This window comes from Enhydra lutris, unplaced genomic scaffold (genome assembly GCF_002288905.1).
Source record: "Enhydra lutris kenyoni isolate GAN:26980312 unplaced genomic scaffold, ASM228890v2 scaffoldscaffold4, whole genome shotgun sequence".
Classification (NCBI taxonomy): domain Eukaryota; kingdom Metazoa; phylum Chordata; class Mammalia; order Carnivora; family Mustelidae; genus Enhydra; species Enhydra lutris.
The window spans coordinates 12130198-12232470 of NW_019154088.1; the positions used below are offsets into that span (position 1 = coordinate 12130198).

The 102273-nt window shown below is 44.1% G+C and overlaps 3 protein-coding genes across 23 annotated transcripts in view; 1 reads left to right on the plus strand and 2 right to left on the minus strand.

The window, feature by feature from the left end:
* LOC111158598 (tumor protein p53 binding protein 1) overlaps positions 1–5506 on the minus strand; it is a 76160-nt gene extending 70654 nt beyond the window's left edge. For 4 of the 6 annotated variants that reach the window (XM_022520743.1, XM_022520753.1, XM_022520728.1 and 1 more), the window contains exons 1-4: positions 5405–5480; positions 4642–4826; positions 4343–4436; positions 4017–4101 (exon numbers count right to left, since the gene is read on the minus strand). In XM_022520743.1, coding sequence (XP_022376451.1) covers positions 4017–4101; positions 4343–4436; positions 4642–4826; positions 5405–5411 — 371 coding nt within the window. In that variant the 5' untranslated portion in view covers positions 5412–5480. Of the gene's footprint in view, positions 1–4016; positions 4102–4342; positions 4437–4641; positions 4827–5404 lie in introns of those variants that run through there. The other 2 variants (XM_022520774.1, XM_022520766.1) reach the window with 2 other exon arrangements.
* A 29828-nt stretch (positions 5507–35334) lies between these two features.
* Positions 35335–55447, plus strand: LOC111140052 (microtubule associated protein 1A). The gene is made up of 7 exons (XM_022492430.1): positions 35335–35572; positions 36536–36637; positions 44417–44499; positions 44765–44905; positions 45143–53306; positions 53457–53677; positions 53877–55447. Exons 1-7 carry the CDS (start codon positions 35335–35337, stop codon positions 54030–54032), a joined length of 9105 nt encoding a protein of 3034 aa, XP_022348138.1. The 3' UTR covers positions 54033–55447.
* Positions 55448–56406: 959 nt separating this feature from the next.
* On the minus strand, positions 56407–100086 carry LOC111160646 (diphosphoinositol pentakisphosphate kinase 1). 16 transcript variants are annotated; one of them, XM_022523888.1, is made up of 31 exons: positions 100046–100086; positions 99407–99581; positions 98754–98949; positions 98234–98324; positions 97922–98007; positions 97434–97588; positions 97201–97302; positions 96594–96755; positions 96359–96480; positions 94974–95075; positions 94637–94723; positions 94444–94519; positions 94190–94299; positions 94022–94104; positions 93705–93851; positions 93432–93553; positions 92950–93132; positions 88243–88384; positions 87417–87640; positions 86975–87102; positions 86647–86761; positions 86374–86481; positions 85595–85711; positions 85275–85439; positions 83303–83452; positions 82592–82682; positions 79445–79570; positions 78659–78721; positions 73943–74080; positions 63041–63154; positions 56407–58401 (listed from the first exon to the last, which is right to left on the minus strand). In XM_022523888.1, exons 2-31 carry the CDS (start codon positions 99551–99553, stop codon positions 57455–57457), a joined length of 4599 nt encoding a protein of 1532 aa, XP_022379596.1. In that variant the 5' UTR covers positions 99554–99581; positions 100046–100086; the 3' UTR covers positions 56407–57454. The 16 variants fall into 16 exon arrangements, with proteins under 16 accessions (XP_022379596.1, XP_022379624.1, XP_022379697.1 ...); XM_022523916.1 differs by lacking the exon at positions 100046–100086 and having other exon boundaries at positions 56407–58054; positions 58118–58401; positions 93720–93851; positions 99407–99742; XM_022523989.1 differs by lacking the exons at positions 83303–83452; positions 100046–100086 and having other exon boundaries at positions 56407–58054; positions 58118–58401; positions 93720–93851; positions 99407–99742.
* Positions 100087–102273: the final 2187 nt, after the last annotated feature.

Below are 102273 nucleotides of genomic sequence, written 5' to 3' on the forward strand. Positions count from 1 at the left end.
ACAGAACAGGGGCGCCTGGGTGGCTCAGTGGGTTAAGCCGCTGCCTTCGGCTCAGGTCATGATCTCAGAGTCCTGGGATCGAGCCCCGCATCGGGCTCTCTGCTCAGCGGGGAGCCTGCTTCCTCCTCTCTCTCTGCCTGTCTCTCTGCCTGCTTATGATCTCTCTGTCAAATAAATAAATAAAATCTTTAAAAAAAAAAAGAAAGAAAGAAAATGGACAGAACACATGAACATTTCCTTAAAAAGGATGTACAGATGGCAAATAAGCACATGAAAAGATGTTCAACATTACTTACCAGTAGAGAAACTCAAATTAAAATGAGATTATTACTATACACTTATCGGAATAGCCATAATAAAAAATAGTGACACCACCAAACACCAGTGAGAATGAATGGGTCTCCTATACTGCTAGTGAAACTATGAAAGATTCAGTCACTCCAGAAAACACTTTGGCAGTTTCTTAAAAAACTAAACATGTAGGTGACCACCTGGCCATTTATCCCAGCTTTGAAGACTTACATTCACACAAAAACTAGCATACAAATGTTCAGAGCAACTTTATCTGTAATAGTTATAAACTAGATCAACCCATATTTCCTTCATTAGGTAAATGGTTTAACTGTGGTATATCCACACCATGGAACGCTACTCAGCAATAAAAAGGAATGAACCACAGATACATGCAACAATTTGGACAGATCTCCCAGGAGTTATGTGGATGGAAAGAAGCCTATCTCAAAAGGTTACATAATGTATGGTCCCATTTATATAATATTTTGAAATGACAAAATATCACAAATGAAGGACAGTCTTAATTAGTGATCACCAGAGGTTCACTAGTGGTTATAAAAGGATAGCACTAGGGATCCTTGGAGGGCTGGAACCATTCAGTATGTTGACCACAGTGGTAGATACACAGGTAACTAGACTTTATAAAAATTCACACAGACGGGACGCCTGGGTGGCTCAGTTGGTTAAGCAGCTGCCTTCGGCTCAGGTCATGATCCCGGAGTCCTGGGATCGAGTCCCACATCGGGCTCCTTGCTCATCAGGGAGCCTGCTTCTCCCTCTGCCTCTGCCTGCCATTCTGTCTGCCTGTGCTTGCTCTCTCTCCCTCTCTCTCTCTCTGACAAATAAATAAATAAAATCTTTAAAAAAAAAAAAAATTCACACAAACACAAGTAAAACTAGGGAAACCTAAGTACATTCAATGGATTTTATCAATGTCAATAGCCTCGTTATGATTTTATAGTACTATTTTGCAAAACATTACCATTTGGGAAACAGGGCAAAGTATACAAAGGATCTCCAAGTATTATTTCTTAAAACTGCATATTTTAACCTTAACTTTTTAAAAAGTTTAATAGGGAGGGGCGCCTGGCTGGCTCAGTCAGTGGAGCATGCAATTCTTCATCTTGGGGTTATGAGTTTGAGCCCCATGTTGGGTGTAGAGACTGCTTAATTTCAAAATTTTTACAAAAATAAAGTAAGATGTTTGACAGGGAAATAAAACAATCTATAGTTCTTCAGTATATTTTAGGATGCTCCATGTTTAGGACCATCAGCTTATATCAACTGAACACTAGATATGAGAGGAAGATCTTTTTGGAATTTTATGTAGAGAAGTTCACAAACAGCTTTTTTCAAAATACTTGCATTAATGAATAAAGACAACATTTAAAAAATAAACATACATGTGTTTTGAGGGGCTTTCAATCTCTTGAAATCAACTCCAAATCCTTTCTAGATTCATGGGCTTTGCACATATAATTCTGTCTAGATAGCTTCTTCCCCCCACATGCCAAACTTCTGCCCAACCCCTCAACTATGGCTACCAAATTCATATTTATAGTTTAGACTACATTCCTTAGAGAAGCCTACCTCTATCACACAAAAATAGGTTATATATTATATTTTCCTTCCTCCTTTGCAAGGATCACAATTGTAACTGCATAGCTACTTACGTAATGTTTTCAATAACTGTCTCCCTATTAAATTATAAGCTCCATGATGGTAAAGCCCCTTTAAAACACCTGTCACAGTGTCTGCACATTTACTGAATGTAAACATTCAAAGTGTTTTGTGAGTTTTTTGGTTTTTTGTTTTGAGAAAGGGCAACACATTGATGCAAAAAGGGAAAAGTAGTAGCATGGGCCTTCTCTGACAGCACTGCTTCATATACAATAAGGGGTACGCATAATTCCTGTTACCACTAGTTCAAACCAAGGGGACACAAAAACATAAGCAAAGCACATGTTCCTAAAGAAGTATCATAAACTTAAATGCCTATAGAAAGCAAAACAAGGTTACATAAATGAGTGAAGTGGCTAAGAAGAAAAGCAAAAGCACTACAATAAATGAATACTTCGGGGGGGCGCCTGGGTAGCTCAGTCGTTAAGTGTCTGCCTTGGGCTCAGGTCATGACTCAGGGTCTGGGATCAAGCCCTGCATCAGGCTCCCTGCTCAACGGGAAGCCTGCTTCTCCCTCTCTCACTTCCCCTGCTTGTATTCGCTCTCTCACTGTCAAATAAATAAATAAAATCTTTAAAAATAAATAAATAAAATAAGTGAATACTTGGCTTCAGTGTCCATGTTCAATAGTCAACAGTGAATTACAGGGTCTATAACAGACCATAGCTCTCATGCCCATCTAAGCAGAGGTAGGCTGCTACTCACAGCTCCAGCCAATTGTTAGCAATAATATAACAGCTGTATTACCTCTGAACTGCTAATGCCAGAAGATGAAAATCCAAGTTTTATGTAAAATTTCCCCATTTTAAAATTCTATCAATTAATGTAAATATATTTTACAACCATGTGTGGGCCAAACAGAAACAACCTGCAGGCCAAAATAAACCCACCAATTTATAGCTTGTTCTAAAGTATCCAACTGGTTATTTGGGAGAAAAAAATTATGTGCAGAGTATTAAATAGAATTTTTTTTAAAAGAATTTTTTCTTGGGGCGCCTGGGTGGCTCAGTGGGTTAAGCCTCTGCCTTCGGCTCAGGTCATGGTCTCAGGGTCCTGGGATCGAGCCCCGCATCGGGCTCTCTGCTCAGCAGGGAGCCTGCTTCCCTTCCTCTCTCTCTCTCTCTCTCTCTCTGCCTGCCTCTCTGCCTACTTGTGATCTCTCTCTGTCAAATAAATAAATAAAATCTTTAAAAAAAAAAAAAAAAGAATTTTTTCTTAAGAGAAAACCATACTCTTTCACCACCTCAACCTAACATTCTCCTCTCTGACTGCTTCCTTTTCTACCTTGCCATCACAAGGTCCCTGAGGTTGTCTAAGTTCTCCTTTGATCTTAGATTTTAGGAGGAAGATTAAGAAATACTGAGTAGTAAAAAAGAAAGAGAAGGCATTTGAGTCAGGAGGGTCCAAAGCTCAGCCATCACTCACAACCAATGTATGCTACAGCAAGTTATTTAACTTCCTCACCCATCAGTTTCCCCCTTTATGTAATGGAAATAATAAAAAGTCTTCACAATACAGCTACTTTACAGATGAAATTAAATGGGACTATATATCAAACATCCAACTAATGCTTAACAGAGGATAAACTCAATAAATGGACAATGTAAAACTAAACATAAGGCAAAGTAAAAATTCAACACTGTTTAGGGTATGAATTAAACATTGTGGTTCTAAAGGTAAGATAATTTAGTTGGTACATCAAAAGCATGCCTAACAGTTTTGATAATATATATCTAAATATTTTTTGATGATTTTTTTTCCTACTAAGTCATATCTATGCCAAGAATGAGAAATGCTTATTTTGTTTTACATGCACAAAGTAGATCACAAAAATAATAATACAGGTGTAAAAATGTTATTACCTTTACAAAAGAGATTCTAGTTATCAGTATTAATGTACTAGTTAATACACTCCTCAAATCCCACTTTCTAATTCACAAAAATAAGATTAATCCTTTTATCCTTGGGATAAGGCAATAGGCACAAATGAAAGAATTCAGCCATTAATAAATTTAAATAAATTCCTGCCAACACTAGTATACCTGCTTGTCCTGTTTGGCTGAGGTAACTGTTCAATGACCTGACTGATGGAACTACATGTGTCCAAATGAGAAGAATCCATAGGTTCTGAAAAAAATAACTGGGTATTAGTATAAAAGGCATTTATCACCAAACTTCAATGCAAGTTTAGAAATGTAGACAATCCAATCTAACCAGCTACATTAAAAATCAACTTTTTGAGTGCCTACTATGCACCAAATACTGTGCTAAACCTCCTTATGTACATTCACCACAACCACATGTTTAGATCCACCCAGCTCCACAAGAGCACTCCTGCAAAAGGGACTAATAGCTTTAAACACCTCACCTGCAGCTTTGTTTTCTTTCAGGTGCTCATTGAACCCACTATTACTATCTCCTTGTTCTTCTCCAGCTGTTTGTTCAGGATTGGACACAACATCCTAGAAAATATACATACTTAATATCCCCACTATATATGAAATAATCCAAAATGAGGCATACTTTTTGTGAATGTGTTGATTTCATTTTTACAACCAATTTTAATCCAAAAGATAGTGATCTCCTAAGTACTTATGTTTGCTGATTGGTCTTGATTAAATGAAAAATAATTTCTCCTCAATCACTTCCAACCAAGGTATCACTCACCAACACAGGGTTCTCTTTGTGTGTCTGCAGATTAGGAAGGTGTCGGGATAGCATACTGAAGTGAGAACCAGAATCATCTTCTAGAACCTGGCTTTCAGGCTGAGAATCTTCTATTATCAGGCAAGGAGTGTCTTGCTGAGAGAAATCTGAATCCAACTGACTTCCAGTGGGGTCCATCTGCTCCCCTGGAATGGAATAACAAAAGATCAGTTCGGTGTAACCTACTAGCCTTCCTCACGCAGTCTGAGCTTAAATAATGGGGCGGAAGTGCAAGAGCTAGGAAAGGGGACCCGTCTAGGGCTCTAATTAGATTATATTTATAATCGCTGCAAGCACTTTCCTATCACACCTCCCAATGCCTGATTTCCTCGTTATTTACTATCAGCCTGCCAATCCTTCTCTCCCTCTTCTTTTCCATCACCTTCCCCGTAGACACCCTTTCCTCCCCTTCCTCACCTCTTCTTTCCCCGCCTCTTTTTCCATCCCCCACAACGCTCCCTACGTCCTTATGGCGCCTCTATGGCCCCCCAAAAGGCTGCTTTGTAATCTCTGTTCGCCAGAACACCCACAGCCCTTCACGCTTCCTCAAGACCACCCAGCCTTCCCAGCTACTACTTCCCCACCCCCTTCTCAGGGCCCTCCAACCCTTTCCCCGTCACCGCCGCCATGCTTGTCACCCCGCCCCCTCCGGTCAGCCATCCCTTCAGACCCGAAACCCAAGCCTTCAGAGCTCATTGCACCCCCAGTTTTCTACAAATAGTACCAGGCATCCCGGCGGGAGATCACTCGCGCTGGAGCTAGAAGTCCCTGCACGCTCCCCAGCTCCCTCCAGCTCGATCCCCAGGTCGCCGCCTGTAGCCGCCGCCGCCGCCGGCCGCGAGCTCCCCCTTTTCCCGTCGCGTCACGCAGTATCAGCTCGCCCATTCGCTGCTGCTGTCCGCCACTCAAGAAACCCTGTGGATAATTGGTGGCTGAGGCAAAGTGCCCCGCCCCACGTAAGAAAAAGGAACACCGCGGCGTGTTTCCATGGCAGCCTGGACGTTGCAGGCCCTCCCCCTAGTAAAGCCAGAGAATGACAGTATCCTTGAACCGAAGGGACCTTGAGAGGGCGTGAAATGTATTCCCCTGCCTCTAGGAAAATTGTTTGTACTGAGACATAAGAGAAAAGACCTGTTTCCGATCGTACCTGCACCTTGAGGCCCCTTCTATCACCCTCTTCCATAGAAAAGGAGAGGGTTCCCCGGCTTTCTAATAAAAGGGTGAGGAATAGGATCCAGGATGCCTAGTACTTCAGAGCTGTTAAAACTGAAGAAAGGGAGGATGCTTTGGGTTTTACCTGTGTCCCTCAGGATCCTTTTATGTGGGCCTCTGACTGTATTCCAGGCCCTCACATTACGTCTCCGCCAGTTTGGGGTTGGTTTTGGGAGGTTTTTTGTTTGTGCTGCTGTTGTTGTTTTCCTTTATATTGTCTGAGGGCCCCAGTAAAGATTTTTGTTTTGTTTTGTTTTGTTTTTTGTTTTTGGGGTCCCTATTGCCCTTTGCAGTCTGGAACATAGTTCGAGCTTCACGTTTGCTTATCATTGTTCTATCTTTTATATGAACTTGACGCCCAAGGAGAGTATATCCCCAGACATTTTTTGCACTTCCGTTGAGAGAATTGAGCACATTGATTTGCAGACTCCGTGGTGAAGAGAACAGCTGCCACCCCTTTAACTAGATGACCTCAAAGATCCCTTCAAACCTTAAGAGTCTCTATTAACCTAATTATGGTGCCAGGGTCTTATAAAGGGTGTGGCAGCTGTGACTTGTATTAATGAACTAGACACCATGAGGAATACGTGTTTTGTTTTATTTAAGTGGTGGTTGCATCTGGAACGGAATTCTAGCCAGAGCAGCTGTCAACAGGGAAATCACCTAACACTCTGCCAAGCATACACCTAGCAGGCATTCAATAGGAGGTAGTTCTTTCTCTCTACCCCAGGCTCAGAATGACTTAGGTACAGCCCAACCACCATCTTTCAACCCTGTAAATACCTAGTTTAGCACTTGATACAGGCTAAGAGGAAGTGGAGCTTCCTACAAACCAGTCTTCTCCCTGCTGTTATAAATTACAGTGATCACATTTTTTAAGCCAACAACCAAAGTATATCATGTGAGTTTACGTTACTTATGGAAACAACAGGACAGAATATTTGAAAGGAATCTGTCCTGAAAAATCCAAAATCTATTGTTGCTGTAACTAGAATATAATTAGAGTCCCTGGAATGTTTTACTAGTGGAACAAAAATGGAATAGAACACACAGACACCACCTACTTCTTAATCTTGAAATCATTTATAATTGACTCCTCCTTTCTTCCACTCCTAATGCTGCAGAAGACCAGTGACCACATAAATTTAATTCTAAAAGGACCAGGGCAGGTCAATATTAACAACACGAGATAGACTTAAGTGAATTCATCTGTTCCACTTGTGAGAGCTCAAGCAGTCAATTCCTAGTGTCGGCAAATCTTGACCTCGATTTTCATAAAAATACCCCAAAAGTCACTATATATTTGCTCTTTTCTGTCTTGCTATCGCATCCCTCCCCAAGCAAGACATAAATAAATAGGCTTTCTTGATTATTTGAAAGGCAACCATATGTGTTTGTTAAAACTCACAAAACTGTGCACCAAAAAGGATAAACTGAACCTCAATAAACATAGCTAAAAATAAATAAATAAATAAATAAACCTGAGCCATTCCCATTACTAAATAAAACTGTGGAGAAAAACTGTGAGTGGCACCTGGATGGCTCAGTCAGTTCAGTGTCCACCTTTTTATTTCAGTTCAGGTCATGATCTCAACATCATGAGATGGAGCACTACCTTGGGGCTCCACACTGGGTGTGGAGCCTACCTACCTAAGCCACCACTACTTAAACCTGTTTACAATTCTCTCTCTGCCCCTCAGCCCCACCTCATGTGAGCATGTGAATGGGCTCTCTCTGTGTGTGTGTCAAAAAAAAACTCAAAAAACTGTGAATTCCTTGGTAGCCAGTATAACAAATTAATCATTAAATAACCCAAGAAGATTAGAAAATGCAGGCAAGATGGTTACCCACTGAGACAGTGACTAATTGTGGTTAGGTGAGCCAAAGACCTTTATTGACTCTTAGGCTGTCAAGGACCATCAGTTGGGCTACCTACCTGCAGGTGCATCTTTACCTAAGCCACCTCAGGGAGAGAAATCTAACTTACCTCTGAAGACAAGAAAACCCCATCAGACTTTATGTTAACTCACGTTAAAATTTAGTAAGCCTCATTGTCAGAAATTTTTCTTCTAATCATCTAATCTAAATCCTTTATTCTAGAACTTAAAGCTACTTCCTCTTCTATTGTCTTTAATTGGTAATTTTAAAAACTGGATAAATTTTCATAAGGCTGGAATTATCTAGTCCAATAATTCTATAATATATTTCAACCAATCAAACAATAAATATAAGTGCTATATACTTCCTTTGCTAGTCTTTTTTTTTCTAAGATTTTATTTATTCATTTGACAGCGAGAGAGGGAACACAAGCAGGGGGAGTGGGAGAGGGAGAAGGAGGCTTCCCACCAAGCAGGGAACCCAATGAGAGGCTTGATCCCAGTACCCTGAGATTGTGACTGAGCCACCCAGGTGCCCCTGTTAGTCTTTTTCTGAGGTCTCATCACAGACTTCTCTAAGCAAAAGAACCCCAGATGATTTAGTCCCACCTCACAGACACTGTGTGTCTGTGAATACACCAACCCTTAAATTTGCTTTATTGTTTTCATCTGGAAACTCAGTTTGGGCATTCAGTGGCAGAGAACTTTACTGAGGATATGACAAGTGCTGAATTTAATGAAAAACTATTATAGATCCCTTTTAAGCTGCAATATTAAAGTATTACATTTCAACTTACATTTAAGGTATAGTTGATTCTGACCCCTGGGATACCTTCTGTTGCACTTGGACCTATACAATCATGTCCAGTCGTATACCAATGATATAATTAACTAATAATATATTACATTTTTACTATGCAGCGGGTATTGTGCTCTATTTTCCATTCATTCTCCCACCTAAAAGCCTCACACTCTCTGAGGGTTACAGATGAGGACACTAAAGCTTAGAGAGATGAAATAATTTGCATAGTGTCTCAGAGCTAGTAAGAGAATTTGAACACAGTCCCTAGTGCATTAGGAATTCATAATAATTAAAATTATATGAAGAAAACAGAGGAAAAATTGTAAAGTTGTCAACTCTACATCCTTATGAAGAAGTTAAGTCAACAAAGAGGTGATGATGTAATTAAAACGTAAGAGAAAATTTCTTAAGGTACTCAATAATTGCCTATGGTACTATATAAACTTCCTAACACGAGCCTGGCAGACTTGATACCTGCAACCCAGGCAGTAGAAGCAAGCCCATTGGTCTGTATCTTATCTCTATAGAACTGCCTCCTGTTCATTGTAAGTAAACTTTTTATTTTGAAAAGAATTTCAGAGCAACAGAAAACTTGCAAAAATAGTATAATAAACATAGTAAAGTGATCTCTCATAAACCCTTTCACCTAGATTCACACGTTAACATTTTGCCACATTGCTCCTACTCAATTTTTTTTATTGTGATAAAATACATATAACGTGACATTTACTATTTTAGCCACTTGTAAGGGTACAGTTCTGTGGAATTAAGTACATTCACTTTTTTTATTAAAGATTTTACTTATTTATTTGTCAGAGAGAGAGAGAGAAAGAACCAGTGAGCACAAGCAGGGGGAGCAGCACACAGAGGGAGAAGCAGGCTTCCCGCCAAGCAGGGAGCCCAATGTGGGACTCGATTCCAGGACGCTGGGATCATGACCTGAGCCAAAGACAGATGCTTACCCAACAGAGCCACCCAGACGTCCCAGTACATTCACGTTGTTATGCAACCATCACGACCACTCATCCCCAGAATTTTTTCATCTTCCCAAACTAAAACTCTGTACTCATTAAACAGTTACTCCTCCATCCCCCCTCCCACCAGTCCCTGGCAACCACCACTGCTACTTTCTGTCTCTATGAATTTAACAACTCTAGGTACCTCATATAAATGGAATCATACAATATTTGTCCTTTTGTGTCTGGCTTATTTCATTTAGCATAATATCCTCAAGATTCATCCATATTGTAATTTTAAAAGCATGTATCAGAATTTCCTTCCCTTTTAAGGCTGAATAGTATTCTATTATATGTACATATCACTTTTTTTTTTTTTTTTTCTTACTTTTAGGTAATCTCTCCACCCAACTTGGGGCTTGAACTCATAACGCTGAGATCAAGGTTCGCATGCCCTACCAGCTGAGCCAGCCAGATGCCCCTGTATAAATCACATTTTCTTTGTCATCCTTGTCCATTTTTACCCACTTTTCTAATCTCTCCAGAGCCCCAAATTTGCCACAGATGAAGCCGTGGAAGGACATGAGCAGAGCACACTGCCCCCTTCCGGCTAGCTTCATTTTCCAGCCAGCCAATCAGCTGTAGGCTTCTTACCAGCCGGAGTCTCTCTCAAATAGGCAATTCCAAACACAGTTGTGAGTGCGATATTAGCTGCAGTTTTCTGTCTTCCACCTTTTCAGATTTCAGTCTGAAGAGTTTAACTCCACTCTGAGCCACTTACCTGGAAACAGAAACAGAAAATTGTGGTATTGGGGTGGGGTGGAGGGAGGAGATGGAATCCTTGCCTATCTGTATACTGACGGAGATTGCCATCCTTCCCCTGATTATTCCTCTTTTTCTAGAAGTATTCAAATATCCATATCCCGGTAGCATCTCCTCTCCATTTTACCTCTTTATCAAGTTCCCGGGCTTTCTGTTTTCCTTCCCTCCAAACTTGGCTTTCTCCATACCAGTAACTCTGTAATCCTTTGCAATCTGGCTTCTGTGTCCATAAACCTAGTGCCTTGTACAGTTCCGAGCACAAAGCAGTTACTCTAAAAAGGTTTGTTAATAACCGATTCTGAAAATTTCTTGTCAAATCACCTCATTAGCTTTGACCTTTACAGTGTATGATGGTGTTGCTGATTCCCTCCTCTTTAAAATTCTCATTCAGTGACTCCAGAGTTCCTGGTTCTCCTCCCTCTTGCTTTCTTTCCAATCCGTAACTCCCTGGAATTCAGTACTACAAGAAAAGGCTTAAGAGTGATACCAACCTGCCACAACATGGATAGAACTTGAAAACATTCTGCTAAGTGAAATAAGCCAGACATGAAAAGACAAATATTGTATGATTCCACTTACATGACGTACCTAGAGTAGGCAAACTCTTAGAAACTGAAAGCAGAAGAGTGGTTCCTGGAAGCTGTGGGGAGGAAGGAAAAGGGGAGTTATTGTTTAAATGGTACAGAGTTGCAGTTTGGGAAGACGAAAGAGTTCTGGAGATGTACGGTAGTAATGGTTGTGTAAGGTGAATGTACTTAATGCTACTACACTGTATACTTAAAAATGTTTAAAATGCAGATACCTGGCTGGCTCAGTGTGGGGAGCATGTGACTCTTGATCTTGGGGTTGTGAGTTCCAGCCCCACACTGGGTGTAGAGATTACTTAAAAAAAATTTTTTTAATAAAAATTTTTTTTCAGGGCACCTGGGTGGCTCAGTGGGTTAAGTCTCTGCTTTTGGCTCAGGTCATGATCCCGGGGTCCTGGGATCAAGCCCCGCGTCGGGCTCTCTGCTCAGCAGGGAGCCTGCTTCCCTTCCTCTCTCTCTGCCTGCCTCTCTGCCTACTTGTGATCTCTCTCTGTCAAATAAATAAAATAAAATCTTTAAAAAAAATTTTTTTTCAAATGTTTAAAATGGTAAAGTTTGTATTATATGTCTTGTACTACAATTTAGGATGTTTTTAAAAGATTTTATTTATTCATTTTTCAGAGAGAGAGAACAAGCAGGGGAGTGGCAGGCAGAGGGAGAAGCAGACTCCCCGCTGAGCAGGGAGCCTGATATGGGGCTCCATCCCAGGACCCTGGGATCATGACCTGAGCCAAAGGCAGATGCTTAACCGACTGAGCCACCCAGGCTTCTCTAGTTTAAAAGATCTTTAATGAGGGCACCTGGGTGGCTCAGTCAGTTAAGCATCTAACTCTAGATTTTGACTCAGGTTGTGATCTTGTGGTCATGGGATGGAGCCCTGAGTCAGCTCTGTGATGAGCAGGGAGCCTGCTTGGGATTCTCTCTCTTCCCCACTGCCATGCCCCCAGCAATCCCCCACACACGTGCTTGTGCTCTCTCTCTGTCCCTTGCCTCTAAGAAAAAAAATTTTTTTTAATGAAACAACACTAAATTTCAGTATTTAAAAATGTGCACCTAGGTCACAAAAATAATAATAACAAAGAAACTATATGATTGCAATAAAAGTCAGGACTAGTGGTTAATTTTAGAGGGGTAACAGGGTTTTAACTCTTTAAGAGGCAAGCAAGGTGCTTGGAAATGTTCTATTTTTATTACCAGAAGCATTAATAGGTATACAATTTATAATTCATGCCTTTCTATGTATATATTTTATTCATTTTTATGTGTGTTATATTTCACAATAAAGATGACTTAAATACATGTCATTTGTGCTAAAACTAACAATTGGTAGAAAAGAGGGTATTTACTTAGTTTCAAAGTATCTCCCTAAAATGTATTAAATGATTACAAACATAAAGTAGTATATTTACAGTGAAAAAAAATTTGGTATTCACCAGCCTAATCAAGTGATTCCAGTTAACATCACCAGTAATGGGATAAAATACCATTTTGTGTCACTTGATACGATGCACGGAGAAGGGCATAACATCACTTTAATTGTATTCCTGCCAAAAATTCATTACCTTAATCTAACCCTAAGGAGACATCAGATAAGCCTAAATTGATAGATGCTGTGCAAATAACCAGCCCTTATTCCTCAATTAGAGACATAAGAAATGGAGAGAAAGAGAGAGATGCCAAGATCAAGAATGACAAAGAAAGACCGAGAAACTAACTCAGATTTGAACAGACTAAGGAGATAAGACCCAAAACCATCAAATGCCACATGATATCCAGAACCAAACCCTGGATAAGAACTTGGTTTTCTTTCTGCTATAAAGAACTTCAGTGAAGTATGGATGATAGCCGAATAAGGTCTGTAGATCATATAATAGTATTGAATCAATGTTATTTTCCTGATCTTGATGTGAAAGAAAGAAAGAGAGAGAAAAGAAAGAAGGAGACAATAGAGTGGTACTGAGTTAGGAAAGGGTTAAGGTATAGGCAGGGAGAGATGGGGGCCCCTCACTAGGCTGGAAACTATTCCTGGCAGGCAGAAGCTCTAAGACAGAGTGAAAAATAGATAAGGGAATAGAGCAGACCACCTGGCCCTGGATATTAGGGAGTATTTTTCATTGGCGGCTACACTGAAATCATACATAGAAAATGACCAGACCTCAAAGAGGTAAGTCATTAAGGGGGCTACCAATAGTCCCTGCTCAAACCAAGATGGCAGAAAAATCTCAAGGCTACAAGTTTCCTACAAGTTTTCAATAAAAGACTGGCCCTTAAAACCCTTAGTAGCAACACATTTGGGACCCCTCTCACTCTAGAGAGCTTTTTCTTTTTCTTTCTTTCTTTCTTTTTTTTTTTTTTTTAAGATTTTTTTATTTGACAGAGAGGGGGAAAGATAAAAAGTGGGCGGGAAGGAGGGGGGGGGGGGGGGGGGAGCAGGCTCCCTGCTGAGCAGAGAGCCCAATTCGGGACTCCATCCCAGGACCCTGAGATCATGACCTGAGCCAAAGGCAGAGGCTTAACCCACTGAGCCACCCAGGTGCCCTCATTTTTTTTTTTTTTTTTTAAGATTTATTTATTTGACAGAGAGAGCCATAGGGAGAGAGGGAACAACAGCAGGGGGAGTAGGAGAGAGAGAAACAGACTCCCCACTGAGCAGGGAGCCCAGCTTGGGGCTTAATCCCAGGACCCTGGGATCATGTCCTGAGCCGAGGGCAGATGCCAAACTGACTGTGCCACCCAGGGCCCCCAAGAGAGTTTTTCTTTCCTTTCTGCTCTCACCTTCATTTAATAAACTTTCACTTCACTTCACCCTTTTCTGTCCACGAGATTCATTCTTTGACTCCCTGAGACAAGGACCCTGCCATCCTGCAACAATACCAAATAATCCAAGATCGGAGCTGAGCAGGGGTGGTACTAACCAAAACTACAAGAAAATTTTACCTGAACCCAACATAGGAATAGGATGAGAGCAAGAAAAGGAATATTCTTAGAGTCTTTGGAAACTGCCAGGAATGAGAGCCAGGATGGTAATGAGAAAATGAGAAAATGAGAAAAGTCTTCTTGCAGATTAAAACAAAAACAAAAACAAAAAGCTATTCCTGAACTCTTAAGTCCCAATGGGGAGAATGTTCTGGAGCTGAGAAATATAAGAAGAAAATAAAACACTTCAGTGGACAAGGGCACCAAGCTAATTCCTGTTCATGCATGGGTGGCTAAGCCATGAAATATTTACTCATCCTCTGAGGTAAGTGTATGTATATATAAGATCATATACATGGGTGTCAATTTTGTATCCTACTCCCCATATCACTATGTCATATTGCCCTTCATGCCACTCTTTGTCTCCATCCCCTCTCTGTACTTTTTTTCAAGTACTATTGTTATTTTTAAAGATTTTGTATATTTCTTTATTTGAGGGTTGGGGAAGGAGGGTCAGAGGGGGCAGGAGAGGGAGGAGGAAAGAATCTCATTTAGGTTCTGTACTGAGGGTAGAGCCCAACACAGGACTCCATCTCACATCCCTGAGATCATGACCTGAGCTGAAACCAAGAGTCAGATGCTTAACTCATTGAGCCACCCAGGCACCCCTTTAGTTATTATTTTAATTACAGTGTAGTTAACATGCAGTGTTAGATTCGTTTCAGGGGGCGCCTGGGTGGCTCAGTCAGTTAAAAGTCTGCCTTCAGCTCAGGTTATGATCCCGGGGTTCTGGGATTGAGCCCCGAGCTGGGCTCCCCGCTCCATGGGGAGACTGCTTCTCTCTCTCCCTCTGCCTGCTGCTCTGCCTGCTTGTATTCTCTGTCAAATAAATAAACAAAATCTTAAAAAAAAAAAATTCGCTTCAGGTGTACAATATAGTGATTCAACAATTCCATACATTACTCAGTGCTCATCAAGATGTGTACTCTTGGGGCGCCTGGGTAGCTCAGGTCATGATCCCAGAGTCCTGGGATCGAGCCCGGCATCAGGCTCCCTGCTCTGCGGGAAGCCTGCTTCTCCCTCTCCCACTTCCCACCACTTGTGTTCCGTCTCTCACTGTCTCACTGTCAAATAAATAAATAAATCTTTTTTTAAAGATTTTATTTATTCATTTGACAGACAGAGATCACAAGTAGGCAGAGAAGCAGGCAGAGAGAGGAGGAAGCAGGCTCCCTGCTAAGCAGAGAGCCCGATGTGGGGCTCGATCCCAGGACCCAGGGATCATGACCTGAGCCAAAGGCAGAGGCTTTAACCCACTGAGCCACCCAGGCGCCCCTAAAAAAATAAATCTTAAAAAAAAAAAATGTGTACTCTTAATCCCCTTCACCTATTTCACCCAACCCCCACCCACCTCCTCTCTGATAACTGCTTGTTTTGTTCTCTATAGTTAAGAGTCTGTTTTTCTGGTTTGTCTCTTTTTTTCTGGTCCTCTGTTTCTTAAATTCCACAGATGAGTGAAATCATATGGTATTTATCTTTCTCTGACTGAGTTATTTAGCTTAGCATAATACACTCTAGATCCATCTATGTTGTTGCAAACGGCAAGATTTCATCCTTTCTTATGGCTGAGTAATGGCCCATTGTATATATATACTTCTTCTTTATCCATTCATCTATTGATGACCCTTGGGCTGCTTCCATAATTTAGCTATTGTAAATAATGCTACATAAACATAAGGGTGCATATATCTTTTCAAATTAGTGTTTCACATTCTTTTTTTTTTTTTAATATTTTATTTATTTATTTGACAGACAGAGATCACAAGTAGGCTGAGAAGCAGGCAGGGAGAGAGGAGGAAGCAGGTTCCCTGCTGAGCAGAGAGCCTGATGCGGGGCTTGATCCCAGGACCCTGGGATCATGACCCGAGCCGAAGGCAGAGGCTTTAACCCACTGAGCCACCCAGGCGCCCAGTGTTTCACATTCTTTAGGTAAATAACCAGTAGTGGAATTACAGGATCATACGGTAGTTCTATTTTTAGTTTTTTGAGAAACCGCCATACTGTTTTCCGTAGTGGCTGCTTCAGTTTGCATTCCCACCAACAGAGAATGAGTGCTCCTTTTTCCCCACATCGGCATCAACACTTGTTTCTTGTGTTTTTTATTTTAGCCACTCTGTCAGATGTAAGATGGTATCTCACTGTGGTTTTGCCTTGCATTTTCCTGTTGATGAGTGATGCTGAGCATCTTTTCATGTGTCTGTTGGCCGTCTGGATGTCTTTTTTGGACAAATGTCTGTTCAAGACTTCTGCCCACTTTTAAATTGGATTACTTGGGTTTTTCGGTGTTGAGTTTATAAGTTCTTCTCTTTTTTTAAGATTTTATTTATTTATTTGTCAGAGAGAGAGAGTGCACACACAATCAAGGTGAGCGGCAGACAGAGGGAGAAACAGGCTTCCTGCTGAACACTGAGCCTGATGTGGGACTCAATCCCAAGACCCTGGGATCATGACCTGAGCTAAAGGTTGACACTTAAAGAACTGAGGCACCCCTATGTCCCATATAAATTTTTTATATATTCTGGATACTAACTTTTTAATTGGATATGTCATTTGCAAATATCTTCTATCATTCAATAGGTTGCCTTTTGGTTTTGTTGAAGGTTTCCTTTTTTATGCAAAAGTTTTTTTGTTTGGATATAGTCCCAATAGTTTAGGTTTGCTTTTGTTTCCCTTGCCTCAGAAGACATATCTAGAAAAATGTTGCTATGGCCCATGTCAGGGAGATTACTGCCTGGGCTCTCTTCTATGATTTTTATGGTTTCAGGTCTCAGATTTAGGTTCTTAATCCATTTTGAGTTTATTTTTGTGTATGGTGTCAGAAAGTGGTCCAGTTTGGATCTTTTGCATGTAGCTGTCCAGTTTTCCCAGCACCATTTATTGAAGAGATGTTTTCCCGTTGCATATTCTTGCCTCCTTTGTCAAAGATTAATTGACCATATAATCATGATTTTGTTTCTCCTCTGTACTGTCTTAGATAGGGCTGGATCCCAAAGGCTGATTTAGGCTATACAGAGCCATTAGCAAGAGCTACATTAACACACTTTGGCCCTGCTAACATATAAGCCCATCAATATAGGGAGTCTCATGAAACTGAAGCCAGAAAATCCATAGCACTGACCAGAAATTTCTTTACAAACTCTAGTTCGCTTATTGATTTCAAGTCAGTTATATGCAAGATACCATTCTGGGTCCATGGTGGTAGTGGAAGGAGAACAATATATAAAGATGATTAAGACATTTATTCCCACAGTGTGCCTGGGTGGCTCAGTCAGTTAAGCATCTGACTCTTGATTTTGGCTCAGGTCATGATCTCAGGGATGTGAGAATGAGCTCATTGGAGCCTCAGGCTCCATGGTCAGCAGGTAGTCTGCTTGAGATTCTCTTTTTCCCTCTCTCTCTACCCCTCCCCACACCTCACTCCCTCTCTAAAATAAATAAGTAAATCTTTTTTTTTTTTAAGAATCCATTCATTTATTTGACACACACAGAGAGAGAGAGCATAAGCAGGAGAAGCAGCAGAGGGAGAGGGAAAAGCAGGCTCCTCACCGAGCAGAGAGCCCAACATGGGGCTCGATCCCAGGACCTGGGATCATGACCAGAGCATAGGCAGATGCCTAACTGACTGAGCCACCCAGGTGCCCCAAATAAGTAAATCTTAAAAATAAATAAATAAATAATAAATTAAAAAAAAATATATATATATATATTTCCCACATTTAGGGAACTTATTTTATAGAGAGCATAATATAACTATATTATATATATAATATGTAAATGTATTACAGTAACTATAATACAGAATATAATAAAAGTATTGTAGGAGTTCAGAGAGGAAAGAAATCAAAAGTGATAGTTTTAATCATATTTATAATGAATATTTATTGAGCACTTACTATGTTTCCTCTTGTTCCTTTTTTGATCTCATCCAAACTCATTGCTATAAATGTCATTACAGGTTAATGACTCCCAACTTTCTATCTTTAGCCTAGACCTAACTCCCAAATCCCAAATTTATATATCTAACTGCCTATTCAGTATCTCCATTTGGAGTTCAAGTGACATCTCAAATTCAATATGCTTAAAATTTAACTCATCTTTTCTATTAAACCTGCTCCACTTGTAGCCTTCCCCATCTCAGTGATGGGGATGAAACTTCATCCTTCCTGTTGCTTATAACAAAAAGCTTAGAGATATTCTTTTTATTTTTTAATAGAAAAAGAAAATAAATAACCATGTACTTATCAACCAACTTCAATAATTATTAACAAACATCCAGTCTTGTTTCATCCAATTTCCCACCTCTTTCCCAACTGATTATTTTTAAGCAAATTCCAGATACCATGTAATTTCATCCATAAATACTTGTATTTGTTCGTAAAATATAGAGAATCTTTTAAAAATATCATTAACACAAAGAAAATTAACAGTAATTTCTTAATGTTGCCAAACATATAGTGTTCAAATTTCTCCAATTCTCTCTCTCTTTTTTTTTTTTGCAGTTCCAAAACAAGATTTACACATTGCATTTGGATGATTCTTTTCTTAGCTACCCTTTAATCTGTAAATCTCCCTTCATTTTTATTTCCTGCAATTTATATATTTGTTGATGAAACTAGGTCATTTGTTCTGTAAAATTTCCAGCAGTGTGGGTTTCTTTTTATTGCATCCCCATGGTGTCATCTGATGTATTTCTTTGTCTCTTCTTATTTCCTATAAATGGACAGTTAGATATAGAGTTGTTATGATTTATGTTCCATTTTTTCTTTTTTGGCAAGAATACTTCATAGGTTCTATCATTTACTTCCTATTGCACCTTTTTTAAAAATTTAAATTCAATTAGCTAATATATACTACATCATTAGTTTCTTCCTATTGCATCTTATCAGGAGACATATCTTGTTGAATGTATTTTTGTTTTGTTATAATTGATAAGTAGGCTCAAATGTGACTGTTTTTTTTTGACTTGATAGTTTAGCAGTCATTGGTAAGCATTACCTAGGTGTATTATCTCACTAAGAGCTGCAAAATAGTGATATTCTAATTTTAACATACTGTCTTCATTTATTAGCTGGAATTCTTTTGTAACTAAGAAATTTTCCTTCATCAAACATTTGATTACCTAAGGAAAGGCAGAATAAATGCTTGATTCTTTCTTTTGATTTGCTAGTTTTCAAATTGATGACTTGAGGTTCTCTACTAATAGAGAATAACTCTCCAAATGATGAAATTCCTTAGCATACTCCAAAAATGACCAATGAGATTTTTGGTTTTAGTCTCATTATGAACTCATGGATTTTAACACATTTAGCATATCCAATACATTTCAGTTATTGCTTATTTTGAAATGCATATCATCACATCTTTGGACTGTGGAAATCCCTTCAGATTAGCTCCAGAGTCCTTCTGACTCGATTCCAGTGGTCTTTGGTAGCTTCCTTGTTCTCTGTTGTAAGAAGATGTTCCAAGTTCACCTTGTTCATTTCCTGCTGCAGATCTGGAATCAGATGTTCTGAGAAGCCTTGGTTCATTTTAGTAGTAAATGACATTTAGAGACCACAATTTGAATGGTTGGAAAGCTTACTGCTAACATTGGATTGGTCACTGTTTTGCTTTTTCCAATTAAATTTTAGGATTTCAGGGATTTTACCGAAGTTTCTTGATCTTATATTTGTATCTCTCTTATGATTAACAACTTGGTTCCTGATAATGTTAACATTATCTTTAATCTTTATTCTGTTCTCTTTCTCTCTCTATATATATAACCATTTCAGAAAAATACCAATATTATTACTAATGAGACAATTAATGAAAAAAGTTTAACATTCCTCTCCAGTTTAATTTTTTCCTTAAGGCACATCTCATAAAAAATGTACAGTTAAGACTTATGCTACAACATGGATGAATCTTGAAGATGTTATCCTACAGGAAATAATTTCATCACAAAAAGACAAATCCACTTATATGAGGTACTTATATACCTTATATAATTATATAGAGTAGTCAGAATCATAGAGGCAGAAAGTATAATGGTGGCTGCCAAGATCTGGGGAGAGAGGAGGAATGGGGAGGTATGATTTAATGGGTACAGAGTTTCTGTCTTATGAAATAAAAAGAGGAATAGAGATGGTGATGGTTGTACAACACTATGAATATATTTAGTATTACTGAACCATACATTTAAAATAGGCTATAATAGAAAAAAAATGGCTACAATGGTAAATTTTATGTATATTTTACAATAAAAATTTTTTAAAACAGTACAGTTAAATTAGTGTGTTTTAGAGTCATTTGAAATAATTCTACTAATTTAATGCAGTGGTTAATTTATTTCATTTTGTTTTTTATTTTTAGTGACTATTTTTATTTTTTTAACTAAGATGAAATTCATTTTTTAAATTTATTTTTATTAAAGATTTTTATTTATTTATTTGACAGAGAGAGAGATCACAAGTAGGCAGAGAAGTAGGCAGAGAGAAAGAGGAGGAAGCAGGCTCCCTGCTGAGCAGAGAGCCTGATGTGGGGCTTGATCCCAGGACCCTGGGATCATGACCTGAGCCAAAGGCAGAGGCTTTAACCCACTGAGCCACCCAGGCGCCCCAAGATTAAATTTAAATACAATGAAATGCACAGTGCTTAGTTGTATAATGTGATGAGTTTTAACAAATGTATATATCTGTGAAACCTACATACCAGTCAAGATATAAAACATTTTCTTCACTTCAGAGAGTTGCAACCATATATCAGACAAATTAGATTTTAAACCAAAGACCATAATAAGAGATGAGGAAGGACACTATATCAAACTAAAAGGTTCTATCCAACAAGAAGTTCTAACAATTTTAAATATCTATGCCCCTAACATGGGAGCAGTCAATTATATAAATCAATTAATAATGAAATCAAAGAAATACATCAACAATAATACAATAATAGTAGGGGACTTTAACACCTCCTCACTGAATGGACAGATCATCTAAGCAAAAGATCAATGAGGAAATAAGGGCTTTAAATGACACACTAGACCACATGGACATCACAGATATATTCAGAACATTCCACCCCAAAGCATCAGAACACACATTTTTCTCTAGTGCACATGAAACATTCTACAGAATAGATCACATCCTGGGTCACAAATCAGGTCTCAACCAGTACCAAAAGACTGGGATCATTCCCTGCATATTTTCAGAACACAATGCTTTAAAACTCAAACTCAGTCAGAAGAGGAAAGTTGGAAAGAACTCAAATACATGGAGGTGAAAAAGCATCCTACTAAAGAATGAATGGGTCAACCAGGAAATTAAAGAAGAATTTTAAAAATTCATAGAAACAAATAGAAATGAAAATATGACTGTTCAAAATCTTTGGGATGCAGCAAAGGTGGTCCTAAGAGGAACGTATATAGCAATACAAGCCTTTCTTAAGAAACAAGAAAGGTCTCAAATAACCTACACCAAAAGGAGCTGAAGAAAGAACCACAAATAAAGCCTACACCCAGCAGGAGAAGAGAAATAATAAAGATCAGAGCAGAAATCAATGAAATATAAACCAAAAGAACAATAGAACATATCAATGAAAGTAGGAGCTGGTTCTTTGAAAAAATTAATAAGATCAATAAACCCCTGGCCAGACTTATCAAAAAGAAAAGAGAAAGGAATCATGAATGAAAGAGGAGAGATCACAACCGACACCAAAGAAATACAATTATAAGAACATATTATGAGCAACTATATGCCAACAAACTAGACAATCCAGAAGAGATGGATGTATAAACTACAAAAACTGTGTGCCTGGGTGTCTCAGTTGGTTAAGCCACTGCCTTCAGCTCAGGTTGTGATCCTGGAGTCCCGGGATCAAGTCCCACATCGGGGTCCCAGCTCCACAGAGAGTCTGCTTCTCCCTCTGACCTTCTCCCTTCTCATGCTCTTTCTCACTCTCTCTCCCTCAAATAAATAAATAAAATCTGTAAAACAAAACAAAACAAACAAAGAAACAAACAAAAACTACCAAAACTGAACCAGGAAGAAATAGAAAACCTGAACAGACCCATAACCAGTAAGGAAATTGAAACAGTAATCAAAATCTCCCAACAAGCAAGAGCCCATGGCCAGATGGCTTCCCAGGGGAATTCTACCAAACATTTATTTTTTTTTAAGATTTTATTTGTTTATTTGTCAGAGAGAGAACACAAGCGGGGGAGAGGCAGGCAGAGGGAGAACCGGGCTCCCCGCTGAACACAGAGCCTGATGCGGGATTTGATCCCAGGACCCTGAGGTCATGACCTGAGCCAAAGGCAGACGGTTAATAACTGAGCCACCCAGGTGCCCTCTACCAAACATTGAAAGAAGAATTAATTCCTATTCTCCTGAAACTGTTCCAAAAAATAGAAATGGAAGGAAAACTTCCAAACTCATTTTATGAGGCCAGCATTACCTTGATCCCAAAACCAGAGACCCCATCAAAAAGGAGAATTACAGACCAATAACTGTGATGAACATGGATGCAAAAGTTCTCACCAAAACACTAGCTAATAGGATCCAACAGTATATTAAAAGGATTATTTACCACAACAAAGTGGGATTTATTCCTGAGATGCAAGGTTGGTTCAACATCCTCAAATCAATCAATGTGATATAATACATTAATAAAAGAAAGGACAAGAACCATATGATATTCTCAATAGATGCAGAAAATGCATTTGAGGGCACCTGGGTGGCTCAGTGGGTTAAGCCGCTGCCTTCGGCTCGGGTCATGATCTCAGGGTCCTGGGATCGAGTCCCGCGTCGGCCTCTCTGCTCAGCGGGGAGCCTGCTTCCCTTCCTCTCTCTCTGCCTGCCTCTCTGCCTACTTGTGATCTCTGTCTGTCAAATAAATAAATAAAATCTTTAAAAAAAAAGAAAGAAAGAAAATGCATTTGACAAAGGGAAGCAAGGGCAAAAATGAACTCTTGAGACTTCATCAAGATAAAAAGCCTTTGTACAGTAAAGGAAACAGTCAATAAAACCCAAAGAAAACTGACGGAATGGGAAAAGATATTTGCAAATAACATAGCAGATAAAGTGCTAGTATCCAAAATCTGTAAAGAACTTATCAAACTCAACACCCAAAGAACAAAAAACCCAATCAAGAAATGGGCAGAAGACATGAACAGACATTTCTGCAAAGAAGACATCCAAATCACCAACAGACATATGAAAAAGTGTTCAACATCACTTGGCATCAGGGAAATACAAATCAAAACCACAATGAGGTACCACCTCACACCAGTCAGAATGGCTAAAATTAACAAGTGTGTAAACAACAGATGTTGGTGAGGATGCAGGAAAAGGAGAACCCTCCTACACTATTGGTGGAGATGCAAGCTGGTGCAGCCACTCTGAAAACAGTGTGGAGGTTTCTCAAAAAGTTGAAAATAGAGCTACCCTACAATCCAGCAATTGCACTACTGGGTATTTACACCAAAGATACAAATGTAGTTATCCTTAGGGGCACGTGCACCTGAATGTTTATAGCAGCAATGTCCACAATAGCCAAACTATGGAAAGAGCCTAGATGTCCATCAGCAGATGAATGGATAAAGAAGAAGTGGTAATATATACAATGGAATACTATGCAGCCATTAAAAAATGAAATCTTGCCTTTTGCAATGACATGGCTGGAACTAGAGGGTATTATGCTAAGTGAAACAAGTCAATCAGAGAAAGACAATTATCATATGATCTTGCTGATATGCGGAGTTTGAGAAACAAAGCAAAGGATCATGGAGAAAGAGAGGAAAAAATGAAATAGGACAAAACCAGAGAGAAAGACAAACAATAAAAGACTCAATCACAGGAAACAAACTGAGGGTTGCTGTAGTGGAAGAAGATGGTGGCTGGGTGATGGACACTGGGGAGGGTATGTGCTATGGTGAGTACTGTGAACTGTGTAAGACTGATGAATCACAGGGTGCCTGGATGGTTCAGTGGGTTAAAGCCTCTGTCTTTGGCTCAGGTCATGATCCCAGGGTCCTGGGATTGAGCCCCACATCGGGCTCTCTGCTCGGCAGGGAGCCTGCTTCCTCCTCTCTCTCTGCCTGCCTCTCTGCCTACTTGTGATCTCTGTCTGTCAAATAAATAAATAAAATCTTTAAAAATTAAAAAAAAAGACTGATGAATCACAGACTTGTACCTCTGAAACAAATAACACATTCTATGTTAATATAAATAAATAAATAAATAAATAAACTTTTGCAATATTCACAAATAGGACTTTCAAGGACATATATGTTCATTTCTCTTGCATAGATATCTAAGAGTGGAACAGTTGGGTCACAGGATAGGCATTTGCTTAACTCTGTAAGAAACTGCCAAAGTTTCCAAAAGGCTGTATAATTTTTTACTCCCCTAAAAACATGTGAGAAATTTCGGTGCTGCACATCTCACTACCATTTGATATTGTCATGGTAAAGTCCTATCTCATTGTGTTTTTTAGCAAACTTTGTATATCATTTGTGTACAATAAAATGTGCCCATTTTAAGTGTAGCATTTTAATAAGTTCGACAAATGTGTGTGTGTGTGTGTGTGTGTGTGTGTGTGTGTGTGTGTGTAGCCACCACTACAATCAGACATAGAATATTTTCACCTTCCCCAAAAGTTCCCTTGTGCCCCTCTGCAATCAATTATCACACCCTCCCCAGCTCCAAGCCACCACTTACTTACTTTCTATCACTGTGGATTAGTTTTACACATTCTGGAATTACACAAAAACTTAACCATGCAGTATGTAGTTGTAGTGACCATGAAAACGCAGCACTGAAATCTGCGTTTGGGGGCATAAATAACTAATGACCCCACCTGCTGCCTTTTGGGATCTACCACCACATTTGCACCAAAGCCACACTTCCCACAGGCTGATCCCAGCCAATGACAGAGCACAGCAGAGTTATACAAGCAGGTCCAATGCTGTGATAGGCAAGATGCCTCCAACAGGTGCTTTTGACTTGAAGGCAATTTTTTAAGGATGTAATATTTATTGAATTTTTTTTCTTGCTAGGACCTGTTCTTCAGGGCCATTTTAATATTCATTAGGTCTTAGGTTAATGGGTACATTAAGCCAATAGATTTGCTCACATTTTTGAAGGTAAAATGGTGTATGACATATTAGTTTCAGGTATACAACATAATAATTCAATATTTGGGGTTTCTAAAATAATTTTATCTTTAAATAATCTCTACACTCAACTTGGGGCTTGAACTCACAACCCCTATATCAAGAGTCACGTGCTTTACTCACTCAGCCATCCAAGCACCATAATAATTCAATATTTGTATATGTTACTCAATATAATACAGTAACTCAATAATTCAATATTTGTATACATTACAAAGTGATCACTTATCAGTAAGTGTGGTGTTACCATCCATCACCATTCAATTAATCCCCTTCATCCATTTTGCCCACCTGCCTGACTTAAAGGTTCTTCATCAGTCCAAAACTTTCTTGGAATGATGCTGTAGGACAAGACTCTTCCATTCAAAGATTTATTTCTTCCTTCTCTCCTTCCACAGATGTCAGACCTGTAGCTTGGTCTGAAGGCTCTCTCTGTCTTTCCCTGATCCTTCCCTGTAGTGGTTTAAGATATGCCCATAAATTCATTGACATTCCCTTCAAAAGGCAGAGCCTATTTCCCTCCTCTTGAGAGTGGACTAGATTTAGTGACTTGTTTTTAATAAATAGAATAAGACAGAAGTAATGGTGTCTAACTTCCAAAACTATGCTGTAAAAGGGCATTGTGTCTCCTTCCTTCTTTTCTCTTTGCTCATTTGCTCTGAGAGAAGCCGGCTGCCATGTCATGTGGGTGCTCAAGTAGACCTAGGGAAAGGCCTACATGGTGAAGGAACTAAAGATTTCTGGCCAATAGCCACGTGAATGAGCCATATTGGAAGGAGATATCCGGCCTCAATCAAGCCTTCAGATTACTATACACTTAGCCAACAACTTGACCACAACCTTATGAGAAATCCTAAGCCAAAATAACTCAACTAATTTGCTCCTAGGTTTCATATCCTTAAAAACTATGTGAGATTATAAATATTTGCCATTTTAAGCTGCTACATTTTGTGTTGACTTGTTTCAAATTGATAGATAACCAATATACTCCCCAGATAAATCTCTTGCATATCTTTTTTAAGATTTTATTTATTTAATGGGCAGAAGAATGAACAGACACTTCTCCAATGAAGACATACAAATGGCTATCAGACACATGAGAAAATGTTCATCATCACTAGCCATTAGGGAGATTCAAATTAAAACCACATTGAGATACCACCTTACACCAGTTAGAATGGCCAAAATTAGCAAGACAGGAAACAATGTGTGTTGGAGAGGATGTGGAGAAAGGGGAACCCTCTTACACTGTTGGTGGGAATGCAAGTTGGTGCAACCACTTTGGAGAACAGTGTGGAGATTCCTCAAGAAACTAAAAATAGAGCTTCCCTATGACCCTGCAATTGCACTACTGGGTATTTACCCCCAAAATACAGATGTAGTGAAAAGAAGGGCCATCTGTACCCCTAATGTTTATAGCAGCAATGGCCACGGTCACCAAACTGTGAAAAGAACCACGATGCCCTTCAACGGACGAATGGATAAGGAAGATGTGGTCCATATACACTATGGAGTATAATGCCTCCATCAGAAAGGATGAATACCCAACTTTTGTAGCAACATGGACGGGACTGGAAGAGATTATGCTGAATGAAATAAGTCAAGCAGAGAGAGTCAATTATCATATGGTTTCACTTATTTGTTGAGCATAACAAATAACATGGAGGACATGGGGAGATGGAGAGGAGAAGGGAGTTGAGGGAAATTGGAAGGGGAGGTGAACCATGAGAAACTATGGACTCTGAGAATCAACCTGAGGGTTTTGAAGGGGCGGGGGGGTGGGAGGTTGGGGGAACCAGGTGGTGGGTATTAAGGAGGGCATGTATTGCATGGAGCACTGGGTGTGGTGCAAAAACAATGAATAATGTTATGCTGAAAAGAAATAATTTTAAAAAATATTCCAAAAAAAATATTTTATTTATTTATCTGACAGAAAGAGAAAGATAGAGAGAGAAAGAGCACAAGCAGGGGGAGTAGCAAAGGGAGAGGAACAAGCAGTCTCCCCGCTGAGCAGGGAGCCCAACACAGGGCTTGATCCCAGGACCATGAGATCATGACCTGAGCCAAAGGCAGCTGCCTAACTGACTGAGCCACCAAAGTGCCCCTCTTTTGCACATCTAATTATGTCTTGGCATTAGTTCCCCAGGAGACCAACTAACAATATTTTTTTGTATTTTGTTTCTTTTGTTCAGAATGATGTTTTTTTACTTTTTATCTATGTTGTGTACATTTGTAGTTTCTTTTTTATCTTTATATTGCATGAAGATACCACAATTTGTTTATCCATTCTCCTACTGATGGACATTGGGTTGTTTCCAGTTTGGGGCTATTATGAATAAAGTTGCTATGAACAGCCATCACAACTCTTTTTGCAGACACATTTGTTTTCATTTCTCTTGGGTAACTGTCCAGGAATGGAACTACTAGGTCATAAGACAGGTATTTGTTTAATTTTACAAGAAACTTACAAATACTCTTCTAAAGTAGTTATAACATTTTATACTACTAGTAGCAGTGTATGAGAGTTCTATTTGTTCTACAACCTTGCTAACACTTGGTGTTATAGGTCTTTTAACTTTTGCCATTCTGTGGGTGTTAAGTGATAGTACACTGTGGTTTTATTTTTTTTTTAATTTTTAAAAGATTTTATTTATTAATTTGACAGACAGAGATCACAAGTGGGCAGAGAGGCAAGCAGGGAGTGGAGGTGGGGGGACTGAGCAGAGGGCCTGATGTGGGGTTCGATCCCGGGACCCTGAGATCATGACCTGAGCCAAAGGCAGAGGCTTAACCCATTGAGCCATCCAGGGGCCCCTGCACTGTGGTTTTACATTGCATTTCCCTACAGCTAATGATGAACACTTTTTTCCTGTATTTATTGGCCATGTGTGCATCTTCTCTTGTAGCTATCCACTCAAACTGTCCACTTTATAATTGGGTTATCTTTCTTTATAGATGTCTAGATTTAAAAATATACTCTGGATCACTTATTTGTCACATTGATCATTTTGAGTTCATTTTGGCTCATACTTCTTTAAAACATTTCTATTTCAAAGTCAAATCTACAAAATAAGTTAAATTTTTAAAAGTCTACCTTCCCATCCCTGGCTGCCTCACAGTCTGCTTCTTCTGTCCTCCTATGAGTGATTTCTTTTCTTTTTAAGTTTTTGGTTTATCTTTGGAGTCATTATTCTCTTTCTCTCTCTTTTCATTTGATCAGACAGGAAATCAGGATGGATCTACCTTTAAAATACTATGCGTCTAGGGCACCTGGGTGGCTCCGTGAGTTAAAGCCTCTGCCTTCGGCTCAGGTCAGTTAAAGCCTCTGCCTTCCCTGCTCAGCAGAGAGCTTGCTTCCCCCCTCTCTCTGCCTGCTTCTCTGCCTACTTGTGATCACTGTTAAATAAATAAAAATTTTAAAAAATCTTTAAAATACTATATGTCTAGAATCTCACCGATTGTTACCATCTCCACTGACATACTCTAGTCTGAGTTACATCATTGCTTACCCAGATCATGGCAAGATCCCTGAGAGACTTCCCACTGTAGCCCTTATAATATCTACAGTCTATTCTCAACACAGCAGCCAAAGTGATCTCGTAAAAATCTAAGTCAAGCCATATCACTCCTCTGTTTATTTTTATTTTTTTAAAGATTTTATTTATTTATTTGACACAGAGAGAGAGAGAGAGAGAGAGAGAGAGAGAGAGAGAGAGAGATAGCCAGAGAGGGAACACAAGCAGGGGGAGTGAGAGAGGGAGAAGCAGGCTTCCTGCTGAGCAGGGAGCCCAGTGCTGGGCTTGATCCCAGGACCCTGAGCTGAAGGCAGACACTTGACAACTAAGCCACACAGGTGCCCCTCACCCCTCTGTTTAAAAGCTTGCATATGTTCCCCATTTCACTCAGAGGAAAAAACCAAAGTCCAACAATGCCTATAAGGAAGGCCCTATGGGGGCACCTGCTTGGCTCAATCAGTTAAGCATCTGACTTTTTATTTCGTTTCAGGTCATGATCTCAGGATTGTGAGATCGAGTCCTGCCTCAGGTTCCACATTCAGTGAGGAGTCTACTTGAGATTCTCTCTCTCCCTCTGCCCCTACCCCTACCCCCATGCTCATTTGAGTGCTTTCTCTCTAAAATAAATGAATCTTAAAAAAAGAGAGGTGCCTGGGTGGCTCAGTTGGTTAAATGTCTGCCTTCTGTTCAGGTCATGATCCCAGGGACCCGGGATAGAGCCCACATCAGGATCCCTGCTCAGCAGGGAGTCTGCTTCTCCCTCTCCCTCTGCCCCTCCATTCATTTGTCCTCCTTCTCCCTCTCACTCAAATAGATAAATAAATAAAATCTTTAAGAAAAAAAAAAAAGGGAAAGCCCAATGTGATCTGGTCCCTGTTATTCCCCTGATCTCATCTCTTACTCTTCTTTCTCTTACTCCTCCATTCCAGCTACAATGGGCGCCAGCTATTCCTTGGATGTACCAAGCACACCGCTACTTTGTGCTACCCATCCTCTCTTTCTACAAGACTCCTCTGCCAGATATTCAAGTGGCCATCTCCCTTATTGTCTTCAAGTCTGCTCAAGTCTCTTATCCTCAATAACACATAGCCCATTTAAAACTGCAACCTCAAGGGGCGCCTGGGTGGCTCAGTGGGTTAAAGCCGCTGCCTTCAGCTCAGGTCATGATCCCAGGGTCCTGGGATCAAGCCCCGCATCAGGCTCTCTGCTCAGCAGGGAGCCTGCTTCCCTTCCTCTCTCTCTCTGCCTGCCTCTCTGCCTACTTGTGATCTCTGTCTGTCAAATAAATAAATAAAATCTTAAAAAAAAAAACTGCAACCTCGAGATGCCTGGGTGGCTCAGTTGGTTGAGCCTTTGGCTTGGGTCATGATCCCAGGGTTCTGGGATCAAGTCCCATATCGGGGTCCTTGCTTGGTGGGGAACCTACTTCTCCCTCTGTCTGCTGCTCCCCTGCTTGTGATTTCTCTTCTGATAAATAAATAAATAAAATCTTAAAAAAAAAATACACTGCAACCTCTCTTATCCCTTCACCATTCTTCCCCATCACCACAGCCCTCATCAGCATTCTCAGTCACACTTATCTTCTTTTTTGCCACAGCACTAATCACTTCTGACAGACTATATCATCTACCTCTTTACTAATTATCTGTCTCCCCCACTAGAATGTAAGCCCTGCAGGAGCAGGAGTCTTTGTGTATTGTGTGCACTAGCACACAGTAAGTGCTCAATAAATATTACTGAAGGAATGAATAAGTAAATGAATTCCAGACATCGTTCTGAGCATATTCAAGAGATTGTCCCACTTAATTTTCAAAATAACAATAAGGTGGGATGCAATTATTATAATTTTACAGAAGAGGAAACTAAAGCACAGAGAGGATAAGCACCTTGCCCAAGTTCACACAGTTGGCAACTGTGGAAGTTAGTTTCATAGAAGCAGCTGTGTTTTAGTTTGGTCATACTCCTTAAATCCTTTGTGGAATGAGATGGGACCTTGTTCTATAAACAAAGCAAATAAAAAGGGTAAAATAAATAAATCATTAAATGAGAATGAGGGTGAACCAAAGCATCCAAGGAAAAAGAGACAGCCTGAACAGAAAGTGTAAGAATGACTGAGGGATGAGGTGTCTGGGTGGCTCAATCGGTTAAGCATTCAACTCTTGGTTTTGATTCAGATCATGATCTCAGGGTTGTGGGACCAAGCCCCACCACGGGCTTCATGCTCAGCATGAAGTCTGCTTGAGATTCTCTCTCCCTCTGCTCCTTCCCCCCAACCCCCACTCATGCTTTCTATCTCTGTCTAAAATAAATAAAATCTTTAAAAAAAAAAAAAAGAGTGAAGGAAACACAAGTGGTTCAGATTGACTAAGGGTTAATGCAAAGTATTTGCAAGAGGTGATGTTAGAGGGGCACCTAGGTGACTCAGTCAGTTAAGCATCTGCCTTTGGCTCAGGTCATGACCCCAGAGTCCTGGGATCAAGCTCCATTTTCCCTCTCGCTCTGCCTGCTTGTTTTCTCTCTCTCTCTCTCTCTCTGTGTGTGTGTGTGTTAAACAAATAAATAAAATCTTAAAAATATAAAGAGGTAATATTAGAAAGGGAAGTTAGGGTATATTATGAAGGAAGCTAAAGAAAGAACTAAGAAGGAAGGGAAAGGGTAATTGTGGTCTTGTGATACTGAGAAGGGAATGTTACTTCTTCAACTCAAGGACTCCTTCAAGGCAAGTAACTATTTTACAAATACCTATAAAAAATGATGTAAAATTTGATTCACACATAGGCATGGCCTCAAAACTAAGTTATACACTTAGATTTGGATTACCTTTAAGACCAGCATCTCTACCACCCCAAGAAAACCCATAGAAGTTCCTATAGTAAGAGGTAGCTTTGCTCAGAAGGCAAAAGGAAAGTACTGACCACAGACAAACACTAACTTCCATCTCACAGGCTAAAGGAATGGGTAAAGGAAAATAGTATCTCTAAATGTTCCTTTTTTTTACTCTTGGGAATTATTTTCTTCAACAAAAGAATGAGGGAAGTGAGGGAGAAAAAGGGGTAAATACCTTCATTGTCCTTTTGCAATGTTCTTTGGGGAGAGGATAAATCCAATGCCTGTGTTTTTCCCATTATTTAATGTTAGCAAATAGCAATTAGGAAAATTATCCAACAGATAATTACTGTGGACCTCCTCTGTGTGCCAGACATAGTAATAAATGCAAGTTTCTCCCCCACCTCAACCTTTTTAGAGATGATTCTACTCAGTGCCTCTGCAGATAAACCAGCTATTCATGCTAAGAGGTGACCCTATGGCTGCCAGTATACATTATGATCACACTATTTTCCCCAAAAGCCAAGGATAAACCTCTGACACAGCAATCCTGTAATCCAACACTCCTCTCTCTGTGTAAAGAACGCTTTATAGGCAGAACAGAGTACAGGGTGGGAATCTGAGCTGCATGCATCTCCTTTTGGATATTTTAGTTGATAAGACCATGCAATCCAGAAGAGCAGGCTGGAATTCTGCCAAATGAGATCAGATCCTCAGAAAAACTAATGACATTCATCAGGCTAGAAGTAAGGGAGGAGTCAGTGTCTCTTCTTTATGAATTATCAGAGCTGGCTTAAGTCCTGTGGAGACCTTAAGCATTGAAAGCCCTCCTCTCCCACATACACATCATTTAGGATGAGTGCAATTAATCTTTACAAAGTTCCAATTTTCTTAAGAGGACAACTAAACATTTAATTTAAATGACAAATATGAAATTGTTTCCAGAAAATATTTAAATATGGCCCTCCGACTTTGTTAAATATGTGCATAATTCACCCATTCGATAACTTATCACTAGATATTATGAACTGGTGAAGTTCTGAGAATCCTTTAACTGGCTTACACTTAGCCAAGGCTACAATTACCTTTCATACTATTCCAGATTTATACAGTTTTCTGCCTTATGCCCACTGCAATGCACACCCAAGGAAAGAGCCTATTATAGCATCTTCCTTTTTTTTTTTTTTAGCATCTTCCTTTTGCATCTCCTCTAACCTCCCCTTTCAGTGGTAGATCCCTAGAGACCCCTTCTACAATTCAAGAGCCCTTCACCACAAACAGTTTGAAAAGCATTGGTTATAATCACTATATCTGTTAATTCTACATGACAAGAGTGTGGAAGAAACTACAGAATAAGGGAGTTCCCAAAAGATCATATTGGGGAGCCTGGGTGGCTCAGTAAGCTAAGCATCTGCCTTTGGCTCAGGTCATGATCCCAGGGTCCGGGAATCGAGTCAAGCTCCCTGATCAGTGGGGAGCTTCTCCCACTCTCTCTCCCCCTGCTTGTGCTGACAAATAAATAAATAAATTGTTTTAAAAAAATCATATTTGGTCATTCCAGTGGTCCACAGTTGAAGGAAATACTGAAGTGGGCTCTATAACCACCACATACTAATGGGTGTTCCTCACAATTATGCATAACACAGGTGCCCAATAATCCCTTTGGACTGGTCTTTGAGTGACATCCTTTTATTATTAGGCTCCTGCCACAGCACCCTCTTCCTAAACACAAAATGGGTTTTTATATACTTTGCAATTCATGCATGTATTTCTTCAATATTTTTATTCAGCTTTCTGTGCCTTTTACATATGTGCATGTTTTCTGTTTTCGGTTTTAAAATTCTGAAACATAGATAGTGATGCTAAACACCATAGTTTTCTTTATAGAGCATTGTGTACACAGTGCTGTGTGCCATTTGATGCTTGAAAATATTTTCTGATAATATGATGATGACACTGGGATCATCACCCAATGGCTGGGATTAACCAAGAAAACCACAAAACCAAGAAAAGAGTGGGGTAATTAAGAGATATCCCCAGTCAGTCTTTCTAGGACATTTTCTGTCTTTTAAAGAACAGCCTGCTGAATGCTCATCCAGCATGTATGTGCAATTTCAGTATTATCACAGTTTGCCTTTGCAGCTGTAATTAACAAAACCTAATTCTAGCAGGGCCTGAGATCATAGACCTGAATCTGTGCCCTTACCATCCATCTGATCAGTGTGTGGTCCTTCCCTATACCTTTCAGATCTATTGTCTAACCTCGTTGTCAGACTCGATGGAAGCAGAGCCTGTGGTTAACTGCTGCTGACCCTTATACAGAGGCTATACGCTAGCTAAAAGCCTCATCTCTGCAGTTGCCATGGAAACCGTCCCCTTCTTCTCCCTATAACCTATTCTGGCTTTCTGCCTCCACGTGGCACTCTTGTCTGATTGCGGAAGATGAGGCCTGCACATCTCTTCTCCAAGCTTTGCCAGATTCAGATCTGCAAATGGTGGGGCAGAGATATAGAACATTGTTTCATGCGTCACATAAGGTAAAGCACCACCACCATCTGATATTTTGCTAGTACTCTTATTTCTCCTTCTCTGCTATGGAAAGAATTTTCAGGGCCATGTCCATTTTTTCAAATTGAGATATAATTGACATGTAATATTAGTTCCAAGTAAGGGCATATCCAAACAGACTGCAGAGCAGACTGGCTGTTTTGCTCTCATACATGCCCCATGATAAGGACTAGGGCTGCAGTGAGGTACTTAATATTCAGGCACTGTCTAGTCCTCCTCAGGGCCTCCAGAGAGGAGGGGGATTAGAATCAGGAACTGTACTCCTTTCTACCCTGTACTATCCCCCAATCCCCCCCACCCCCAAAAAAAGTGCTGCTGGAGCCCAAGCACGAAAGACAGGTTCTCTGGTACATACATGTACAGAATGATTCCAAATCTTGGGTAAAAGATGCTGGAGTGCAGAGTAAGTGATGGGGACACACTGAGGAACAGGGGAGGTAAGACTAAATACACACCGTTTTCCTAAGAACGTTCTAGTCGGTCATCAAACAGTGCCAGCCTCCTCAGTCCTCTCCCATCCCCGGTTCTTGGGTTTTGGACTGGTCAGCCTCTTCGGTTCAAACATGGCCCCTTCTGTTTTGAGAATTCCCTGGGGGAAGTAACACCACTGTCTCCCAAGGTTACCAGACTCACTGTGTCACATTACTCGTAGTCGGGAAGGTCTTTCCTGCGTTTTACTCAAATCCCCCTTGCTGCAGTCTGAGCTCATTGCACTGGACTCCTGCACTCAGCAGAGATGGAGACTAGCCAACCACTATCTTCGGAATAACAACTCACCAGGGACTCAGGGCTGGAAGGTCATTCTGTCCCTCCAATACTGCGCAGCCTTCCTGGGCATTCCCCGGGCATGGGGCAATGAGGACAAGTAAACTAAGGATGGAATCTAGGACCGAAAAAAAAAAAATGCACCAGACAAAGATAATACACCGGAACAGATGGCGACAACGATACAAACTGGGAGACAGACAGGAGGGACAATATGGCTCCCCTCAGTTCTGGCGACGCTGCGGAATTGCCAGACAGTACTTATCCGGGAAACATCCTAACTAGAAGCTTCTTCCGGCGCCGAGGCAATCCACTCGCCCCTCCACCCGGTCCCCCAGAGCCCCACCCCTGCCCAAGTCGGGGTGGGAGCTCCGTATGGAAAAAACGAGAGGGGGATGACAAGGGGAGCCACCACCCCGACGCCGCGGGTGTCCGCAGGGCCAGAACGCCGCTGCCCCAACCGGGACCCTGCGGCGCCAGGGCTCCACCCCCTGACAGGCAGCAGCCAATGAACGGGTCCTGCCGCCGGCCTTTAAGAACCGCGCACACTCTCCCTGCAGCGGACGCTGCCGGCCTAGCACTCCAACGGAGTTTCCATGGAGACCGAGGCTGGGCCTGGGCGGCCTAGCGGCGTTGCCATGGAGACAAGTCCCGGGCTGGGGCTCGGAAGCCCAGGCTCTCTCCTGGCTCAGAACCCCGCGGAGCCACTGTGCGAGGCCGGAGCCGCAGTGGCGGCAGCACGCTGGGACCTGCGGAAACACTCTTTGCTCATCGTGATCGGTGATATCGGTACAGAGAGTCAGCTGAGGGCCGTGCGGGCCCACCTTGAACAAGGTGAGCCGCTGTCCTGGCCCTGCTTGGGGCATCCTCCATCCCGTGCTTCCCCGCCATCTGTGTACGTCTGCATTCTCCATCCCTAGGTTGCACGGACTGAGATCTGCGCTCCCTGTTAAGCTGTATCATCAGTCCCGGTCACCTGCATCTTTCATGTCGTGCGTCCATATCGTCTCTAGCTACTAACATTCGCTTCCTCATCCCTACCGCACATCCCATGGCGTTCTGCAATCTCCCGGAGGCTAGGGAGCTCTGCTCCCCTGGGGCCACCCTGGTCACACCCCTCCCACTAGCAGTGTCTCAGGCCAAATGTCTTGAGGGTCCTCACCATCCCCTGCAGAGTCCATGTTCCTACCTTAGTTTCTTCTTTAGGGTCCCTGAACAGGAACAAGGTGCTTTCTGAACGTCGCAGACAAATCTTAAATCTCTCAGTGCCAGCGGTAAACCTGAGAGTGACCTTCGTGGCCAGAAGCTCCTCAGTCCTCACCTCCCTCTCCAGTTGCCTGCCTATGGCGCAGTGCTGCGGAGCCACCTGCGGGTGGAAGCAAGCCCGGGAGGGGTGGAGGCAAGGAGAGGGCATAGAAGGAGAGTCTAGAATATTATTTAACTGTAAAGACCAGGAAGGCAGCCCCCAATATCTGGGAACCGGCCCTTGTCACTTCTATCCCAGCTGGGCAACTCTGCAAGAAAATGACTATATACAAACTCATTAATGACCAAGTTTAGCCTAAACTCTTCCCTTCTCTCTCTGGCTGAAGCAAAGCTCAAGAAATGCACGAGATGGAAAATAGACATAGGTACCAGCCACCTTTCTTAAAGACGTCACTGGGGCTGATCATGGCAATCCTTACCCTCTCACTGTCCTTGCCCCTTCTGTGAGCTTTGGAAGTACTCCCCTAAGTCCACCTCCACTGACCTTATCTAGAGCCCTCTTTTCTCTCTCTCTCTCTCTCTCTCTCACAGGGATTCTCTCCTGGAACATTGACTTATCATCCTTTGACTTGAACCAACAATTGAGACTCTTCATCACCCGGCACCTAGCTCACTTCTCCTCAGAGGTCAAAGGTTAGGACTAGTGTCATTTGTTTCAGTTCTTTGGGTGAGGGTTGGTTATAGAAGAGCAGAGTTCCAGTCTCTCTGGCAGAGCTGGCTTTGTGAGAGGTTTGGGTTGGGCAGAAGGGAGGGACTCTTGAGGGGAAAGTTGCAAACCTCCAAAGCTATCCTTGCATACCCAGTACCCTTTGCAGACAGATGGTATAATGGTGGATGGAGCCTGGAGAACAGAATGTCTACCTGAGAAGAGGGTGGTTTAAGGAAAGCTGTTGACATGCACTTAAGGGAATGAGGTACTTCTCTCGAGTGATCAATCATCTTCCATGCAAAAACCCACTCTTTTTGTGTTCCCCTTTCTGTATATCCTAGCCTTCTTGCTTCCCTTTATAGAGAACTGTGAGTCCCCCAGTCACCTTCCCAGGTCCTTGTTTAGTGCCTTTCCCTCAGTTTGCACAGCCTATGGTTTCAGGATTTCTGGTTCCTTCTTTGGTTCAGCCAACAGATCTCCAGAGCAGAGCAGAATCCAGGTACCAAAGGCTGATGAGCACCATCAAATCCAGGGTGGAAGCAGGGTCTCCTGGATTTGCTGCCACAAGAGCTGGTCACACTCAGATTTGGCTCTGAGATCAAAGTTCACAGGATTCAGTTTCCTATTCTGCTGGGTGGGGAAAATGGGTTAGGGATTTAAGAAAATATTTTAGGAGTTATCATTCCATGTCAGTATCTGTAGGGTGACTGCAGAAAGCCCTATATCCCATTATAAAAGTGGTGGGCATCTGGTCATGATATTGGTAAATGCTGACACACCAGTCCATGTGCCAGTGCCTTTATGGAATGTAAAATCCAACCACTCAACAGTCACTGCCACCAAATGACTGAAATCATATCTTATACAGATAGTTATCAATTAGCCAGTGTAGTGGATAGTCACCTCCCCTCTTTAAACTCTTCATACTCCTCCTGCTAACTGCCCCATCTTTAGTCATTTCCCTGATCACTGACTCCTCTAGAGATGCTCCTAGAGAGAGGCTATGAGAGGGTTAATATGACTAACATTCCATTATCCTAGGAGTATGTGCAGCATTTAAAAAAATGAAGCTGGCATCTCCTTCATGTGACTGGCTTCCCGTGAAGCTAGCTACTCACTGTTTTGAGACTGCCTTCTCTTTAGAATTAGTCATGTCATGGCTCCCTCCATTAGCACTGATGATTGAAAATCGACAGTTTTGCTGTTTATTAGTTCTAGGATCTCTGGTGTAAGCTGGATAAGTAGATGACAGCAGTTGAAATGAATGACTGTATTGAAGTTTGGGGGTTATCTGCTGATGTTGACAATTTACACTGAATTCTCTAACTTTGTCCTCCGAACAGAAATTTAAGAGTAGGCTGCTTTCTGGAATGGTGTAAGAATGAACAGAACTTAAACCAAAATGCTTACCCATTCTTCAGATTAACATTCGGAGATCCTTGGGAAGAAACTTAACAGAGAGGTGCATAGTTACCCTCAGGCACCTTTCAGAAATGAGCGCTACTATATAAACACCTACTTGACCTTTTTTAATCAAAGAGTTTTACCATAGTGTTCCCGAGGAGCATAGGGCAATAGTCCCAAGATCAGGGCTCACTTTAGCATACTGAATTTTTTTTAGGTTTGGACATTTTCATGGTGGCCTGTCTATGTCCCTGGAGAACAGTGGAGAATTTCCTGGAAAAACCCACAGGGCTCAAGACAGCCACAGCCCCACCCCTGCTGGCTCCTCTTTCAGCTGTCCCCACAAACAACAGTCAGCTCAGAGCAGCTGCAGACACTGCCCCGCCCTTCAGCCTCCCGTTAGAAGAGAGGCAAGGGGAACCAGGCTGCTGGGATGGGCTTAAGGATATATGTTAGTCCGTTATGACTTAATCCTTTCTGCCCCCACCCCCACCCCCACAGGCGAGGCCACCATACTTCTCACCTCTCCTCAACCCTGGGACAAAAAGCCGAGAAAGGGGACAAACATGTATCCTACAGTATCAGGGCAAGTGCAATCATTCCTATCCACTATCCACTCCTCACTGTCTGGAACACAGACAAGGAAGGACCCACTGATGGAGAGTCAGTGGCCCAGCTCCTTCTAGCGGTCAAATCTGGTAATGGCTTTACAAGGTGAATTTTGCGCCAGAAAGTCTCCAGTGGTGACTTGCAGCCTTCCTTTCTAAATTCTGCGGATAATCTGGAGCTTCCAAGCATTATAAAACAAACCCAGAAACTATTAAGACATGGAAAACTGAGTTTAAACAACACTCTGATACTTCTGTTGCGCACCTACAGGAAATGAAGAGACTTTCGTAATTTATAATTCATGATTGATAGTTTAAGACTCTAAGAAACATACTGAAGGATCAGTTTGTAGGCCTTCTGTGTGACTCTCCATGACCACGGATGTGCTCTGAAGGTGTTAGTTCTGTTATTCTGCAAACATGAAAGCCATTCTATATTAATATAGTAGCTCATTAGCCCCTACAACTGGGGGTCTGCACTGCTGTCTGAAAAGGGAAAGCAGTAAACATGAGTAGTATTTTAAGTCCCTTCCTGCAGACATCTCCAATTCTGGGTTTGCCTGGGAGCTAAGGGTATACTCTAGAGCTGGTCTGGTCTGAGATTCTGATTTAGGATTTCCCTGGTCATAAATTCTCTATGAAAGAGAGACAGACTTCCAGGGGCATTTGTGCACTTCAGGTTCAGGATTCTAGGAATGAAGCACTTTTTTTGTCTCTTGTGCTGTTCATTCTTCCCTGCATTATTAGATGGTATTAACACTATGCTCATTTTATAGTTCAGGAAGCAAACTTTTGGAGAGGTTAAGTGGCTTGTTTAACAGCACAGTTAATAAAATGGTAGAGTCAGGTCTCAAATCCAGGACTTGTAGTCACATTTTGAGTCTGAGCTCAGGCGTCTCTCTCTTTGGCATCTCACCATTTCATTGCCGAGACCCTAGGAACACAGCAGGTGGAGGGTCAGTTGTGGTGGGTGGCTGCTCAGAGGGTGAGGGCTGAAGGAAGACTCTAGTGTGAGTTGGAACTATGCCCAGGGTGTGGCCCTTGGGGGCAGCAGCTGAGAATAAGGGTGGGCTCTGCATTGGGCTGGGATATGTTATTTTGTTCTTAAGCCAAATGTCTACTCAACTTTCCTTCTTAGCACACTCCAGAGAGCCCTAGAAAGCAGGTAGGAGATAGAAGGTTTGAGGTGGGAAGAAATAAGAAATATGAAGTTGAAGAAAGGAGGAGTTTTCCTTTTGTGATGCTCAGAACTCAGCCTGGTTTGTGTTGTGTATCTCTGCAGATGGCCTCCTCAATCCAAATGGGGCTGTTGCCATGTTGCTGCTTTGCATCTCCGGATCTGAGCAAGGATTCCTCCTCCTCTGTTCTCCCTTCTCCCCCCCCCCCCCCCACCAAGTTCTGGTGACTCAGCTCCTCCTCTCTTCTGGCTACAGTTAAGGGGGGGATGGGGGATGCTGAGAGCAGAGACTATTTTGGCTTCTCTGACCTTCAAAAGCAGCTCTTGGCAGTCTGGGGCAAGGGTGGGGCTGGTGCTGGGGTTTGAGTGGGTGGATGTCAATGTGTGGAAGGCATTAGGAGTTGGCCAGGACTGGGGATGGTTGATGGATGCGAAGAGGGTGAGGAAGGACTCTGTGCGAACGAGCATCACTGGATTGGAACCTTGTGCTAGAGCTCTCAAGATCTTCCCTTTGAGTCTTTTGAGTCCTGAGACAGGAGTAGAGACTAAGGGAAACAGGACCAACATTGGAAGGATTAAGATAGTATAAGAAAGAGACATCAGAGAGAAATTAAAAAGTACAGAGACAAGGAGAGTACAGGGACACAACACCCTACAAAGTCATAAGACTTTTTTTAACCCAAACACGTACTTTATGCTGCACTTAATAATTGGCCTATAGTAAGTAAATCTTGCTTGGGCCTGGGACCCTGGTGATTCTCCTTGGTCCCTGTTAACTCTTTCACTGAATGGCAGTGAGTGGCAGAATGGCCACTGAGTGGCAGAAACCACCCAGCCTCTTCAGATCCAATGACCCAAGAATTCCAAATATCAGTGCTAGTGTGGCTACTGTGTGGTGTTGCACTGACATAGAACTATAAGCAGCTCCCAGGATCCCTGTGCCCCGCCCCGGATGGGCTAGGGACAAGTGTCCATTCTGGAATTTCAACCTACCCTGCAATCTAAAATGAGACTTATTTCTACCTTCCCCGGGTTTCTGCAGCTGTGGCTCAGAAGCCCACAGATCTCAGCACAAACCCTTCCCCAGGCTTCATCTCAAGTGGTCCACTCACTCTTCATTCTTGCGGGTCCCTAGTCCCTTTGTCTCCTGCTCCTTCAGGAATTGAAGGTCATTCCCTGGGTCTGAAGGGAGAGGCGGCAGATGGTTCCTGAGGAAAGGGGGAGGGCCAGGCAGCCCATACCTCCTGTGTCCCTGCAGTGTGCCCTAGCACAGGGCTGTTGACTGATGCTAAAAGGGTCTTTCTTGACTAAACAGCATGGGGGGAGAAGGGCCCTGTGGGCCATTGGAAACCACCTGGGCTCTTTGAGCTGCTAGACAACTCCTCAGCCCCCCCGGAGCCAAAGAGAAGCCCCAGAGCATGACATGATGAAGGCAAAGAAAGAGTTAAGTCTCCAGTGCCTCGTCATGGACCAGCCCCTCTTCCCCGCCCAGGCGCCGCCCTCCCCATCAAGCACCCCCCCCCCACTCCCACCCCAAGTGCGGCAGACTCTTCCCTGAAGCTGCCGGCTGAGGCCGGAGCTGCAGCCTCCATGAGGGGCTCCTGCCCACACCCCAGGGTAAGAACCTAACCAAAGGGCTTTGCATGGGGTGGGGGGGGGGGGAATGCTGCCGTAGGAGTAACGGGAAAGGAGTTGATACCTAATCTGGTTTGTTTGGAATTAGCCCAGCACGACGGGCAAAGTGGGGGAACCGAGAGGGAAGATGAACATTACTGGCTGTGGGGTCGGCTTGGACCCATGACCAGGTGGAGGCCATTGGACCCAGGACTGTGACAGTCCCATCTCAGCCTGGGCTGGGGCGGGAGACATCACCCGAGGGTCAGCAGCAGAGGGTGGTGTCCCTCGCTCTGTCTGGCAGCCCGCGGTGCTGGAGGAGTTTAGGGGCTATGTCTTTGGGCAGAAGCAGAAGAATCTGAAGGAAAGGCGGATGTTATGGGACTGCGCCTAATGGGAGGGTCTCTGGTGTCAGCTGCTGGATTGCTCAGCTGCTTCTATGCTGGGGGTGAGCAGAATAGCGAGCGTTTGCCAAGTAAGGGAAGGTGGGGGACACTGGGGGGGGGAGGGAAAGGGAGTAAAGGGTCATTAAGACGTGGCACTCGCCTCTTCTCAGACAAACCTACTCGCATTGGGCTCCCTGCTCCCATTCCCCGAGGCCAGCTTGAGACCTAGACTCTAAGCCCCCGCTTCTGGCTCCCTCCGGCGACCGGGAGCACTCCCTCCCCAGCAGCTGCCCTGCATTCCCAAGTCCTGTCAACCTCACAGGTTCCAAGTCTCAGCCCCACCCCCACCCCATCTCTGCTTCTCTTCCCAAGATGGGGGCTCTCTAACAGAGGCGCCAGTTTCTTCTCCCTCTCTGCGTCCCCCCCCAACCCCCCATGCAGAGGCAGCCAAGAAAATGACTTGTCATGCTGGGGTGGGGGGTGGGGGCGGAGCTGGAGTCTGAGCTCAGCGCGCACACTCGCATACACTCACACACTGCGGCACACTGCAGCTGCCCAAGCGGCCCCCCCTCCCCTTCTGCCTCACTGCGGAGACACCTGCCCTCCTGCCTGCTCAGCCTCAGCACCCGGCCCGCCTCCATCCCAGCATTGGCCATGGCAAGTGCCCCTGCCTCACAAGAAGTCCCTTCCAAAGAAAAAGGAAAAACAAGTCCACTCCCTTCGGTGGGATTGCTAGGGGAGCAGAAGGGAGAAATCAGGCTTTCTCCCAGGCCTCAAAAGGAGGGGTACAGGATACAGACCATTTCGTTGCCAGTCAGAATTGGAGAGCACATGGGTGAGGAACAGGGTCTTTCGCCAAGACAGGAACAGGGATCAGAGAAGTCTAATGGTCATACACAGGGGACTATGAGGAATGGGCTGCTAAGGGGAGGAAGAGGAAAGCAAATCAGTCTGTACCACAGATATTTTTCTTCAGACCATCCTAGCTTGACTGTGTGGGCCTGTGCATCTGTGTTGTGGGGAGTGCAAAAACTGCCTGTGCCTATGACCAGACCACGGCTAGCCCGGCCCTTCCCTGGACCTTGATACCCCTCACTGGCCCAAGCCCTGCCCCAGCCTGTCTCTAATGTGTTTCTCATCCTCTGAATTGACCTCAAAGCTTCCTTCAGTTGCCAAGTTAATAGAAAAGAACCCTTGAACTCCTTTTGGGCCCCAACCACACCCACCATCCGTGAGGTTTGTTCTTCTGACCCCATCCACAGCTCATTTCCCTGCAGCTGCAAGTTTGGCCCCAAGCTGCCAGATCTGCCTGATCCTGGCACTAGGGCTTGTCCTCCTAACAAAGGCCCTGGCCCCAGGCTTCTCTCATCCAAACCCCAGAAAGAGGAGAGAGCTGGATCACATAATCTAGGGGAAGGTTATGAGCTCTTCCACTCTTATCTCCCAGATAGCCCCCTTGCAGACCGAGTATTCAAGTCTGCATGCAGCAGCTAGGATGGCCCGGAGCAGGGATGGCCACATCCTCCTCTCTTATCTTTGAACCCGCCATCTTTTTGCTGCACTGCTTGGTGTTTCCTGTGAGTCTGGAGAAGGAAAGTAGATAGGGGAGTTGAGGCTGTCTTGTTTTTCTCCATGGCCTGGGAGACACTCTGAATCTCTCCATCCTTGGTTGTTTCTTGTTGGTGGGCCCCTAACTCCAGTTTGTGGCTTTCTGTCTCCATGGCAAAGGGCCCGTGGGAGAGGGGTAAGGATGACAGTTGACACTGTTCACAGGGGATGGGCTGTGGGGCAGTGAACCAAGCCTCTCTTGTACCTGAGGATATGGAGGTGAGGAGGGAGAGGGAATGGTGGTGGCAATAGTATGATTGTGTGTATGTTTTTAAGTGCAGGCTTGGCCTCTGAGGAAGTAGAAAACAGAATGAGAAATTACAGTCCTGTTTCTCCTCTTTGAATTGTAAAACCCCAAAGGTTTGGAGAGATAGAAACTGAGTCTTTGGAATGGGAATTCTGGCCTTGGATAGGGGATGGAAAGGAGGATGGGGAGTCTGTAGACACTGCAAAGAAGTGTCTATGTCCTTATTTCCAGGGATTCTACTGGCATGAAAGCCCAGGATAGAGGCAGGCTAGTGAGGAGAGAGCTGAGTAAGGATCATGATCCCGGGAGCCCTCCCTCCAGCTGAGCCCCCCATCCCCAGGCAGCACCAGGAGCTTAGTGCTCCAGAGGGACAAAAGCTTCTTGTCAATAGGGCAGCCTGAGGCAGGAGTTCCGGGCTGAGGGGGTGTGGGTACCAGACTGAGCAGGCAGAGGGTGTGGCAGATGAAGGGAGTGAGAAGACTGCCAGTGTGGGAGAGGGGAGGAGGAAGCCCTGAAAGGGAAGGGCTGGAGGAGCCAGTTCCTAGACCTTACTCAGCAGTATCCAGAGTGGCAGGATCTAAGGCTATCTGGGCTTCTCTTTCCCCTTAGTCCCATTTTGTGATACTATATTCTTTTCTCTCTTGCCCCACACAATACCTCTCCCTTTTAGTCTATACCCACTCTCTTCAATACAAAATCCTGCATCTCTCCTCCCTCAGGCCAGAGGACCCTCTCCCACCAGAGTGAGATTCTAGAGACCATCATCCTGGTAAACCCTAGTGCCGACAGCATCAGCTCTGAGGTAAGATCGGGGCCTGAGCCTTGCCACTAGGGTTCGCTGGAAATGTTATAACCCGCCTCTGCCAGTACTACTGCTGGAAGGCCCAAAGTGCCTGGACTTGGCTTTGAACCATCTAAGCTGCCTTATGATCCCCAGCCCCACACTAGAGATGTTGTGGGCCAACAAGTGGGGAATGTGTCCTAGCAGTACTGAGGGCAAGCAGGAATAACCAGGGCCCTTCCCTGGGTTTCCTCCATCTGCGACCACTCCCGTCTTTCCCTTCCAGGTTCACCATCTCCTTAGCAGTCCATCAGCTCACAAACTACTAATCTTGAGTGGGCAAAGTTTAGAGCCCGGGGGAGACCTCATCCTTCAGAGCGGTACCTACTCTTATCAAAACTTTGCCCAGGTCCTTCACAACCCAGAGGTAAGCTCCACATCTGCATATCTGGGAGGAACAGAATATGGGGTAGGACTAGAGCTGTGGGGAGGGATCCAAGCATGGGAAAATCTCAGGTTGCTTGACCAGAGGGAATGCTGGCAGAAAGGTAGGAGGAAATCCCCTCACAAAGTGGTGGAGACTGGCAGATTGAATCTAAGTCGGGTTAAGGCAACCCCAGGTCTCTACCTGACCTGATCAGCCTTTCGTCTCCCATTCTTCTAGATTGCCCAGTTGCTCAGCAATAGAGACCCTGGGATCCAGGCCTTCCTCACTGTTTCCTGCTTAGGGGAGGGTGATTGGAGTCACCTGGGACTATCCAGTTCCCAAGAGACCCTGCACCTCCGACTAAACCCTGAGCCCACGCTGCCCACCATGGATGGTGTGGCCGAGTTCTCTGAGTATGTCTCTGAGACTGTGGATGTGCCATCTCCCTTTGACCTGCTAGAGCCCCCTACCTCAGGGGGCTTCCTCAAGCTCTCCAAGCCTTGCTGCTACATCTTCCCTGGTGGCCGCGGGGACTCTGCCCTCTTTGCCGTCAACGGTTTCAACATCTTGGTGGATGGTGGTTCTGATCGCAAGTCCTGCTTCTGGAAGCTGGTGCGGCACCTGGACCGCATTGACTCAGTGTTGCTCACACACATCGGGGCAGACAACCTGCCAGGCATCAATGGACTCCTGCAGCGCAAAGTGGCAGAACTGGAGGAGGAGCAGTCCCAGGGCTCTAGCAGCTACAGCGACTGGGTGAAGAATCTTATCTCCCCTGAGCTTGGAGTTGTCTTCTTCAACGTGCCAGATAAACTGCGGCTGCCTGATGCCTCCCGGAAAGCCAAGCGCAGCATTGAGGAGGCCTGCCTCACTCTGCAACACCTAAACCGCCTGGGCATCCAGGCTGAACCTCTCTACCGTGTGGTCAGCAACACCATTGAGCCACTGACCCTCTTTCACAAAATGGGTGTGGGCCGGCTGGACATGTATGTCCTCAACCCTGTCAAGGACAGCAAGGAGATGCAGTTCCTCATGCAAAAGTGGGCAGGCAACAGTAAAGCTAAGACAGGCATTGTGCTGGCTAACGGGAAGGAGGCTGAGATCTCAGTGCCCTACCTGACCTCTATCACTGCTCTGGTGGTCTGGCTACCAGCCAACCCCACTGAGAAGATTGTACGTGTGCTTTTTCCAGGGAATGCTCCCCAGAACAAGATCTTGGAAGGCCTGGAAAAGCTGAGGCATCTGGACTTCCTGCGGTACCCTGTGGCTACACAGAAGGACTTGGCCTCTGGTGCAGTGCCTGCCAACCTCAAACCCAGCAAAATCAAACAGCGGGCTGACAGCAAGGAGAGCCTCAAGGCCACTGCCAAAACAGCTGTAAGCAAGCTGGCCAAACGGGAGGAGGTGGCTGAAGAGGGAGCCAAGGAAGCTCGCTCAGAACTGGCCAAGGAGTTAGCCAAGACAGAGAAAAAAATAAAGGAGTCATCTGAGAAGCCCCCAGAGAAGCCTACCAAGCCTGAGAGGGTGAAGACAGAGTCGACTGAGGCCCTGAAGGCAGAGAAGCGAAAGCTGATCAAAGACAAGGTGGGGAAGAAGCACCTGAAAGAAAAGATATCAAAGCTGGAAGAAAAAAAAGACAAAGAGAAAAAAGAGATCAAGAAGGAGAGAAAGGAGCTCAAGAAGGATGAAGGAAGGAAGGAGGAGAAGAAGGATGCCAAAAAGGAGGAGAAGAGGAAAGATACCAAACCTGAGGTCAAGAAAATTTCCAAGCCAGACCTTAAGCCCTTTACCCCTGAGGTTCGTAAGACCCTCTACAAAGCCAAGGCCCCTGGCAGGGTCAAAATGGACAAGAGTCGGGCTGCTCGTGCAGAGAAGGAGCTGTCTTCCGAGCCCCGGACACCCCCAGCCCAGAAGGGGGCTGTACCACCCCCAGTAGTCAGTGGGCACAGGGAACTGGCTCTGTCTTCACCAGAGGACCTCACACAGGACTTTGAGGAGCTGAAGCGTGAGGAGAGGGGGTTGCTGGCTGAACAAAGGGACACAGGACTAGGAGAGAAACCATTCCCTCCAGACACTGCAGAGGAGGGACCCCCGAGCACAAATGGCCAGGGAATACCACCCTCTGTCCCAGGGCTGGAACACGAAGAACCTATGATGAAGGAGAAAGAGGCTGTCTCAGATGTCCCTGAAGAACAAGGAAGCAAGGATAGAGGCCCAGATTCTGGGGCTGAAACAGAGGAAGAGAAAGAGACCTGGGAGGAAAAGAAGCAGAAGGAAACAGAGAGGCTCCCTGATAGAACAGAAGCCAGAGAGGAAAGTGAACCGGAGGTAAAGGAGGATGTGATAGAGAAGGCCGAGTTAGAAGAAATGGAGGAGTTGCACCCTTCAGATGAGGAGGAAGAGGAAGAGACAAAGGCTGAGGGTTTTTACCAAAAACATATGCAGGAAGCCTTGAAAGTAACTCCAAGGGACAGGGAGGCCCTCGGGGGCCGGGAAGTAGGACTCCAGGGCAAAGCTCCTGAGAAGGAGACCTCTTCCTTCCTAAGCAGCCTGGCCACACCTGCAGGAGCCACTGAGCATGTCTCTTACATCCAGGATGAAACAATCCCTGGCTACTCAGAGACAGAGCAGACCATCTCAGATGAGGAGATTCATGACGAGCCAGAAGAGCGCCCAGCTCCACCTAGATTTCCTATAAGTACGTATGACCTCCCTGGGGCTGAAGGTCCTGGCCCCTTTGAAGCTAGCCAGCCTACAGACAGTGCTGTTCCTACTGCCTCCAGCAAAGGCTACGGAGCGCCAGAGACTGAACTCACCTACACCCCCAACATGGTGGCCGCCCCTTTGGCTGAAGAGGAGCATGTGTCCTCGGCCACCTCAATCACTGAGTGTGACAAGCTTTCTTCCTTTGCCACATCCGTGGCTGAAGACCAGTCTGTGGCTTCGCTCACAGCTCCCCAGACAGAGGAGACAGGCAAGAGCTCCCTGCTGCTTGACACGGTCACAAGCATCCCCTCATCCCGCACTGAAGCCACTCAGGGCTTGGACTATGTGCCATCGGCTGGAACCATCTCACCCACCTCCTCACTGGAAGAAGACAAGGGCTTCAAATCACCACCCTGTGAGGATTTCTCTGTGACTGGGGAGTCAGAGAAGAAAGGGGAGATTGCAGGGAGAGGGTTGCCTGGAGAGAAAGCTGTGGAAGAGAAAGAGGAAGAGACCACAAATGCAGAGAAGTCTGAGAAACTTTCTAATCAATTTGGAGCTCCAATGTTTGGTGCCCCTGGGCATACCCTACATCCAGGGGAATCAATCCTTGGAGAGGTGGAGGAGCGCTGCCTCAGCCCAGATGATAGCACAGTGAAGATGGCCTCTCCTCCACCATCTGGCCCACCCAGTGCCACCCACACACCCTTTCATCAGTCCCCAGTGGAAGAAAAGTCTGAGCCCCAAGACTTCCAGGAAGCAGGCTCCTGGGGAGGAACTAGGCGTATACCAGGTGTGGGCAAGGAAGATGCTATAGAGCAGATAGTTAAGCCAGGGCCTGAAGAGGTCGCCCTAGAGGAGGAGGGAAAGTTGCCTTCTCCCAAGAATCCCCCTGCCCAGGAAGTACCTGTCAGCATCGTTGGGGGACATACAGGCTGCACTATCCAGCTGTTGCCAGAACAGGACAAAGCAATAGTCTTTGAGACTGTGGAGGCAAGAGAGCCCCCAGGCCCAATTCTGGGAACAGAAGCCCTTCCCAGAGATTTGAGAACATCACTCCAAGAACCTGGTGAAACTCAGAAAGATGAAGTGCTCCAATTTCCTGACCAAAGCCTCTCCCCTGAAGATGCAGAGTCCGTATCTATACTCAGTGTGGTCTCCCCAGATACAGCCCACCAAGAAGCCATCCCCAGGTCTCCCTGTGGCCTGACAGAGCAGCAGCTACACAAAGACCTTTGGCCAGAGGTATCTCCAGAAGAAACCCAGTCACTTTCTCTCTCAGAAGAGAGTCCCAGCAAGGAGACTTCTCTGGATATCTCTTCTAAGCAGCTCTCTCCAGAAAACCTTGGCACCCTCCAGTTTGGGGAACTAAGCCTTGGAAAGGAAGAAAAGGGGCCTCTAATGCAGGCTGAGGACACTTCTCACCATCTAGTGCCTGCATCTATTCCAGAACCCCATGCAGCCGCAGTGTCGCCTTTCCCAGATGGGACCACTGCATACCCTGCTCTGGCAGACACCACAGATGAGAGCCCTGATAGGAAATTACCTGCCAGCCCCTTATTTCATTCTACATTGTTGGGAGATGGGAAGCATTCACCTGGTGTAATCACCAGCCCTAGTGAACACATTCTGACACCTGATAGCTCCCTCACCAAGAGTCCTGAGTCTTTGCCTAGCCCTGCCATGGAGGGCATTGCCATGGAATGGGAAGGTAAAGTTTCAGAGTTGAAAGACAGAACCCCAGAGCAGAGGGACGAGGGGCCTGAACCAAAATATGAAGTCCTACAGCAGGACAAATCTCTGGAACAGAGGGATATTGTGGAGCAAAAGGATACAGCCATGGGTCAGAAAGATAAGGCTCTGGAAGAAAAGAACAAGGCTGTAGAACAGCAAGATAAGTGTCTAGAACAAAAAGGCAGAGACTTAGAACAAAAGGTCACAGTCCTGGGACACCAGGACAAGGCCCTGGAAACAAAAGACAAAGACATAGAACAAAAAGACAAAATTCTAGAACAGGAGGACAAGATCCTAGAAGAAAAAGATGAAACCTTAGAACAAAAAGTCAAAGACACTGAACATAAAGACAAGGCTCCAGAGGACAAGGTCCCTGAACTGAAGGGCAAAGCCTTAGGACAGACAGACGAAGCCCCTGAACAGAAGGACAAGGCTCATGAACAGAAGGATAAGACCTTAGAACAAAAAGACATTGACTTGGAACAAAAAGACAGGACTCTAGAACAGGAGGACGAGGCCTGGGAAAAGAAGGATGAGGCCTTAGAACAAAAATACTGGGCCTTGGGACAGAAGGCTGAAGCTCTGGAACAAAACAATAAGGCTGCTGAAGAGAAAGACAAGGCTCTGGAAGATAAGGACAAAACTCAGGAGCAGGAGAGCCCAGTGCAGGAGGATAAAACCATGAAACAAAAGGAGAAGACCCTAGAGGAAAAATCTCGAGAAAAAGTTGAGGCCGTACAGCAGAAGGAAGAAGCTCTGCTAGAAAATACCAGAACTCTGGGTCTGGAAGAGAGCCCAGTGCAGGAGGACAAGGCCTGGGATCAGGGAGAAAAGTATGGGAAGGAGCGGGATGTGGTCCAGGAGTGGCAAGAAACATCCCCGTCCAGAGTGGAGCCAGTTGGAGAACAGAAAGAGGCTGCCCGGACATGGGAGGACACCTCTCCTGAGCAGGAGGGCAGGTACTGGAGGGGCAGAGAGGATGTGGGCCTGGAACAGGACACATACTGGAGGGAGCTGAGCTGTGAGCGCAAGGTATGGTTTCCTCATGAGCTGGATGGCCAGGGGGCCCGGCCACGGTACACAGAAGAGCGGGAGAGCACTTTCCTCGATGAAGGGCCAGATGATGAACAAGAAGTGCCCCCACTGGAGCATGTGCCCCAGAGCCCCTGGGCCTCAGACTTCAAGGGTTTCCAGGAGCCCTCACCACAGAAGGGGCTAGAGGTGGAGCACTGGCTTGCTGAGTCACCAGTTGGGCTGCCACCAGAGGAAGAGGACAAGCTGACCCGTTCTCCTTTTGAGATCATTTCTCCTCCAGCCTCCCCACCTGAGATGGTTGGACAGAGGGTTCCTCCTGCCCCAGGACAGGAAAGCCCTATCCCAGAGCCTGAGCCCATGCCTCCTGTGAGGAACGAACCCACCACCCCCTCGTGGCTGGCTGACATCCCACCATGGGTGCCCAAGGACAGACCCCTGCCCCCTGCACCCCTCTCCCCAGCTCCAGCTCCCCCGACACCTGCCCCAGAGCCACACACTCCTGCGCCCTTCTCCTGGGGCACAGCTGAGTATGACAGTGTGGTGACGGCAGTACAAGAGGCAGCAGCGGAGTTGGAAGGTGGGCCATACTCCCCCTTGGGGAAGGACTACCGCAAGGCTGAAGGGGAAAGGGAAGAAGAAGGTGGAACTGGTGCTCCTGGCAGCAGCCCTCAAAGCTCAAAGGTCCCAGAGGCCAGCGAGAGCCATGCCACCAAGGAGCCTGAGCAGATGGAGCCCGAGGAGAGAGAGCCCACACCCTATCCTGATGAGAGAAGTTTTCAGTATGCAGACATCTATGAGCAGATGATGCTCACTGGGCTTGGCCCTGCATGCCCCACCAGAGAGCCTCCGCTTGGGGCAGCTGTGAATTGGCTGCCACACATCTCAGCCAAGGAGGAGGCTGCTGGCCGAAACCCATCTGCAGAGAAGGAGCTTTCATCTCCTGTCTCACCCAAGAGTCTCCAATCTGACACTCCAACCTTTAGCTATGCAGCCCTGGCGGGACCCACTTTACCCCCCAGACAGGAGCCTGAGCCAGGACCGAGTGTGGAGCCCAGCCTTACCCCACCTGCAGTGCCCCCCCGTGTTCCTATCCCACTGAGCAAAGGCCCAAGCCCCGCTCTTAATGGTAATATCCTGAGCTGTAGCCCAGACAGGAGAACCCCATCCCCCAAGGAATCAGGCCAGGGTCACTGGGAAGATAGCACTAGTGACTCGGAGCTGGAGAAGGGGGCTCGGGAACAGCCAGAGAAAGAGGCCCAGTCCCCAAGCCCCCCTCACCCCATCTCTGCAGGGCCCCCCACATTGTGGCCTGAGAGTGAGGTACATTCCAGCCCTCCCTCAGACTCACACGTGGGTCCTGCCCGACCCAGCCTGGACTTCCCTGCTTCAGCCTTTGGCTTCTCCTCATTGCAGCCAGCTCCCCCACAGCTGCCCTCTCCTGCTGAACCACGCTCGGCACCCTGTGGCTCCCTCGCCTTCTCCAGGGACCGAGCTCTGGCTCTGGCTCCAGGGCCCCCCACCAGAGCCCGGCATGATGAATATCTAGAAGTGACCAAGGCCCCCAGCCTGGATTCCTCGCTGCCCCAGCTTCCATCACCCAGCTCTCCCGAGGCCCCTCTCCTTTCCAGTCTGCCACGACCTGCTTCACCAGCCCTGTCTGAAGGCTCCTCCTCAGAGGCCACCACACCTGTGATTTCGAGTGTGGCTGAGCGCTTCCCTCCTGGCCTGGAGGCTGCGGAACGGGGGTCTGGAGAGCTGGTCCCAGGAATGGAACCAGCTACCCACGGCATCTGGGATCTCACTCCTCTGAGCCCAGCACCCCCACCTTCACTGGACTTGGCCCCAGCTCCAGCTCCAAGCTTGCCTGGAGACACGGATGATAGCACTCTGCCCTGCCGCCTGGAGTGCACAGGGACCCCCACCAAGAAGCCAAGCCCCTCCGAAAGTCCCTCTGGGGATTGTGCCGCCAATGGCCCAACTGAAACCAGCCCCAACCCCCCAGGCCCTGCCCTGGCCAAGGCTGAGAAAGAAACAGCTGAGTCCTGCCCTGCCTGGGAACGTGGGGACTGGCCTGAGGGAGCAGAGAGGAGTTCCCGGCCTGAGACGCTGCTTTCCCCTGAGCAGCCACTGTGCCCTGGAGGGGCTTCTGGAGGTCAACCCAGGAGTGTCTCCCCTGAGGTTGAGGCTGGGCCCCAGGGATGTGCTGCTGAGCCTCGGCCACACCGTGGGGAACTCTCCCCATCCTTTCTGAACCCGCCTCTGCCCCAATCCACAGATGAAGGTGACCTCTCAAGTGAAGAAGCTCGGCTAGTAGGGAGAGGGGGACGGCGCCGGGCGGGGGGCCCAGGGGCCACAGGGGGCCCATGCCCTGTGGCTGATGAGACACCCCCAACATCAGCCAGTGATTCAGGCTCCTCACAATCAGATTCTGATGTTCCACCAGAAACTGAGGAGTGTCCATCCATCACAGCTGAGGCAGCCCTCGACTCAGATGAAGATGGGGACTTCCTGCCTGTGGACAAAGCTGGGGGGGTCAGTGGAACTCACCATCCCAGGCCTGGCCATGACCCACCCCCTATCCCTCAACCAGACCCCCGCCCATCCCCTCCTCGCCCTGATGTGTGCATGGCTGACCCCGAGGGGCTCAGCTCAGAATCTGGGAGGGTAGAAAAGCTACGGGAGAAGGAGAAGGCACAGGGGAGAGTAGGGCGCAGGGCCCCAGGCAGGGCCAAGCCAGCATCTCCTGCCCGGCGTCTGGATCTTCGGGGAAAACGCTCACCCACCCCTGGTAAAGGGACTGCAGATCGAGCATCCCGGGTCCCACCCCGACCACGCAGCACTCCAAGCCAGGTCACCCCAGCAGAGGAAAAGGATGGACACAGCCCCATGTCCAAAGGCCTAGTCAATGGACTCAAAACAGGATCATGTAAGTATAACATGAAAGGTGGGAGAGTTGGTGGGTTGGGGTTGGGTGTGGCTGGTCAAAGACTCCAGGAGTAGAGGGACTGTGGGAGGAAGAAGATTGCTAAAAGTTTTCTACTTTACCTCTCCAATGAGTCCTGGCTTATCTCTACAGCGGCCTTGGGTTCCAAAGGAGGCTCTGGCCCCCCTGTGTACGTGGATCTCGCCTATATCCCAAATCATTGCAGTGGCAAGACTGCTGACCTTGACTTCTTCCGTCGAGTGCGTGCATCCTATTATGTGGTCAGTGGGAATGACCCTGTCAATGGAGAGCCGAGCCGGGCTGTGCTGGATGCGTTGCTGGAGGGCAAGGCCCAGTGGGGGGAGAATCTTCAGGTGAGTGGCAAGGGATGCTGAAGAGGAGGTCTGGTCGAAGCTTACTCAGAGGCAATAGTGGAACACAGTCTCTATTCATAAAAGGACTGAGCCCTTTCTGTGGGCAGTGCGACTACTTCCTAGACCATCAGGCATGATGACCCATCCTCCTCACTTCTCTTCACATTGTCACATCAGGCACTTCTTGTCTCCCTCCTAGGTGACTCTGATCCCTACTCATGACACAGAGGTGACTCGTGAGTGGTACCAGCAGACTCATGAGCAGCAGCAACAATTGAACGTCCTGGTCCTGGCTAGCAGCAGCACTGTGGTCATGCAGGATGAGTCCTTCCCAGCCTGCAAGATTGAGTTCTGAGAGAACTACTCTCCCTTCCCCAAGGATCTGCTCCCCCAGCTCCCTTAGAGAATGGCTATTGCTGAGTCCTTTGGGGTTGAGGGACGTGGGAGCTGGGGTGGGAGAGACGCGACAGGATGTCTTATTGTGGAAACTTGGGCTGGGCTAAATGGAAGGGGTGTCCCTCCCCCTCATCCATACCCGAAAGGAATTTCAAAACCAAAGGCAACAGGGAGAGGGTAGAAGGAGGGTAAAAATTAGGATAGGAGATCATCTGATGCCTGAGAACCCTGGAGCACCCCTTCTCTTAACACTACCAAGAGTTTGTATTGCGGGGGGAGGAAGGGTGGGTCTCAGCAATCTCCTCCCTCATGGAGCTAGATCATATCCCCAGACCCGGGAACCTCTTTATCTCTATTTATTTAGCATCCTAAGGAAGGATCTCCAGTAGTAATTTATGTGACCTGGGGGGCAGGATTCTGTCAGTGAGGTGCCCAGAGCTGCGCTCTTTCCTCCATCTCCCATTCCCTTACCCACCAGGGTCTGGGTTCCAGCAGGGGTCCAGGGGTCCACCGCTGCTACACTGTCCCACTGCTTCCCTCCATATCTGAATGTCTCAGTCCAAAACTTGAAGCTCTTTTGACCAATAGACTGGTGAGAGAAGAAAGTTGCTTATCCTCCCAGTCCCTGCTTCATACCATTCACATCCCAGAGCTGTGCTCAGACCAGGCCTATTGGGCAGCACAAAGGGGCAAGGAGAGCCCAGCCCCAATCCCTGAATTCTTCCAAGCTCCCTGATCTTTTGAAGTTTTCACCCACCCATTCCAGTTATCCTCATCCCTTTTCGTCCCCTGCTTGGCTTCTCTGCATGTGGTCATCTGCTGTGGCCTGGTGTGTAATGGGTTAAAAATAAGCCACTGCCTGACATCCCAACATTTGACACCCCAGCAATGTGTGACTCCCCCAACATTCCACTATGCCATCCTGCAGCTGAAATGGGAACACTGGTTGCCTTTCCAGCCCCAAACTCTTGAACAGAGGATCTGGGAGGTTGAGGCCATGCCAGAGAACTTGGGGAAGATGAGAGGGAGGAAGGGAAGAAGGAGACAAAGCTGAGCTAAAGCTGAACTCCTACTGAGTAAGATGAAAACTGGCTGGGAAAAAAAAAAAAAAAAAACCACCCCAGGAGAGGACCTCTCCCCAAGCAAGCCAATGAGCAGCCCTGCCAGACTACTGCCGGACTGAGAAATCCAGACGCTCGCCAGGGCTCTCTCTGCCAAATGACTGTGTGGAAACCAAAATGAGCCGGCCTGTGTTCTTCCTAGCTCCCACCCTCCCTGTGCTGCTGTGCTCTGCTCCTCCCCACACTTCCCTGCTATAGTTCCCAGCTGCTGTAATGGAGCCGCCTCCAATTCTAACAATAAAATCAAGTTCATTACAGATGCTGTAGTGCTGCTTAGGCTTTTTCTGACTGTATACATTGCTTAGTTGCTGGCCCTTGGCTTCTACCTCTCTGCTTCTCCCACCACTGTCATTTATCTCAATGTCTTTGATAACTGAAAGCAGCTCCAGGACCCAGGGAGGCCAGAGAACATAGGGTAGATAAAGGGAGAAAAAGACATGGGGAGCCAACTAATTTCTGAAAATGAGAACACCAGAGTATGAGTAAGAGGGGCCTAGGATGGGGAGATACATTTGGTTTCGGGGAGGGAAGAGGGGCAGGGGTTCTAGGAAGGGGATCTACCTACTTTGGGGTCAAGAGCCAAGGAATGAATAACCACCATTAAATACCTGGATAAGGGAACATCAAACAGGCAAACAGTTGAGAAGCCCTAAGAGATCCAGAGTCTAATGAGGTTGTAAAGAGCACTTACCTGTGCAGTTAGGACTTGTACTGAGTAAAGGCTGGATTTTTCCCTGCAGGGAAATCCTTTATAGTCCTGGGTATGTCAGGAGAGGCCAGGTTGAGAACGTAAATATATGGGAAAGGGGATATTGCAGTCCTTCCAGTGTTCTGGGCTTTCCCAATATAAATATGTCAAGGAGGCAAAGAAAGACCATAACCCCTTTATATCAACTCCTCCAGACACTCCAAAGCATCAGAGTGAAAAACTAAGAGGGTGATTCCAAGGGTCTGGTGAGAAGGCAAGTACTCAGTGGTGCTTCACAGAGATAGAAATTCTCTCCCTGACACCACCACTCAGATGACATTTTGGGATGGTGGGCTGACTGCCACAGAGACCTCTGGACCTTCTAGGATGCCTGATCTCTTTATCTTATGGTCCCTTTCCACTCAACTACAACAGCTTTTGAGTAGTTCCGATTAATTCAGTCACAGACAGGATGGATTTATATTCTTGAACTCAAAAGGACATCATCACCACCATCACCACTCTTATTATTTCATATTTATTGAGCACTCATAATGTTCTGGCCACCCCACTCCAGTGACTGCATTACTCCTCCTACCCACACCCATTCCCATCCCTATATCTTTGGGAAAAGCTTCATAATCACACCTGACCCTAAACACACAATGACAAAAGGAAATACCTCTTGGGGACCCTGGAGTGTTTGGTCTTTGGCCAGTCTGTCCCTGACACTACTACAGAAATATATATAATCTTTGCTCATGTCTGTACAATATTGATCTCTGCAGATTGCTTAAAATAGAACCTGATTTTCTCTACTACATCATCTTTTAAGCCAAGTAGCCCCACAACAAAAGGAGGCCCAGCTTCACAGATTGGCCAAGAACCCCCAGAGCATTTTAAGTAGTTATTCTTAAATTTTCACAGCAATCTAATACCTATTTCTCCCTGGAGCTATTGGGACAGGTCTGAGGCAGAGGGGGAATTTGGGATGATAAACAAAACACCCATAAGCCCAATCTAAAGATTAGTGGCCACAGTGGATATTTGTTGGGAAGGGGACTCTCTTTTTTCCCAGACATTTCAGACAGACATGCTGGGCCCACCTGAGGAGTGCTAGCAAACACAAGAGTCCTCCTGAATGCACATATGGTCTAAGGGTACCTTGTGAAATTGTGAATATTTCCCCAGAAAAGTGGAGACCTTGAAGCCCTCTTTTGCACTTGCTGTCCCTGGATGGTGTCTTCAGCAGTTAAACGGCATTTCCTTTAACAATCCGGAATTTCCTGGGATGCTCAGAGGAGGTTGGGTAATGATAGATCAGCCCACCCCTTGACGGAAATCCTATTCCAGTCTAATGGTCAAGTGAGGAGTCAATGGCTGCTTTGAGCATCAAACCAGCTCCTTCTCAAGCCCAGCTCTGGCACAGTTCTTGGCTTCATGCCAAGAGGGCTGCTTCCTCAGACACCTCTGGTGAGATCCAAGGTCTTACACTGGCAGGTGAGTTAGCCAACAGAAGAAGTTGCTAGCTCAAATAGCTGGTATAGTGTGATACCACTAATGAGAACATGATTAATCACATGTTGCTGGTGGGAGGGGTGAGTACTGGTCATGGGCTAAAGACTGGCTCTGAGGGTTTGGATCACTAGATGGATACTGGGCTTGGGGAATACCCTCTCCAGGTAGCTGGTCAATCACCTCAGAGGCCACCCAGGACTCCTGATTAACCTCAGGGACTTCCTGGACCTGCAGATCATCCTCTCCAGGGAACTCTTGGGATGGTTTATCAGCCTCAAGAATGTCCTGAGACAACAGATTGATTGCAGAAGCCTCTTGGGTCAGCCTGTTAACCTCTGCAAAGAACTCTTGGCATGGCTGGCTGAGCTCCTCAGGGGTCTCTTGGGTTGGCTTGCCAACTTCCATATGGATTTCCTGGACTAGGTCACCAACCCCTCGAGGGAACCCATGGGCCAGCCTGCCAACTTCCACAGGGACCTCTTGGGATGGATGGCTGACCTCAGGGTTCTCCAGGCAAAGCTGGCAAGCTTCATCAGAGATTTTCTGGCACAGGTGGCTCGCCTTCTGGCACGGCTGGTGGATCTGAGGAACCTTCTGACATATCTGGTCAACATTGTCATGGCTCTCCTGGCATGGCTGGCTGATGTCAGGAACCTCCTGGCATGGCTGGCTGACCTCTTCAGGGATGTCCTGGCATGACTGGCTGATGTCAGGAACCTCTTGGCAGGGCTGGCTGATCACCTCAGCAACCTCCTGGCATGGCTGGCTGGTTTCCACAGGTGGTTCCTGTGAAGACTGGCTTGATTCAAAAGGCTCTTGCACCCCTTCAATGGGGAACTCTTGTTCTCCATTCCTAGGGAGCATCCCAAGGCTTTGATGTTCTTCAATCATGTGTGAACTTACAGAAGGTTGATCACTAAAGCCAAAAGGGCAGTTACCATCCACTGCAGTGGGGGAGGAAGGACCAGCACTGGACACAGTGCTGGAAGGGCCACTGCTATCTGTAAAACAAAGTCAGGAGACCAAGTCAGGCAACTTGGAAGAGTAGGCTCTATTCTGTGTATGCTGTTCAAATGCTAGAGTCTGAATTCTCCCCAAGCTATGCAGAGATTGCTCAATTAGCCCAGCTCAGGAACTGTTACTCTGACCTAATGTATGCTACATGAGTACACAGGAGCACAAAGGTACATCTAAGACTTCAGGAGAGAGTAATGAGGCCCACTTCATCCAGTTCTTTCACAAATATACTCCCAACGCAACTCTGAATTCACATGGTCTACTTCCTACTTTGGAAGCATACCAAGCTGTATCCCAGTGGTTCATAATGAGATAATTTTTAAAAATACGAATTTCAAGGTTCCATCTTTAGAGATTCTAATTCTGTAGGTTTAGGGTAAACATGTGGGGTGGAGAGGGAATGAGGTCTAATGGCCTTTTGTTTTTTGTTGAAATACTCCCAATTAAATTTTGTTGAAATACTCCCAATTAAATCCGAGGTACATCTTTTGTAAAGAATCATTTTTTTTAAAGCAATCAATGTATTTCTGGGGCAAAGGTAATCATTGTTTATAGCCCAAGAGGCAGTTAAGCAGGAGAATGTAGAAAAATCTTGTGAATGAAAACAGCAGGAAGGAAAATTACCTGAAGATTGAAGACTTCCATGGAATCTCTAAACAGCAAAGGTTCTTAATTAATCTTCCTGGGGGTGGGGGGGTCACTGAACCCTTTGAAACTCTAATGACAGTCATGGGCAATCTTCCCAGAAAAATATACATATGGATATTCATACTAATCTTCACAAATAATTCCTGGGGTTCAAAGACTTTACCCTGAAATCCATCCATGGATCCAAGGTCAAGACCTTCTAAGTCTTGGGACACACAATGTTAGAGGCTTGTGGATGTTACAGATATATACAGCACAAAAATTAATTATCCCATATTGACAGTAATAAAATGAAGGGCTCAATTACACTGGGGGACAATTCCTACCCCAATCTCTACTACTTCATTGACCTCTAGCAGGGGACTAATCTACTTTCCATTTTGTAAATGTATTTATTAATGGTATTCTAATTTTATATTCAAAGTATTCTAATATAAATACTGATCGATTTTGGATATAGGGGGCACCTGAATATCTTGTCATCAAAGAGAACCTGGGAAAGCTGGCAAGCCTGAGCCGCAAAGGCTGAATCAGTCATTGAGTTTAGGGTATGCCAGTTTTCTCTTTTCTATAAAGGGCCACAGGTGGCATGCTTCAAGCAGAAGAAAGAGGAACATGGTTTGGGCCAACAGGGCCTATTTACGGCAGACAAACCCTCAAGAAAATATTTACCAATGAGGCTACATACCTCATACTGAGTCAAAGATGTGATAGTAGATTAAAAACAAGAAGAAAAAGAGTTACCCAAGGATAGAAGTAGCCTTAATATTCACTTAGTGGTTTGATTCAAGCAAATCAAAGAGGTCAGACAGAAGCAGAAGCGGGAAGGGCACCTGGGTGGCTCAGTCGGTTAAGTATCTGCCTCTGGCTCAGGTCATGATCTCAGGTCCTGGGATGGAGCGCCACATGGGACTCCCTGCTCAGCAAGGGGTCTGCTTCTCCCTCTGCCCCTCCCACCTCATGCTTCCTCTCTCTCTCCCTCTCAAAGAAAGAAGCAGAAGCAGGAGAAAGATAACGTTTCCAGAGGCAGTCAAAGCAATCTTGAGAAAGAAGAACAAAGCTGGAGGTATCACAATTCCAGATTTCAAGATATACTACAAAACTGTAGTAACCAAACAGTACTGACACAAAAAAAGACTCATAGATCGATGGAACAGAATAGAGACCCATGCTCATATGGTCAGTTAATCTATGACAAAGGAGACAAGGATATAGCAGGGGGAAAAGCAGTCTTTAGTAAATGGTGCTGGAAAAACTGGATAGCTACATGCAAAAGAATGAAACTGAACCACTTTCTGACACCATACACAAAAATAAACTCAAAATGGATTAAGGACCTAAATGTGAGACTTGAAACCATAAAAATCCTAGAAGCAAGCACAAGCAGTAATCTCTCTGACATTAGCCGTAGCAATATTTTTTTAGACATGTCTTCTGAGGCTAAGGGAAACAAAAGCAAAAATAAACTACTGGGACTATATTCAAATAAAAAGCTTTTGCACAACAAAGGAAACCACCAACAAAACAAAAAGGCAACCTAATGAACGATAAAAGATATTTGTAAATGTTACATCCAATAAAGGGTTAGCATCTAAAATATATAAAGAACTTGCACAACTCAACACCAAAAACCCCCAAATAATCCAATTAAAAAGTGGGTAGAGGACCTGAACAGACATTTTTCCAAAGTAGACATACAGATGGCCAACAGACACATGCAAAGATGTTCAATATCACTAATCATCAGGGAAATGCAAATCAAGACCACAGTGAGAAATCACCTCACACTTGTCAGAACAGCTAGAATCAGAAAGACAAGAAATAACAGAGAACGCTTTATGTTAACTAACTAGAATTAAAATAAAATCTTAAAAAAAAAAGACAAGAAATAGCAAGTGCTGGAGAGCATGTGTAAAAAAGGGAAAGTCTGTGCACTGCTGTTGGGAATGTAAATTGGTGTAGCCACTGCAGAAAACAGTAAGGAGGTTCCTCAAAAAATTAAAATAGAATTACCATATGATCCAGTAATTCCACTACTGAGTACTTGCCCAAAGAAAATGAAAACTAACTTCAAAAGATACATGCATCCCTATGTTTATTGTAGCATTATTTACAATAGCCAAGTTATGGAAGTAGCCCAAGTGTTCACCAACAGATGAATGGATAAAGAAGATGTATTAAAAAAAAAAAAAAAAAAAGAAGATACACACACACACACACACACACACACACAAATGTAACTCAACCATGAAAAGGATAAGATTTTACCATTTGTGACCATATGGATGGACCTAGAAGATACTATGCTAAGTGAAATAAAGGAAGACCAACACCACTGGTTTCACTTATATGCAGACTCCAAAAAGAAAAAAAAAAAAGAATAAACAAACAAATAAAAAGCAGAATCAGACCTAAAATACAGAGAACAAGCTGATGTGAAGGGGTGGTGAGAGGCTGGGCAAAATGGGTGAAGGGGAGTAGGAAAAACAGGCTTCCAGTTATGAAATGAGTAAGTCACAGGAACAAAAGGTACAGCACAGGGAATAGAGTAAATGGTACTGTACTAGCATTGTATTGTGACAGATAGTAGCTACACTTGGTGGTGATCATAGCATAATGTATAGTCTTATTGAACTAGTATGTTGTATAACATTGCATATCAACTATACTCAAATTAAAAAATGTATGTATTATTGGGGCGCCTGGGTGGCTCAGTGGGTTAAAGCCTCTGCCTTCGGCTCGGGTCATGATCCCAGGGTCCTGGGATCGAGCCCCGCATCGGGCTCTCTGCTCAGCGGGGAGCCTGCTTCCTCCTCTCTCTCTGCTTGCCTGTCTGCCTACCTGTGATCTCTGTCAGATAAATAAATAAAATCTTTAAAAAAATAAAAATAAAAAATGTATGTATTATTTAAAAAAAAGATTTCCAGGGGCATAAAACCTGTAAACATTCCAGGAGAGAGATAAAAGGAGCAATGGCAAGGTGAATGTAAGGTAATATGAAATTCAGCGGAAGAGATCTTGGTGTCGGAACGGAATGTTTCTTCTGCATACAGGGTGCCAATTCTGCAACTGTTTAACCCAATGCTGAAATATGAATCTCTGCTTCACTCCTATCCAATGAAATAATAAAAGCCATGTTTGATTTTTAGTTATTTTCTGGAGGCAGGTTGAATAAGGAAAGGATTGGTGTCTCTGGTCCTTATCCTCCCTCTGTCACCAGGATCTCCCCTTCCCTACAATTACACTAGGAAGTCCCTGTGACTCCACTATTCACACTGTTACCAAGGAAAATTAGTGGTAGGCTAGAGATTTTATTTGTTCATTTGTTTATTTATTTATTTATTTAGAGAGCACCAGTGGGAGGGGCAGAGGTAGAGAGAGAGAGAGACTCTGAAGCAGACTCGATCTCACAACCCTGAGACGTGACCTGAGCCTAATACAAGAGTCAAATACTTAACCAACTGTGCCACCCAGGGGGACCTTGTGATAGGCTAGAGGTTATAAAGAGATGAGAAAAAGCAGCGCTTCAATTTGAACTAACTAGAATCAGCTGAGAACAGACAACTTGAGAAAAGGGATATGTAGAAAGTAGTAGCAAATTCTAGTTTCCTTCTCCCAGCTTTTCTATATACTCAGGTATCCTCTCAAGTCATCTGTACTTGAGAAAGGTATAGAGACCAAATGGGAATCTGAGGAGAATGAAGTTTCTGTCCTTTGTTCCCCCAAAGTACTCTCTGGGACACTACCTTTTAGGAGCCTCTCCAATGAAACAGAGGGGTCATGGAGAATGGAGATAATGAGATAGAGTAAACAGATCCTCCCTTCACCTTGGAAGCAGATGAGACTGGTTTCCCTACTGGTTATTCTTGGTCTTTCAACCCTCATCTTCATTTCCCTCATGAGACAGGTCTCTCACTCACCAATCCCTCCATACCTCTTGGCCTTTCTCCAGGCAGTTCCAAAAGGATTACTTACACCAAGGGGGCTTCTCAGAGCGCTGCCGGAGTTGTAGGGTGGGTGAATGAAGAGTACGGGGTGGGGAAAATAGGCTATCTGAGGCTTGGTTGCTGTGCATAGAGTCAAAGAGGGCTGGATAGACAGGGGAGAAAGAAGGAAGGAAAAAAAGAGTTTGAGGAAGCATTCAAGAGTCACCGTTCTCAACATAAGTCAAAACCAACTTACACATTCTCAGGCTGAAAAGTAGCGTTTCCTAAGGATCCTTCATATAAACTGTTTTTAATATTTTAAAATTTATATTATGAATATTTTCAAACATTTTTTGCTCTCTCCCCATTCCCCCTTTTTAAAAAAAGTTGTTGGAAGACCAGTACAATCCATACTGATATCTTCATCTCCTATATTTACCACATCAGTGTGTTAACATTTTGCCATATTTGTTTCACCCATTTCTTCATGCGGAAGTTCTTTTTAAAAAATGACAGACATTACAAAACATTTTACCTCGAAATACATCAATATGCATCTCTAAAATATAAGGAATTTTTCCTACATAGCCACATACCATTAACAAACGTTATAAAATTTAAAAATAATACCCTAATATCGTCTAATACCCAATTCATATTTAAATCTCCCACAATTATTCCCCAAATGTCTTTTATTTTTTATTTTTTAAAAGATTTTATCTGTTTATTTGACAGAGAGAGAGAACAAGCAGGGGAAGCAGCAGAGGGAGAGAGAGAAGCAGGCTCCCCGCTGAGCAATGAGCCCCATGTGGGGCTTGATCCCAGGACCCCCGGATCATGACCTGAGCTGAAGACAGACACTTAACCGACTAAGCCACCCAGGTGCCCCCCCAAAATGTCTTTTATAGTAATATCCAAATATGAACCATGCATTGCATTTTGTTACATCTCCAAATTCTCTTTTAATCTAGCATATTATCTCCCCCAACACCATTTATTTTCCTCAAAGTGATTTTTTTTTCAAAGTGATCTTTTTAAAGATTTCTTTATTTATTTAAGAGAGAGGGCAAGCATGGGGTGCCTGGGTGGCTCTGTGGGTTAAGCTTCTGCCTTCAGCTCAGGTCATGATCTCAGGGTCCTGGGACTGAGTCCTCTATCAGCCTCTTTGTTCCGCAGGGAGCCTGCTTCCTCCTCTCTCTCTTTCTGCCTGCCTCTCTGCCTACTTGTGATCTCTGTCAAATAAATAAAATTTAAAAAAAGAGAGAGAGAGAGAGCAAACATGTGCACATGAGCAGGGAGAGGGGCAGAGGGAGAAGGGGGAGAATCTCAAGCAGACTCCCTGCTGAGCATGGAGCTGATGCTGGGCTTGGTCCCATGACCCTGAGATCATGACCTAAGCCAAAATCAAGAGTTGAATGCTTAACCAACTGAGTCACCCAGATGCCCCTCAGAGTGACTTTTTGAAAAGAACAGATCAGTTGTCTCATAGAACTATCATGTCTCACATTCTGGATTTGTCTAATTGCTCCCTCATAGAATCATTTAACTTGTTTCACTATTGCTTATATTTCTTATAAACTGGAAGTTATATATAAAAGTTTTGATTGGATGATTCAATTTAAATAACTTTGGTAAAAATACCAAATAGGTAATCCTATGTACTTTTATATCATATTAGAAGGACATAATATCTCACTGTCCCATTAAGTAAAGCTAAGTTTACTAACTGGGTTAAAGTGGTAGCCACAAGATCTCACCATAAAGTTTTCCCCTTCTGATTAGAGGTAATCCTTTGGCACCATGCAACCCCATCAACATCTTGCCTAATTGTGTTAGTATCCATTGATGATTCTTAATTCTTTAAGTGGTGATTTTCTATTTTTTAATTTTTTAAAAAATTATTTTTATTAACATATAATATATTATTTCCCCCAGGGGTACAGGTCTGTGAATTGTCAGGCTTACACATTTCACAGCACTTACCATATCACATACCCTCCCCAATGTCCATAACCCAACCACCCTCTCCCTACCCCCTACCCCCAGCAACCCTCAGTTTGTTTTGTGAGATTAAGAGTCTCTTATGGTTTGTCATGATTTTCTTTTTTTCTTTTTTTTTTTTTTTTAAGAGTTTATTTGACTGACAGAGATCAGAAGTAGGCAGAGAGGCCGGGCGGGGCGTTGGGGCGGGGGGGGGGGGGGGGGGGCCGGGGGGAGGGAAGCAGGCTCCCTGCTGAGCAGAGAACCCGATGAGGGGCTCGATCCCAGGACCCTGGGATCACGACCTGAGCCGAAGGCAGAGGCTTTAACCCACTGAGCCACCCAGGTGCCCCGATTTCCTATTTTTTTAAAAGATTCCACTTATTCATTTGACAGAAAGAGAGAGGGAGAGAGGGAACACAAGCAGGGGGAGTGGGAGAGGGAGAAGCAAGCCTCCTGCTTAGCAGAGAGCCTGATGTAGGGCTCAATCCCAGAACCCTGGGACCATGACCCGAGCCAAAGGCAGACACCCAACAACTGAGCCACCCAGGCACCCCAAGTGGTGATTTTCTAATTCTATCAATCCTCCAACATTTATTAGCTGGTATATTTTCTGTAAAAAAGAGCTTTCCCTCTGGGGCTATTTGATTACACTGAAATGCAGTTCCTACTGAAAAGGTAGAATAAGTGTTTATTTCCTTTTAATTAGTTTTCAGAGAAAAGAGGTGGTAAAAAGTATTTTCCAAATGTGGCAGATTTTTAAAATTTATTTTTATTTAATTAATTAATTAATTTTTATTATTTTATTTTTGCTTTCTTTTTTGTAGAATTATTTACTTATTATTTATTATGAGTTTGTGGATTTTTATATTTCAGTGTACTTTAGTCAATTATAGTAACTTATTTTTTTTTTTATTTATTTTTTTTAACGATTTTATTTATTTATTTGACAGACAGAGATCACAAGTAGGCAGAGAGAGAGAGGAGGAAGCAGGCTCCCCACAGAGCAGAGAGCCTGATGTGGGGCTCGGTCCCAGGACCCTGGGATCATGACCTGAGCCAAAGGCAGAGGCTTTAACCTACTGAGCCACCCAGGCACCCGTAACTTATTATTTTGAATGCTAAAATGTTCCAGTTGTATCACTTCTTGGCCTTTTGGCTAAGATCAAGTGTAAAATGTTCCAGTTGTGGTAAGAGCTTCTTCAGGCTTGACTGCTTCCTCACTTCTGTTACAATATGCCTCAGGATGACCTTGTACTTTCCTTGCCCTAGACCATGTATTCTCAACAAACTTGGTTCTTGGTGAGGGCAAAAAAATTTTTAGGTATCCCATTGGTTTGTGGTCCATCACATAGCCATGGACCATAAACAGACATATATTGTATATTTGTGGTATTAAAATTTCCTGTGGGAAGGTTACTAAGGAAAAGAATGTCTAAAAAGACTGAAGGGTGGTGTGAACATGGGATGTCTTTCTACCTATTTAGATCATCTTTATTTCAGCGATGTTTTGTAGTTTTCAGTGTACAAGTCTTTAAACTTATTGGTTAAATTTGTTCCCAGGTATTTTATTTTGTGGATGCTATTATAAATTATATTGTTCTCTTAATTTCCTTTTTGGACTTTTCATTGCTGGTATAGGGACACAAAATTGATTTTTGTGAGTTGATCTTGTCCCTGCAAACTGTGCTGAACTTGTTCATTAGTTCTGGAAGTTTTTTTGAGGATTCTCTGCATTTTTTCTACATAGGACCATGTCCTCTGCGAATAGAGATAGTTTTAATTTCTCCTTTCCAATTTCTAAGCCAATTTTTTTTCTTGCCTAATTGTTCTGCCTAAATTACCAGTACAATGTTGAACAGCAGTGGTAAATGTGGGCATCCTTTCCTTGTTCCTGATCATAGGGGAAAAACTTTCAGTCTTTCACCAGTGAGTATAATGTGCACTATGGGTTGTTCATAAATGCCCTTTATTATGTTGAGGAAGTTTCCTTCCATTCTTAGTTTGCTGGTTGTTTTTATCATGAAAGGGTAGTGGATTTTATCAAATTAAAGGTAGTGGATTTTATCAAATTAAGATTTTATTTAATTAATTTTACCAAATTAAGATGATTTTGAGTTTTTCCCTTTGTTCTTTTAATATAGTATACTACACTGAGTGATTTTCTTATTTTGAATCACCCTTGCATTCTTGAGATAAATCTCACGTTGTCAACTTGCTGTTAGATTTGGTTTGCTAGTATTTTATTGGGAGCTTTTGCTTCTGGGCCACCTGACTGGCTCAGTCGGTTAAAGATCTGATTCTTGACCTCAACTCAGGTCTTCAACTCAGTGTCATGAGCTCAAGCCCCTCATTGGGCATGGCACCTACCCAAAAAAATACAGAGAATTTTTGCTTCTATATTCATAAGGGATTCAGGTCTGTTGTTTTCTTACGGTGTCTTTGTCTGGCTTTCATATCAGGGTAATGCTGGCTTCTAGAACTGTTTGGTAGATTTCACCAGTGAAGTTATCTTATCCTGGACTTTTCTTTGTTAAAAGTTTTTCTACTGATTCAGTCTTTTTCTGTGTTATAGATTATGTTCAGATTTTCCACTTCTTCTTGGGTCAATTTTTATAGTTTATGTGCTTCTAGGAATTTGTTTATCTAGGTTATGTAATTCATTGGCATGTAACTGTTCATAGTGCTCTTTTTAAAAAAATTCTATTTACTTATTTGAGAGAGTGAAAATGAGCACATGCGTGCATGAGTGGGGGCGGGGGGGAGGGGACAGGGAGAGGGAGAAGCAGACTCCTCACTGAGCAGGGAGCCAGATGTGTGGACCTTGGGAACATGACCTGAGCTGAAGGCAAATTCTTAACTGACTGAGCTACCCAGGTGCCCCCATAGTGCTCTTATAATTCTTTTTATTTCTGTAAGGTCAGTAGCAATGTCCCCACTTTTATTCCTGATTTTGGTTATTTTGCATCAACTCTCAATTTTTCTTAGTCTGCTAAATGTTTGTCAATTTTGTTGATTTTTTTTCAAAGAACCAACTTTTGGTTTTGCTGATTCTGTTTTCTATTCTTTACTTCTTTGTTCTAATCCTTATTATTTCAATCTTTCTATTAGCTTTGGGTTTAGTTTGTTCTTCTTTTCTTACTTCTTTAAGGTATACAGTTAGGTTTTTGGTTTATGATCTTTCCTGGGTTTAAATGTAGGTGTTTACAGCTGTAAATTTCTCCCTTAGCACTGATTTTGCTGCATTCCATAACTTCTGGAATGTTGCATTTTCACTTTCATTCATCTCAAAGTACATTCTAATTTCCCATGTGATTTCTTCCTTGACCTGAAGAAGGTTAAGAATGTGTTTAATTTCAACATATTCCTTTCATTAATGATTTCTAGCACCATTCTCCACTGTGCTAGAGAGGATATTTTGTATGATTTCAATCTTTTAAAATTATTTAACTTTTTTTTGTGGCCTACCATATGGTGTATCATGTGCATTTAAGAAGAATCTGTATTTTGTTGGTGGTAGGATGTTCTATATGTCTCTTAGGTTTAGCTGGTTTAGAGTGTTACTGAGAAACTCTCTGTTTCCTTACTGATCTTCTGTCTGGTTGTTTTATCTATTATTAAAGGTGAGATATTAAAGTCTACAACTGTTATTGTAGAACTATCTACTTATCCCTTCAATTCTGTCAATGTTTGCTTCATATATTTGGGGGCTTTGTTGTTTGGTGGATATATGTTTATAATTTTTGTATGCTCTTGATGAATTAACCTTTTAATCAATATATAATGACATCTGTCTCTTAGAACAATTTTTGACTTAAAGATTATGTTGTCTAACATTAATATAGTTACCCCAGCTCTCATTTGGTTATTATTTGCATGGAATATCTTTTTCTATTCTTTCATTTTCAACCTATTTGTACTGTTGGATCTAAAGTGAGTTTTGTGTAGACAACATACAGTTGGATGATTTTTTAAAAAATCCATTCTGCTGGGGCGCCTGGGGGTAGTCAGTTGGGCATCCTACTCTTGGTTTCAGCTCAGGTTGTGGTCTCAGGGTGGTGGGATTGAGCCCTGCATCAGGCTCTACCCTCAGTGGGGAGTCTGCTTGGGACTTCTCTCCTTCTCCCTCTGTCCCTCCACACTCTCCATCTTCAGTTTCTCTCTGTCTCTAAAATAAATAAATAAATCTTTTTAAAAATCCATTCTTAAAAAAATATCCATTCTGCTAATCTCTGCCTTTTAATTGGAGAGTTTTATTCATTTACATTGTAGACTAGTCAATAATAAGGAGGGGCTTAATTCTGCTATTTCACTATTTTTTATATATCTTAGACTGTATTTTGTTCCTCATTTCCTCTGTTACTAACATCTTTGTGGGTTTGTTTTTTTTTTTAAGATTTTATTTATTTGAGACAGAGAACAAGTAGTGGGGAGTAGCAGAGGGAGAAAGAGAGAAGCAGACTCCCTGTTGAGTAGGAAGGCCAACGTAGGGCTCAACCCCCGGACCTGGATATTACGACCTGAGCTGAAGGCAAACATCCAGCTGACTGAGCCATCCAGGCACCCCTCATCTTGTGTTTAAATGATTTGTTTGTAGTGTATCATTTTGATTCCCTTCTTATTTCTTTTTCTGTGCATTTTTTAGATATTTTATAGTGGTTACTATGGAGATACAATTAATATCCTGAATTTCAACAATCTTGTTTGAATTGATGGCAAATTTAGCTTCAGTAACATAAAAACTCTGCTCCTATAAAGCTCAGTCCTCACCTTATGTTATTGTCACAAATTATTATATCGTTATGTATTGCATGCCCATTAATACAGACTTGTAATGACTATTTTATTCATTTGTGTGTTAAATTATGATGAAACAAAAAAAGGAGTTACAAACCAAAAATACAGAAATGCTGACTTTTAGATTTACCAATGTAATTACCTTTACCAGGGTTCTTCATTTTTTGGTATGGTATCAAGTCACTATCTAGTATCATTTTATTTCATCCCAAAAAGCTTTTAGCATTTCTTGTAAGCCAGTTTTACTTGTGAAAAACTCCTTCAACTTTCGTTTACCTGGTAATGTCTTAATTTCTTCTTCATTTCTTAACAGTTTGGCTAGACAAAGAATTCTTGGTTGACTTTTTTTTTTCTTTTAGCACTTTATATACGTCATCCCACTGCTTTCTGGCCGCTGTGATTTCTTTTTTTTTTTTTTAAAGATTTTTATTTATTTATTTGACAGACACAGATCACAGGTAGGCAGAGAGGCAGGCAGAGAGAGAGGAAGGGAAGCAGACTCCCTGTTGAGCAGAGAGCCTGATGCAGGGCTCGATCCCAGGACTCTGGGATCATGATCTGAGCCGAAGGCAGAGGCTTTAACCCACTGAGCCACTCAGGCACCCTACCTCTGTGATTTATGATGAGAAATTGGTTGTTAGGGGCACCTGAATGGCTCAGTGGGTTAAGCATCTGCCTTTGGCTCAGGTCATGATCCTAGAGTCCTGGGATTAAGCCCCCACATGGGGCTCCTTGCTCAGCAGGGAGCATGCTTCTCACTCTGCCTGTCAAATAAATTTTAAAAATCTTTAAAAAAAAAAAGGAAATTGGTTGTTAATTTTATTAAAGATCCCTTGTATGCGATAAGTTGCTTTTCTTTTGCTACTTTCAAGATTTTCTGTCTTTTGACAATTTGATTATAGTATATCTCAGTGGGGATCTCTTTGAATTTATCCTTGTTGGTGTTTGAACTATTTGGATGTATAGATTTGTGTCTTTATCCAAGTTGAGAAAGGGCTCTTCAGAGCCCTTATTTCTTCAAATATTTTTTCTGCCTCTTTCTGTCTTCTCCTTCTGAGACTCTGATCATGCATATGCTGGGTTTTTTTTTTTGTTTTGTTTTTGTTTTTGTTTTTTTTGACAGAGAAAGAGAGGGAGCTTGAGCTGGGGGGAGCAGCAGAGGGAGAGGAAGAAGCAGGTGCCCGGAGGAGCAAGGAGCCTGATGTGGGGCTTGATTCCAGGACCCCGGGATCATGACCTGAGCTAAAGGCATATGCTTAACTGACTGAGCTACCCAGGCAACTGTGTATGTTCATATTCTTGATGGTGTCCCACAGATCTCTATAGCTCTGTTAATTTTTTTTCTTGTTCTTTTTTTCTTTCTCCTCTTCAGACTAGACATTTTCAAATGACTTATCTTTAATTTTGCTGACTCTTTCTTTCGCCTGCTCGTATCTTCTAAGACCCCTTCTAGTGAATTTTGCATTTCTGTTATACTTTTCACTCTCAGAATTTGTTTGGTTTCTTTTTATATTTTCTATATCTTTAATGATATTCTGTATTTGCTGAGACATCATTCTCCTGATTTCATTCAGTTCTCTATCATTCCCCGTAGCTCTTTAAACATATTTAAGATAGCGGATTTAAATTCCTTGTCCCAGTAAGTCTAACATCTGTTTTTCTTTAGCAACTGTTTCTGTTCATTTCTTCTGTAAATGGACCATACTGTCCTGTATCTTTGCATATTTTATTGAAAACTGGACATTTTGAACATTGTAATTTTGCTAACTCTGAATATCAGATTATCCCCCCACCCCAGGGCTTGTTTGCTGTGGGCTGGGGCTGTTTATTGACTTTTCTAAGCTATTTTTGTTACGTCTGTCTTTGTCATATGTGGTCTCTGAAATCTCTTTCCTTTAGCTTATTTCACAGCTAGTGGTTTTTTGTTTTTTTTGGGGGGTTTTTTAGATTTTATTTATTTGAGACAGAGAGAGAGAGAGAGAGAACAAGCAGGGAGAGAGGGGCAGAGAGAGGGGAAAAGTGAGAGGCAGATTCCCCAAAGACTCCCTGACACGAGGCTTGATCCCAGGACCCCAAGATCACGATCTGAGCTGTAGTCAAACATTTAATCAACTGAGCCACCCAGATGCCCCACAGCTAGTATTCTGACAAGAATTTCCTTGACTGCCAAGAACCAAAAGAAGGGAAGAGGAAGATGGGGGGAAAGGAGGCAAAGGGAGGGGAGAGGAATTCTCTGTCTTTGCAGATTGGTTCTTTGTTGAGGTATTCCTTCAACATTTAGCTAGACTGTTTACAAATCCCTCTTAGCCTTCAATTCTTGCCTGCGCTGAGTCTAGAGTTCGGGCAGAGGAAAAATTTTAGGGTAGTCTCATGTGTTTTCTGTGCCTGTGTCCCTCCCTAGGCATGCACATGGCTTCTAACTTCCCTAGTATATGTGGGGGCTTTTGAATGCCTTAATTTTCCTTTTTAAAATGTATTTTATTTATTTATTTGTCAGAGAGAGAGCAAGTGAGAGTGAGCACAAGCAGGGAGAGCAGCAGGCAGAGGGAGAAGCAGGCTCCCCAGTGATCAAGGAGCCAGATGAGGGACTTCATCCTAGGATCATGACCTGAGCTGAAGGCAGACACTTAACTGACTGAGCCACCCAGGCATCCCTTGAATGCCTTAATTTTCCAAAGAAACTCTCTACCTAAGTTTTTACTCCAGGTTTTCGGCACACTTATTGTCTGCCTCAATTATAATTTTTGTCCCAGGCAGCAGTATGTTGTTCATTTGCCTTACAATGTTTTCAGGGGACACTTTCTGCATAGCTACTTTCCTGCCCTGATTCAATGAAACAAAGGTAAGCACCTTGTGACAGTTCTTCAAGTTAAACAAGTTAGAGTGGATAAGTTAGACAAACACAATTCTTCGAGAATAAAGTCTGTTCTGCTCCTTTAGGAACTAGGGACCAGAGTTTCACACTGACACCATGCTCTGCTATCTTTAAGACTGCTGTTGAGGTGGAGGAGAGGGTAGGATAAGAGAAAGAAAAATGATAGGAAGCTTCCTGCCATTCTTAGGGTGCCTCTTTCTTGATTTAGCATTTTTCTGGCTGCTACAAACTTTTATTTTCCAGAGGTCTGACAAAGCTGATTCTGATAGTTTTTGATTGATTTTTTGGTGTTTCTGTGAAGGACAAACCCTTGGAGCAACCTATTGCTTAATTTTTACATTTAGATTTCTGAAACATATGGAGTTCATATATATATGAACTCCATATATATGAACAAATATCTTCATATATAGCATGAAGTATTAATTCAATTTTAATTTTTGTCAAATGACCACCTAGCTGTGCCAACTTTACTTACTGAAAAATCTATCTTGGGGTACCTGGGTAGCTCAGTCGGTTAAGTGCCTGCCTTCAGCTCAGGTCATGATCTCAGGGTCCTGGGATTGAGCCCTGCATGGGGATTTCTGCTCAGTGGGGAGCCTGCTTCTCCCTCTCGGTCTGCCCCTTGTGCTCGCTCCCTCTCTCTCAAATAATCAAATAAAATCTTAAAAAAAAAAAAAAGTCTGTCTTTCCCCCAATATTTTGAAATGCTAACTTCATCTATTTCTAGGTCTTCTATTTTGTTTGATTGGTCTCTCTCTATTCATGTATGAATACAACAGTGTTTTCGTTATAGAAGTTTTATGGAATGTTATAAAATCTGATAGGGCTAGTAGCTTTTCATTACTCTGGGGTGCCTGGGTGGCTCAGTTGGTTAAGTGCCTGCCTTCAGCTCAGGTCATGATCCTAGGGTCCTGGGATTGAGCCCCATGTGGGATCGACCCAGTCCCTGGGTCCCTTCTCTGAGCAGGGAGCCTGCTTCTCCCTCTCCCTCTGCCCCTCCCCCCAGCTCATGCACAGACACACACATTCTCTCTCTCTCTCAAATGAAAAAATATATATATATAAAAAAACCACCTTTTCAAAACTTTTCAATTTGTCTGACTTTAGAAAAACATCAGCATTTTTATTGGAATCATGTTAAATTTATAAATTAACTTGGGAAGTTATGATGTTGAACTGGCCTATGCAATTAAATAATTTTTCAAGGCTAGTTCTGTGTCTTTTTGGAGCGCCTAAAGGAAGGATAGGAATAGGGACAGAGACAGGGGTACAAGATAAGAAGAGTATTCTCCATACCTGCAGATGCCTGTGCTTGAGCATCAGTATGGCGCTGGCAGACTCTACTTAGGAATTCACTCACTTGACGCAGGGAAAGGGCATTATGCAGTGTTTCCAGGGGGTAGATGGTAGGCACCATGGAACACCCTTCAAATCCTATTAGAAAAGAGATGGGCAAAGTCAATGTTATTCCTGCCAGATATACCCCAACTGTCCAAGGAAGCATGGTGAGTCCCTGAGAGCCATCAGGAGAATCCATGGCTTTTGGAGTATGGGGTATCCAAGATTTCAGGAGAGGGAACTCTTTAGAGCCCCTACAGGTGTCTGTTTCTCACCTCCAGAATCCTAAGAAATCTACCTGCTAAGGCCTCCAAGTGAATCAAATCACCTCTCATCCTACCCATGGAGAGCCTGTAATGACCCATGGAAACATCAACAGAATTCCAATAGGGTAAGCACCTATATTGCTCTTGCTCTTTCTAGGGGAATAAAACAAAAGTCCAGAGGTAAGGGGTGAAACTGAAGGTCTAAATGAGGTAGGGAGGTCATGGAGCTGGGAAGAAACAGCAGATTTTAGGGATTGTGTAAAGAGAACCGGATTAAGGAGGAAGGCATGGAATCTGAAGAAGGATTCATGCAGATTTGGGATATGGGTAGAAAGGCTAGAATATCTGGAAGCAAGCTGGAGAGCATGCAATACACATGAAGCTCAGCCAAGGGAAAAAACATGCATGAACAGGCTGGGGGATGGAAGTTCTTTCTTGGTCATTTCCATCACATCAAAGCTTCTCCCTTCTGCTCTCACTGGAAAACCCTAGACTTGCTAGGATTTCTCTATTCCATCAGGAAAATGAGGAAAATCTCTAGGAAGAAGAATAAATTCTGATTCTCTATCTGAACCCAACAATCCCCATGTAGGTTCACCAGTCTGGTTAGGGTAAAGGGTAAAACCTAAATATAATAACCCTAATCCCAGAGCGTGTTTATGAAAAAAAATGTTTCCATGGGAGGATCAAGAAGCATTGTCATCTTAAGCATTGTTTCAGCCTGCAATCTTTCCTATGTTTCTTTAAAACTCCTTAAAGAAACTAATAGTAGGCAGGACAGCAATATCTATGTAAGACATAGCCTCCTGTTCACTAACAAGTAAAACCTGTAATTAGAAAGGATTATACCTGACCATCTTCTAACTCTGGACCTTGTTTGCTTCAAAGATTCAATTAAGACCTTTGTGCCTCAATTCCGTGCCCCGACCCCCACCCCCCGTACTCTTGTGGCAGGAGCGTCAGAGAAGTACAGTCTCTAGCTCCTCAGCATGGCTACTAGAAAAACATTTGCATCTGAGGATGGTAATTAGCAGTGGGTTATAGAGACAAGAACAGATTTCAGGGCAAGAGACTACTCCTACACTGAACAGAATTGGGAATGGGTAACATTAGGAGGCAATAAGGAAGGAAAACAGTAAGGGGAAGAGCAGCCAATGCTACAGCTACCAGGCAGTCTGGCCCAATCCCATATCCAAGCAACTAAATGCAAGTCACATAACCTTAGGGTAAATAGGAGAAAGGAATAGGTGGGCTCTCCTGCCAGAAGTGCAATAAGCAAAGCAGTCAGTCCCAGCCAGGGCAGTGGCAGCAGCCAGCTTGGTGGCAGGGGGTACCGTAGAGGCACTCGGGGTCATCCTGGCCTGAGCGCAGCCAGTTCCGGAAGAGGCGCAGGTGGTAGGAGCACTGGTGCAGGTGATGCGCCAGCGTGGCATCCAAGGAGACTGGCCGGCCCCCTGGACAGTCAGAGGAAAAACTGCGCAGCAACCGGACCACAGGGTGCTGGTCATCCAGCAGCTCTGGAGGGGATGGGGGAGGACCACGGCAGGAAGCACAAAGATAAAGAAAGAGAAGAGGGAGAGACAATGAGGGGGGCACTGAGTGGCACAAGCATTACTGGGAGGTGGGGCCACTCAGCTCCAAGGTGAGCTAAGAGAGAAGCAGAGATGGTCAGAACAACTGGGTATCTCTTGCAGGGAAGAAGAGTGTCGGCATCACACTGAGTCTAAAAGAAGGGGCTAGGGAGACATCATCATACAGTGAGACCCTCCCCTCTTTCACTGTGCATAATTAAGTCAATGCTTACAGACAGCAATCACATCATTCTGGATGGGGGTAAGCGGGCAGTTTTGTAGCTGGAGTCTTGATTAGTGCTCTAGGGCCCCTGTTCATTCCTGGAGAAACTCTACTTATGACCTGCTTCACAAACCAATGTATTTATAAAGTTGGTATAGAGATGCAAAGATTCAAAGTCACTTAGAGAAGAGGGTCAAGAATGGTATCGGGTATTAAGGTCAAGTTTGAAGCTAAAAAGGCTCAGGCCAGGTCTTCTGGACGAGACTCTACAATAGCCATAAACAGGGTTGGTGTTAAGCAAATGGCAAAGGAGATTGACAGGACACCAGGTATAAAGGTCCTTTAAAACAGAGTATGTAAAAAACAGAATGTGAGAATGAAGATACTGAATAATCAGCCTTTACTCTTGTCCAAATATGCAGATTTTAAAGAAATGTTCATATAAATATCAGGATTCGGGGGACTCTTCAGTATCCACTACTGAAGCAGGGATGGCTGAGAGATGTTCTGTCATTAAGGTTAGGAGACAGCACTGCCTTGCTTCCTTTCCAAAGCTAGGTTCAGGTTTTCCAGCTGCTCTTTCAAAGCGAGACAGCACAGCAAAGAGATGATAACAATGGGACAGTAGGGTGCATATTGTTGTCACTAATGTGCCCTAAGTATTTGCAGACAGAGCATCCCCTCTGTAACTGCTAGGTCAGTCAAGCAAGATTTGACCATGGGATAGAGCCCTCATATTGTCCTTAGGAACAAATTAAGTCTAGGTAATCTTCAGCAAGTGACAGAATAGCTCCACATTTCTCCTGATACCAGCAGGGAGATCCCAGATTCTGGCTTCTCAAGCACTTTAGCTTCCAAACTCAAGTACAAGAAGAAGAATGGCCAGAAGGCTCCTGAAGAAGTGTGCAGGGTGTTGGAGGAGATCTTGAATTTACTCTCCTGTACTCTGCTGAATTATCCAGGTCTTTCTTCTTATCTTCCTTTTGGTAGAATTAATTCATCTCTTCTTTAACCGGTGAGGCTGCTAATCAAGGCCTCGGGGAACTGGAGATAAATAGGTTTGAGGATCTGTTTTATGAAACTAGATCTTTTCTCACAAAGCCTAAGAGCTAGGAGATCAGTGATTTAACTCTGATTTTAGGAGCCCAAGTTCCCAGTACTAGATTCTATACTCTAAGTAACACTTCTCCTAAGTCCAAGTCCCAGGCTGTGGGTCTGGGGCTGGTGCATGAGGTTCTACTCTGGAGATGACTGGGCACATGAAGGCCAGAAGAATTTGAAACTATATCTGGAGGCACAGCCACGCCACTCTGAATGGGGAGCTCCTATTACAGGCACAAATGGGAGCTGGGATGGGGGGTGGGGTTAGCCAACTTAAGGAAATTTGGCAGTGCCTAGTGGAGAGGTATGGCCTGATTGGGCTAAAATCTAGCAGTTGCCACTGGCTAAGGAGTTTTTTCCAGCCAGGAAGCCAAGCTAATTTTACCTCCTTTGGAGAAACTTAGTACTTGGACAGAAGAAAACCATGTATAAGAAAACTGGATTTAGCTTGAAAACAAGATACAAGACAGAGAGAAACTAAGAATATAAAGGATAAAACAGGGAGTAAGCCCTGCCACACCCTACAAAGAGACCACTGCCCTTTAGTTTTTGGTTTACACAGATCTCTAAACTCTCACACCTTAGTATGGCTAGACCAATTCTTCAATATTTTTGAAATATTATTCATTCCCAAGCCCCCCTCCCCCAGAATTCCCAGGAGACATCTCAACTTGCTCTTCAAGCTTCTCTGAGATACCAGTGTCTTAGGTAGACTGGGGCTACAGGGAAACTGTATGGTAATTTAGGCTGTATAATTCAAGGTACAATCCCTTTTTCCTTTACCTATGGCTTCTACTCCCGTCTTTCTCTCTTTATCCCAAATCAATCTGGGCTCCTATTTTCTAGGCCCAGACCCTAAGTTAGTAGTAACATAAAGCAGATGTCGGGAGCACAAGAGCCACATAAAGTACATACAATGATAGGTGGTAAGAATATGGTGATGGAAAACCATAAACTCAAGACCAGTACCCATAGGGGTATGTTTGGGAATGGGGAACTGCAGCAGCACTGCTCCATTTAAGAGAAACAAATGAGTCATTCACTCCAACAAGGAGTTGGAGAAAAAAGCAGAAAGATCAAAATTGTATAAGCTGAGGAGTAGGGGGAAAAAAGAAGACATGGAGATGATAGAGAAAATACTATTCTCTTCCTATGAAGGAGAACCATTGTTTAATTTGTATAAAGCCCAGCAGTCATGTGATGGGAAAGGGAAGGGTTTAATTAATGTTTTGGGGATGATGCTAAAAAAAGTGACAGAATGGTGATGATGGTGACCATGGCCATAAGTCCCTGAGTTGCCACACAGATAGGGCAGCCAGGCTTCAGCCAAGACTAAAGTTTGTCACAACAAAGGGTATGCCCCAAGAGGGACACTTAGTGAGTGGTTCATTCAGAGACAGCACGTTGTCAACATAGTGGAAGGCAGAGGCAAAGTCAGTGTCAGAACTCAGAGGTTAAGTGTCTGGAGGTGACATGATGTGGGGGAATGACGTTGAGTCAGAAGCAAACGTACCGTTAGTCGGATGCTTTGCAAACGACACAGAAAATCGTTTTACGGCCGGGACAAACAAGAGCTCTGGGGAGAAAAGACATCATGGGGATTATACCCACCCCTGGCCCCACCCTCTGCTCTGGAATTTGCCCGCAATATACTCTTTTCTTTACAGTTACATATACATACAGTATATGACCTGCTCCAACCCCCCCCTCGGATTCCTGACTACCACATTTCAATCTTCTCCTTTGGAATAATCTTCTTGTAGGAATCTGTGTGTCATCTCTACCACAATATGGCTCCACAGACAACCCTAATTTCACCACCACATCCTCTTTCTGGTCATTTGGAAATAAAATCTGTGCAAAACCTTTCATCCCTTCCCCCAATCTCTTTCCATATCATCTTTCCTGCCTTGACTGACCAACTTCCCCATCCCTGATTTCCTAGATTTGAGTCAAGACTCCACTGCATTTTTCCTGACCATGGATCTTCATCCTTGGTCCTTACTCCTACAGGCCAGAATCCAGGAAAGAATATAGAGGTGGAGTAAATTGATGTAGCAGGGCTGTATGTGGGAGATTATGAAGGGATAAGCGTAAATAAGTAGTATTTATTGCACTGAGAGGGAATGCAAATGGAGGGGTGGATGGGGTCTTGGTTCCTTCTCCCCTCTATAATTGATGAAGCAACTTGTTATAAGGCCAGTGTCAGTGCCATCTTAAGTATGAATGGTTCTTGAGCTGTATCTGTGCTGGGGGACAAATGAAGAAAAGAGCTGCCCCCCAAAACCCACCCACATACCATCTCGGTGCTTCAGACTGGCAGGTGGTAGCTTTTTGCCATGGCTGCGGGCGTAGTCCTGAAGATTCGGGGCGCTGGAGGAGCCGCCCAGCACTGTGGTGCTGAACAGCCCTGTACACTGTGAGCCTGCAAGGCCGGGAGTGCATTAGTAGCCACACAAAGCTGCAATTACCACAAGAAGTACACATAACTTCACATGCCAACATGAAGACACACACACATAGTCACTCAGAGCCACCCATATGTGGCCACTACACATAACCACAAACAGATTTCACTACTGTCCATAGCTACACTGGGATCATAGCTACATGTAGATCTGCTGAAGATCTACTTGGTAGATACAAGAGGTCACTACAAATACAGGGTTAGTCATATTAGGGGAGTCAAAGTTACTGAAAGGGGTAGACTATGCTCTCCAGGTACAACTTGGGAATACGAAAAGAATAGGTAGATCTCTCTAGATTTAATTCAGTGTTCCTTAACCTGGATATAGAGTTTGAAGAAGCCAGAGTTATAGTCCCTTATAGACTTAAAAGGAAAGAACTTTGATTGAAACTAGAGACTAGGTGTTGAGCACTCAGCTCAAATTCCAAATTCACATAAGTTCCAATTCCTCCTAAGTCCTTCCATTCCCTTCCTTCTATCTCTCTTCAGGCCTTTTTCACTTTTCTCAAGAAAAGAAGTATGTATGAGACTCATTGAATTTTTAAAGCTGGAAGGGACTCAAAGATCATCCAGTACAGTCTCCTCATTTTAGAGGTAAAGAAACTGAGATTCAAAAGGGATCTCATTTGCTCAAGTTCATACAGTTTCCCAGAAGCTAAAGTAGATTGGAATCCAGGTCTCCTGATTCTGAAGATCAATTGTGTTCAGTCAGAAAAGAAACAACTATTTTTTCATCAAGAAGAAAGAAGTGAAGACAGACACAAATTGAAGACATGTAAAGAGTCATGTGATTACATGGAGGGCATGCCTACTATGTGCTGAAGGCCCTATTAAGGAGGAGCACCTGGTAAATAGGAACAATAAAAAAAGCCATGTTTTTTCTACTCTCAAAAGTTATAAGCCTTATAAGCCCTATGCTCAAAGCCTATACATTAAGTTCAAAGAAAGCAAAGTGAACTATACTGCCAATCAGAGGAGTAAATAAAACTTTTTAAAAAATCTCTAAAGCAAATAAACTAGTCAATGCTCCAAATACGACTGAGAACAGGGTTGGGACTCTATACTCCTCTCTTCTACCCTAGGTCATGAGGACAGAGTGGGAGGAAGAGGCGAGACTGATACCCAAGTTTATGGGATTTGGCCCTCTACTTCCAAATCCATCTTAGCCAAGAACCTGGGTGTGGCTTGGGAACTTAACATAGCAGAGATGGTCAGAATGGAAAGAAGGTCAAATTCCTTTGAGCCCACAAGGGGCAGGTCATGGTTTCAGGGGTCTTAGCATTTCAAGGCCACCATAGAAATCAAGAAAACTTCGATGGCTAATAATCTGGAATTCAAGATTGCTGCTCTATGCGGCAACTTTTTCTACCTTTCATATGTAAATTGGCTCTAGAATGGGGTTCCACAGAGTAATAAAGACTGTTAAATATGTCTACTTTTCTTCAGAGAAGCTGAAACTAACTGGCTTTATCTCAGACCACCAGAGCTTTGTTCTACATTTACTTCCTTCACTAAATAATTTTCTGGTGCAGTCCTGCCAATCCTGCCCTGTCCAGGCCTAGGATCATCTCAGACAGTAGTGTCTACCTTACCACCACCTCTGTCAACCAGCACCACGTTCATACTTCGGTCTCGTTCTTTTTTTTTTTTTTTTTAATATTTTATTTATTTGACAGAGAGAGAGATCACAAGTAGGCAGAGAGGCAGGCAGAGAGAGAGAGAGGGAAGCAGGCTCCCTGCTGAGCAGAGAGCCCAATGGGGGGCTCGATCCCAGAACCCTGAGATCATGACCTGAGCCGAAGGCAGAGGCTTTAACCCACTGAGCCACCCAGGCGCCCCTTCGGTCTCGTTCTTGACAGCATTCCTACTTAACTGGACCAGACACAACTATCCTCATTTTCAGCTTACCTGAAACCAATTCTTTACTGAAACTTCTGGGAAGAGAAGTCCATGTCACAGATCTATATATTTGTCATTTATTTTTCATGCCCCAATCCATCTACCCCATTTCAGGGATCCAGAAGGCAACCTACTCCCATAAAATTAGCCAGAAAAGTTACAAAAACCTTTTTCCCCCTTGCTGGTCCAAAAGCTAACCATTTTGCAGCCAGGAAATTGGGTGTCAAGGACAAAAGTAACAGAAAAATGAAAGGAGATAAAGAATAATAGGACAAGATAGAAGCCAGAGGACCAAGTCCAGACCCCACACAATTGTCTCAAACTGCCAGTTCTACTTACTGGCTCACAAGGCCCTGTATTCAAAGATAGCCCCTCCCAAGGACCACTCCCCACTCCCAAAGAATACAATACCCTCTGAGGCTTGGTCCTTCCTGCAGTCTGTGTTCTTAGGAAAGGTTGAATGATGTTCTCCACCCCTCTCCAGGAATCAAAAAAATCAAGAGACATTCCCTCAAAGTCCTGAGAGAAGCCTCTGCCACTACACCAGTCTCAGATATGTCCCTCAAATTTCAGGAAGGAAGGAAAAAAAAATTACAGAATTAGGAGAGGATGAAGGAGAGGGCATGGAGGTAGGAGGGGCCAGAGCAGGGATATAATAAACATAGGTCTCAGAGGAAGACATGGCACAAGAACTCCAAATGAGGAACAGGACACTTATAAGGAGGTAACAAGTACCTCTATAGTTTTGTCTCTGATAACTCTGAAGTTTCTGAGTCTACATGGTCCCTTAAGGTCTGGGCTAGACCGGGAGGACAGATAAGGAGTGAGAGGGGAAGCCAGAAAAATGCCCTTGAGCCAGAGAAATGGGGGTAGGTGTAAAAAACCAAAAGACAAACACCTTCCTGGAAATGGAAACAATCACCTGGGATCAAAGTTCACACCTAAACATGGCTTCTCCCAACCCAACAATTCCATTGACTAGATGACCCCAACACCCTCGACTAAGGTTTCCCACAATAGAACCTTTTAGAACAGACAGACACCCTTCTCAACTACAGTTGAAATGCTGGAAAACCATACCTAGGCCACTCTGCTTCATCTCTGTTGGTGGCCGTGCAGACGAAAAGAGCCGATAGCCACCAGGCCTCGAAGATGAAGTCTCAGAAAGCACCTGGAGAAAAAGGACTCTATATTATCATTTTGCCACCTCAACCAAGACGTCTAAAACCCAGGTCCCGAATTCCTGCCCCTATAAAGCCAAGCAATGTCAGAAAGTCTGGATGAACCAAAGGTTTTTTAATGGGGAGAAAGAATGGAAAGGGACTGTAGAGCGTACTTTGCAGACGGAACTGTCCAGGGAATCCTATATACCAGATGGCACTTGTATTTCCAAGATGCCTGTCCCCACAGCCCTTCTATCCCAAATCTGAGAAATGATTATTCAACCATTCTCAGTTGTCAGCAGAGAAGGGTCCCCTAATCTTATGTATCCCTCCACAGGACTCAGAAAGTCAATCACAATAAATGAGCTGTGATAAGAAGGAAAGTCTGGCTACCTTCTCCTCTTTCCATGGGACAGTTGTGGTTATGGCAACCACACTTGGTTTCTTATCTGTACCAGGAAACCCTCCCTTCCATGTCTGGAGACATTTCTAAAAAGGCTACAAAGGGCCTAATCACACGAAACACAACACACACATACCCCACCACCCCCAGATAGTGTTCTGAATTCCTAGGTCCCAAAAGGCAAAGACAGAGGTAGGAAAGGAAGATGAAGTAGGGGGAGGACACCTGTGTGCAGGATGCCAGGTGAGTGGTGGACACAGCCCGGGGCTGTAGGCCGATGACTGGGGAAGGCCTGGGGAGGTCTCCTGACCTCCTGCGGCGCCGTCCCCGCAAGGGGATCAGGTCCAGGTTCCCCGTGCACTGCATGTTCATGACCTGCAATCAGACCGGGTGGAAAGCCGGTCACAGCTCCTTTAACTCCCAGGCTCCCAAAAGCCCCAGTGCCCATTGGGCAGAGCTAGTTCTAAGTCTGGAGAGGATGATCACCTAGGGCACAGCTGCTATGAAGGCACAGATTCTGTATTCTAAAACTGTCCAAAAATTCGAAGTGACGAGAGGTGAAGGGATGGGTGGGGGAAGGTTATAGTTGATAAGGATAAGAACAGCAATGCCTATACCTATAGAATAAGAAAAGGAAATATTAATATTAAAAGGCTGTGTGACCAAGGAGTAGAGAGAAGATTTTCTTGCAAAGCTGAGGAGCATGTCTTGGGCAACCACCAGCCTGGATGAGCCATAGTAGAAGCAACACAAGGAACTAAGACGAAGAAATGTGATTACAACAGGAAGCTTTCTGTAGGCTTGAAAGAACAAACGCCAACTCACCAAGTCTGAGAGATGATACACAGAGAGCTCTGCTTTGCCTGTCTCTTGACTCATTAAACCAGAAGAAGAAAAAGGGTTAAGCACAACAGTGCCAGAGAGACTGGCAGACCATGTGAATGGGGAAGACACTGAGATGTGGAGAAGCAGTTTACTGACGGAAGATTACACATCATTCTTGTCCACTTGATTGATCCACGTTAGTCTGTAGGGGACCAGTGTACTGCGGATACTAAGTTAACTTACACCTCAAAGAGAAAACAATGCCTACCCCTCCTAAAGAAGCTCCAAGTATTCATAACATCAAACCTACAGTAAAATAATGAGGAAGAAAAGAATAAACAGACTGTAGTTTGTCTTCTTAGCTTTCTCCAAAATCTGAACTGTAAACCTCTGGCTGAACCTATATAAGCTAGTTACAGATTCTTCTGAGATATTCCTAAAATGAAAGACCAATTCCTTTAAGACAGAGAGCTGGTACAGAGCCAGGTGAATAGATTTATCTGTCAAAGCAGGACCCCAATCAGACAAAGTTCCTGAGACAGGGATAAATCATGGGGTCAAAAAGAGTGTCACTGAATCAAAGAGGGTAAAAAATCTTTCCAAGAAAAAAGACCTGAACAAAAATATCAGCAGAGTTAGTTGGACACAATGTGACATTACAATAGTTCCTCCTTCTAGGCTACAGAACTAGAACTAAGCCTTAGAGACAGACACCAAAAACAGTGGACATAGGTCCAGGCCGATAACCATCCTCATCAGAACAGAGGGAAGACAAAGAGCCCTTCAGACTTGCTTCCCTTTCTGGGATAAAAGGATGATATTAAAGTGTCATGTAATTGCTCCTATCTGAGCTATAATTTTACCCAAGGCAACAAAGAGATGGAGAGAGCCTGGTCTTTAATAGCTATTGATTTATTATTATAGTTACTGTTTACTGAGCATCTATATGGTAGATATTGCTTGTGTTTCACAGATGAAAAACTGAAGCTTGGAGAAGTTACCTGTCCAAGGTCACACAGCTTATAAGTATCAGACTGGGAGTTCAGCCCAGAGTTCATGCTGTTTCTACTATATTTCTTTTTAAAGAACAGCATTTTCACATTCATCCAGAGGCCTCCTCCTCAATCTCACCTTTAAAATCCTAATCTCAAATACCAGTCACTAGCATCTCTTTAATCTCAGAAGTAGCAGCCAGCTTAAGGAGCTTTACTGGGAGACCAGCTGTGAAAGAGAAATGAAGTAAAACATGTCTACCAGGGACAGGAGGACTCTGCTTAACGTCCCAAGAATCCCCCAAGGGTATTCAGAGGATTCATGGATATTGCCCTATGAGCAATTCCACCACTTCTTTCTCTCAAGCCCCTCCCATTACCTCCATGGAGCCGGCTTTTCGGTTACGAATGAGGGGTGATCTCCTTGGGAGCCCAGGGCCTTCAGGGGGCTGGGGTGAAGTCTGCAATGCCCGGTCTGGTTCATCCGACGCCTTCCCTGGGCACAGGTTCTCCATGCTGCCTTGGTCTGTTTTCATCTCTTCATTCTACCCAAAAACAGGAACAGATCGGAAAGGTGTTTATGGCCTCTAGCCTCCTAATCCCAGACTCCCCAATCCTTTTACTTCCTTACACTGTTTCCAAGTTTCCCATCATTTGGTTCCTAAGTCCTCTAATTTGAAATCCCAGCACTTGGACCCACCTCAGAAGAAGCTGGACGGAATCCACAGCCAGTTGGGGCACTGCCTTCTTCCTCAACACCTTTCACTCCAGGGCTGAAGTGTAGCTCCACATGGAACCGCTCCTCTGATAAGGGATCCTATGGAGCATCAACAGATGAAGGGGCAGTGGGAAAAGTTGGATATGGTGGTGGAAGACCAAGCAGGGGCAAAAAAAGGAACTCAGAGGATACATCCTCCCAGGGATGAGGTTTCAATGTCTTACTCCATTCTGGGGCTGATCTATTATATCTTCCCCTTAACTATAGTCTAGTGTTAAAGGATCCCTCACCTCCACTATTTGAGATCCACCACCCCACATGACTTTCTAACCCCCAGTTCCACAACTCTTTCCATCCATCTCCCATAGTCATTCAGCTTTGCTACAGTACATACAATAGCACACTTAATACATACATACAACATACACATTCATACAATACCACACTTATCTTTGTGGAGCCAGATTAAAAAAGGTGTTAATGTTTGAGAGAAAAAGACTCATTATAACATCAACCCAAATTCTATACCCTCCCTAATGCAGAGTTATGCTCTATGTTATCTCTCTGGCTCAACACTCAACATCCCCAAACACTTTATCTGTTCCAGTAGGAACCTCCAGGTTCCTCTCTGTGACATGCTGTGCTTCCGTATCACACCTCGCTGATATCTACAAATTATAAGGATGTGAAAGTTTCTTTCTAAAATGGGAAGGAGGAGAAAGAGGGGGCACCCTCCACACCCCACCCTGTTAGCTCCTCACCCGTGTGTTGTCCTCATAAAGCATAATGACAATCTGGGTCATATAGTTGAGCTCTGAGATGGCACTGAGATAAGCCAAAGCTCTCTGCCATTGTGCATCCTGGGTCTCCTACAGAACACAAGAAGAGGAAAACTAATGCCCAAGGACAAGGGAGTTAAGGAAGGGGCAGGGAGACAAAGAGAATACAGAAAGCTTGCAGTAAAAGAGAAACATGAGGAGAGTAAAAAAATGCTGGAAAAAGCGTTCATAGATTGGAGGAGAAAAGATCCTTACATCAAGAAGACCCCCATAACGGAAGACACTGAGTAGCGAGTGGACATGACTTTCACTGGTGAAATAGAGACGTGTTCGAACATGGCGGCCTGGGGAGAGCACCCCTCGGGAGTACCTGAGATAAGAGCTAAGTCATTCACACCATCACATAATCCTCTTCCCACCCTTCCACAAACTCCTTCCTCCCATCTCAAATACTTCTCTCCTTTCCACCCCAGGATCTCTTCTATTCTTGGTTCCTTCCCCAAGCTGTCCCAACCTGTATTCCCCCAAGGGCTCCCTGACACACCCCTCCCTCCATCCAGCACCCCTCCCAGCCCTCCCTCACAGGGGATGCAGCTTGTTGACAGACTCATCCTCGTGGGTTCTCTGCAGGTCAAGTAGTATCTTCCGCAACAGTGGAAGACAGAAGCCCACAGCAATTTCCAGTTTCTCCTCCCGACTGATCCCGTATTCCTAGGGGCCACAGGCCGGGAATAAGTACCTCAGTTAATCTTGTTTCCCTCTTGCCTCATATTCCTAGGCCCAAGATGATGTTTTTCTTCACCTCAGGTCTAGGGTTTCTTTCATATCCACCACATTCCCCCTCTCCAGGTTTCTCCTCAGCTAGCCTCTTGGACTTACTCAGAGCCAGAGCAGAGCTTGAGAATTACAGCAACTCAACTTATTCTTTCTTTAAGTTTCTTTCCCCTGGGCCCCGCACCATCCCTCCTTTCTGCTTTTCTCCCCTTCCTTTCCCAGTGCCCATACCCCTAGGCTAGGAGACACACCTGGGGAATGACCACATCAGCCAATGCCTTAGACAGACGGAGCAACTCTGCTGTGCCTTGAAGTCCCAGACTCCCATTGTGCTGCACATCATACTTCACACAGTCATAGATGTCAGGGATCTTACTGATATCATAGCGCCCACTCTTCTGTCGAAAGTCACGCTCCAGTTTGCTCCAACGCTGTAGCATGAGCTCTAGCGTCTCGCTGTGGTAGAGTTGCAGGTCTGAAAGGAAGATGGACAGTCAGAATGAACTGAACATTTTATCTGTTAACAAAAGACCCTGGGGGGGCGCGCCTGGGTGGCTCAGTGGGTTGGGCCGCTGCCTTCGGCTCGGGTCATGATCTCACGGTCCTGGGATCGGCCCCGCATGGGGCTCTCTGCTCAGCGGGGAGCCTGCTTCCTCCTCTCTCTCTGCCTGCCTCTCTGCCTGCTTGTGATCTCTCTCTGTCAAATAAATAAATAAAATCTTAAAAAAAAAAAAAAAAAGAATAAAGAAAAAGACCCTGGGAGCCTGGGTGGCTCAATCAGTTGAGCATCTGCCTTTGGCTCAGATCATGATCCCAGAGTTCTGGGACTGAGCCCCACTTCGGGCTCCCCACTCAGTGGGGAGTCTGCTTCTCCCTCTCCCTGCTTGTGCCCTCTATATCTCTCTGTGTCCCAAATAAATAAAATCTTAAAAAAAAAAAAAGACCCTAAAAAATCTGCAGTAGAATCAGAGGGATGAGACTGCCTTGTCTCAGACATTTAGGAGAGGACACAGGAATGCCTGAGGAACCCATCCATACCTGAAACCTTGAAGGGAAGATAGTACTATTAATACCCACCTACAGATTTGGGGTCCTGCATCCGTTCCCGGATCTGGTGAGTGAGGTTTTCAATCAGGGCAAATACCTGATCACAGACCTTCACAGGATTCTGGATGACAGCCATGGAGTTGAGGAGGGAAGTGCTTCCAGTAGGAGCCAGCTATGGGGAACAGGGAGATGAAAAGCAAGATACGCTCTGTATAAACTGGTATAAATTGACAAGAATCCTGTGAGGTTATTACAGGAACCACCCGCAAGTAAGATCCATTTTGTAGGTTCACTCTAATGAAGATTCCTAGGCTACAGGGCATACTATCAGTTCTAGGACGAGGGGACTGCTCTAACATATAGTCATCTAAGAAGGGTTGAGGGCAAAAGTCTTAGAATCCAGAGGAAATCAAATAGACCTAGGCACTCTTTTTTTTTCTTTTTAAGAGAGGGAGAGAGAGGGTTGGGGAGGGACAGAGAGAGAGAATCTTAAGCAGGCTCCATGGCTCTATGTCCAGCACATGTGCCCCCTACCCAAGTGTATTTCAGAACCCCCAGTAAAAGTCAGGGTACCTGGTGGCTCAGTTCATTGAGCATCTGACTCCTGGTTCTGGCTTGATTCACAGTCAAGTTGTAGTGGTGAGATTAAGCCCTACATTGGGCTCTGCACTGGGCATGGAACCTGCATGGGATTCTCTCTCCCTTTCCCTCCCTCCACTCATGCACTCCTGCTCTCTCCCCCCACCTTTCTTTCTCTCAAATAAATGATATCTTTAAAAATATATATATAAATAATTTTTTAAGATTTTATTTATTTATTTGACAGACAGAGATCACAAGTAGGCAGAGAGGCAGGCAGAGAGAGAGAGGAGGAAGCAGGCTCCCCGCCAAGCAGAGAGCCCAATGTGGGGCTTGATCCCAGGACCCTGAGATCATGACCCGAGCTGAAGGCAGAGGCTTTAACCCACTGAGCCACCCAGGAGCCCCATATATATAAATAATTTTTAAAATACACATGGAAAATACTTAGGAGGGGCACCTGGGTGGCTCAGTCAGTTAAGTTTTACTCTGGAATTCACTCAGGTCATGATCTCAGGGTCGTGAGACTGAGCCCCACATGAGGCCCTGCACAGAACATGGAGTCTGCTTGAGATTCTTCCTCTGCTCTCCCTCGGCCCCTCCCCTGAACCCTGCTTGTGTGAGCTCTCTTTCTCTCAAGAAGATAGAAAGAAAGAGAAAGAGAGAAAGAAAGAAAGAAAGAAGAAAAGAAAGAAAGAAAGAAATGAATTACGAATGGAAGGAAAGGGGCGGCTGGGTGGCTCAGTGGGTTGAGCCTCTGCCTTTGGCTCAGGTCATGGTCTCGGGGTCCTGGGATCGAGTCCCGCATCGGGCTCTCTGCTCAGCGGGGAGCCTGCTTCCTCCTCTCTCTCTGCCTGCCTCTCTGCCTGCTTGTGATCTCTGTCTGTCAAATAAATAAATACAATCTTTTAAAAAAAAGAATGGAAGGAAAGAAGGAAGGAAGAAAGGGAAGTGCTGGGGAATAAAGATTAAACCAAAACCCTTCAAAATCCCCACAGAATGTTTCATGATTGGGTAACAGAGATAACAAAATCTTATTCCTCTTAACAAAATGCTAGCTTGACCTAGAGCAAAGGCCCTGCCTCAGAGTGAGGTTCCAGCTCAAGCTTTCAGGACAGTAATAGTCAATGAAGAATGGGGAAGGGAAAAGAGGCTTGTGGGTAGAATGTACACATTCAACCCAGGTCCTTTTTGCTAGCAAAAAGAAGCAAGGGAGATTTAGCTTTTTGAGTTTGACATTGAGCAATGGATTGGAACATAAGAGAGCAAGGTCCTGCCCTTATCAAGACTTGCTCAGAGAAAAACACAAAAGATGACATTCTCCAGGCAATGTGCACAGCTATTAGCTCACTGAAGAACCTATCAGAAATGGTTACGTGATACTCTGAATATACTTAATGCCACTGAAGTGTATGCTTAAAAATGATCCTAGTGGGGAGCAGCGCACTGGCTCAAAGAGCATGCAACTCTTAATCTTGAGGTTGTGATTTCAAGCCCCATGTTAAGTGTAAAGAGTACTCTAAAAAAAAATTTAAAAAGAATCATTTAAGAAAATGATTCAAGTGGTACTACAATTAAAAAAAGGTATTTTCTTGGAGCACCTGGGTGGCTCAGTGGGTTAAAGCCTCTGCCTTCGGCTCAGGTCATGATCCCAGGGTCCTGGGATCAAGCCCCGCATCGAGCTCTCTGCTCAGCGGGGAGTCTATTTCCTTCTCTCTCTCTGCCTGCCTCTCTGCCTATTTGTGATCTGTCAAATAAATATATAAAATCTTTAAAAAAAAAAAGCGTATTTTCTTTAAAAAAAGAACTCATCAGAAATGAGATACCAGTAGTAGGATGGCATAAAATTACTGTCTGGCACGTGATCTCTAGTCAATCATGGCTGGATACATAGAAAAAAGATGACACTGGGTAATGGCACCCACTGTGATTAATACTGTGAGGCAATGCACTATAGTGGCTAACAGCCTGGGCTCTCAGGTTAGACTCCTTGGGTTCATACTAGCTGGGTGACCTTGGAAAGGTTCCTTCAATTCTTCTGAGCCTAAGTTTTCTCATCTGTAAAATGGGAGAAAAGTAGTACAAGTCCACAGTTCTTATGGTGGATTAAATATAGTCATTAATTCTTTGTCACCTTCCCTTGCCTAGAATCTGCACAGGCCCTGTGACTGCTTGCAACCAATAAACAACAACAACAGAACCACAAAGTTACATTATATTAATTAATTCTGGGCCTACACTTTTTTTTTTTCAAATATTTTATTTATTTATTTGACAGAGAGAGATCACAAGTAGGCAGAGAGGCAGGCAGAGAGAGAGGGGGAAGCAGGCTCCCCACTGAGCAGAGAGCCCGATATGGGGCTTGATCCCAGGACCCTGAGATCACGACCCGAGCCGAAGGCAGAGGCTTAACCCACTGAGCCACCCAGGTGCCCCTGGGCCTACACTTTTTTAAAAGAGTTTGGAAGGGGCCCCTAGCTGGCTCAGTTGGTGGAGCATGCAGCTCTTTGATTTTGAGGCTGTGAGTTCAAGCCCATTTGGTGTAGAGGTTACTTAAAAATAAAGTATTTTTTGAAATTTATTTGAGAGAGAGAGAGCATGAGCAGGAGGGGCATGTGGAGAGGGAAAGAAAATCTCAAGCAGACTCCCTAGTGAGGGTGGTCTGATGTGGGGCTCGATCTCACAAACATGAGATCACAACCTTAAAAATAGGGGCACCAGGATGCCTGGGTGGCTCAGTGGGTTAAGCCTCTGCCTTCAGCTCAGGTCATGATCTCAGGGTCCTGGGATCAAGCCCCGCATTGGGTTCTCTGCTCACCAGGGAGCCTGCTTCCTTCCCCCTCTGCCTGCCTCTCTCTCTACTTGTGATCTCTGTCTGTCAAATAAATAAATAAAATCTTAAAAAAAAAAAAATATGGGCACCTGGGTGGCACAGTCAGTTAAGCATCTGACTCTTGGTTCTGGCTGGGTCATGATCTCAGGGTTGAGCCCCACATTCAGCACAGAGTCTGCTTAAAAAACTCTTTCTCCCTCTCCCTCTGCCCCTCCCTCCAAATATGTGCAGGTGTGCTCAAATAAATAAATACAATTTAAAAAATAATATTAAAAAAATAAAATCCTTAAAAAAAAAACCAGCTTGGAAGCTTCTGCTTCTTCGGTGTCCTAGGGATGCCTGGGTGGTTCAGTCGGTTAAGCATCTGCCTTTGGCTCAGGGCATGATTCCAAGGTCCTAGGATTGAGTCCCACATCAGGCTCCTTGTGCAGAGAGGAGCCTACTTCGTCCTCTGCCTGCTGCTTCCCCTGCTTGTGCTCTCTCTCTGACAAATTAGTAAAATCTTTTTTTTTAAAGATCTTTTCTTTTTTTCTTTGACAGAGAGAGACAGTGAAAGAGGGAACACAAGCAGGGGGAGTGGGAGAGGGAGAAGAGGCTTCCTGCTGAGCAGGGAGCCCAATGCAGGGGCTTGATCCCCTATAGGGACTATAGGGACTATAGGGAGAGCAAGGAGGAGGAGAAGACTATAGGGAGAACAAGAAGACAAAGTCCAGCCATCTTAGCAACCCAGTCGAGCCTTCAGATGGTTTCAGCCCCAAAACCTGGCCAGTAGCAGGGCAATTTTAGGGGACACCCCAGTCAAGACCAGCTGAGCCTAGGATTATGAGTAAGATAATAGAATGGATATTATTTTAAGTCACTGAGTTTGGGATAGTTTTTTATGCATCAATAAACAACTGAAACATTATTTCATTCAGAAACCTTGTGACCTGCTGAGTTTTGGAACTGAGAATTTTCAAACTTTAGGAAATTAATACAGTACATATGCCACATATTATATAATACCTCCAATAGGGCTTAGGGCATAACTAAACACATTTATATTTCTGCAGCACAATATATGACTATTTACACTAAACAAAATAAACAGGAATTAGAAATAGTCTTATCATGTCAGGTTTTGCTACCAAATAAATCTTGGTGTCCAATCTTTTTGTTTCTGAAATTGTAGATAAGAGATTATAGACCTATACTTACCTCAATGGGTAAGGATTAAAGGAGATAATGTACGGAAAGCAGTGCCTACCATTATTGATCACTACTACTTAGAATTCTAGGAATTTGGGATGGGGGTAGGTTGGGCACAAAAATAGGGAGAGCCTGACCTGATCGTAGTCCTCAGGACCAAAAGGTGCATCCTGCTGCAAAATATGGTGCAGTCGAGCCTTCACCCGATGCTGGCAGCTGCTCAAGGAATCACCATCGCTGTCTAGGAGCCCATTCATGTTGGCACTCTTCACCATTTGTACCAAAATGGGTGTTAGCTCTCCTTCTAGAGCCAGAAGGCCCTGGAGAGGAAGCATGCCATCTATTAGTTTTCCTTCCAGTCTACTTCATCTAGGCCTAGAAGGCCTAGATCCCAGAGATCAAATGGGAGCTGGCTTGGAGAGGAGGAGTATAGGTCAAGGGGCCTATCCCCACTAATTATTCTCAGCTTATTCTCAGTAGTATAGAATGTGTTAGACACAAGCAGAAACTTCTCTGAGACAACACATAAACATCCTAACATTTTCCAACTAGATCTCCAAACTCTTGTTTTCTCTACCTAATGGAAGCTGGGACTGTGGGAGAACTGTTAAGTGTTCACCTTGGCAAAGGCAGCAGCAGTCATCTGGACACGGCCCTCATCAGAGGCATAGATCTTGAGATCATGGCGGAAAGTGCTATGGAGACGAAGTAGCCCACAACCGGGGAAGCCAGCATAGTCACCTGAGGGTAAAGGGGAGGAACAGGAATGGACTGCTGTAAATACCCACATAGAAGAAAGAATGCTCTTTCCCCCATTAACTTCCCCATTGCCTCTAAATGTTCATTCCATCAACTTATTCTCTAACCATCTTACCCAGGCCCCGCTATTTACCTCCAAAATACTCACCCTGTCCTCCAGGGTACATGCAGCGAAAAGCTCGCCCCAGCTCCTCAGCCTGAACACGGCCATCAGGAGTCAGTTCTCCCCCCCACTTCAGTACCAGCAGTAGAGATGGGGCCAGGGCCTCCTGCTGTGGGTCTGCAGGAATAAGGGGCAAAGAATAGGTCTCATCTAAAGAAAATAGTGGAGATGTCTAAATGTCAGGACTTCTGAGGAGCCCAGAAAGGTGATTTGAGGTAGAAGTCATCTAAAGGTTTAAGAATAAGAGGAGACTTGAATGGTAATGGGAAGGGGGTATTATATCTTACCTTGCCCCTCATTAGTAGCTTTTACTCCATGAGGATAGTAGGTCAACTGCACCTTCCGGTTGATTCCAGAGAAATGACCATACCTGTAGGATAAACTCACAGTTTACTTTGTACCCCAGGACCCAGTTCTCACTGTCATTGGCTCCCCTTTCCTATTCCCTTTCTCACATCTCCAGGACAGACTTCAGCTGCTCTAGTTTCCCAGTCTTCTCCTCGATCTCACCACCTGGTTCTTTCTCCAGTTCAGCCAGTAACAGTCTTGTGATATCCAGCACCTCCTAGAGGAAATAACAGGACATCCATGCGAGAGCCCAAGTCCTGGCAAGTTACCCTTTCATCCTGGCCTCTCATTGAGACACCCAATCCTATTTTCTCTATCTTTTCTGTAGCACTGCTCCTCCCAGCTAGAGTCACCACATTACCTGTAGCTGTTCGGGCCGCTTCAGCTTTAATTTACCCGTCTTGTAGCCACCATGTTTTTCAAATAGACTGAAAAATCTGAAGAAATAAGGAAAAGCTTCAGTATGGGGTGAGACAGTTAAAACCTTGGGGAGCTGCCCCATCCCCATCTCCTTCACAAGAATGCATCTGTCTAAATTAGGACATTCTTCCTACCTTGGATGTGTCACCTCCATCTTCATTTTCTGTTTGGGGGTACGATCCCCATGACGGATAATTGCAATGACACAACGAAGTTCCATCCTAAGATAGGGAATGTTGTTAGAGCCTCTCCTCCAACCCACTCCACGCCAACTCCCATCATTTCATCTTATTTGACATGTCAAAGAACAGAGGAAAAACTATCTTGAGATTAGGCATATAGGAAAGGTCAAGGAAAATGCCTGGAAGACACCCAGGCTCCACTAGTCAGATGGTACAGTGTCAGAAAGTAACCACTGGTTTGACTCAGGTGCCTTAAGTAAGTTACTCCAGATTTTATACTTTTGCTCACATAGTGCCAGATGTGGTAGGGACAATGGGAATGTCCTCAGCCTCTGTGGGGATGGACCATGGGATCTGGAACTGTGGAGCAAGCTCCCGCATTATGGTGTTCCTAGAAGGAGAAACATGAAGAACTGCATGAATGAACTAGCACCACACATGTGAATAAAGCTCACAAAAACTAGCAAGTTATAGAAGGATATATTATATAAAGTCTAAAAACATGTCCCCCAAACTCCCTGTAGATGTAGTAAAGTATTAACAAATGCATGGGAATGACAGGGGCAGTTTGTTTGGTTTGTTTGGTTAAGTTTCTGACACTTGGTTTCGGCTCAGGTCATGATCTCATGGGTCTTGAGACTGAGCCTCACATTAGGCTCTGTGCTTACTGGGGAGTCTGCTTGAGATTCTCTCCCTCTGTCCCTTCCCCCACTTTCTCTCTCACACACTTCGCTTTCTCTAAAATAAATAAATCTTAAAAAAAAAAAAATGCATGGGAATGACAAACACCAAATTAAGGATTGTGGTTATATCTGGGTGGGAGGGAAAGGGATGTAACTAGCAAGGGGAAGGTATGGGCCTCAACTATATTCTTTTTTTTTTTTTAAGATCTATTTATTTAGGGGTGCCTGGGTGGCTCAGTTGTTAGGCAGCTGCCTTTGGCACAGGTCGTGATCCTGGTGTCCTGGGATCAAGCCCCACACCGGGCTCCCTGCTTGGCAGGAAGCCTGCTTCTCCCTTCTCCCACCCCCACTGCTTGTGTTCCCTCTCTCACTGTGTCTCTCTCTATCAAACAAAATAAGATAAAATCTTAAAAAAGAAAAAGATCTATTTATTTATTTTAGAGACAAAGAATGTAACAGGGGGAGGGGCACAGGGAGAGGGAGAATCCTTAAGCAGACTCCCCACAGAGCGTGGAGCCCAAAACAGGGCTCGATCCCAGGACCCTGAGATCATGACCTGAGCAGAAATCAAGAGTCGGCCACTTAACCAACTGAGCCACCCAGGTACCCCAATTCTTAATATTCTATTTCTAAAGCTTGACAGTGAACACATGAATACTCACTATATTCATCATTCTTTCCACATTTTTAAATAACATGTGGTAAATTTTTAAAAAAAAAAGTTTCAAAACAGTATTACAGTATGATCACATTTAGTACAATAAATATAGCTTGCTTATATATGGGAGAAGAAGACACATTGGTATGTATAAAATTGTTAACAGTTTTAACTGGGGAGTGCGACGTTAGGAAGGCAAGAAGGTAAGGAGCCCTTTTCCTGTTTTCCTTTCTCACTCATAAGTCCTTTTTACAATATTTAAAATGAAACAAAAGCTTTCTAACTCTCTTCTCTAAGCCCATTCTGCCCGGTCCAGACCACTGTGCCCCTTACCCCAGAATCTTGGCACAGTCATCATAGTATTTCATTGAATTCTTGACAAAACTGAAGCCATTGACATCACACACAAAGGAGTGACCATTGGCACGAAGAAGGTCAAAACCACAAACTGTTTGCTGCAGTGGAAAGAGGCAAGATGAAAACAAGAGAGCCACTCTTTCTTCCCAGACCCCTGCTCCTGTCTCGTGCCCTCATTCCACAGCACCACCCACCATGGGCCTTCCTCCACCTTAAAAGCTACGCAGACTTTCCTGGCCACCAGCTTTTCCATGGCAGTCAGCATGACTGGATATCGAATCTCTTTCCCTTCACTGTCTCGCTCGACCTTCCCATCCAGAGCTGGAGATTTTCTGGCTTCAGCATGGGCATAATCAGGCCCCACTGTATATACCTGCAGGTACATAGCATCACTGAGTATGCCCACCGCTCATCCTGCATATGAGAAGATAATATGAGGACTAGGTCTGAAAACTAGTTTCAGAGTAAAAACAAAAATAAAAAACTCTGAGTACAAAGAACAAGGAGACCAACATTTTTCTCACTGAGTCCCACCAAAATATCTTTATGAAGGTTTCTCTTTGGGCCTCCAGATCTATTACCTAGCCCCCTTTAAAAATAACTTACCAACATTATACCATTTTCCACACTACCCTTGCCCTTGTTCTGATAGTAACATGTAAAGGTCCACTTCTCTCACTATCTTCACCCGAATACAAAAGCAAATCACATTCATGCTTTATTTTCTATGACTCTCTCCATACACCTCTACTTGCTTCCCAAGCACCCCATCCCACCCAGACATTTATGACTTCATAAATCCCTATATCCACCATAACCTTGACATCTGTGCCATCTGTTGGCATAAACTCCTCATAGATGTATGATCCTGTCTTTCGGACACTGCTCTCAGGAGAGTAAACGCTGCTTCGGCTGCCAATCTTCAGGAAGAAAAGGAAGAAAAAAGTGTTGCCTCCACATTGTCCTCACATCCTCCAGCTTTCCTCCCCACAACCACATTCTTGTCCTTCTACCTATCTGACTTCCCCAAATGCTCAAATGTCTCCCATACCTTACGGAAGAGGCGCTGACTTCCTCCTCCAGCTGAACTGGGGTAGTAGATGTAAACATTATGGTCCTCTGCACTCACTGGCTTCTCCACAAAGGGCTTAGGGAAAACAGCTCCATTTACCTCTACCTGGTCTTCACCTTCTATCAGGTTGCATTCTGAAAGACAGGTATGTGGTCATCTCCAGGGTTGAGAATTGTAGAATACTTCCAACTCCCATTTCTCTGAGTTTTAATCTCCATAACCCCCCAATTTCTATGACCATATGTTAGTAATAAGTACGGCAATATTTATGTGGCATATAAATATAATAGTACCTACATAAGAGGTCCAAGGCTCTGTTAAAGGACCCATAGCTCTAACTCTACACATAACCCAATAACCAAAGGCTCACTGAGATAAGTAGTATATGGAGATGTCTAGAGGATGGACAACCAGGGTAAGTCATAGAACGCAAGGCAGGGCAGGACTGGACAAAGCCACGTACTCACCCTCAGGCCGGGCAGGGTCCCGGTTGAGCACAGCATACCGAGGCAGATCAATGCCTTCCTCCTGCAGGATCCGGTAAACCTCCCTCCTGTTGCCCCCAAATAAATTAGCTGGGAGAGGTGGGCAATCGTGACCAAGGGAAGTGGCTAGGGATTTCATTTGCTGAGGAACTGGTAGATATCAGGGTAGAGAACTCAAGAGGGCATGATACAAAAATTAGGCATGTTTGTTTGACTCTGCCCCTCCCAGAGAGGGCTCTCTAAACGGATATGATCTCAGGGCCAACCATCCCACCAATCAACAGAAAGCTATACCTATCCTGGATGTAATACTGCATAGCCAGGTCATTGATAAGAAAGGGGTTTCGAAGCTTGGAGTAAGCAACAGCTTTGTCCAGAGGAAATCCTGGGATAGACAAAGGAAATAGATCAAAGAAAAAATGTGAAGGAGAGTGAGAAAAGATCAAGAGAAATAGATGTATTAAAGTTAAAGTTCCCACTAAGCTCCTCCACCCATCCAACCAAATACTTGTCCTTCTGCCCAACTTCCCAAGTCTAGAATATCCATCAGGAAAAAGTGAAAAAGATAGTATTTTTAGGGTCCTTCCAGAGACACAGTTCAGTCAGAGACCCTCAGAGACTTAGATTCTGAGCTTCACATGAGACCTTTAAACCACCTCCAGCAACTCTTCCATGATTATTGGGAAAGCAAACCTCTCTGCACTGTTCTCCAGTATGTCAGGAAGAGCTGACGACCTCTGTACTATTTGACAGTAATTTCCCAGTCCACCATTCCCAACTCTATTCCCTCCCATTTTCCTTCACAGAGTCCAACCTTTGGAGTGGAAAGAGATGAGGCAGTGGCAAGATGGCCAGTTTTCCACAGGTTCATTGAGGATCACATCTTCTCCCAGTATGATAACAGTTAGGTAGTCAAACCTGCAGAGTCGTTCTAGGATTTGGGTCATTGGCTTGGACTTGGATTTCTTGGTCATGGCGCAGATGCCAACAATGATCTGAGGTTCAGGAGGCTATAGAGAAGTATTGTCAAGAACTTAAGAACTTTCCACTGAGACCATCCCTATTAAGGAACCCCGTCTCATCTCCTCTGGGCACAGAGTTCCTTGCCAGGACTTTGGACCTATGGGGTAAATGTTGTCTCCTAACTCAGTCTAGAATGGCGTACATGTAGGGATTCCTACTGCCTAAAGAACAGGAGTCTTTCCATGGTAGGAAATGCGTGCTCAGGCAAAAGAGCCAGAGAACCAATAACAATGATACAACAGGATGAGAGCATAATGGCAGGGGATTCAAAGAGAGGTAATCTAACCAATTTCTACTGCCTCTCCACTTAATCGGGATAAGGCCTGTTTATAACAGGAAACCTATGCATCTCAAGAGAGCAGAGAAGTGTCTCCAACCAATGGAATCTCAACTCTCTATGAAAAGGGTCCCAACACCAAGTTACATTATTTTCCTTAGTCTTACCACTTCATCCTCCTCATCCTCAAGGAGCTCGCTGTCACTCTCTTCTGTCCTCATGCCTATTTCACGGGTGCCCAGGCCCTCATCTCCAGCTCCCAGGAAGAAGTGGGCTGTGGCACTCTCGCCCTCATTGGCCGGCAGTGACCACATCCCCGCCGGAGCACCCACTCATCCCGCTCTGCAATGGAGGGTATCCCATTAGCTCAGAATCCAAACACCATTACAGTGGTGGGAATGGGGCATGCGGAGTGATAAAGAGGGAACCACAAGGAGACTAGGGGAAACGAAACAAAACTATGATAGGAAGGAGAAACAGGGGGGTGCCTAGGTGGCTCAGTGGGTTAAGCCTCTGCCTTTGGCTCAGGTCATGATCTCAGGGTCCTGGGATTGAGCCCTGCATTGGGCTCTGTGTTCAGCAAGGAGTCTGCTTCCCCCTCTCTCTGCCTATTTGTGATCTCTGTCAAATAAATAAATAAAATCTTTAAAAAAAAAAAAAAAAGGAAGGAGCAACAGGAAAGGAGGCACATGAGTTATGACTTGACAGGCTATGACTTGACATGACTAAAAATGCCTAAGAGAAAAGGAAGGTTTTCCTTTTCCCAACCATGAGACTGGTGAGAGAATAAGCAGGTTAACCCTTACAGTGCTGGCATGTCCCCGATTCCGCCAGCAGGAAACAGCATTAACTCCAGCAGCAAATGAAAAAGGCAGTTCCTCATTGAAGGCTACTGTTGATTCCTACCAGAAGAAAAGATTAGAGTGACATTTCCCATTTTGGATTCATTCCAAAATGTCCCTATCCCTTTACCATCTCCCCACAGTAGTGTTGAACTCAGCAATTTAATTAAAGGGCAGAGGGAATGTGAGAGCTCAACTGCTTTTGACCTTAAGCCCCATCTTCATTCCTACCAAGGATTAACTCAAAAAAGATTTATTGAGGGAACCCTATGTCCTTAGCATTATATCAGAACATTAAAATCCTCTATAACCTCTGTCCCTCCCTCACATGTTCTACTTTAAAAGACAAATGCCCAAGTCCAGAAAAATCTGCCAAGGAAAGAGGTCTAGTGCTAACTGGGAGGTTGAGGATACAGGCATCCATACAATAGCCTCTACCCATTATTAGACCGAAACATCAGTTTTCTCTCTACCATGTCCTGGTACTACAGACCCAAGTCTGTTCTAGGCCAAGGTCCCTTACACCAGAAGCTCTAATAGGATAAAATTTTGTCTAGAGCCATTATCAATAAGAATATTTTAAGACTTACACTTGAGTTAGAACAATCTGGTAGCTCCACTTCTCCATATACACACCTACCACAGTTGTTCTTAACTAATTGTGATTATGTTGGTCAGGGGACATTTGACTGGAAGCATTTTTGGTTGTCACAACTGGTGCTATTGACATCTAATGAGTAGAGGCCAAGGATGCTGCTTAACAGTTTAAAATGCATAGGATATTCCCCCACACCAAAGAATTATCTAGTCCAAAATGTTAGTAGTGTCGAGGCTGAGAATTTCTGCAGTAAAAAACTCTTCCACATAACAAGACATGGGCAAAAATGTTCATAACCTTACTGCTGGTAACAGGAAGAAATGAAAACTCAGAGGTCACAAGTAGAATGGATAAATACAGTGTAGTAATACAAATGATAACAGCAATTTTTAAAACAGCAGTTTTTAAAAATGAATCAAAGCTGTAATAATATGGCCAATTTCCAAATGCAAACTGCAGAAATACACATGTAGTACAATTCAGCTTGCCTAAGTAAAAAATATTACATAAATTTATGACTGTATACATAATTAGTAAAAGCCTAAAAATATGGACTGGAAAGAAAGACATTAAAGTCATGGTAATGGTTACCTCTGAGAGGGGAAAATGAAGTGAGAAGGATCTGAGTGGAACTTTACAAATTTATCTGTAATGTTTACTTCAATTTTTTGAAATATGTCAAAAAATCTAAGGCAAATACACAAAAGGTTAACATTTGTTAATACTAACTTGCAGGGATAAGTATATGCTGCTTTTTTCCAAAAATATAATTGAGTCACCCAGCAGCAATTTTTCACATTCTCTAAAAGTTCTCAGAAATACCAACCAATGACTCTAGTGAAAGCCACAAACACGGTAAGTAAATGGATTTCATCTTATGGACTTTTTAAATAGTCTTCAACAATTACTTTGTATTTTTATTTTAAATCCTTCCGTTGCAAGTGGGATTTGCAGCTTTGATTAGAAAGTTAGAGCTAACCTTTATGCAGACCTTGACCTTTCTAGTCTTTACCATCTGCTTAACTCTACTACTCAACTACAACGTGCTCCTTCGACTTAACATCTCCAGTACTCGGGAGGCTGGGTGGCTGTCAGTGAAGCGTTTGCTTTCAGCTCAGGTCATGATCCCAGAATTCTGGGATCAAGCCCTATGTCATGATCCCAGGGTCTGGGATTGAGTCCCACGTAGGGATCCCTGCTCTGTGGGGAATCATCTTCTCCTTCTCCCTCACCCAGCTTATGCTCTCTCACTCACTGTCTCAAGTAAACAAATAAAATCTTAAAAGAAACACCACCACCGCCACATTTCCAGTTGACTATTGCAGGTCTTACACATACACTTCCCTCTCCTGATTAATATGCTATTTCCTTGAACTCCTTTTTAGCGACCTGACCCAACTTCCATGATCTGCGGCATTCCCAAGGTACCTGTATAGTTTAAGCAAGCTGAATTTTTTTGCACCCTTTATCCTTTATCTGAACCAGGGGTTTTCCCTCATGTCTAAGAGTCCTAATCCTTCACTCTTTTTTCCCATTAAGTCCTTCCTGGTTTTCTACTGAATGTATAGAGTCATTTTCCTGAAATTCTATTATA

What these genes read in the sequence shown, in the direction of transcription:
- LOC111160646 (XM_022523888.1), bottom strand. Translation starts at nt 99,553, where the DNA reads ATGTGGTCACTGCCGGCCAATGAGGGCGAGAGTGCCACAGCCCACTTC. An exon ending in CTGCTGCTGCCTTTGCCAAG is followed by an intron (nt 93,133 to 93,431) that starts GTGAACACTTAA and finishes CTTCCTCTCCAG; the next exon opens with GGCCTTCTGGCTCTAGAAGG. An exon ending in GAAAAGCCGGCTCCATGGAG is followed by an intron (nt 83,453 to 85,274) that starts GTAATGGGAGGG and finishes GTCTGATTGCAG; the next exon opens with GTCATGAACATGCAGTGCAC.
- LOC111140052 (XM_022492430.1), top strand. Translation starts at nt 35,335, where the DNA reads ATGGAGACCGAGGCTGGGCCTGGGCGGCCTAGCGGCGTTGCCATGGAG. An exon ending in CCGACAGCATCAGCTCTGAG is followed by an intron (nt 44,500 to 44,764) that starts GTAAGATCGGGG and finishes TTTCCCTTCCAG; the next exon opens with GTTCACCATCTCCTTAGCAG. An exon ending in AGGTCCTTCACAACCCAGAG is followed by an intron (nt 44,906 to 45,142) that starts GTAAGCTCCACA and finishes CCATTCTTCTAG; the next exon opens with ATTGCCCAGTTGCTCAGCAA.